The 139,112-nt window shown below is 42.9% G+C and overlaps 1 protein-coding gene across 1 annotated transcript; it reads right to left on the reverse strand.

Moving 5' to 3' along the window:
- Nucleotides 1-32,184: 32,184 nt before the first annotated feature.
- Nucleotides 32,185-108,157, reverse strand: kcng4a (potassium voltage-gated channel, subfamily G, member 4a). The gene is made up of 2 exons (XM_060922918.1): nt 107,405-108,157; nt 32,185-33,060 (listed from the first exon to the last, which is right to left on the reverse strand). The coding sequence occupies exons 1-2, from the start codon at nt 108,155-108,157 to the stop codon at nt 32,185-32,187; spliced, it is 1,629 nt and encodes a 542-aa protein (XP_060778901.1).
- Nucleotides 108,158-139,112: the final 30,955 nt, after the last annotated feature.

Consider the following 139,112-nt stretch of genomic DNA (forward strand, 5'->3'; position numbering starts at 1 on the left):
TGTAGACAAAATCAGAGCATCCCTGAATAATTTGAAAAAGACCAAATCAATCACCATCAATCAAACAACTGAGGCCTGAGTCAGAAAATTACAGCATGAGCAGCAGCCAGATTTTTGTCTCCCTACACAGTGCTGATTGTGAATTCTTTCATCTCAAGCTGTCTTATCCCTGCAGGTAGGCTCTTAAAAATCTGAACTGAAAACCACCAGTGCTGACTATCCTTGGCAGGAGTTAGAATGTGCAGCAGTAGGTTTTTTTTTTCTTTTATTCAAAAGTTGGTTAAGTATGTCCTGCAGTGACCCCTGTCTCACAATTCCTAGCTTTTCTTACGTTTATGAAATAAAGATACTAAACTGAACTGGGTACATGTGTATACCTTTAGGCATAAGAACATAATTGTAGAGGAACATCACTGAGGAACATCACTGAACCTTAGGCACTACTATTGTACTTTTGCAGGTACATTTACGTACATTGTATGTTGGAGAACAGAAATGTATCTGTACAGCACCTTTTTCTGACAGCTTTGATGGTGTGAAAAGGACATCCTATTTTGGCAGTCCTTCTCTCCCAGTGGCTCACACCCAAAAAGGACAGGTGTCTCTGTTCTTATCCAGATGGCACTGCTACTGACTACAAAGCCTGGAAATCAGAGGCGCGACAAAATGGGTATGGGTGAAGTCTATTTTTTCAAGCATCATGGTACACATACTGTATCATACTCAAATGTGTATGCTATTATGGAAAGCACAATCATTCTATACAAGGATGCATGCTGGATTTTGGTGCATGTTATCAGTTTGACACCCCCATCTTTTCATCCAGTGTAAGTGCTTTCTCACACCCAGGGAAAGCACTGATGTTCTTTTTTTGCTGGTGCTCTAAGAACTTTTTCGAATTTCAGACCAATAACACTTGGAGTGGAGCCGGTGTGGAATTAACACTATAGATGATCTCTTAATCTTCTTCAAGGTGTAATTAATATTTACCAAAACACAATGTCTCTTCATAATGTAGCAAGTCTCTGCTTTTTGCTTCTATGTTAGACATTTCTGTATTACTGAGTAAAAACCTGTCGAGTAGACTGTGCTTCCATGCTATGTGCAAAAAGTAGACTTCAACATAATGACAAATGAATGACATTCTTTTCAGCACAGGAAGTGCAAAGAAATAAGCTATTACTTGTGCTATTTTCTCTCTCCTGATTCCAAAGGTTCCTGTATGACTCAACCTGTGCTTATCTATCATTATCAGGACAATGGTTAGGAGACCATGGAAGAAAAGTTCCACCTCTGGAGTTTTTGTTGTGTGTGTTTGATGTTATAGACGTGTTCTCTTTCCTTCTTTCTTTATTGAAATGGGGAAAACTCAAGAGAGCCAAGTATGCTCTGGGAGAGCACTGTGTTTTATGGTATTAAGAAAAAATCTCACTAACTAAAAACACTACCGGAGATTTGTCCAACAATAATATACTCCGTAATTAAGTATGGTGTGTTTGTTGTAAAGAGAAGTCTACAAGCAGGATAAGTGTATAAGCATGAATCTTACCTGTAGCTAGACTCCAACATCCTTCAGGTTTGTTATGTGTTGACTGCAGTCTCTACTTCGGTGCTCACAGAGGTTAAAAAAAAAAAGCATGGGGAGGGGACAGGTCAGAGCTTTTAAAAGCACCCTGGGCTCATTAGTCTTGAAGGGTTACACATACAGGAATATTCTAGACTTGAGATCGCTGCAGCAAAAGCATTAGCATTGTTCTTGATGTTTTATTAAAAACAGGGTTTTCATTTGATATATTGTGTACTGGTTTGACACAAGCACAATTCTGAGGAAACACTTCCCAAGTAGCAAAATGATATTTAGGATTGCTATGTTGGCTATTTATAAAATTTTGCCCTTTTGGTATTGATCAGAAGGTTAGGGGTTCAAGTCACAGCACCAAGCTGCCACTGTTGGTCCACTGTTGGTCCCTGTCAGCTCCAGGGATGCCATATCATGGGTGAGCCTGTGTTCTGACCCCAGCTTCCTAACAAGGTCTAATGGTTAGATAAGCAGCTTTGGGACCAAAAGTTCGCTGGTTCAATTCCCTGGACCAGCAGGACTGGCTGAAGTACCCTTGAGCAAGGCACCTAACCCCCAACTACTCCAGCAAGACTGGTGGTGTACCTTATGTCTGATTAGCCAAAGAAATACTGATGATGTAATTATCAGTTTGGGCAGTGCCTGGCCAAAACTAAACAACAAACAAAAAACTAATTCCTAACAAGCTGGGAGATGTGAAAAAAAGAGAAAATCATAGCTCAATGATTAAAGCTCTGGCTTACTGATAAGAAGATCAGAGATTCAAGCCCCAGCACCACCAAGCTGCCACTGTTGGGCCTTTGAGCAACCCTATCTTCTCCAGGGCCCCTGATCCTGCAATTGGACTCCAACTTCCTGAGATATGTTTATAAATTCACTGTGCTGTAATGTATATGTGACAAATCAATGCTGCTTCTTCGATATGGTTTTGGGCCAGCATTGGTAAAGAAGCACTTTTCTTGACAATTTTGTCAAAGTTGACCTAACTCCACTAACTGGCTCAACATTTCCAGATTTTATAAAAACCCTTCCACTGTTTGGCTAAAGTCAGGCCAAAATCAGTAAAAAGCACTTTTTTTTAAATCACCAACTTTGGCTCAGTGTTAGTCCAACGATGGCAAATGAACATGTTTCATAACAATCTTGCCCAGGTAGCCCAACGGACAAAATGTCTGCTAGTTTGAGACTTAAATTTGTGGTCGTTAACATTTCTATTCATTAACATTAGGGAATTGTTCAATTATCACATTGTGTTTATTGAAACAGCAATATAAGCATTTTAAACACGCTCTACCTAGATATCTAGTGTTAGTAAAGTACCTCACTGCCTTATCTTTTTTTCTTTATTTATTTTGCTGCTGTACCAATGTAAATTTCCCCTTGTGGGATAATAAAAAGCTCTTATCTTTTCTTATCCTCAGGTAGACCTGAATGGGATTTCAGCATCAAGTGAGTCTCAATTTTGCATTGTTCAAGTAATCTGACTTGATAGATTTAACTATGTAGCTTATTTTATAATGAGCTAAGCTGAAAATGTAGCACTCCATTTAAACAATTTAAAAACTATATTTTATTGTCAATTATTTTAAAGCACAATATTAATGCCTACTCAAATTAGCATGTCTAGAGCTTGCTTCTGGTTTGAATCAGCTTGAGTGACTCTAGCTTTTCTAACTTTTTTCTTTTATCTTGTTTATGAACTTTTTTCACAGTACAAAAACACTTAATGACACTGGTGAGCCAAGAAGTGCTTTGAAGTATCAAACTCATTTGTGTGTGTATCATTTATTTATAGGTATGACTATAACTATCAGCCAAAAGGAATGGAATAACCTAATTCACACATTACCAAATAAAACACACAGCTCACCTCAAGTAAATTTATAAGTGAAAATTTAGAAAAACATGTACTAAAAATTAAGGAAAAGAGCGCAACGTTTCGGTGCCGCTTGGACACCATTATCAAGCGAGTATTCATAAGCTAAGTCAATGTCAAAACATAAAAATAGATTAGCATAATGCTAAACAAAAAGTTTGGCCTGTAAGGAGTCCAATTGCACACTGAGAGTTGGTCTTCTTTCTCTAATATCATGCATTTTGTACAACAAGCAGTCGAATTTACTCTGACACTTTCTTAAGACAACAAAGTTCTTGTTAATGTCTTTAGGTGCAATCCTGTGTGCTAGCCTATAGTGTTTACCGATGCTTGAAGACACGCCTTTATGCTCTTCAACATGCTCGTACAAGTGTCTACAGGTGGGATATAGTTTCAAATGTGACTCTTGTGATGAGAGTTATATTGGTTACACTTGCAGACACTTGTAAAGTGACCTTGAGTTTGAGAACCCTTATCAAAAAGAAGTATACTTCAAGTTCATTTTATTAAATATACTGAAGTAAAGTTAAAGTATATTTCCTTAAGTATACTTTTGTGTACCATGTATACAGATATCATTGTACTTACAGTATACTTGTAAGTAAACTACAACCCCGATTCCAAAAAAGTTGGGACAAAGTACAAATTGTAAATAAAAACGGAATGCAATAATTTACAAATCTCAAAAACTGATATTGTATTCACAATAGAACATAGACAACATATCAAATGTCGAAAGTGAGACATTTTGAAATTTCATGCCAAATATTGGCTCATTTGAAATTTCATGACAGTAACACATCTCCCCTCCTAGAACTGCCACCTTATTGTGGTGGAGGGGTTTGTGTGCTTGAATGATCTTAGGAGCTATGTTGTCGGGGGCATTATGCCCCTGTTAGGGTCTCCCAAGGCAGACAGGTCCTAGGTGACAGGTCAGACCAAGAGCAGTTCACCAAAACCCTTATGGATAATAAAAGATCAAGGACCGTGACGTTGCCCAGGATGGCGCAGCCGGGGCCCCACCCTGGAGCCAGGCCCGGGGTCGGGGCTCGTATGCGAGCGTTTGGTGGCCAGGCCTTTGCCCACGGGGCCCGGCCAGGCTCAGCCCGAAGCGGTAATGTGGGCCCGACCTCCTGTGGATTCACCACCCACAGAGGTAGCCATAGGGGGCCGGTGCAGTGTGGCTTGGGCGGCAGTCAAAGGCAGGGGCCTCAACGACCTGATCCCTGAACACAGCGGCTAGCTGTTGGGACATGGAATGTCACTTCGCTGGGGGGGGGAGAGCCTGAGCTTGTGCGGGAGGTTGAGAGGTACCGGCTAGAGATAGTCAGGCTCATCTCCATGCACAGCTTGGGCTCTGGAACCTAGCTCCTCGAGAGGGGCTGGACTCCCCACTTCTCTGGAGTCACCCATGGTGAGCGGCAGCGGGCTGGTGTGGGCTTGCTTATAGCTCCCCAGCTCAGCTGCCATGTGAGTCTGAGTGGACCATGTTCTCTACCTCCATTGTGGATGCGGCTGTTCGGAGCTGTGACCGCAAGGTCTCCGGTGCCTGTCGTGGCAGCAATCCCTGAACCCGGTGGTGGACACCGGAAGTAAGGGAGGAGCTGAAGGAGGAGTCCCATCAGGCCATGTTAGCCTCCTGGACTCCTGAGGCAGCTGACGGGTATTGGCAGGCCAGGCGTGCCGCAGCTCGGGCAGTTGAGGAGGCAAAAACTCGGAACTGGGAGGAGTTCGGTGAGGCCATGGAGGAGGACTATCGGTCGGCCTCAAAGAAATTCTGGCAAACCATCTGGCGCCTCAGGAGGGGGAAGCAGTACTCTGCCAACACTGTTTACAGTGCGGGTGGGGAGCTGTTGGCAGGGATGTGATTTGAGGCTGGTGAAATTATCTGAAAATTTTAGGCGGGGGTCTGGGGGCCGCAGGCCCCCAGCTGGTCCAGGGCAGCGCCCTGGTGGGGGGACAAGGGGGGAAACCCCCCGAAGCTCCTGGGTTTTGGGGTTTTCTGACTTAAAAATTGTACTAAAATGGCAAGCAAAACACACAAGAAAAAACTTGTCATGATTAACAAATTCAAGCCAATTTAATGGTCAACATGCAACTCTGACACACACGCTCACTCTCTCACACACACACACACACACACACACACACACACACACACACACACACACACACTCTCACTCACACACTCACTCACACACACACACACACTCTCACTCTCACTCACACACACACACACACACTCTCATACACACACTCACTCACTCACCCCCCCCCCCCCCCCCCCAAAGAACCAGCGCGAGCAGGGCCTGCTAGCCCCGCGCCTTGGGACGTAATTCGCCCCAAGCCGAGCCGCGGTGCTCCGCTTAGGTTTCGTTTCTATCCCGGGCTCCAGCCCGACTTTGGACGCTCGTAGCTCGGGCAGGAGAGGTCCCAGCATCCCCAAACTTGACAGCCAGAGACCTCTGCCCTCCCCCCAAAGAACGAAATCGCTAAACAAATGTCTCACAGTCTTATGTCCAACGTCTGTAGCAACCTCTTTCTCCAACCATTCCCAGCGGAACTTGTTTTTCACTATTCTGTCGATTTCTTTAACTCGATTTGCATCTTTACGCTCGATCACGGAGGCTGCCATCTTTCAACTCTTTGTTTGAAGCGAGCTTACGTACAGCTAACAAGCGCGTTCATTGGTTGTTACAGAGCGATGGGCCAATCACGTACCTCGTTTCATCTCAATGACGTAATTGCGTAAATGACGTAATTACGTCAATGAGATGAAACGAGGTACGTGATTGGCCCATCGCGCTGTAACAACCAATGAACGCGCTTGCTTCAAACAAAGAGTTGAAAGATGGCAGCCTCCGTGATCAAGGCATAAAGATGCAAATCTGAGGCTGCCATCTTTCAAACAAAGTCGGAACGAATAGGATACGAATGTGGATTTGAGGGAAAAATCGGAAACATTTTTTTTTTCAAGTTTTGAGGTGAAAAAAAGCGGAATTCCATGAATTCGTGGAAAAATCACATCCCTGTGTTGACCTCGACTGGGGACATTGTCAGGCGGTGGAAGGAATACTTCGAGGATCTCCTCAATCCCACCATCACATCTTCCATTGAGGAAGCAGAGGCTGATGACTCAGAGGTGGACTCATCCATAACCCAAGTCAAAGTCACTGAGGTGGTTTGCAAGCTCCTTGGTGGCAAGGCACCGGGGGTGGATGAGATCCGCCCTGAGTATCTCAAGTCTCTGGATGTTGTGGGGCTGTCTTGGCTGACACGCCTCTGTAACATTGCATGGTGGTCGGGGACAATGCCTCTGGAGTGGCAGACTGGGGTGGTGGTCCCTCTTTTTAAGAAAGGGGACCGGAGAGTGTGCTCCAATTATAGGGGAATCACACTTCTCAGCCTCCCTGGGAAGGTTTACTCCACGGTACTGGAGAGGAGAATTTGGCCAATAGTCGAACCTCGGATCCAGGAGGAACAATGCGGTTTTTGTCCTGGTCGTGGAACACTGGACCAGCTCTATACCCTTCATAGGGTGCTCGAGGGTTCATGGGAGTTTGCCCAACCAGTCCACATGTGCTTTGTGGATCTGGAGAAGGCATTCGACCGTGTCCCTTGTGGTATTCTGTGGGGGGTGCTTCAGGAGTATGGGGTTCGGGGCTCTTTGCTAAGGGCTGTCCGGTCCCTGTACGAATGGAGCAGGAGTCTGGTTCGCATTGCCGGCAGTAAGTCAGACCTGTTCCCAGTGCATGTTGGACTCTGGCAGGGCTGCCCTTTGTCACCGGTTCTGTTCATAATTTTTATGGACAGAATTTCTAGGCACAGCCAGGGGCCGGAAGGAATCCTGTTTGGGAACCACAGGATTTCATCTCTGCTTTTTGCAGATGATGTTCTCCTGTTGGCTTCTTCAAACCAGGACCTTCAGCATGCACTGGGGCGGTTTGCAGTTGAGTGTGAAGCGGCTGGGGTGAGAATCAGCACCTCCAAGTCCGGGGCCATGGTTCTCAACCGGAAAAGGGTAGCTTGCCCTCTCCAGGTTGGTGGAGAAGTCCTGCCTCAAGTGGAGGAGTTTAAGTATCTCGGGATCTTGTTCACGAGTGAGGGAAGGATAGAGCATGAGATCGACAGGCGGATCAGTGCAGCCTCCGCAGTGATGCGGTTGCTTTACCGGTCCGTTGTAGTGAAGAAGGAGCTGAGCCAAAAGGCGAAGCTCTCGATTTACCGGTCGAGCTACGTTCCGACTCTCACCTGTGGTCATGAGCTTTGGGTAATGACCGAAAGAACAAGATCGTGGATACAAGCGGCCGAAATGAGTTTCCTTCGCAGGGTGGCTGGGCACTCCCTTAGAGATAGGGTGAGAAGCACAGTTACTCGGGAGGAGCTCGGAGTAGAGCCGCTGCTCCTCCACATTGAGGGGAATCAGCTGAGGTGGCTCAGGCATATCTTTCGGATGCCTCCTGGACGCCTCCCTGGGGAGGTGTTCCAGGCATGTCCCCCAGGGAGGAGACCCCGGGGAAACCCAGGACATGCTGGAGGGACTATGTCTCTCGGCTGGCCTGGGAACGCCTCGGTGTTCTTCCTGAGGAGCTGGCCGAGGTGTCTGGGTAAAGGGAAGTTTGGGCTTCCATGCTCAGACTGCTGCCTCCATGACCCGGCCCCGGATAAGCAGATGAAGACGAGATGAGGCAACACATCTCAAAAAAAGCTGGGACGGGGCAATAAGAGGCTGGAAAAGTTAAAGGTACAAAAAAGAACAGCTGGAGGACCAAATTGCAACTCATTAGGTCAATTGGCAATAGGTCATTAACATGACTGGGTATAAAAAGAGCATCTTGGAGTGGCAGCGGCTCTCAGAAGTAAAGATGGGAAGAGGATCACCAATCCCCCTAATTCTGCACCGACAAATAGTGGAGCAATATCAGAAAGGAGTTCGACAGTGTAAAATTGCAAAGAGTTTGAACATATCATCATCTACAGTGCATAATATCATCAAAAGATTCAGAGAATCTGGAAGAATCTCTGTGCGTAAGGGTCAAGGCTGGAAAACCATACTGGGTGCCCATGATCTTCGGGCCCTTAGGCGGCACTGCATCACATACAGGCATGCTTCTGTATTGGAAATCACAAAATGGGCTCAGGAATATTTCCAGAGAGCATTATCTGTGAACACAATTCACCGTGCCATCCGCCGTTGCCAGCTAAAACTCTATAGTTCAAAGAAGAAGCCGTATCTAAACATTATCCAGAAGCGCAGATGTCTTCTCTGGGCCAAGGCTCATTTAAAATGGACTGTGGCAAAGTGGAAAACTGTTCTGTGGTCAGACGAATCAAAATTTGAAGTTCTTTATGGAAATCAGGGACGCCGTGTCATTCAAACTAAAGAAGAGAAGGACGACCCAAGTTGTTATCAGCGCTCAGTTCAGAAGCCTGCATCTCTGATGGTATGAGGTTGCATTAGTGTGCGTGGCATGGGCAGCTTATACATCTGGAAAGACACCATCAATGCTGAAAGGTATATCCAGGTTCTAGAGCAACATATGCTCCCATCCAGACGACGTCTCTTTCAGGGAAGACCTTGCATTTTCCAACATGACAATGCCAAACCACATACTGCATCAATTACAGCATCATGGCTGCGTAGAAGAAGGGTTCGGGTACTGAACTGGCCAGCCTGCAGTCCAGATCTTTCACCCATAGAAAACATTTGGCGCATCATAAAATGGAAGATACGACAAAAAAGACCCAAGACAGTTGAGCAACTAGAATCCTCCATTAGACAAGAATGGGTTAACATTCCTGTCCCTAAACTTGAGCAACTTGTTTCCTCAGTCCCCAGACATTTACAGACTGTTGTAAAGAGAAAAGGGGATGTCTCACAGTGGTAAACATGGCCTTGTCCCAACTTTTTTGAGATGTGTTGTTGTTGTCATGAAATTTAAAATCACCTAATTTTTCTCTTTAAATGATACATTTTCTCAGTTTAAACATTTGATATGTCATCTATGTTCTATTCTGAATAAAATATGGAATTTTGAAACTTCCACATCATTGCATTCCATTTTTATTTACAATTTGTACTTTGTCCCAACTTTTTTTGGAATTGGGGCTGTAATCTAATACTTCTTGGGACTAAATTGGCCCATTTTTAATTTCTAAAAAGTATACTTTAAGTCTCAGAGAAGTAAACTCTGAGTATACAACTAGTATTTTTTATTTTGTACTGCAAGTATACCACAAGTAAACTTTTATATACTAATAGTTTACTAGTTTTATACTTGTAGTCCACTCTTTAGTTTACAAAAGCATACTCCATCACGGGCAATTGCTCTAAGACAACGAGGGAGGCTCAGCCTCCTCTAAAAATGACGAACATCGTGTAGGATGAATTGCGCTAGGCTTATGTTATAGCCGACCTTATAACATTGCTATTTCAGATCCAGAATCATAGAAATATATGTGTTCAACCCAACTACAGTGCGAAATCATTCCGTTATAACTTTCCCCAGTTCGCCTAATGTGCGCGTGAGTTTTTCCCCCTCGTGACAGCGTGATGCAGCCCAGCCTCAGTGGACTTCAGTGGCATTTGGGAGCTATGTGCTTTCAATATCAAAATGCAAGACGATTATTGGACAAATACTGAGAAAACGCCCGCCCACCGGACTCCCAGCCTCAGTGGACTTCAATGGCATTTGGGAGCTATGCGCTTTTCAATCTCAAAATGCAAGATGGTTATTGGACAAATACTGCGAAAACACCCGCCCACGGACTCCCAGCTTCACAGTGGGAGGGACATGGCAGTTTCCGCGAGGAGACTGGTGATTGGTGAAAGCGGCCGGATATTTTCTTTGATTGACAGCTCGTTTCAAATATAGACAGGCAGCGGTGAATTTCAGTTCAGTCCCATGAGGATTCGCAAGTGCTGTGGTGTATTGTAAAAGATCAGCTTACATTTCGATTTCATTCATTACATACGGTTTCTACCAGCTTTTTTAGTTTGTATTTATTTTCATTGTAAATAAAGTGTAAATATAGTGTTGTCAAGTTTGCTATCTTAGTTCTAGAAATTTTGTTTATTTGAGTGACTGAACTTGAACTTGAGGGGGCTAGTCAGCTAGCAAGAAAGCTGCGCACGGATGCCAAGCATTGCTGATTTAATTTTGGCGAAGCCATTTGCCAGTCTTCCTTTCGAGGAAAAAATTAAAATTAAAGAGCAGGGTAGACCAATGCCTCAAATTGACTTGGTGAAAAAGGTAGGGAATAATACTCATTCCTTTCAGCTCTCCTGGTACGAGAAAGTGAATTGGCTAACAGCAAGTGACCCACATCAACAACAGTAAATAGGCTACTTTAGTAATATGTCATGGATGGACCAAAAATATAGAATCTATTTAAAATGTTTATGCTGAGTATATTATATTGGAATATATATTTCTCTGGATATGAATTAAACACAGCTACAATTTGGAAAACATTTTTAAACAAAAACACAGCCAAGAACATTTCACACTACAGACCTGGATTAAAAGTGAAGGGTTATCAAAATTGTCAATAAAACATTTCTCAGTCAAAATAAGTAAAATATAGGGAAAGTGTCTCATCTCATTATCTCTAGCCGCTTTATCCTGTTCTACAGGGTCACAGGCAAGCTGGAGCCTATCCCAGCTGACTACGGGTGAAAGGCGGGGTACACCCTGGACAAGTTGCCAGGTCATCACAGGGCTGACACATAGACACAGACAACCATTCACATTCACACCTACGGTCAATTTAGAGTCACCAGTTAACCTAACCTGCATGTCTTTGGACTGTGGGGGAAACCGGAGCACCCGGAGGAAACCCACACGGACACGGGGAGAACATGCAGACTCCACACAGAAAGGCCTTCGCCGGCCACAGGGCTCGAACCCGGACCTTCTTGCTGTGAGGCGACAGCGCTAACCACTACACCACCATGCCGCCCATAGGGAAAGTGTCATTGAATGAAATGTGTGGTACCCAGCTCTATGTTTGGCTCCCCAAGGTCAGTGCTTGTACCTATGGAGCACTTGCATGTGACGTCACAGCCGATCCAGATTGTGACAGACGCCATTTTGTCGGTCAAACGCCATATTTCCGCCTACTACTTCTACTTCTGGTTCTACTTCTGCTTCTACCTTTTCTTCTGGAAAAACCTACTATATACAATTCTACTACAACGGGTGCAGCTACAAGCTCTCCCTACCTGTGCACGTTTTTTTATGTTTTTTGTGTGTATTTTTGTGTGTTGTTCGTCTGTACCGGACTTCAATATCCACTACAACCGTATGGACTTACTGGACATTGGTTTCCAGCAGAAAATGACGGTTTGTAGCGATTTCCATCGCATGCACAACATTCCAGACGAGATAGCGAGACCAGCGGGGTCTCCGTGGATTGTTATCGGAAGCAAAGCGAAGGAGGCGGCGCCGGGAGCGGAAGCAAAAGCGAGGCTGCAGGCAAAGCCGGCCTGTTGACTAAGCTCAGAAAACAGCCACTCAAACCTCCACTGCTAAGCCTCTACCTCTCCAACGCCAGATCCATGGTAAACAAGACGGACGATTTGGAATTACAGCTGGAATTACCTTATTCTATTCTATTCTATAATCGGCTGGTCAGTGCTATACTCAATACTTAAGTGACTTACCCATCCAGTGAGGATAATTTTCTTGTTTACAAGATGCCACATCTGAGTCGCTGACAAATCCTGAATTTCTGTAAAGATAACTGTCCAGAGATTTATAAGCACGCAGTGCTTCACCACTGAACAGCGAGGGAAAGTTAATGAGGTAATTATACACGTCTGGGTATTCCACCTCTGGCAGTTCAATATCCACTGACACGGTCGTGAAAACTACGTCCGGTAAGCCATAAGGGTCACTAATCTGTAGATCGTTTATTTTAGACATATATCTAGTTATCTGTTCATTAGAAAAATGAGCCGTGTAGTCCGTCGGTTGAAATTGATCCATTCTGTACACGAGTGCAGCAGTATTCAGCTGTGTTTTTTACCGACAAGATGGCGGCTGTGTACTTTCCGGTCACGTGACTGCAAGATCTCTATTCCAGAACACTCTGCTGTTACTGCTGAGGTTCCTGACAAAGAGCTGCTTTCAATAATGATCAATTTTTAAACAACATGCCACAATTTTAAAATATAAAATGTTAAAATATACCCCCCCCAACACCACCATCATGTATATTGGACAGTAGGCTAATGGGCCAAAAGAACCTGTTATTTCACAGTTTGTGACCCTGCCAACAATCAGCCAGATCAGAGGCAAGAGTATGGGCAAAATTGATGTGTTTTTTCTTTTTTCTTTTAAAATCTGGAAATATCGTAACCGACCAGCCTCCCCTGTTTGAAAGACTACCAGCCGCCACTGTACTCCATAGTATACTGGAAATATACTATGAGTTTACTTGTTTTATACTTCTCGTCCACTTTTTAAAGTATACTTTATAGCATATTGGAAATATACTATTTTTACTGGTTATATACATCTAGTCCACTTTTTAGTTTTGAAGTATACTGCAATTACCCTTCTAGGTACACTATTAGTTTTCTAGCCCTAACCCTTACCTCATGCACACTACCAGTAGACAACTTAAGTGTTTTGAGCTGACCACAAACAGGATAAGCACACTTAAACATAAGGCACAAATATTTTAATACTTTATTACACTTGTGTTAAGTATATCTTGATCAAAAGTTTAAGTATAAGCTTAATATACTTAGACTTTTCTATATACTTTTCAGTATAAGCCAAGTATAGTTATGTATAACTATTAAATATATCTCTGATAAGTAAATAAAAAGTAAACTGAAAGCATACTCTCTTATTTTTAGTTTAAAACAAGTATACTAGAAGCACACTTGAATAAACTTCTTTTTTGTAAGGGAAAGGTGCTATATAAATGTAACTTATTCTTCTCTTATTATTATTATTATTATTATTATTACTTATAACAAGAACTTTGTTGCCTTAAGAAAGTGTTAGAGTAAATTCAACTGCTTGTTGTACGAAATACTCTACATTAGAGAAAGAAGACCAACTCTCAACATGAAATCGGACTCCTTTCAGGCCAAACTTTGTTTAGCATTATGCTAATCTATTTTTATATGTTTTGACATGGACTTAGTTTACAAACACTTGCTTGATAATGGTGTCTGAGCAGCACAGAAACATTGCGTTCTTTTCCTTAATTTTTAGTGCCATTTGTTTTTCTAAAAATTCACCTCAAATAAAGCAAATATTCTGGCACATCTTATCTTTTGTGCTTGTTTGTGTGTGTGTGTGTGTGTGTGTGTGTGCATGCACATGTGGGGGACTAATGCTAGATGATAGGTTTCCTCTGCAATGTGCAAGATGAAGAGTCCATCAGGGGATTCACAGTCTTTGCTGATAGTTCAGCTGATTAAGAACCAATCCGGCAGTGGCACAGCTGAGAGGGCAGACACTCTTCTTCTCCCGTTCCTGCGTCTCTGGGGTAATCATAAATTACATTAGATATCCAATACAGGTGAGAGGAGAGAGAGGACAGCATCCAATCTCCATCCAATTTTACTATTCAATACAAGAAAAGATTGTGAAATTGGCCTCTAAGGCAGCTGGTTCAGGTTGAGATCCAAGCTCTCCATGGACAAATTCACTGATTTTTTTTTTTTTTTGTGATTTATGATTGTTGGACTCAGCATGAACTAACGTGCAGTAATGCGTCAGAGCCTTGTAAGAGCAGTATATTACTTGCTCACTTGGGCTTGCTGATGGTGTAGTAGCTGGCTGCTTTATGTCCCGGGGCTCCCTCATGCCTGTGTTACCTTCTGGCTCGCCCCTTTTAGTTATGTTATCATAGTTTTGCCGGAGTCCCTGCTTGCACACAGCACAAAATGTATACTGTTCCCACTCATCAGGTGACATTGTGCATACCTAAAAACCTGTGTTTTCTCTCTCTCTTTTTTCCTCTCCCCCCTCCCCCCACTCTGTCTGTCCCTCTGAGTTACATATCAATCCTGGGATCGAGATGCTGACCTCTTCTGCTCCTCGGACCTGCCTGATCCATCCTGATGCCTTGTGTCTGGCTGGAGTCTCATCACACCGCTCCTGTGGAGGATGGCCTCATATGGACAGTTGAAAGTCACACTTGGAAGATGCTCTGGACACTTAGGCTACGTTTACATTAGACTGTATCTGTCTCGTTTTCTTCGCGGATGCACTGTCCGTTTACATTAAACCCCCTGGAAACGCCAGGAAACGGGAATCCGCCAGCGTCCACGTATTCAATCCAGATCGTGTCAGCTCCGGTGCTGTGTAAACATTCAGAATACGCGAATACGCTGTGCTGAGCTCTAGCTGGCGTCTCATTGGACAACGTCACTGTGACATCCACCTTCCTGATTCGCTGGCGTTGGTCATGTGACGCGACTGCTGAAAAACGGCGTGGACTTCCGCCTTGTATCACCTTTCATTAAAGAGTATAAAAGTATGAAAATACTGCAAATACTGATGCAAATACTGCCCATTGTGTAGTTATGATTGTCTTTAGGCTTGCCATCCTTCCACTTGCAAGTAGTAAGTGATATGCGCTGGGATCACACACACAGCGGCTCAGTCCCGAATCGTGGCTTGTTCACTTCACTCGCGCGCTGTGTGAGCTGCTCAGGGCCGGAGTGCGCACCCTCCAGAGGGCACTCGCTGTTCAGGGCGGAGTGATTTGGAGCGCAGGATGCCTGCGGAGCCGAGCGTATCCGTGTATTAGGCTTGCCATCCTTCTACTTGCAAGTGGTGAGCCTTGCGCGGCTTGCCATCCTTCTACTTGCAAGTGGTGAGCCTTGCGCGGCTTGCCATCCTTCTACTTGCAAGTGGTGAGCCTTGTGCATGCCCTAAATGCACTGGGATCATGTTACGCGCCGTCTAAAGTCATGTGATTAGCGTATCCGCGTATTGGCGTTGCTGTGTGCACGGCTAACGGTTTTAGTGTAAACGCGAATCGTTTTAAGAATGTTAATCTGATGATCCGCTGATTCGACGTAATGTAAACGTAGCCTTAGAGTAATGCTTTTATGGCTGAGGACTACAGTTGACTTGCTAACTTTAGGACTGCAGTTGTCATGAACAGTTTTGCACTCAAGTTTCCATCAATGAAGAGTTTATAACATCAACAAAACAGACTTCATGTTAAAACTGTTAAAAATTTTATAATCACATTGTTAGCACTCAAATGAGGATGGGTTCCCTTTTGAATCTGGTTCCTCTCGAGGTTTCTTCCTCATGTCGTCTGAGGGAGTTTTTCCTTGCCACCGTCGCCACAGGCTTGCTCATTGGGGATAGATTCGGGATAAAATTAGCTCATGTTTAAAGTCATTCAAATTCTGTAAAGCTGCTTTGCAACAATGTTTATTGTTAAAAGCACTATACAAATAAACTTGACTTGACTATATAACCTATACTACTAAAGGAAGGCTCTCTGTCTGTTCACCTGTGCAAATTGACACGGCTGGACGCACATATTCCATACTTTGCACATGGATCGGTGACACCCCAGAGGGGCCCAAGACAACATTTACAATTTTCCCAAACATAGGATTACTGCTAATCCAACACACTATTCATTTCCCATCGGCTACATGCTCACACTAACACACTGCGTGCAGCCTTGGCGGGGAAGTCCCTCCCTGACTCGCCTGAGACTTTCGTTTGTACAGGACCTCGCAATCAGCGCTCCTCGCTGGAGACTTCCACGAGGGCCGAGTCTACATCACTGAGGAGACGCGGGGAGCGATTTACATCATTTTCACAGAGCACAGTGAAAACATACATCACGTGTCCACTCAACTCTCCACTGGGCCATTCAGAGGAAATCAGGTTCACGGGTGATAACTACTATTATGTTCAGAAAAATGGAAGAGTAGAGAGACAAGGCGATATGAGAGAGTATATTAGAGTCATCATATCATAATAATGGCCTGGATTATGAACAGAAGAAGAGCATATATTGACTTCTTGGAATGCTAATTTTATTTATGTAGAGTAACTAACTTAATAGCATTTTGTGCTGCAATTAGCACGCCTAAATAGCACTCAGCTATTCATTAACATTTACAATATTGTTATTGCTAAAGATGTCAGATTTTTTTTTTTTTGTAAAAAAAAACAGGGAACCAATAAGATCACTTTCATGAAAATTAAAACCAGAGGAAATATAAAACAGAATGCATTTGCATGGTGGTGGCAAATCTCATCTCATCATCTCATTATCTCTAAACGCTTTATCCTGTCCTACAGGGCCGCGGGCAAGCTGGAGCCTATCCCAGCTGACTACGGGCGAAAGGCGGGGTACACCCTGGACAAGTCGCCAGGTCATCACAGGGCTGACACATAGACACAGACAACCATTCACACTCACATTCACACCTACGCTCAATTTAGAGTCACCAGTTAACCTAACCTGCATGTCTTTGGACTGTGGGGGAAACCGGAGCACCCGGAGGAAACCCACGCGGACACGGGGAGAACATGCAAACTCCACACAGAAAGGCCCTCACCAGCCATGGGGCTCGAACCCGGACCTTCTTGCTGTAAGGCGACAGCGCTAACCACCACGCCACCGTGGTTGCCCTTGGTGGCAAATCAATAAGGATTTTTCATGTAACCAGGTTAATAACATTATGTTCAGCATCTCTGATGGCGTGTTTCTAACTTACTGTAGATGTTTCAATCACATTACTCAATATTCAATTTAGAACAAAAGTCAAAAGCTGAAATACCTTGCTGTAATGTAGTTAAACTTATGTTCATGATGGGAACAAATTTACACTACTTCATTTCACATAGTGTACTTGATTTGGAAGATGCTAAATCTGAAGTCTACCTACCTCTAGTGGTTATCACTGTTGCCTCACAGCAAGAAGGTTCTGGGTTCGAGCCCAGCGGCCAACGGGGGCCTTTCTGTGTGGAGTTTGCATGTTCTCCCCGTGTCTGCATGGGTTTCCTCTGAGTGCTCCAGTTTCCCTCCACAGTCCAAAGACATGTGGTTAGATTAACATGGGGCAGTCATGGCCTGAGGTTGGGCTGAAGTGCCCTTGAGCAAGGCATCTAACCCCCAACTGCTCCCTGGGCACTGTAGTATACCTGCCCACTGTTCTGGGTATGTGTGTGTGCTCATTGCTCACTTGTGTGTGCATGTGTGTGTTCACTACTTCAGATGGGTTAAATGCAGAGGAGGAATTTCACTGTGCTTAAGTCTGTGCTTGAGTGTACGTGTGATACATAAAGGCTTCTTGTAAACAACATGCTCCATCAGATCACAAATGTCATAATTCCATTATATAATAATAATAATAATAATAATAATACTTGTTGATTTTGGTGTTGATGTTTTGACCAGCGAATGTGCTTTATTATATAGTTAACCACTTCAGACATTGAACAATTATTCGCTGAAGACTTTGTCTCGGTTATTATTCACCAATATTCACTGAGCCTGAGGCAGATAATTGTTTTAGTATAAATACATAGTTACATATTTTTAGACCAAACTTCGTAGCATCTTTAGTGCTTTTAGGAACAGCATTTTCTTTCATAATTTCTAATTCTTCCTCACTTACGGTGACGAAGCGATTGGCTGCGATTTTTCCAAGTCGCTAGAGGTGATTATCGAGAAATAGCCCAAATTTCTCGACCAATCAGCATGCGTGATTTCCTATAATCACCTGTGTACTGATACTAATTATATTTATCGTATTACGCAAACATATACAGTAATGCTTCTATTGATTACATGGTACAATGGTTTTATTATTGGCTCTGAGTTTAAGAAAACATGTAAGCAGTTCAGCCGGGAAAGAAAATAGAGAACAGAGGCTAAGGAATGTTCTGTTATCAAACATCATATTACTATCTATTTTCAGTGCAGAGATGAATGTTGGAAATTTCCTACTGAAATTCCATATAAAGAAGCTGAGATGGGCATGTTTTATTCACAAGCTCTTGACTTGGATTTACATCAATTTGCACCACCAGACAGGAGATACAGAATTATTCCGTTTATTATCCTGGAATAAAATTCATCAGACAGAAGTAAGTAACATTTTTGAATTAAAAGGATGTAATAACAGGCAAAAGTATTATTTTTAATACTTCTTTGTGAAAGTATTCACAAATTTCACCACTACTGTATTTAGGACAACAATAGCTACCTCAATATAATGTCGTAGAAAAGTCTTTTCATTTTTTCCCAGTAGGTCAGGGTGCTGATTTATTGCACATAAAATAAAGTCTGGCTATAACAAGTGGAACACAGTAGACAGATGATGACTGATTAAGTCTTGGCCAGGATTTCTCAAAGATCTAATTACCTGTCTGTGGTGATAAGATCTTGAACATAACACTTCGATCTTGTTTTACTGGCAGAAAGCACTAATCACCACCTCTCCATCACTGCTACTTCTAGTCTTAGTCATGTACTCTGTAGTTGCACATATAGACTGCTATGTTTTTCACACACAAATTGTTCATGATAATGCCACAAATTCATATAGATATGGAAATATCATCAAGTAAGGAGTAAAGCACAACAGATTATTCTTCCAGTAACAGCATGAAGTGTGTTATTCATCTTCAGGGGCGCCACCAGAAATTTTGGGCCCCATGAAAGATTAGAATTTTGGGCCCCCCAACTTTGCCCACCCTCGTCACAATTGCACTATTGTCATTATTTGCCTTTTGATAGCCCATGGACCTTGAGTTTGTGACTTTGTTATTACATTTTATGTATTAACCTACCAGGGACTAGATGAAAACTGGTCAGTGACTAATTCTGGTGCATTTACAATCACAAATGAAAATTCAAGATTTTGCCACATGCCTTTTTGTGCTAGGACAATTGGTAGTGAAATGTGTGATGTGACTGCTAATAAATCATAGAACACGTAACCATGTCAAACACTTGACTGGTGTCCCTTATTAGCAACACTTTAATCTAGCAAACTGTATATGGCGCTCGCTCATTAAAAACTTCAACCCTAAAGCATTTATGGGTTGTATTGCTGCTTACCTCCTTCTCCAAAGGGGGGTTCAGTGGTTTGGTAGGGCGGAGGTCCCCCTGAGGCTGAATCTGTGCATATTTAGGGCACCCCATTAGTTATGAAACTGGTTATTAGCACTAGTTATTAGCACCAGCATAACGTAATATTTCATCTTGTTTATTATCACACAAGTCAGTTCAGTTATTAAAATGGAAAAAATGTCACTGTACAAACTGTAAAAGTGTTCTCTTGATAGGCTAATCCAACCACGTTCATACTGTTCATTTACCATTCGCTAATATTTTGAACACACGTGAGCGATAGCTACCTTTCTTTGGGAAAAACTGAGTGACCAGTTGCCTGCCTCTCCGGTCCTTCTCAGCTTTCAGCTGCCTTTCTTCATGTTTTTGACAGCCACTCTTCATATTTAGCGATCATAGACTGTACGCACTCCACTGCTGGCTGGCTGGCTGCTGCACCGCGACACAGCAGCAAGTAGCGTTGCACTGATCAGCACACAGATTTAACACATCGCGCTTCTACCAGAACTGGACTGTCCCATTTCACAAAAGGGGGAGGGTTAAATGACAATATGTTGAAGAACTCAAGAAATAGACAACCTTGTTCAATTAGCTCATTTTACCAGATGGAATATTGCATTGTTGTTATTTCAAAAGTCTTATTAAAATCATTAAAAGCATATTATCAGCCCCTTAAAGGGCCCCATGGCAGTGCTGGGCCCCTAGAATTGTTCTAACCTTTCCCCCCCCTGGCGGCGCCCATGTTCATCTTATAACCAAGTCTAATCTGTCTCTACACTGTTTTCAGAGCACCACCTGGACAGCCAGCAGTTCAGTGACCATAACCTGCTGTAAGCTACATCGCCACGCCGCATTGGGATGGGGCCAGAGCATACTACAGCATCGGACATCGCCTTCGCTAATTTAAACACCTCTACAAAGTTACTCTTAGTAACCTCAGACTGACGAAGGCGTATATCATTAGCTCCTGCATGGATAACTATCTTTGAGAACCTGTGCTTGCCTAGGACCCTAAGATTACCTGCTATGTCCGGCGCCCTGGCTCCCGGTATACACCTGACTAAAGCTGCTGGTGCCCCTAAAGGCTGAGCTAATTTCACGTGCCGTATGATAGAGTCCCCTATAACCAGAGCTCTTTCAGGTTTCTCAGTGGGTGCATCACTAAGGAGAGCAAACCTGTTCGACACGTGACGCGGAGAGGAGTGGTGCTCCCGTGGGCGAGCCTCAGCGGTAGCTTTGGCTCTACGCTTATGCCGCCGAGCCGTCACCCATTCGCCCCGCTGTAAGGGCTCTAATGCCGGAGTTGGGGGATTGCTAACTCCACCTAGGGCGTCCAGACTTTCCCTAACAGAAACTACACTGTTCTCACGCTCACTAACCTGCTCTAAAGCCTGGACACGCGCTTCTAGCACTGTAATCTTCTCCGTCAGAGAGCTAACTAATCTGCACTTATCACAAGTAAAGCTAATAGAGCTATCGCTAGTGACGGAGGAAGAATGACTAAACATCCTGCACTCAGCACACTGAACAGGCTGAAGGTGTGCCATGATGAAAAGATTCACGTACCTTAAATGAAGATCTGTTGATATTAAAGCAGATCAGATGGCCTCCGCTTGTGGACTTTACACAGGAGGAGAGAAAAAGAAAGCTTCCGGTCTCGGCGTTCTTCCGAAAAAAGAAAGAGAAAAAACCGGAAAAAAAAAACTGGAAAAAGGAAAGCGAAAGTGAAAAGTACAAAAATGAAAGCGACAGTATAATATAAACTCAGGATGTCCCTCTGAGTTACATGTTGATCCTGGGATTGAGATGCTGGCCTCTTCTGCCCCTCGGACCTGCTTGATCCATCCTGGTGCCCTGTGTCTGGTCGGAGTTTTATCGCCCCACTCCTGTGAAGGACGGCCCCATGAGGACAGTTGAGGGTTATACCTGTTAAAACTGTTAATATTATAGTCAGGCTGTCTGTTGTTGCCCAAATGAGGATGGGTTCCCTTTTGAGTCTGGTTCCTCTCGAGGTTTCTTCCTCATGTCGTCTGAGGGAGTTTTTCCTTGCCACCGTCGCCACAGGCTTGCTCATTGGGGATAGATTAGGGATAAAATTAGTTCATGTTTTAAGTCGTTCAAATTCTGTAAAGCTGCTTTGCGACAATGTTTATTGTTAAAAGCGCTGTACAAATAAACTTGATTGATAACCCAGCAATTTGCCAGTGATTACAATTTAATTTTTTTTCTTAATGAATGACATACTTATTCCACAACTTATTCCATTTAAGTTATGGAATATCCATGAGACAAGTTAGTTTCTGATATCACTTATATGATAACAGCTATTTAACAATTATTCACGGAAGGTGAAGTGAATACAGTGGTGCTTGAAAGTTTGTGAACCCTTTAGAATTTTCTATATTTCTGCATAAATATGACCTAAAACATCATCAGATTTTCACACAAGTCCTAAAAGTAGACAAAGAGAACCCAGTTAAACAAATGAGACAAAAATATTATACTTGGTCATTTATTTATTGAGGAAAATGATCCAATATTACATATCTGTGAGTGGCAAAAGTATGTGAACCTTTGCTTTCAGTATCTGGTGTGACCCCCTTGTGCAGCAATAACTGCAACTAAACGTTTCTGGTAACTGTTGATCAGTCCTGCACACCGGCTTGGAGGAGTTTTAGCCCATTCCTCCATACAGAACAGCTTCAACTCTGGGATGTTGGTGGGTTTCCTCACATGAACTGCTCGCTTCAGGTCCTTCCACAACATTTTGATTGGATTAAGGTCAGGACTTTGACTTGGCCATTCCAAAACATTAACTTTATTCTTCTTTAACCATTCTTTGGTAGAACGACTTGTGTGCTTAGGGTCGTTGTCTTGCTGCATGACCCACCTTCTCTTGAGATTCAGTTCACGGACAAATGTCCTGACGTTTTCCTTTAGAATTCGCTGGTATAATTACGAATTCATTGTTCCATCAATGATGGCAAGCTGTCCTGGCCCAGATGCAGCAAAACAGGCCCAAACCATGATACTACCACCACCATGTTTCACAGATGGGATAAGGTTCTTATGCTGAAATGCAGTGTTTTCCTTTCTCCAAACATAATGTTTCTTATTTAAACCAAAAAGTTCTATTTTGGTCTCATCCGTCCACAAAACATTTTTCCAATAGCCTTCTGGCTTGTCCACATGATCGTTAGCAAACTGCAGATGAGCAGCAATGTTCTTTTTGGAAAGCAGTGGCTTTCTCCTTGCAACCCTGCCATGCACACCATTGTTGTTCAGTGTTCTCCTGATGGTGGACTCATGAACATTAACATTAGCCAATGTGAGAGAGGCCTTCGGTTGCTTAGAAGTTACCCAGGGGGCCTTTGTGACCTCACCGACTATTACACACCTTGCTCTTGGAGTGATCTTTGTTGGTCAACCACTCCTGGTGAGGGTAACAATGGTCTTGAATTTCCTCCATTTGTACACAATCTGTCTGACTGTGGATTGGTGGAGTCCAAACTCTTTAGCGATGGTTTTGTAACCTTTTCCAGCCTGATGAGCAACAACAACGCTTTTTCTGAGGTCCTCAGAAATCTCCCTTGTTCGTGCCATGATACACTTCCACAAACGTGTTGTGAAGATCAGACTTTGATAGATCCCTGTTCTTTAAATAAAACAGGGTGCCCACTCACACCTGATTGTCATCCCATTGATTGAAAACACCTGACTCTAATTTCACCTTCAAATTAACTGCTAATCCTCGAGGTTCACATACTTTTGCCACTCACAGATATGTAACATTGGATCATTTTCATCAATAAATAAATGACCAAGTATAATATTTCTGTCTCATTTGTTTAACTGGGTTCTCTTTATCTACTTTCAGGACGTGTGTGAAAATCTGATGATGTTTTCGGTCATATTTATGTAGAAATATAGAAAATTCGAAAGGGTTCACAAACTTTCAAGCACCACTGTATCAGTGAATAATAGTCGAGACAAAGTTGAGGTTACTATTTAAATAATATTGGCTGGCTTTTTTCGTGGTATATCAGATATATTCCATTCAGCTAGCATGATATTGAACAAGTCGAAGGCAAGTTATAGGCGGTGCATTTACCCATCTTTGAGAAGATATAGATGAAGACACTACTGCTTCATTACACTACATAAAATGTAATACACAGACAAAACAATGCTTGAAAAAATAGACGGTGATAATAACTTTGGCTGCACGCAATGGTGGACCCAGGAGGGAATGAAGAAGACATGCAGAATCCTACGTCATGCATTGCCACCCTCATTTTCATTTCCTTATGCATCCATGTACAGTGTCTTGCAAAAGTATTCATCCCCCTTGGTGTTTGTCCTGTTTTTCACAGTACAAGCTGGAATTAAAATAGATTTTTGGGGGGTTAGCACCATTTGATTTTACACAACATGCCTACCACTTTAAAGGTGAAATTTGTTGTTTTATTCTGACACAAATAAGAATTAAGATGAAAAAACAGAAATCTGGAGTGTGCATAAATATTCACCCCCTTTCATATGAAACCCCTAAATAAGAGCTGGTCCAACCAATTCACTTCATAAGTTACATAATTAGTTGATTAAGATCCACCTGTGTGCAATTAAAGTGTCACATGATCTGTTACATGATGTTTGTATAAATTAACCTGTTCTGGAAGGACCCTGACTCTGCAACATGACTAAGCAAGCAACATAAGAACCAAGGAGCCTCCAAACAGGTCAGAGACAAAGTTGTGAAGAAATATAGATCAGGGTTGGGTTAAAAATAATATCCCAAACTTTGAATATCCCAGGAAGCACCATTAAACCCATTATAGCAAAATGGAAAGAATATGGCACTACTACAAACCTGACAAGAGAAGGCCGCCCACCAAAACTCACAGACTGGGCAAGGAGGGCATTAATCAGAGATGCAACAAAGACACCAAAGATAACACTGAAGGAGCTGCAAAGATCCACAGCGGAGATGGGAGTATCTGTCCATAGGACCACTTTAAGCCATACACTCCACAGAGTGGGGCTTTATAGAAGAGTGGCCAGAAAAAAGTCATTGCTTTAGAAAACACAACTGGAGTTTGCCCAACAGCATGTGGCAGACTCCCCAAACACATGGAAGAAGATTCTCTGGTTAAATGAGACTAAAATTGAACTTTTTGGCCATCATGAGAAATGCCATGTGTGGTGCAAACCCAACACCCTGAGAACACCACTGCTACAGTGAAGCATGGTGGTGGCAGCATCATGCTGTGGGGATATTTTTCATCTGCAGGGACAGGAAAACTGGTCAGGACTGAAGGAAAGATGGATGGCACTAAATACAGGGCAATTCTGGAGGAAAACCTGTTTGAGACTGGGATGAGGGTTTATGTTCCAGTAGAACAATGACCCTAAACATACTGCTAAAGCAACACTAGAGTGGTTAAAAGGGAAACATTTAAATGTCTTGGAATGGCCTAATGAAAGCCCAGACCTCAATCCAATTGAGAATCTGTGGCATAACTCGAAGATTGCTGTACACCAACACAACCCATCTAACTTGAAGGAGTTGGAGCAGTTTTGCCTTGAGGAATGGGCAAAAATCCCAGTGGCTAGATGTGCTAAGCTAATAGAGACATACCCCAAGAGACTTGCAGCTGTAATTGCAGCAAAAGGTGGCTCTACAAAATATTGACTTGGGGGGTGAATACCTATGCACACTCCAGATTTCTGTTTTTTCATCTTAATTATTGTTTGTGTCACAATAAAACAACAATTTTCACCTTTAAAGTGTTAGGCATGTTGTGTAAATGAAATGGTACTAACCCCCCAAAAATCCATTTTAATTCCAGCTTGTAATGCGACAAAACAGGACAAATACCAAGGGGCATGAATACTTTTGCAAGACACTGTATCTGGCTTATTCAGTATGGCCGCGCCTGGGGAAATGGCCCAACGGACTGATGTTACAACTTTAACGTGTTTTTTAAGCTAAAGTCTGCTCAATTTTTTCGTCTAGAACATCTTGTTTTAATGTATAATGATGACATTTCATAACCCCGTAATTTCAAAATTTCCTGGTTAATCGCTTTAAATCAAGTGGAACATCTTCCATACAAGACCCTGTAAATGAGTCATTACTGTAGAAACAATAATGTATTAGTCCGTCCATCCATTATCTTTAACCACTTATCCTAGGGTTGCAGGCAAGCTGGAGTCTATCCCAGCTGACTATGGGTGAGAGGCGGGGTACACCCTGGACAAGTCGCCGGGTTATCACAGGGCTGACACATAGAGACAAACAACCATTCACACTCACATTCACACCTACGATCAATTTAGAGCCACCAATTAGCCGAACCTGCATGTCTTTGGACTGTGGGGGAAACCGGAGCACCTGAAAGAAACTCACGCAGACACAGGGAGAACATGTAAACTACGCACAGAAAGGCCCTCGCCGGCCACTGGGCTCGAATCCAGAACCTTCTTGCTGTGAGGCAACAGTGCTAACCACTACACCACCCATAATGTATTAGTGCTTTACTGTAATATAAACCTCTGATTTGTATTACAGTTGGCACTACTGTCAGAGCTGCTGTTATGGAGAATTATTCAACACCTTTTGACCAGTCGGTTTTAAGATTTCAAGAACTTGAAAAGTCTAACAGAAATCATGAGCAAAGCTGCAGAACAATAATAGCATCGTAGCCCCAAATGGAACTTTACGACCTGCATCACTCATCTCTGCATCCTGTGAATCAGACGCACCTGTGGATTAAAGTATTATACAAAAGCATACGATTCTGCTGTCCAGTTTTTCACAGCTTATTTCATCTTTATAATTTAGAGCGGTTAAAGTGCATGAACACTTCAACACTATGTGTAGTCATTAATATATAGTCTTAAGCTGTGATCAAGGCTCATTTCCTCAGAATATGAGTATGCTTTGCTGTCAGAGAAAAGCCCATCTGCTGTAATGGAAGACACAGAAGTTGAAAGGAGATAATTTGGTCTCAGATAGACTCTGCAAATAACAAACAGCTTGTTACAAGAAGAACATCATATGGCATGTCTTAACAAACAAGAGATATCAAATATAAATGAGCACCCTTTTCTCTTCATCTCTGCTTTGCCAGTTTAGCTGAACAGATGAAGAGTGCTATACTGAAAAATTAAACCTGCATAGTCTGCCATCGCCTATACCCAACCCCATTATTCATTTTTAAAGCTTTACCCGACAAAGAGGGGAGGAGGGATATTGATCATATTGTAGATCCATGAAATGTACCCAACAATCCAATTACAGCCATCTGTCATACACAGTGCATGTTCAGTCAGTCTTCTGCAGTGATGAAACTCAGGGGAAACCCTGAGTATGGCTGGGATGTTTGATTAACACCTACAGCAACTAGCATAATTGTCTTCCTGTTAAACTCCATTACCAAGTACCAGCATCTGTATCCAGCTGTGACTGATGGACAAGAAAATCCATTAACAATCTTACTACAAGAGATATAAGGAATGTGTGTGTGTGTGTGTGGGGGGGGGGGGGGGGGGGGGGGGTCTGAAAATCAGACTTGTAATCCCTCTCTTTCTAGAAGGCTTAGTTTCAGTCAGCAACGTAGACCTCTGTGCTCCAGCTTCACCTCCCACTGTGTGTTTGAAGACAAATAGAGCATCTTCAAAAGGCCGGAGTTCACAGTGAAATTCGAATGGTATTCAGGTCAAACTGAGATCACACTCTGTGCTACCTTTAAAACGCTCTGACCAACCACTGTCTCTGTGTTTAACACTTCTAAGGATGAACATCAATACCAAGTGTGGTGGAAAAGGCTGTGTATATAAATGCAAACCAGTTTCATGAAATACAGTCGTGACTTTCAAGAGTAAAAGTTACTAAATGTTGCTCCAACCAAGACCAAAGATGTGATTCCATGTTTGGGCTGTCCTTTAACCCTTCTAACATTCAGAATTGTTAATTTTTTTTATCACTGATATGCATTTAACCAGTTTTTAAAAAGCACTAACCCATCTTAGGCAACAATATCTAACTTTTCAGCGGCTCATGACTATAGACTTTCATGGGGCAGAACAACATTCATAATGGCAAAATGAAATCAAGCGCCTATCACACTTGACTAATGCTACAAGTTACTATCTAGTGAATTTTTAGAGTCAAAAGTCAAAGTCTTTCCCGTACCATGCCCTGGTCTTCCCAGGCACTCTCCCAGGCCCTTAGGCGCATTGGGCAGTGCTGATCTCCATTTCCATAGCCCTCAACCTCTCACCTATACAGCTGGGGTTAGAATGGGGGGCTAGTCCTCTGGTAACCGCAAGTGTTTGACTCCCCACTCACATGTGTATTGTAGCATGCTTTGCCAGACGGCAGCAGGTACCATTTTTATGATGGTCTTTGGTATGACTCGACTGCAAGTAGAACTCACGATCTCCCGTGCAAGAGGCGGACACGCTAACCACTAGGCCAACTCGTGGTGAATTTTTAGATTCCACCCATCCATTACCCGTAACCTCTTATCCTGTGCAGGGTCACAGGCAAGCTGGAGCCTATCCCAGCTGACTATGGGTGAGAGGCATGGGTACACCCTGGACAAGTCGCCAGATCATGACAGGGCTGACACATAGAGACAAACAATCATTCACACTCACACCTACGGTCAATTTGGAGCCACCAATTAGCCTAACCTGCATGTCTTTGGACTGTGGGGGAAACCAGAGCACCCAGAGGAAACCCACACAGACACGTGAAGAACATGCAAACTCTACACAGAAAGGCCCCCGTTGGCCACTGGGCTTGAACCTGGAACCTTCTTGCTGTGAGGCAACAGTGCTAACCACTACACCACGTGCTGCCCTGACTTTTTAGAGTAAACCCCATAATTAAGAGTTGACAATCAGTCACCAGAGAATCATCAAGCATACAGTCTAGCAGCTAGCCTTGAGCAGTTTTAAACATACCTTTGTTCAACTGAATTTGATACAGCAGGTGTGTTTGCCAGGTTTTAGCATAATTTCCAGCTCAACTATGCTTCAAGATCCACACAAAAGAACTGATAGTAACTCAAATAGTTCTTATCCTTTGCATAGGGAACAAGGTCACTGTGGTGCACAAACATTTCTGATCACACATTATCCACTCCATAATCCACTTTTACCTTGGCATTGTTCATGCAATTTTTAAAAAATTATTTCAAATTATTTGGTATTAACCAAGATGACCACAGAGTATTTCTTTACTAGCACAATGCGCCATAAAAACTGTCACCCTGGCATTGACTGTCATGTCTGCTGCTGCTTATCCTCCACTGAAAATCATCATCGAGTGAGTATGGGGCAGCATGAGTTCTGCCTCAATGGGCCTCTATTAGCACTGGTTGCAGTTGCCATTTTGGAGCACTAGATGCAATACGAACTCAATAGTGCTAAAAGTAACAGTGAACATGCCGTTCCATGATTGCACAACATCCAGGAAGGTGAACAATGGAACATCGACATACATCTCAAATAGGCAGCAGGATGTAAAAAGCATGGCATTGTGAATAAGGAACTTATGAAGATTAACATTTGTTGAACGGCTGATATAAATGCTGGAGCTCTGTACCACCTGCCCATATGGTTTAAGGTTCTCCTAACCATGTCAAAAGCTTGAGGTTGGTCCTAAATGATTATCTTTCTAAATTATTCTGTGATATGCATTGTGTAAAATCCCATCTTAAACCTTCCAATGTGTGGAAGTAAAATCATGGGGTTTCCAAGTCTCCCAAACCATGATCAGATGCCACCTCCATACCATCTTTGACTAGAAATGTGTTCTATGGTCTGATGGAACAAAAATAGGACTTTTTGGCAATAAACACTCAAGGTGGGTTTAGTGTAAAAAGAAGGATGGCTATAATGAAAAGAACCCGATGCCAACTGTAAAATATGGTGGAAGTTCTGTGATGTTTTGGGGCTGTTTTTCCTCCAATGGAAACAAACAAACAAACAAACAAAAGCAAAAACAAAACTGGAAACCTTATAAGGGTACATGGCATCATGGACTCCAAGAAATCCAGAACATTTTAAATCAAAATCTGGCTGCCTCTGATGGGAAACGAAAACTGGGTCATCATTGGATCTTCCAACAGAACAATGATCGGAAGCGTATGTCCAAATGAACACTAAAATGGTTCACTGACCACACAATCAAGCTTCTGCCATGGCCATCTCAGTCCCCTGACTTGAACCCCATTGAAAACCTGTGGGGTGAGCTGAAGAGGAAAGAGCACAAGAGAGGGCCGAGGACCCTGGATGATGTGGAGAGATTGTGTAAAGAGGAATGCTCTTAGATGCCCTGCTCGGTATCTCCAACCTGATAAAATATTACAGGAGACAATACAGTGTTGTTTTACTGACAAAGGGAGGTTGTACAAAGTATTAAATGCAGGGGTGCCAATAATAGTGGCACGTGTTTTTGTTAAAAATAATTATTCCTTGATGAGGGATTTGTTTTTCTCTGAATTAATTTATTTCAGTTAAAGTTTGAATTTTTCTTATTTTTCAAGGTGAGATGAAGTGACTTCACCAAAAGGTCGATTTTTTCAAACCCTTTTTACTGATCTTTACAAGGGGTGACAATAATCATGGAGGGCACTGTAGAACTGTAGTGTGAGGGGATAAACTTGCGTAAACTTAACCCTTAGTACATCACATGCGAAGGATTTGAAGTCACATTTACTCACGAGTCAGGTTCTGAAAGTCAGGATCACAGCTCAGGACTCTCAAATCTAAAGAGATTCTTGATTCTATTCAAAACAAACTTTGTAGTATAGAAGTTTGGTGACTGAAAGATAATACAGGAAAAATAAAAATTTGCTAAATCTGTCAATATCTGGGGTCTGTTACATTTTCAGTGTCAGCTGGGATTAACGAATGTTTGATGTATGTCGTTTTGTAATTTGGACTTGGTTTAGGAAAATAGTGAAATGATCACGAGTGCCGTTGCCATGAATTTACAGGACATCTAATCAGCAATCTCATCAATATTACCCCACACCTGCTGGCCATCTTATCCTGTAAGCATTGGATGGGAAGTCTATTCCGTGACCTTTTACAGCACTGATTATAAGAGACAATGACGTGGTGAGATCAGGAGACAGGATTAACCTCACTTAGGTCAGCACCTGGATGTTTTTATAATATTCCCTGAATGTGAAATGATAAAAAATATTCAAGGAATATGAAACATCCATAGATACATGCATACTGTAAACCCCTGAGTAGTAACTGTTGTTTGTACAACAGCATATTGCGCCAAAAATGAAGACAAAAGAGTTTTCTTCAAATGGGAACCACTTACAATCTAAATGATTCATGTGAAATGTGACTAGTGCACTGTGTAGACAGAAATATTCTTGAATTAAAGCCAGACTTTAAATTGAGTTTTATTGTTTGATGTCAAATCCAGTGTGCTGGATTGAGCCAAAACAACATTAATTCTGTCTAATTATTTATAGACTGGAGTGTACACAGACATCGGCCCGTCTACAAGTAAACACACACACACACACACACACACACACACAGTCTTTCTGAAAAAACCCTGTGTGTGTGTGTGTGTGTGTGTGTGTGTGTGTGTGTGTATTACTGAGGACCAAATGTCCCCACAAGGATAGTAAAATCTGACAATTTTGACCTTGTGACGACATTTGGATGGTCCCCACAAGGAAATTGCTGTTGAGTTTTTTTTTAAAACTAAAATTTAAAAAACAGAACAAAACAAAAAAGCCAAAAAGTTTCCTCTTCATTACCGAGGTTAAGGTTCGGGTTAGGTTTTGGTGCAGGCACAGCATTAATTAACTGCAATAAGAATGATGTCAGTGGAAGGTCCTCACAAGGATAGTGAGACAAACGTGTGTGTGTGTGTGTGTGTGTGTGTGTTATTTCACACAAACCAAGCATATGTAAATTGTTTGAATGTTTGCGCATCTGTAATGTTTTGAACATTTGACAGAGCAGATTAAAAGGCTTTCGGCGAACCAAATGAAAGATGAAAACAGCACAGGCAAAGTGCTGGGATAACTACAGTCTTTTATTTGGATCCTTTATGGGCCAGTCACTGCTGTCTGTTCAAAATGCTACAAAGGAACAGCAAGACTAAATGTGCTTAGAATATAGTTCTTTCTTGACAATATAAATGCAGTCATTATCATACTAAATCTCGATCGAACGGATATAATGTGCTAGATTGTGTCGATTTTAATTGGCTTAAACTGAAGGAAGAAAGAGCTCACAAATGATACAAGGAATCAAAAATGATCTAGGATACTATTTTTACAGCATGACAAAGCCACGGCCATGACAAACTGGGATGATAAAAATCATCTGCGTGGTTTAATAGGCTCAAGAGCGATTATTAAATCTGAAAAAGGTGTTCGATTTCGAGCAAGCTGAATATGAAAACTGTAGTATTTCAATTAGAACTAGTCAGCTGATGGCTGATGGAAGACAAAATAGGCTGATTCACATAGTGAAAGTCTCTATGGCATTGTGGTTTTTTTTTCAGGTCCTTATGTCCTTTCCTTCATCTGAAAGGTTAGAAGATCAGGAACCACTACAAAGTCCACACTGTCAATAGTGTCAGTAGTCTCTACAAAGGTCCTACCGGTAACGGATGTCTGTTATTCCCTGATGAATCTCCACTGTTTGCTAATAGAGACACACCATCAGTGGATCCAGTCTTTTCAGAATCTGGATGTAGAGCCAGTATAGGTGGAGGATGATCCCCACTTCTTTCTGGCTCCTCTCCGAGTCTGTCCACAGCCGAAGCTGCGGCTATAGCGCACTCCTCCTTCATGATGCGCTGATGCTCGTGTTTGAGCTCCTGGTAGGAGCGGGAGAACATATGGAAGATGGAGGTGGCAGGGAAAGCCATGATAAGAATGCCACTCAGGATGCTGCTGAGTGCCACCACCTGACCAGGTATGCTCCGTGGCACCATGTCACCATAGCCCACTGTCGTCATGGAGATAATGGCCCACCAGTAGGAGGCAGGGATGCTGCTGAAGTCCTGCTCGCCGCTTAGTTCACTCTCAGCCAGGTGCACAAGTGGTGAGAAGAGTGTCACGGCTACACATAAGAAAAGAAGCAGAAGGCCAAACTCACGTGTGCTTCGGCGCACTGTCAGTCCCAGAGTCTGCAGGCCCAGTGAGTGCCGCGCTAGCCGCATGACGTATAAGATGCGCAGTGCTCGCAGGATTCGCAGCACCAAGCCCAGCTTATCCAGGTATCCCTTGCCTGTGGATGAGCGTTCTTGATCTAACCCCACCTCTTCATTTTTGTCATCCACAGCCAGAGACACATAGTAGGGCAAGATGGCCATGGCATCGATAATATTGAGCGGTCCACGTAGGAACTCCAGCTTGCTGCGTGCCTGCAGGAAGCGTAACACAAACTCCAGCGAAAACCACGCCACGCACACGGTCTCCACGATGAACATGTAGTAGCATTTCTGAGTGCAGTCACCCTGAAAAAGGAAAGAAAGAAATAACTTTATTTCTTACTATTAATTAAACCTCACCTAAATATACAGTGGTGCTTGAAAGTTTGTGAACCCTTTCGAATTTTCTATATTTCTGCATAAATATGACCTAAAACATCATCAGATTTTCATACAAATCTTAAAAGTAGATAAAGAGAACCCAGTTAAACAAATGAGACAAAAATATTATACTTGGTCATTTATTTATTGAGGAAAATGATCCAATATTACATATCTGTGAGTGGCAAAAGTATGTGAACCTCTAAGATAAGCAGTTAATTTGAAGGTGAAATTAGAGTCAGGTGTTTTCAATCAATGGGATGACAATCAGGTGTGAGTGGGCACCCTGTTTTATTTAAAGAACAGGGATCTATCAAAGTCTGATCTTCACAACACGTTTGTGGAACTGTATCATGGCACAAACAAAGGAGATTTCTGAGGACCTCAGAAAAAGCCTTGTTGATGCTCATCAGGCTGGAAAAGGTTACAAAACCATCTCTAAAGAGTTTGGACTCCACCAATCCACAGACAGATTGCGTACAAATGGAGGAAATTCAAGACCATTGTTACCCTCACCAGGAGTGGTCGACCAACAAAGATCACTCCAAGAGCAAGGTGTGTAATAGTCGCCGAGGTCACAAAGGACCCCAGGGTAACTTCTAAGCAACTGAAGGCCTCTCTCACATTGGCTAATGTTAATGTTCATGAGTCCACCATCAGGAGAACACTGAACAACAATGGTGTGCATGGCAGGGTTGCAAGGAGAAAGCCACTGCTCTTCAAAAAGAACATTGCTGCTCATCTGCAGTTTGCTAAAGATCATGTGGACAAGCCAGAAGGCTATTGAAAAATGTTTTGTGGACGGATGAGAAATACTAGAATGTTTTGGTTTAAATAAGAAGCATTATGTTTGGCGAAAGGAAAACACTGCATTTCAGCATAAGAACCTTATCCCATCTGTGAAACATGGTGGTGGTAGTATCATGGTTTGGGCCTGTTTTGCTGCATCTGGGCCAGGACGGCTTGCCATCATTGATGGAACAATGAAGTCGGAATTATACCAGCGAATTCTAAAGGAAAATGTCAGGACATCTGTCCGTGAAATGAATCTCAAGAGAAGGTGGGTCATGCAGCAAGACAATGACCCTAAGCACACAAGTCGTTCTACCAAAGAATGGTTAAAGAAGAATAAAGTTAATGTTTTGGAATGGCCAAGTCAAAGTCCTGACCTTAATCCAATCGAAATGTTGTGGAAGGACCTGAAGCGAGCAGTTCATGTGAGGAAACCCACCAACATCCCAGAGTTGAAGCTGTTCTGTATGGAGGAATGGGCTAAAATTCTTCCAAGCCGGTGTGCAGGACTGATCAACAGTTACCGGAAACGTTTAGTTGCAGTTATTGCTGCACAAGGGGGTCACAGCAGATACTGAAAGCAAAGGTTCACATACTTTTGCCACTCACAGATATGTAATATTGGATCATTTTCCTCAATAAATAAATGACCAAGTATAATATTTTTGTCTCATTTGTTTAACTGGGTTCTCTTTATCTACTTTTAGGACTTGTGTGAAAATCTGATGATGTTTTAGGTCATATTTATGCAGAAATATAGAAAATTCTAAAGGATTCACAAACTTTCAAGCACCACTGTAATTAATTGGGTTAATCTGACCACAAAGGTCCACTGAATTGAATGTGAATTAGCAAGAGCAGGCAAGGAGAGATAACATTTACACAACACGAGGATGTGTCACTGAGAGAAATAGTGGCGAGATAAGATGAGGGGTGAGATAGACATCAAATCGTTAAAGAAATGCCTTTGTTTCCTTTCGGTATTGAAGTCATTCAAACGATAAGTCTAGTAGAATCAATTAATTATCCTGGGTCAAAGGTATATCCGCTTTACTGTGGGAGAGAACACAGAAGAAAAACAGATTACTGGGCCCTCCAACTTCCCTTTCCTGAGAAAGCCAGGTTAACACTGATATGATTCAATCAGTCTTTCCGCTCTCATCTTTTGTTCCTTTTCTCTCTCACATGCCTCCTTTTCTATTCAGTTCAGTTTAATTTTCTCATCTTTCTCTGCAACACTTCAGAAGTGAATGTGATAACGATAAGAAGGACTTGCGTGAAAGAAGACTTGCACCTTCCCTAATGCTCATAGTCAATTTCACTGTGTTAATGCACTTAAAGTGACCTTATCTCCATGACTGCTGTTTCAAGAAATATCAATGACATCTCATTCCGCCCATGAGAATAAATCAACTACTGCTTCAATCACCATGGTGACTACATGCATGTCCTTGTCCTTTACAAAAAGGACAAAATCTTCAGAAAATGAAAAACGGATTAGGGATGGGAAAAACAATTTATTCCTGAGATGTTTTGTGATTTAATATTCTGCACAAAAATGTAATATTTATGTTAATACACTCACAGAACGCTTTATTAGGAACTCCTGTACACTTCTCATTCATGCAATTATCTAATCAGATAATCATATGGCAGCAATGCGGAAAATAAAATCATGCCGATTCGGCCCAGGAGCTTCAGGTAATGTTCAAATCAACCATCAGAATAGGGAAAAAACTGTGATCTCATTGTTTTTGACAGTGGAATTATTGTTAGTGCCAGGCAGGCTGGTTTGAGTATTTCTGTAACTGCTGATCTCCTGGGATTTTTACACACAATAGTCTCTAGAGTTTCCTCAGAATGGTGCAATAAAGAAGAAACATCCAGCGAGCAAAGGTTCTGCAGATGGAAAGGCCTTGTTGAGGTCAATGGGGAATGGCTCAACTGGGTCAAGCTGACAGAAAGGCTATGATAACTCAGATAACCTTCTTCTTCTTCACCCTTCCAGTGTGTTCTGGGTTGGGTACCTTTCCTAGGGTTTCTTGGCTAAGTGAGTACAGTCAGCTAGCCACTCCTCTGCTGCTGGTCATGGACAATTTAGAGTAGCCACTAGTTAGCCTAACTGCATGTCTTTGGACTGTGGGAGAAACCAGAGCAAACCCATGCAGAGAACATACAAACTCTACACAGAAAAGCCCCTTGACAGCTGTGAGGTTCGAACCTAGAACCTTCTTGCTGTGAAGCAACAGTGATAACCACTGCACTACCGTGCCACCCTCGCTCAGATAATCACTGTGTACAACTGTTGTGAGCAGAAAAGCATCTCAGAATGTACAGTACAATACATCGAATCTTGAGGCAGATGGGCTACAGCAGCACAAAACTGCATCAGGTTACACTTCTATCAACCAAGAACAGAAAGCTGAGGCTGCACTAGGCAAAGTTTCACCAAAACTGTTGAAGATGAAAACAGGAAAAATGCAGCCTAGTCTGATGAATCTTAATTTCTGCTGAGGCACACAGATGCAGGCATGTGATTGGCAAAGGATCAAAAAGCAAGAAATTATACAAAGCATAGAGCACGGCACAGCAATAACACCCCTTACCACCTCCCAACACACACACACGACTCGAAGATTTGCTCTCATTATCTTCTGTATTGGGACATGTGCACATTTGTGTATGTGATTATGCGGCTCAGAACACAGCTGCCTGCAGCCTACACTGCAACAAGCAGTTCAAAGTTATTATTCTAACATTACATTTATTGCGTCACCAATCCTTGGCCCAGCAGAAATTCTCCGGGTTCTCCTGATTAGCCACTCCAGGACTGCATATCTGAATCATCTGCTCTGAAACTGCAATCTTCTTGTCAACTGACGATGTAGTCTACCACTGACATATGAGCGTGACTGGGGTACACAAGTGCATTAGTGTGGAAGGGGAGGGGGTGGAGGTTTTTGCACTGTCCTTAAAACGTGTGGAATTGGTTATGTTTATCTCAACCTGAATGCAAACAAACATCATTGGAAATACTGTACTTGGAAAGGAAAGAAATCTTTCAAGGACTTCAGCCTATAGATATAGCAGCTCATCTTCCCCCCTCAAAAAAAATCTGTTTACGAATCTGCACGATTCTCATGGGTCACATTTTCAGGTTGGAAAATCCTGAATTCTGGATTAATACGGAAGAATCACATCCCTGCAGATGGTAGAGTCAGAATTTGTCATCAACAGCATGAATCCATGGACCCAACTTGCCTTGTGTCAACAGGCTGGTGGAGGTGGTGTAATGGTGTGGGGAATGTTTTCTTGGCACACTTTGGGCCCATTAATACCAATCATTGCTTGAAAGCCATAGACTATTTGAGTATTCACATCCAGAGGTGGACAGTAATGAAGTACATTTATGGAGTATTGTACTTAAGTACACTTTTTAAGTATCTGTACTTTACTCGAGTATTATTTTTTTGGAAACTTATGACTTTAACTTCACTACATTTGAAAGACAAATATTGTACTTTTCACTCCATTACATTTCTATCAAGGTCCTCGTTACTCATTACTGAGCTTTGAAAGTGGATGTTTTTTCTTTTCTTTTCTAAAATGTGATTGGTTTATTCGCAGGTGACACTGAGACAGCCTATCAGTAATCACTAGGGTCACGTCACGTCACGTCACGTCCATAGACTGTATAAAATGAAGTTCAATGATTTCTCAGCAGCATTATTTGAACACGATCAGTTGATGGCAAAATGGAAGGAGGTGGTTCTTCTGGGGAACACACGCACTCATGGCTATAGCTAGAACCCATGTTTCAGTTTTCTGTACGGAGTAAAGATTTGTTGCATTTTAAATGTTTGCTTTCCTTGCCTAAAACAAACCACATCACAGCCTACAAAAAATCGCCATCCAACCTGCGGAAGCATATTGAGGTATGTAAATGTTTTATTCCAAGAAAAAGCTTGCAATGAAGTTGTCTGTGCTTTTAGAGCTAGCGATAACACTACAATAGCTATGCAGTCTGGTTAGTCAAATGACTTTCTATGGATTTGCCCACCAAGTTGCCATAGCCTTGTCCACGGCAAATGTTAACATGTAGCTAGTTAATTTGGACACTGTTAGTTAGCATGTAAAAACGGAGTTATGCTAACATGAATAACGTTAACTTATCTGAAGTCCTTTCAGAAATGTTTTAGCATAATCTTGCCAAATAAACAGAATGTAGAAATCGTTCTTTTCTAGTAACATTAGCTACCCAATATGATTTCAAGTTTGAAAAGAGTTTGCTAGCATGTCAGGTGGAGCTTCACTGACTAGCTAGCTTAATGTTAAACCACCATGATGCACAGCATGCGTTCATGTTGTAAATTGAGTAAATCCAGTCGGTTGCTTCAGAGGCATTAGGTTTTGTAAGCATTGTGGCAATTATACAACAATGCGTTGACAGAAAATGTACTTTAAATACTTAATTTTTTTTAAAAGCAAGTACTTCAGTACTTTAACTTAAGTAAAATTTTGACTGTACAACTTTCACTTGTATTGGAGTAACATTTGACCAGTGGGATCTGTACTTTGATTTAAGTACTGAAGTTGGGTACTTTGTCCACCGCTGTTCACATCCCTTCATGGCCACAATTTACCATCTTCTAGTGACTACTTTCAACATGATAATGCACCATGTCACAAAGCAAAAGTCATCTCAAACTGGTTTGATGAACATGACAGTCAGTGCGTTTACATGCACATAGAGAAAATCGAATTTCTGCCGTAGCTCGACTGAAATCGAAGTTCTAAATGCCATGTAAACACCTTAGCTCGGCTGAAATCGAACCGAACTGGATTTCTCGTAATCGAGCTATGCGACCTAGATTATGCGACTGTAGCCGAGCTACTTAGTGCATGTAAACCCTATAGAGCTACGTAGTCGAGCTACTTACTTCAGCACTGCCCCTTCCGGAAGTGACGAGACCACAAGCGGGAAACACAACAGCCTCGGTTGGCATGACAACAGTAGTAGAAACGTGCACTTCTGGAACAATGAGGAGATAGAGTTCATGCTCATTCAGCTTAAGGAGTTGAATATATATATATATATATATATATATATATATATATATATATATATATATATATCAATGTTGCTGTCAGTGCTTAATTTGTGAAGTGGGAGGTCCCGGAACGCAGGAGGTGGGTGGGTCCGGCGACTCAAAAAAAAAAAGGCGGGGGGTGGTTTACTATAACTTTACGCACACACGCCTATTGTGTGTGTAAAAGAAAAATTATAATATCAGACATTATGATCTTAGAAAACGCTTTAGTGACGAACAGTTACAGACAGTAATATGTTGTGATATTATGTTATAAAATATTATTTTTTATTAGGTTATATATTAAATTATATATTAAATTAATCTTCTAAAATAACAGACTGTACTCATATCACAACCGGTTTATTTCACCATTGGAGATCAGATCACACAAGACATGAGTTAAATGACTCATTTTAAGGATTTAAGTAGGGTATTTAAAAGCAGTGCCAGCAAGACTTTGTGGCTCAGGTTGATAAGGTGCCATACCATAAATCCGGGTACCCGGGTTTGATTCCAACCTGCGGTCATTTTCCGAGCCCTCCCTGTTTTTTTCCTGTCTCTACACTGTCCTATCCAATAAAGGTGGAAAAAGCCCAAAAAAGAGAATAATTTAAAAGCAGTGCCAGCAAACATAAGTGCAATCAATTCAAGTAATAGTTAAGAAATAAAGGGTTTACAAAACAAGTTGGAGAATTCATTTTAAAAATTTTAGTAAGCTTTCTTGTTTTTTTGCCATTTTTTCCACAGCGCAAGCTAACGGCTACAAAAAACCCGGTGTTCTATTGAGCGGAAGTATACACCCCCCCTCCCTCTTCCCCTTTCGCATAGATTTTGTGGATACCATAGGAGAGAAATCAACAACAGATATCAAAACCGAACACTAAACACATTTTTATTTACTTATTTAATTTATTGTTTGATTTTTTTCCCTTTGTGATGGTCACGGAGGTGATCTGATCCATTTAAATAGTTGCCGGAACACCGAATGAAATGAAAATAGTTGCCGGATCCGACAACGGAGGTTACGGATCTTGTTCCGTCATGTTCCGGCTCAAATTAAGCCCTGGTTGCTGTCCTTGTCATCGTTCTTCTTGTGAACACGGAACTGATAACTTTGTTTATACTCTTGAATAGCTCTTCTTCATGACGAGAACCGGAAGTGTACCAACACGATGGGGCGTGTAGCGCCACCTGTGGCTCGGGTGTACAATGTACCTCACACAATAGCTCGATTTCCTTGTGTGCATGTAGGATTGGATTTCTCTGGCATCCCTGCTGGGACCCTTAGCTCGATTACCGACAACTGAAGATGAACTGAGGCTGTTTTGAGAGCAAAGTGAGGCCCTACCCAGTATTAGTATAGTGTTCCTAATAAAGTACTCAGGTCGAGCATATTATATTAACAAACCATATTTATATTAAAATTTCATATTTATTTGTATGTTTTTAAAAACATTTCTGACAATTTCTGTTTTTAATGATGGATGAAAATCACAATATCATAATGCAGGCTTATAGAAATCAAAACTGAAACGAATCAGAATGAATAAAAATGATTTATATCACATAACCATAAAACCACATCATCTCAGCACCCTTGATCAAAAGCTAATCAAAATTTTAAGATGCCTACAGATTTCAATCCCTCGAGTAGATTACTGCCATCACGAGTTTGTAATAAATGTCACCATAAAACAACACAGAAGTTTATAATAACTTGAGATACTTTTTCCATGAAGTGTTTGGCCAAAGACAGCAATGTGGCATGGTCTTTGTGCTCGTCATTTACAGCACCCTCCACAATTATTGGCACCCCTTGTTAAGATATGTTCTTAGGCTTCTAATAAATTCATTCTCATTATCTCTAGCCGCTTTATCCTTCTACAGGGTCGCAGGCAAGCTGGAGCCTATCCCAGCTGACTACGGGCGAAAGGCGGGGTACACCCTGGACAAGTCGCCAGGTCATCACAGGGCTGACACATAGACAACCATTCACACTCACATTCACACCTACAGTCAATTTAGAGTCACCAGTTAACCTAACCTGCATGTCTTTGGGCTGTGGGGGAAACCAGAGCACCCGGAGGAAACCCACGCGGACACGGGGAGAACATGCAAACTCCACACAGAAAGGCCCTCGCCGGCCCCGGGGCTCGAACCCAGGACCTTCTTGCTGTGAGGCGACAGCGCTAACCACTACACCACCGTGCCGCCTAACATAGGATAACAATGCAAAAAAAGAGAAAAATCCAACCTTTAATTCAAGTGCATTTATTCAGTGGGAAAAAAAATTCCCACATTAAGAAATAATTTTTTTACATGAAATCATGTGTGCCACAATTATTGGCACCCCTGATGTTAATACTTTGTACAACTCCCTTTTGCCAACAAGACAGCACTTAATATTCTCCTATAACATTTCACAAGATGGGAGAATACAGAGAGAGGGATATTCAACCATTACTCTTTGCACAATCTCTCTAAATCATCCAGAGTCCTGGGTCCTCTACTATGCACGCTCCTCTTCAGCTCACCCCACAGGTTTTCAATTGGGTTGAGGTCTGGGGACTGAGATGGCCATGGGAGGAGCTTGATTTTGTGTCTGGTGAACCATTTTTATGTAGATTTGGCCACATGTTTAGGGTCATTATCTTGCTGAAAGACCCAGTGACGACCCATCTTCAGCTTTCGGGCAGAGGCCACCAGATTTTGATTTAAAATGTCCTGGTATTTCAAAGAGTTCATGATGCCATGCACCCTAACAAGGTTCCCGGGGCCTTTGGAAGAGAAACAGGCCCACAGCATCACCGATCCTCCCCCATACTTCACAGTGGGCATGAGGTGCTTTTCTGCATACTCATCTTTTGTGATGTATTAGTGTTTGTTGCCAAAAAGCTCTATCTTGGGCTCATCTGACCAAAGCACACGGTCCCAGTTGAAGTCCCAGTATCGCTTAGCGAACTCCAGACGTTTACATTTATGCTTGTAAGTGAGAAAAGGCTTTTTCCGTGCATGCCTCCCAAACAGCTTGTTGGCATGTAGATAGCGCCTGATGGTTGTTATGGAGACTTTGTGACCCCAAGACGCTACTCTTTGATGCAATTCTCTAACAGTGAGCTTTGGAGAACTTTTTACTTCTCTTACCATCCTCCTCACTGTCTGTGGTGGCAAGATAAACTTTCATCCTCGTCCAGGCTTGTTTGCCACTGTTCCAGTTGTTTTAAACTTCTTGATGATTCCTCTGACTGTAGATCTGGGCAGGTGTAGGCGAGTGGCTATTTTCTTGTAGCCACTGCCTGACTTATGAAGGTCGACACACATCTGCTTTACTTGAATGGTGTGTTCTCTTGTCTTTCCTATGTTGAAGAGTGGATAAGAGAAATAGGCCTCTGTGTCACATCATATTTATACCCCAGGGAAACAGGATGTGATGAATTACTAATTAAAGGTTCCTAGATACTCTGATCAACTTTATAAATTACAGTAGAAATGACAGAAATGCTTCAATTACATTTATTTTCTAGGAATTGTTATGGGTGCCAAATTGTGGAACAGGTGATTTTATGAATAAGAAATAATTATTTGCCAGGGATTTTTTTTTTAATTCACTTGAGTTAAGGGTCACATTTTACTACAATTTTCAGTGTGAGATTATGCTTCTGCAATAAAAACTGAATTTATTTTAAGGCTTTTAAAACATCTTAACCAGGGGTGCCAATAATTGTGGAGGGCACTGTATTTTTAAAAAGATACAGATGAATGATATCAATATCTAAAATCCACCATGTAGCCCTGTTGAGTGGCTTTGCACAATTTTTTTAACCAGTGCTTGAAATGGTAAAAGCTTTAGCAAATTAAGTAATATTGAAGTTCTACAGTGAATATGACACAAAAATGCCAGTGTATGAGACATATTGTAAACTGCTTTAATAAAGAAGGCAGAATGATGAAGATTAATTATACAAATACTCAAAAATATTAAAATATCCATCATTTTTAGTTGAAAGTGCCAGGGCAGGGCAGCTTATTGCTCTGTGCTTTTGTCACAGTATGTTTGAATATTTGACTCTCATTCTGAGGTGATGTTTCGTTTTCCACTTTCTCCACTTAGGCCAGTTGAAACCAGATGTTTTCCTGAAGCCTTTTTTTCTTTGACGAACCTGAGATGTGCGTCACATATAGCAGTAAAGTTTCCAAGCACTTCAAGCTGCACTAGTTGCATTAAAAGCATGCTGCGCTCCAACTGTTAGTCTTTTCATTTTATATGAATCACACTTTCCATATGCTGAGACTTGACTTGCAGTTAATTTGTGTGTATAGCTACACAGTCCAGGTGATTCTTTGGCTAGGCAGGGGAAACATGAAACATGTGAAAGATCACTAGAACACGACAATCCTTGTGTCCAAAATCGCTCCCTACTCACTATATAGGGCACTATATAGTGGGGACGCCATTTTGTAGTGCTGTCCGAAACCTTAGTGAGGATTATTTACACCCTATATAGTGCACTCAAAGTATCCCGCAATGTATCATGAAAAGTGGTGCACAACGATGGTCACTAACCAAAGCAATATATCCCATCATGCATTGCGGTCACGCTGAAAGAAATCAAATTAAAAGTCTCAAATTTGATTGAATAAAAGGCAGCAGCGGGCGGCACGGGTGGTGTAGTGGTTAGCGCTGTCGCCTCACAGCAAGAAGGTCCGGGTTCGAGCCCCGTGGCCGGCAAGGGCCTTTCTGTGCGGAGTTTGCATGTTCTCCCTGTGTCCGCGTGGGTTTCCTCCGGGTGCTCTGGTTTCCCCCACAGTCCAAAGACATGCAGGTTAGGTTAACTGGTGACTCTAAATTGACCGTAGGTGTGAGTGTGAATGGTTGTCTGTCTCTATGTGTCAGCCCTGTGATGACCTGGCGACTTGTCCAGGGTGTACCCCGCCTTTCGCCCGTAGTCAGCTGGGATAGGCTCCAGCTTGCCTGCGACCCTGTAGAAGGATAAAGCGGCTAGAGATAATGAGATGAGATGAGAAAAGGCAGCAGCAAAGAAGAAAGTATGCAGCCTTGATTAAAACAACTGAAAGATACAGGTACTTTGTATTGATTAATAATAATAATAATAACTTTATTCATCACACACTTGTGAAATTCCTCTCTGCATTTAACCCATCTGAAGCAGTGAGCATACACATGCGCACATACATGAGCAATGAGCACACACACATACCCAGAGCAGTGGGCAGCCATGCTAACAGCACCCAGGGAGCAGTTGGGAGTTAGGTGCCTCGCTCAAGAGCACCTCAGCCCAAAGCCGTCTCATATTAACCTAACCGCATGTCTTTGGACTGTGGTGGAAACCAAAGCACCCGGAGGAAACCCACACAGACATGGGGAGAACATGCAAACTCCACACAGAAAGGCCCCCGCCGGCCGCTGCACTCAAACCCAGAACCTTCTTGCTGTGAGGCGACCGTGCTAACCACAACACCACCATGCTGCCAATGTGGGAAATATGCTCAATATAATATGTCATCCTTCTACAGGGTCGCAGGCAAGCTGGAGCCTATCCCAGCTGACTATGGGCGAAAGGCGGGTACACCCTGGACAAGTCACCAGGTCATCACAGGGCTGACACATAGACACAGACAACCATTCACACTCACATTCACACCTACGGTCAATTTAGAGTCACCAGTTAACCTAACTTGCATGTCTTTGGACTGTGGAGAAAACCGGAGCACCCGGAGGAAACCCACGCGGACAGCATGCAAACTCTGCACAGAAAGGCCCTCGCCAGCCATAGGGCTCGAACCTGGACCTTCTTGCTGTGAGGCAACAGCACTAACCACTACACCACTGTGCCGCCCATATTATACTACAACCCTGATTCCAAAAAAGTTGGGACAAAGTACAAATTGTAAATAAAAACGGAATGCAATAATTTACAAATCTCAAAAACTGATATTGTATTCACAAAAGAACATAGACAACATATCAAATGTCGAAAGTGAGACATTTTGAAATTTCATGCCAAATATTGGCTCATTTGAAATTTCATGACAGCAACACATCTCAAAAAAGTTGGGACAGGGGCAATAAGAGGCTGGAAAAGTTAAAGGTACAAAAAAGGAACAGCTGGAGGACCAAACTGCAACTCATTAGGTCAATTGGCAATAGGTCATTAACATGACTGGGTATAAAAAGAGCATCTTGGAGTGGCAGCGGCTGTCAGAAGTAAAGATGGGAAGTAGGGTTGGGCGGTATTACGGTAAGAAGGTATCCCGAGGTATCCAAAAGTACCAACGGTATCGGTCTCATTACCGTCATTTTAAAAATATATATAATATCTAAATAAATATGGAGTACATGAGGTCATAATATAAAATAATAAATTGAAGATCATCCCGAATAACTGTGTGATCGTATTTTCACTAATTCTATCAATTTCCTAAAGAAGTTCTCATCGCGTGCAGGGTTGTTTATGTCGTTACCATGGCAACCCTGCGTGACATTTGGAGTCTGACAGAAAGCTTCGCAAGAGACTGAGACCAGGGGTGTCATGGCTCAGATGGTTAAGGCACCGTACCATAAATCCGGGAACCCGGGTTCGATTCCGACCCGAGGTTATTTCCCGATCCCGTCTCTCTCTCTCCCCCGCTCATTTCCTGTCTCTCTGTACTGTCCTATCTAAAAAAAAAAAGAGAGACTGAGACCGCGGTTGAAAGATGGCAAGTCAAGATAACGAGTCAGTGGCAAAAAAAAAATACAACATCGGCAGTGTGGCAGTATTTTGGTTTCAAACCAAACGAAAAATCTAATATGTCCCCTAAGGCACACCATAGCCTGGGGTACTCCACTTCCACGAGATCTCTCCAATGAGTTGTGTTTTGAGTAGGTTACATGAGTAACAACAAGGTAAAATAATATAACGTATGACATTTGAGATGTGGGTCATAAACGTTTGAAATGTCATCTACTGAAGAAACGGAAGAAAACATCGTAGCGTAAACTGTTCGGTTTCTGGTGGGAATTAGCAATGCGCTTGCTATCTTTGTTGGGTGTGTTAAACCGTATGGATTTAAGTGGAATAATTGTAAGGAGTTATGTGATCAAGACAACGTTTTAAGCAAGGTAAGGCCATTTGATTATTAATTTCCCCGCCATGGCATGACGTGGACCCATATGATTTTGCCTTGTGCAGCTATCACGCATTTGAATTAGGTTCGCCTCATTTGCGCTGAAGAATATGGTTTATCGCGCAGTCTAAACGGACTTGGGTGTTGGTTGATTCTTTCTCTTTTTTTTTTATTTCCCATGCTTGAAAGGGTATGATCCTGCTCATCGTGTACTTTTTTTGATGGAGTAGGTGAAATAGTGCTGCAAATGCGTTTCAACGCACACATGTGTAAACGACAGTTGAATGCTATTTTCAAGATGAAGGAAGAGTTGCGTGATGCTTTGAAATATCTCTTAATCCATTCATCAATGCACAAAATTCGCTTTGCTGCTTAATCCATACCACAATGCACACAATTCGCTATGCTGCTTTTAAATAGTACATTTGAGGCATAGGCGCACGTTACACAGTAGGCTGAAACAAAATATTATTTTTTTCTCGGTAATACCGTATACCCCGGGAAAACACAGAGACAGTTTAAAGGTATCAAAATTTGGATACCGCCCAACCCTAATGGGAAGAGGATCACCAATCCCCCTAATTCTGCGCCGACAAAAAGTGGAGCAATATCAGAAAGGAGTTCGACAGTGTAAAATTGCAAAGAGTTTGAACACATCATCATCTACAGTGCATAATATCATCAAAAGATTCAGAGAATCTGGAAGAATCTCTGTGCGTAAGGGTCAAGGCCGGAAAACCATACTGGGTGCCCGTGATCTTCGGGCCCTTAGACGGCACTGCATCACATACAGGCATGCTTCTGTATTGGAAATCGCAAAATGGGCTCAGGAATATTTCCAGAGAACATTATCTGTGAACACAATTCACCATGCCATCTGCCGTTACCAGCTAAAACTCTATAGTTCAAAGAAGAAGCCGTATCTAAACATGATCCAGAAGCGCAGACGTCTTATCTGGGCCAAGGCTCATTTAAAATGGATTGTGGCAAAGTGGAAAACTATTATTATTATTTTTATTTATTATTTATTATTATTATTATTTTATTTTATTTATTATTATTATTATTATTTTGAAGTTGTGTTCAACAAAAACGCAATGCGCGTGACATGAACATGACATGAAATCCCACGAAACCTAATCCCGCGATAACTACTTCCGTAATTTGTCCAGACCAACCACAAACTTGCACATCATCCTTCAAACGGTCCAGCCAATCACATAATGTGACGTCACCAGCAGGTGCCGGAGTCCAAGCCGATCTGTAGATCTGATACTTACACTAAATCAACGTTGTTGCGAGCAGGTCACAAGAAGACTTTAACCCCCAAAATGTCCGCAAAAAGGAGAAAGGTAGATGCCGAATGCAGGGCTTTCAACAAAACATGGACTGCTAAGTATTTATTTACTGAAGTCAGAGATAAAGCCGTGTGTTTAGTTTGTGGAGAGCAGATCCGAAAAACTCCAAATGAGGTGATTAGACTACAAATGTGGGCATCATTATTATAATATGATGTATCTTGCTTGATATTTGGAGGAGAAAGACAATATTGTGACGTCTTTATTGTGTTTTGGAGTGAATGTGACTGAAAAAAAAATGGTACAAACGTTCATATTTTGTTAACCATTGTTTTGAGAAATTTGATTGAATAAATTACATTTTTTGTAAGGCAACCTCATTTTTTCCATACTCTTACCAGTCTTAGCAGCTTGTAAAAACAATGTTATTTACTGCTTTATATAAAGAAATACAATTAATATTCTGCAGAATTTAGTTCAGCCTTTTGGTCCGGCCCTCCACAAAATTTTCTGTTTCTCATGTGGCCCCATGGAAAAAATAATTGCCCACCCCTGGTCTAGAGCAACATATGCTCCCATCCAGACGACGTCTCTTTCAGGGAAGACCTTGCATTTTCCAACATGACAATGCCAAACCACATACTGCATCAATTACAGCATCATGGCTGCGTAGAAGAAGGGTCCGGGTACTGAACTGGCCAGCCTGCAGTCCAGATCTTTCACCCATAGAAAACATTTGGCGCATCATAAAACGGAAGATACGACAAAAAAGACCTAAGACAGTTCGGCAGCTAGAATCCTACATTAGACAAGAATGGGTTAACATTTCTATCCCTAAACTTGAGCAACTTGTCTCCTCAGTCCCCAGACGTTTACAGACTGTTGTAAAGAGAAAAGGGGATGTCTCACAGTGGTAAACATGGCCTTGTCCCAACTTTTTTGAGATGTGTTGTTGTCATGAAATTTAAAATCACCTAATTTTTCTCTTTAAATGATACATTTTCCCAGTTTAAACATTTGATATGTCATCTATGTTCTATTCTGAATAAAATATGGAATTTTGTAATTTCCACATCATTGCATTCCGTTTTTATTTACAATTTGTACTTTGTCCCAACTTTTTTGGAATCGGGGTTGTAGATTAGATTAGATCAATAAAGTTTTAGATAATCTAATCTAGTATAATATGCATTTATCACAAAAATACATGTATGTATTTATTATTTTGAAAACCCACCAGCTGACTGATCTGACACGTTTTAATTGTGCGACAGTAATGACGCAAATACCAGCGCGATGGTGTCCAAAAGTGTTTTTTCATTTTACCAATGAGCTCACTATACAGTCCTCTTTAGAGTAATTCCCTATATAGGGAATAGGGAGTAGTGAACGAGTGAGTGACTTCGGACACAAGGGATGACATCTATGTCTGAGTATGAAGTTAAAGAAAAGAATGGCAAAAACGTTCGTGTGGAGTGTATTACTGTATGGTGCAGAGGCCTGGCCCTTGAAGAAAGCAGACATAAAAAGGCTGGAGGCTTTTGAAACATGGGTTCGGAGAAGAATAGGGAAAATCAGCTGGACAGAAAGGAAGACCAATGAGGAGGTGCTACATACGGGAGATGAAAATAGAACTATGATGGATGTGATAATAAGTAGAAAGAAAAACTAGGTGGGGCATATCCTAAGAGGAAATGGATGAAATGGACTACTAAAAGAAGTGACTGAAGGTAGAATGACAGGCAAACACAGAGGATGGAAAAGACTTGGGATGCTGGATGTGATCAAGGAAAGCAGCTACAGTGAAATGAACAGGAAGGCAGAAGATAGAAAAGAATGGAGAGAACGGATGCCACGGACCTGCCATCAGGCAGAACACTAAAGAAGAAGAAGGGAAAAGTGAAGCACAATGAGCTTCTGAGAGGTGCTAGTATGGCTCCCCGCAAAAAAAAAAAAAAAAATTCAATTACACCTTCAAAAAAAAAAGCTACAATATTCAATAACTTGACATCTGCAAGTTAAAATATACCTTAAAAAAGAGGCTATTAATACACTAACATAGTTCATTTAAAAAGGTTTGACCATAGCTATACACCTTAAAAAAAAAAAGTCAGCCTTGATCTGATTAAGTCTTAGCATAAGTGTTCAATTGAATTACTGGCATTCCAGACTGCAGGATATTATTCACTGTGCTGAAAAACCTTTCTAATCCTGTGTCATCCAGTCAGCACACACACACACACACACACACAGGTATTTGTGTTATGCTTTTTTTGTGTGCTTTCCTTAACATCATTGACATTTTGCTTGAGTATGTACTAAGGTCAGATGCTAACCCCTCTCCACAACAGATAATGAAGTCAATGGATTGCCATTTTCTTGCTATTTTTATTGTTAATTCCTGTAATTATGGTCATAATAGATGGGTTTACCTGTTCAGGTCGCAGCTAAGGCTTTCTGTCTCATTGTAACAAGCTAATAATAAGAGAAAAACTTCTTTTCCCCATAGCCAGCAAAGGCACCACTGATGACATTTTAATAGTCCATCACTGGACTGTTGAGGGCATTTAAACTTGGCATATCCTATCCCTCTCCAAGCTTGATCAATGAACAATTTAGAGTAGCCAGTTAGCCTAACTGCAGGTCTTTGGACTGTGGGGGAAACTGGAGCACAAGAAGGAAACCCACATAGACACGGGGAGAACATGCAAACTCCACACAGAAAGGCCTCCGTTGGTTATGAGGTTTGAACCTGGAACCTTCTTGCTGTAAGGTGACACTGCTCCACCATGCTACCCACCAGAGAAAAATTAACAGAGGAAAATAAAATGTGAAAAGGGATTTTTATCAAGTAAAAAAAAAAAGGAAAAATGCATTTCCATGGCAAATTTGTTGCTTCGTAAAATGAGACCGTCAATGACAGTGTAGCTCACTCCGGCCTCATCTAGTCCAGAAGGAACAATCTAAAGTGGCCCATCTTGCACAATAAATGTTGCAAGCTATATACACTATGTACAAGCTATATATAGAAGCTACATACACTCTAGGAATACCAACCTATTTGCCAGAAAGAATCCAAAATGGTGAGGAACTGACCGAGAAGAAACAATTTTTGTTGAACTGCTCATTAAGGCTTAGTTAGTCCATAACTTCATTAATAATTGCCATCCATCCATTATCTGTAACTGCTTATCCTGTTCAGGGTCGCGGGCAAGCTGGAGCCTATCCCAGCTGACTACGGGCGAGAGGCAGAGTACACCCTGGACAAGTCACCAGGTCATTAATAATTGAAATTAAGCAAATCTGGGTAGAAGTTATTATGCACCCTAGGTACCCCTACCTTCATGCCAGAATGAATTAAAATCGGTGAAGAATTAAGAGAGAAGCGATTTGTGTGGAAACTGCTCTTTAGGGCTTAATTACTCCATATCTTCATTATTAATTGCTATTATGCAAATTTGGGTAGAAGCTATAGAGATCTTGCAGTCACGTGACCGGAAAGTACACAACCGCCATCTTGTCGGTCAAAAACACCGCTGAATACTGCTGCACTCGTGTACAGAATGGATCAATTTCAACCGACGGACTACACGGCTCATTTTTCTAATGAACAGATAACTAGATATATGTCTAAAATAAACGATCTACAGATTAGTGACCCTTATGGCTTTCCGGACGGAGTTTTCACGACCGGATTTTGAACTGCCAGCGGAATACCCGGACGTGTATAATTACCTCATTAACTTTCCCTCGTTGTTCAGTGGTGAAGCATTGCGTGCTTATAAATCTCTGCACAGTTATCTTTACAGAAATTCAGGATTTGTCAGCGACTCAGATGTGGCATCTTGTAAACAAGAATCCTCATTGGATGGGTAAGTCACTTAAGTATTACTAGTACTGATACTAGATGCACTGACCAGCCTATTATAGAATAGAATAAGGTAATTCCAAATCGTCCGTCTTGTTTACATGGATCTGGCGTTGGAGAGAGAGAGGCTTAGCAGTGGAGGTTTGAGTGGCTGTTTTCTGAGCTTAGTCAACAGGCCGGCTCTGCCTGCAGCTTCGCTTTTGCTTCTGCTCCCGGCGCTGCCTCCTTCGCTTTGCTTCCGATAACAATCCACGGAGACCCCGCTGGTCTCGCTATCTCGTCTGGAATGTTTTTTTTTTTTCTCGTCCGGAATGTTGTGCATGCGATGGAAATCGCTACAAACCGTCATTTTCTGCTGGAAACCAATGTCCAGTAAGTCCATACAGTTGTAGTGGATATTGAAGTCTGATACAGACGAACAACACGCAAAAATACACACAAAAAACATAAAAAACGTGCACAGGTAGGGAGAGCTTGTAGCCGCAGCCGTTGTAGTAGAATTGTATATAGTAGGGTTTTCCAGAAGAAAAGGTAGAAGTAAAAGCAGAAGTAGAACCAGAAGTAGAAGTAGAAGGCGGAATATGGCGTTTGACTGACAAGATGGCGTCTGTCACAATCTGGATTGGCTGTGACGTCACATGCAAGTGCTCCATATGCACCCCAGGCAGCTCTACCTTCCTGCCAAGAAGAATTAAAATTAGTGAAGAATGGAGAGAGAAGAAGAGATTTGTGTGGAAACTGCTTTTTAGGGCTTAATTAATCCTCTCTCTGGCAGTTGCTCATGACCGAGCACTAGAGTTCATGTCAGATCCGCCTCAGTTGTTACTGATTCAGGGGGTGACGATGTCTTATGTGGCTGCTCAAACCCAGAGCAGAACGGAAGAGTCGGGGACACTTTGTGCAAGGCAGGGTGGGTGGTGAGCGAGGTAGGAGAAGCCGCTCTTTCCGTTGTTGTCTCTTGGCCTCTACCTCCCAACATCGTTGATTCTCCATGCGGTCTGTTCCCTGAATGATGGTGTGCCTCCACTCAGTGCGGTCCTCGGCGAGGGTCTCCCAGTTGGCATGGTCGATGTTGCAGCGAAGGAGAGTGGCCTTCAATTGGTTGCGAAATCGACGTTTGGGGGCTCCTCGGGATCTTGTGCCGGATTCAAGTTGTGAGAACAGGATCTGGCGGGGGAGTTGGGTTGTGGGCATTCTTCTGACATGTCCTGCCCAGCGGAGGTGATGTCGTGCCATCGTGGACTCGATGCTGGGAGATTGGCTCGGAGAAGGACAGATTCATTGGAAATGAGATCTTGCCATTTGATCTTCAGGATCGCACGGAGTCTCTGCTGTTGGAAATGCTCCAGCTTTTTTATGTCACTCCTATACGGAACCCACACCTCAGAGCCATAAAGGAGGTTGGAGAGAATGATGGCTTGGAACACCATGATTTTTGTATGAAGATTCAGGCCGTGGTTTAGGAAGACATGTTTAGAAAGCCTTCCAAAAGCTGTATGTGCAGCACAAATCCTATTTTCAATGTCTTTCTGCACAGTGCAGTCATTGGGAAGATAGCCTCCCAGGTAGGGGAAGGCTTCCACAGTCTCAAGGACTTCACCACGGAGTCGTATGTTGCTGGTGTCTGGAGGGGGATGGCCCAGGGCTCCCTGCGCAAGGATCTTGGTCTTCCCAGTGTTGGAAGTGAGACCGAAGCGGGAGTAGGCACCATCAAAGGCATTGACAGTAGTCTGGAGGGCGGCAACTGTGTCCACAGGGGTTGCGTTGTCGTCAGCGTACTGCAGCTCCCGAACTGTGACCAGGGTGGTGAGTCTGTGGGCGCGGAGGCGTCTGGTGTTGAAGAGGCCTCCATCCATTCGGCAGTGAAGTTGGATGCCAGAGGCCGTGTCAGGAAGCTCGTGGATCATGGCCCCAAGGTAGAGGGAGAAGAGGGTGGGGGCCAGAACGCAGCCCTGCTTCAGACCAGTGGTCATGAAGAAGGGGTCTGAAATGGTATTCTTGGCCATGACGCGACCAGTCATCCCATCGTGAAGGGCCTGTACAAGGTCTGTGAAGTGGTCGGAACAGCCAAAGTGTCTCAAGGTTGCCCACATAACTGGTCTTGGGATGCTATCGAATGCCTTCTCCAGGTCCCAGAAGATAAAAAGGAGTGGTCATTGTTGCTCATGGGACTTCTCCTGAAGCAGGCAGGCACAGAAGATCATGTCAGTGGTGCCACGAGATGGCTGGAAGCCGCACTGTGACTCTGGAAGGACTTCCTCAGCGACAGTCAGGAGCCTGTCTAACAGGACCCGTGCAAAGATCTTTCCATCGATACTGAGGAGGGAGATGCCGTGGTAGTTTCCACAGATAGATTGATCCCCTTTCTTGAAGATGGTGATGATGGTGGCATCCTTCAGGTACAGCTTTCGTCTCCCACATGCGCAGGATCATCATGAAAAGCCTGGTCTCCACGGCTCTGCCCCCATGAGAGATAAGTTCCAACGGGATGTTGTCGGGACCTGGGGCCTTCCATGCTTTCATGCGCTTCAGCGCCTTCTGAAACTCACTCAGTGTAGGAGGGAGGGAGTGACATCCAATGCCTGACCGGGTGTTGGGGTACCTTATGGAGCAAGTCATCAGCCGTGGTAGATGGACGATTCAGGAGCATCTGAAAATGTTCTTTCCACCTTTTAAGGATGGCTTGATCTTCTGTAAGGGTGGTTGCCCCATCGGCAGTCCAGAGAATGTTGGTACCTCCATGATGAGGACCAAAGATTTCCTTTGTTGCAGCGTAGAAGCGCCAGAGGTCTCTGCTGTCAGCATAAGACTGGATCTCCTTTGCTTTGCCTTGCCACCAGAGGTTCTGCATCTCTCGGACCCTTCGCTGGCACTCCTGTTTTGCCTTTTGGAAGCATTGCAAGCAGGCATGGGTAGGGCGATTCTCCCATGTGAGGCAGGCAGATCTCTTCTGGTCGATCAGTTCTCAGATATCGGCATAATTTTGGTCAAACCAGTCTTGATGGGGATGATTGCAGTAGCCAACTACATCCTCTGCAGCCTTGCTGATGGTGCCACGGAGCACGGACCAGTCCGCTTCTACGGAGTCTGGCTGATGTGCTGATGGTGGGGTCTCACTAAGAAGCTCTGTGAGACGGTTGGAGTAGTCTTCCTGGACTCCAGGGATCTTCAGCTTCGCAACATTGAAGCGACGTGCCCTCTTTGCTGGTCTGTTGTGGCGGGGAAGGTTACGCAGTCGGAGTCTGAGGTGAGATATGAGGAGCTGGTGGTCTGTCCAACAGTCGTCTGCACCGGGCATGCTGCGGGTCACACGGACATCGCTCCGGTCACGTGATTGGGTGAGGATGTAGTCAAGGATGGTCCAGTGCTTTGACCGCAGGTGTTTCCAGGTGGTCTTGTGACGATTCGGAAGCCGGAAGAAGGTGTTAGTGATGGCCAGTTCATTTTCAGCACACAGGCCAAGGAGGAGAAGCCTGTTGGAGTTGCAGGATCCAAGGCCCTGCTTGCCCAGAATGCCCTCCCAGAGTCTGTGGTCGCGACTGACTCTGGCATTAAAGTCTCCAAGCACAAGGAGCTTGTCTCTGCTGGGGACGGCTTGGATGGTACTGTTCAGGGCAGCATAGAATGACTCCCTGATGTCATCCTCAGAGTTAAGGGTTGGTGCGTAGACCGAGATCAGGGTCAGGTGGTTGCTGTCAGGGAGTGGCACGTGGAGGGTCATGAGACGCTCGTTTATGGTGCTTGGGACCAGGTTATAGCGATTCACGATTGATGTCTTGATCGCAAAACCAACACCATGGATCCGCCGCTCTTCAGTATCTTTCCCTTTCCAGAAAAAAGTATAGTTGGTGCCAACTTCGGAAAGACTTCCCTCACTGGCAAGTCTTGTTTCAGAGAGGGCAGCAATATCAATGTTAAAGCGGTCGAGCTCCCGACTCACAAGGGCAGTGCATCGGTGTGGTCTTTCTATGTCATTGTGGTCTATGAGAGTCCTCACATTCCATGCTCCCACCTTGAAAGAGTTCAGTTTCAGTTTTCTCGGGTTTTGACCGTAGAAGCAGGTCCCCACTGGCCACGGTCTGTCTGCCAGTCAGGGGGGATTGTGGTGACCGATGCTTACCCCACCTTTTCTAGGGGTCTCTCCATTTGGAGTGGGCTGCGGTACTCCTAAATAGGCCAGCCCAGTCACACCTGTAGCTGCCGAACTACCACGTCACTACAACTTTGTGGATAGAACGACCTTCACACAAGCGCGTGTGTGTGGCTCCAGACTAGAGACTTCCAGCTGACCAAGCCTGTCCCCATCATCCAGGGTACCATCGCCACAGGACTTTTGAGGAGGGTAAAAAAGAAAGTTGAGGCTTGTTGGTTCTGGCACGAATAGCCTTCGCATGAATTTGTTTAAGGTGGATCACAGGTTTCACGCCTGAGACCCACGCACTTTGGGCACCCGCTTTCTCCAGCAGCACCATGGAGATGGAGACGTGCTAGTTCTGGTTGGGGTGCTTGCAGCGGGCTGCCGGAAAACTTGATTACAGTCAAGGTCCGCCTTAAATCACGCCAGCCCGCCTGGCACTGCTCTCATACGCCAGTTACGAGGCAACTGCCATTGGAGTCTTCAAAGTTCCAAGCCCTAGTAACCCAAGGATCCGCGCGGTTTTGTGGTGCCAACCGCACTCGCCAGTCACAGAGTGAGTAGTAACGGCCACCTGTGCGCTTTTTATAGGTTTCAGGTTGGGGTACACTGATCCCACGCACGACCTCCCCACTCTGCCTGGATGCAGTTTAATGTCATACCCAGGACATTTAATTAATTAATTAATCCATATATTCATTATTAATTGCAATTATGCAAATTCGGGTAGAAGCTATATGCACCCCAGGCAGACCTACCTTCCTGCCAAAAAGAATAAAAATCAGTGAAGAACTGATTTTCATGAAATGTGGATGATGACAGACGATGGACAACACATGATGGCATAAGCTCATCGCTTATCGGCCGGATGAGCTAATAATCTACATTACAGGTATTTAACAGATGCTCTTATCTAGAGTGACGTACAACAGGACCCTGACACCCACAGCAGTGGGCAGCCTGGGGAGCAGTTAGAGATTACGTGCCTTGCTCAAGGGCACTTCAGCCATTCCTGCTGGTCCAGAGAATCAAACCAGTGACCTTTTGGTTCCAAAGCTGCTTCACTAACCTTTAGGCCATGGCTTCCCCATCTATTAATGATTCCAACATTTTATACCACAGCGATGTTGAATTCTTAATTCTGATTGGTCAGAAGGTGATTTACATTTCTATATAAACAATTTCTACATGGACTTGTATGACATAATATGCTTCATAAACATATTTAAAACGTGTAATAGTCTGATCTTGTGAAGGTGTAGGTATCTGTGAGAGCATTATTGAAAGGAGTCTCCAGTGTCAGTGCTTTCTAACAGTCAGAGGTAAAGCTGTTCCGACATGGGAAAGTCTTCAGGATTGAGGGCTCAGTGGGAATGCTGGGTAATATTACGATACAGTATATTATAGATATTGTGATAAACTCACAATAAAAGATGTCTCACAATACACTAAAAACAAAACAATACATTTTTCTAAGATATTGCAGGTATTGTGATATCTTCTTACCACTTTTTTTTAATAAATAACAAGACAGTCTAGAAGCAGCTTATTTGATATTTAGGAACTTTAAATAGAAATATGTTAACTGTGAATTTTTCAGAATTGTTTTGGTGACAGTTTGTTAGCAAACCGAAATATTGTGACACCTCCAGGTATAATCACACACACACACACACATATATATATATATGCCCTGTGATGACCTGGCAACTTGTCCAAGGTGTACCCCGCCTTTCACCCGTAGTCAGCTGGGATAGGCTCCAGCTTGCCTGCGACCCTGTAGGATGCCCACTCACACCTGATTGTCATCTCAGTGATTGAAAACACCTGACTCTACACCTGCGGCTACAGATAATGAGATGATATAGAAAAAATTTTTTGCTTACCCCTACTGTACGGTTTCTCTGGATGGATAATTAGCTGAAATTTTATCTTATTAACCTCAAAATAAAGACAAAAGAGAAGCTATATAGAGAGCTATCTCGCTGCCATATCGTAAATGATAACAGGAATGTATTTTCATGTGATGTAGTTTATTTTAAAAAAAACTGTAATTATTAGAAAATTGCTGTGCTATAAGAGGAATAAAGCACTTCAAGGTGTCCGCTTTACAGCGGGCTGCATCACACCATCCCATCACTGAACAAAAATGATATCATAGTAAATGAGGATATAATAAATAAAGGACACATTATCTAATAATTCTCATTATGATGTTATTATATAACATATACAATTATTAAGCGTACAGTGGCATCCAAAAGTCTGAGAGCACAAGAGAAAATGTTTCTATCTGATGTGCTTTTTCAATTTAATGCAACTGATTTTATTACCCATGATATCAGCAATAACTTGAGTGAAGAGTAGAATCTTTCAAATATTTGCATGAATTTCAGAGTTTCTTAGTGTTTGGTACGTCCACTTTTGGCTTTAATAACAGCGTGCACTCAAGTTGGCACAGACTCCACAAGTTTGTCCATTTTAGATCAAATTCACTGGAGTGTCGTCTGAACACATGCTTCAGTAGAAGAGATGAGGCATGAGGGAAAGCTGATATTTTGTACAAAGCAGCCAACACGATCAATATCACACATCCGCTTATATTTAAATAAGGACCTAGAAATAGTGCAAGATCTTGAACACTGGCTGTCCATCTCTGTGTTAGCCCTGCGATAGATTGGCAACCTGCCCAGGGTGAACTCCACCTCTCACTGAAACGCAGCTGGGATTGGCTCCAGCTCACCTGTAACCTTGCAGATAAGTGGTATAGATGGATGGGTCTGTCAATAGACTAAAGACAAGTTCAAGCTTGAAATTAGTAAAAATATCTATACATACGCTTAATAATCTTACATTTATTTATCTAAAAGAGAGAAACATTAGGCTTGCTCATCAGGGACAAATAGCTTTATTAGTGATAAAATTACTTCATGTTTAAAGTCTTTATTTTTCTGTAAAGCTGCTTTGCGACAATTTCTGTTGTTAAAAGCGCTATACAAATAAACTGACTTGACTTGACTAGCTGCATCCGCTTACAGTAGCGTGTAAAATTCTTAGGCACATGCAAAGAAATGCTGTAAAGCAAAGATGCCTCAAAAATAATGAAATTAAACGTTTCCACATTAAAAAACACTATAAAAAGAAGTAAACAGTAATAAATGAACCAAAGTCAATATTTTTGTGATGACTCCTTGCCTTAAAAACTAATAGTAGTCTCAGGTACAATGTGTGCAGTTTTATGAGGAAAAGAGCTGTAAGTTTTACTGAACATCTTACAGAACCAGCCACAGATTCTTCTGGACATTCTGTACTGTCGCACCTGTGTCTTATATTTGCCACAAAACCCAGCAGCCTTCATTATGTTTTTGTTTGAAAAGTGGTCTCTTATCTAATCTGCTGCTTTCTTTACTGACGTACAAACATTTTTCTGTAACATTTAATTTTGTGCTGGAAAATTAAGTAGAAGACACACAGCGAGATCCTTTTCTTCACATAACCCAACTTGTAAGAAAATCAGAAATCAGAGCACAGGGTCAGCTATGACACAACACCCTAGAGGAGACAGGGTTAAGGGTCTTGCTCAAGGACCTTCAGCTGGAGCTTGCTGGGGTTTGAACTTTGACCTTTTGATGAGTAACTCAGAGCCTTAACCACTGAGTGACGACTGCCCATGTTTAGAAATCTAAAATATTTTTGTACTGATTGAATAATGCAGAGGTCATAAATACCTGTGAAATTTATAACAGAGTTTGTACTAAAAATATGATGCCTAAGACTTTTGCACAGTACTGTATCTTCAAGATATTTTACTTGCTAACTAAGAGATCACTTTTTGTAGCGTTATAACTGCTGTATTCCATACAGGTCACACAAGCCTAAAGCAAAGTGTTAAAAAACTGCAGTCAATTGCTTGGAGAAGAGAGAGTGTGTGTGTGTGTGTGTGTGTGTGTGTGTGTGTGTGTGTGTGTGTTAGAGAGAGAGAAGAGAATCAGAGTGAAAGGTAACAAAGAAGAGAGGAGTGGAGAGACTCATACAAGCAACACTTTTGTGTGATCAGAAATATTTTGGAGGAGAAAGTGAAAAGAATTATAAAGTGTTTTGATTCAGAATGGCGCATGGACCTTAGACGCCACAGACAGAGACGTTTAAATTCTCACTGGTCTCAGAAAGAAAAATGTGAATGTCAAAAACTTCACACCCCTGTTCCATCGTTCCAGTTGTCCCTTTTACCCAGACATCAACTCCAGCTCTGTTACTACCAATCGTTCCAGCTCAGAGCTGGAACAACACAGACCCCCGTTCGGCATTTGGATGTTTTATACAGAACAGGAAGCGGAAGAAAAGCATAAGATTTCCACCATGTGTAAAAGATGCTAGTAAGAGCAGACGCTATACGAGTGTGTACCACTGCAGAATAGAGAGAGAGAGAGAGAGAGGAGAAACTCATGAAATGAAGCAGTTGGCAAATATGGTGCTGGAGGACGGCGTACAGCGGATGAATTATTGGAGGAATCCTGCAATTCCGAAGCAGATGCTCGCTTCTTTTTCGAACAATCACAGAGCAGCATGTTTCATCTCACTGCACCACAAACTGATTAATACTGCCTGAATCAGCTGCATGACTGACAATGAGAAAGCAAGCAATTATGGACAGAAAGACAGAGTAAACACAACAAATCAAACATATTATTCACGACAAGAGAAAACGTTTGAGCAAATGCCAGAGATAGAAGTGGTGCAGGGTGCAAGTCCCCAGTGGAAGTAAGTTATCTCGGCTCAACCATGTGCAGTTTCCTTATGTTCAGAGTGAGGCTGTGCATGCAAAATTTACTCACAGTGCAGTGAGTGGAAGACCATCAATATGCAGTGTTTTTCTTTTTTTTATTTAATGGGTTTGACTAAAGTATGAATCAGTGCAGGGAACATATGAGCACAAGTGGAAGAAATAGAAGATGAAAGTCTGTGTGTGTGTGTGCATGAGAGAGAGAGAGAGAGAGAGAATATGAATCACACAGAGACAGTTGCACTTTTCTCACTTGTCTCATCATTTTTCACAGGTGCTTTATAACACGGAGGTAAAATATAAGCATGGAGCGTCTCACTGCGGAAAAAAGTGCACACATGGACTTGCAATTCATCATCAGCTCTATAAATAAACTACTCAACAATGTCTAAAGACAGAAACGTGTGTGCACACAGGTAGTAAAGTGACACTGACAATGCTACAACTTCACAAAAAAACATATTTTTCTATCATGCACATACGATATCACTAATCATCATCCCCAATGCCCATTATCCTTTACCTCCCTCTTTTTTTCTCATTCAAATATCTGTCCTGTGAAAACATTACCTGCCAGACCTATTATTTGGTTCTGTCCTAGAAAAACCAAAGGCAGGAAATGGTTTAGGTCAGCATGTTTCCTTTCTTTGCTTTCTAATCCTTGCACTCTGCTGCAAAGCTGGCTGAAAGGTGAGTGGTGAAAAAAAATGGTCTGGGCAATCAGTCAGGATGTTGTTTCTCTAATACATACACAGTGCAGTGAATAATCATAAGGTCATAGTGTAATTTTAGACCAAGACAAATAGAAAGCCTCAGCCCGCAGTCCCTATCTACAGTGGTGCTTGAAAGTTTGTGAACCCTTTAGCATTTTCTATATTTCTGCATAAATATGACCTAAAACATCATCAGATTTTCACACAAGTCCTAAAAGTAGATAAAGAGAACCCAGTTAAACAAATGAGACAAAAATATTATACATGGTCATTTATTTCTTGAAGAAAATGATCCAATATTACATATATGTGAGTGGCAAAAGTATGTGAACATCTAGGATTAGCAGTTAATTTGAAGGTGAAATTAGAGTCAGGTGTTTTCAATCACTGAGATGACAATCAGGTGTGAGTGGGCACCCTGTTTTATTTAAAGAACAGGGATCTATCAAAGTCTGATCTTCACAACACATGTTTTTGGAAGTGTATCATGGCACAAACAAAAGATTTCTGAGGACCTCAGAAAAAGTGTTGTTGATGCTCATCAGGCTGGAAAAGATTACAAAACCATCTCTAAAGAGTTTGGACTCCACCAATCCACAGTCAGACAGATTGTGTACAAATGGAGGAAATTCAAGGCCATTGTTACTCTCCCCAGGAGTGGTCGACCAACAAAGATCACTCCAAGAGCAAGGCGTGTAATAGTCGGCGAGGTCACAAAGGACCCCAGGGTAACTTCTAAGCAACTGAAGGCCTCTCTCACATTGGCTAATGTTCATGAGTCCACCATCAGGAGAACACTGAACAACAATGGTGTGCATGGCAGGGTTGCAAGGAGAAAGCCACTGCTCTCCAAAAAGAACATTGCTGCTCGTCTGCAGTTTGCTCAAGATCATGTGGACAAGCCAGAAGGCTATTGGAAAAATGTTTTGTGGATGGATGAGACCAAAATAGAACTTTTTGGTTTAAATGAGAAGCGTTATGTTTGGAGAAAGGAAAACACTGCATTCCAGCATAAGAACCTTATCCCATCTGTGAAACATGGTGGTAGTAATATCATGGTTTGGGCCTGTTTTGCTGCATCTGGGGCAGGACGGATTGCCATCATTGATGGAACAATGAATTCTGAATTATACCAGCAAATTCTAAAGGAAAATGTCAGGACATCTGTCCATGAACTGAATCTCAAGAGAAGGTGGGTCATGCAGCAAGACAACGACCCTAAGCACACAAGTCGTTCTACCAAAAATGATTAAAGAAGAATAAAGTTAATGTTTTGGAATGGCCAAGTCAAAGTCCTGACCTTAATCCAATCAAAATGTTGTGGAAGGACCTGAAGTGAGCAGTTCATGTGAGGAAACCCACCAACATCCCAGAGTTGAAGCTGTTCTGTACGGAGGAATGGGCTAAAATTCCTCCAAGCCGGTGTGCAGGACTGATCAACAGTTACTGGAAACATTTAGTTGCAGTTATTGCTGAACAAGGGGGTCACACCAGATACTGAATGCAAAGGTTCACATACTTTTGCCACTCACAGATATGTAATATTGGATCATTTTCCTCAATAAATAAATGACCAAGTATAATATTTTTGTCTCATTTGTTTAACTGGGTTCTCTTTATCTACTTTTAGGACTTGTGTGAAAATCTGATGATGTTTTAGGTCATATTTATGCAGACATATAGAAAATGCTAAAGGGTTCACAAACTTTCAAGCAGCTCTGTAATCAAAACAGAGACACCTCTAACTCATCCTCTCTTACGCACAACATTCCGCTTCATCCCAAATTAAAAGCCTTAATCTGTGTAATCCTGCAAAATGCAGGACACTGAACTTATCCCCTGAATGGTGTTTTATAATAGAATGACGCTCCTCCCACTCCAACACATGAAAGTACAAAATCCTAAAATACAGTAGTTTCCTACAGTCTTCATACAAAGAGACGCTTAAGGTGCTTTGCATTACAGAGAGTATTTACAGTATGCTGTCCAACCAACAAGGAAATACTTAAACAGTGAAACTGTACATGTTTGAGTGCATGTTTGTGTGTACATTCAGGTACACGATCTGTTTCTTTTCATCAGGAAATCTGTTAGCAGGAATGATAGTTTGAAAATCCTAAATGTGACTGAAATGTAAGGTTTAAAATAATTACCATTAATCAATTACTGTTTACAAAACCATAACAAGGGAGGTTGGTCTTAAAGTGGTGATCTTAATCTAATCGCACTGACTCTTCATATGCAATAAAAAGAGGCTGAAAATGGTTTTCATGGGTAAAACAACCTAAAGCCATGTCACTGTGGATTCTTTCCCTATAATAGCACCAACTGTTGCTTTAGCGTTTACATACTGTACATACATGTTTAAAGTGTACCATCAGTCCATTAAGCATTGTACACACTGTGTCTTAGTTAGTATACTAAAAGCAGGGGTAGAGAATGTGCTAAGAAATTAGAGTAGAGTGGGGTAATACGCCCCCGTGGGGTAATATGCCCCCGGCCTGTTTTACCCAAAATAACCACCAGATGGCGCAAAGTTACATTTCTATTGTTGCTATGGACTGGCTTGACAATGGGGATATACAAATATCCACTGTGGATCGCTTATCAGCAACGCAGTGGAGAGAAATCAAATTTCATGGTAAGTGATATAATTTTCAGATATCAGTAAAACTGTATTTAGATAGCTGCTATTTCATCAGATATCACAGCTGTGTATGTGGTATGAGTAGACAAGTCAGTACGTTAAAAAAATACATTAGGTATAAAAAGTTGAATCACATTTTGAAAGTAAGACCCTTTTTTGTAAAAGTGTAGTCTGTGGGGTAAAACGCCCCCTTAATGGCGGGGTAAATGGCCCCCAGGGGGCATCGTTTCCTTTTATCATAATTACTGTATTTCATACATTTCTGAATAGCAGATACATAGTTTTTAATAACATCTCACTTACCTGGTTGAGTAAAGCAAGTAATTTGAACTTAATATTAAAAATAATTGAAATGTAAAAAAAAATTTGAAATTAAAATGCGAAATATAATAAAATAATGCATCTATTCATTAATTCAGGGATATTTTCTTGTTTCTTTCACATTATAGGCTTAAGTAAACACTTTTGCTATCCAAACAGCTTTTTTTGAGTGAGGGGGCCTATTGCCCCACCTCAGGGGGCCTTTTACCCCACTGGGGGGGTAAAAGGCCCCCTTGGCACAATGTTTGTTTTTGTTAAAAAAAAAAAATTAAGTATTAACTTTAGGCAAACTTTAGGTGGCATTATTGTTCATGTCACTGTTGTCAAAAACTATGATTAAAACTAAACACATGGTTCATTTCAACTTGGAGAAAAACTGAATTTTCCTTAAGGGGGGCTTTTTCCCCCACTCTACTCTATACTTAAATGTAAGTATTAAAAAGCAAAAACTGAATAACTTTTTAACTGATGAAATTAAGTTAATGTCATGTGAAGCAAAGTTTTTTTTTGCCTAAAAACATCATTCAATTTGCGTAAGTTTGCAATATTTACCTTTAGCTAAAATTTGACTTGCTGCCGAGCTAATTATATTAGCTACTGGACCTGATGATAGTCTAACCTGGCAAAACAAACAAACAAACAAACAAACAAACAAACAAACAAACAAGGCTAACTTAGTTAATGATACCCAGTTCACCTTATTAAATTAGCAAAAAGTCATATAGAGTTCATACTTTTCGAGAAGTAAAGGAGACACGTCACTTTATGTGACTATTTACTCAATCCAGCATATTGAACACTTTTACTGAGGTAGGCTCAAAGTTGAGAGCAGCATGGTGGTGCAGTGGGTAGCACTGTCTCCTCATAGCAAGAGGGTTCTTGTTTCGAACCTTACAGCCAACTGGAACCTTCTGTGCATTGTTTCTTCCGGATGCTCTGGTTCCTTCCCACAGTCCAAAGCAGAGGTGGACAAAGTACCCAACTTTATTACTTAAGTCAAAGTACAGATCCCGCTGGTCAAATGTTACTCCGATACAAGTGAAAGTTGTACAGTCAAATTTTTACTTAAGTTAAAGTACTGAAGTACTTGCTTTTAAAAATACTTAAGTATTAGAAGTACATTTTCTGTCAACGCATTGTTGTATTATTGCCACAACGCTTACAAAACCTAATGCCTCTGAAGCAACTGACTGGATTTACTCAATTTACAAAATAAAAGCATGCTGTGCCATCATGGTGGTTTAATGTTAAGCTAGCTAGTCAGTGAAACTCCACCTGACATGCTAGCAAACACTTTTCAAACTCGAAATCATATTTTGAGTTTTCTAATGTTACTAGAAAAGAAAGATTTCTACATTCTGTTTATTTGGCAAGATTATGCGAAAACATTTCTGAAAGGACTTCAGATAAGTTAACATTATTCGTGTTAGCGTAACTCTGTTTTTACATGCTAACTAACAGTGTCCAAGTTAACTAGGTATGTGTTAACGTTAGCTGTGGACAAGGCTACGGCAACTTAGCGGGCAAATCCATAGAAAGTCATTTGACTAACCAGACTGCAGAGCTATTGCAACGTTATCGCTAGCTCTAAAAGCACAAACAACTTCATTGCAAGCTTTCTCTTGGAATAAAATGTTTATATACCTCAATATGCTTCTGCAGGTTGGATGGCGAGCTTTTGTAGGCCATGATGCGGTTTGTTTTAGGCAAAGAAAGCAAACATTTAAAATGCAATGAATCTTTACTCCATACAGAAAACTGAAACATGGGTTCTTAGTATGGCCATGGGTGCGTGCATTCCCCAGAAGTACCGCCTCCTTCCATTCTGCCATCAACTGATCGTGTTCAAATAATGCTGCTGAGAAATCATTGAACTTGATTTTATCCAGTCTATGAACGTGACGTGACCCTAGTGATTTCTGATAGACTGTCTCAATGTCACCTGCGAAAAAAACAATCACATTTTAGAAAAGAAAAAACATCCACTTTCAAAGCTCATAGTAATGAGTAACTAGGACCTTGATAGAAATGTAGTGAAGTTAAAGTCACAAGTTTCCAAAAAAAATAATACTTAAGTAAAGTACAGATACTTAAAAAGTGTACCTAAGTAAAGCACTCAAGTAAATGTACTCCGTTACTGTCCACCCTTGGTCCAAAGACATGTGGATTAGGTCAGTTGGTTGCTCTAAATTCTCTAATGAGTGTGAATGGTTATTGGTTTCTGTGTTAGCCCTGTGATAGATTGGTGACATGCCCAAGGTGTACCCTGTCTCTCGCCTGAAGTCAGATGGAATTGGCTTCAGCTCACCCCAACCTGCAATGAGTAAGTGGTATTTAAAAAAAAAAGTGTAAATGAAGCAAAATGCTTTATATTTTAGATTCTTTAAAATAGCCACCTTTTGCTTTGATGACAGCTTTACATACTCTTGGCATTCTCTCAACCAGTTTAATGAGGTAGTTACCTGGAATGCTTTTCCAACAATCTTGAAGGAATTTCCATACATGGTGAGCACTTGTTGGCTGCTTTTGTTTCTGCAGTCCAACTCATCCCAAACCATCTCAGTTGGGTTTAGGTTGGGTTATTGTGGAGCCCAGGTCTTCTGATACAGCACTTCTTCACTCCCCTTGTATTTTAATTTCATTTAATTTATTTAGCTTTGCCATAAGATATACAGTGCCTTGCAAAAGTATTCACCCCAACCCCTCTAGGCATTTTTCAGGTTTTGTTGCCTCACAACCTGGAATTAAAATGGATTGTTTGAGGGTTTGCCTCATTTCATTTACAGAACATGCCTACAACTTTGAAGATGTGAATTTTTTTTTTAAATTGTGAAGCAAACAACAAATAGTACTAAATAACAGAAAACTTAAACGTGAATAACTATTCACCCCCCTAATGTTAGGACATTGTAGAACCACCTTTTGCAGCAATTATAGCTGCAAGTTGCTTTGGATAAGTTTCTATGAGCTTGCCACATCTAGCCGCTGGGATTTTTGCCCATTCCTCAAGGCAAAACTGCTCCAGCTCCTTCAAGTTGGATGGGTTCCGCTGGTGAACAGCAATCTTCAAGTCTGACCACAGATTCTCAATTGGATTGAGGTCTGGGATTTCATTAGGCCATTCCAAGGCATTTAAATGTTTCCCTTTAAACCACTCCAGTGTAGCTTTAGCAGTATGTTTAGGGTCATTGTCCTGCTGGAATGTGAACCTTTGTCCCAGTCTCAAACCTCTGGCCGACTCATACAGGTTTTCCTCCAGAATTGCCTTGTATTTAGTGCCATCCATCTTTCCTTCAGTCCTGACCAGCTTTTCTGTCCTTGCAGATGAAAAATATCCCCACAGCATGATGCTGCCACCACCATGCTTCACTGTAGGAATGGTGTTCTCAGGGTGTTGGGTTTGCACCACATATGGCATTTCCCATTATGGCCAAAAAGTTCAATTTTAGTCTCATTTGACCAGAGAATCTTCTTCCATATGTTTGGGGAGTCTGCCACATGCTGTTGGGCAAACTCCAAATGTGTTTTCTTAAGCAATGACTTTTCTGGCCACTCTTCCATAAATCCCAACTCAGTGGCATGTACGGTTTATTGTGGTCCTATGGACATATACTCCAGTCTCTGCTGTGGAACCCTGCAACTCCTTCAGGGTTACCTTTGGTCTCTGTGCTGCCTCTGCCCTCCTTGCCCAGTCCATGAGTTGTGGTGGACGGCTCTCACTTGGCAGGTTTGTTGTGGTACCATGTTCTTTCCATTTGATGATGGATTTGATGGTGCTCTGGGGGTCATCAAAGATTTGAATATTTTTTATAACCCAACCCTGACTTGTACTTCTCAACAACTTTGTCCCTGACTTGTTTGGAGAGCTCCTTTGTCTTCACAGTGTTGTTTGGTTAGTGGTGCCTCTTGCTTAATGGTGTTGCAGCCTCTGGGGCCTTTCAGAAAAGGTGTATATATACTGACAGATCATGTGATACTTAGATTGCACACAGGTGGACTTTATTTCATTAATTATGTGACTTCTGAAGGTAATTGGTTGCACAAGAACTTTTTAGGGACTTCATAGCAAAGGGGGTGAATACATATGCGCACACCAATTTTCAGTTTTTTTTTTATTTAAAAATTTTTTTTTCTCATTTCATTTCACCAACTTAGACTATTTTGTGCAGATCCATTACATAAAATTCAGATTAAAAAAACATTTAAATTACAGGTTGTAATGTAACAAAATAGGTGTAAAGCCAAGGGGGTGAATACTTTTGCAAGGCACTGTGCATTATGGCTGGGAAACCACTATAGCTTGCACCAATTACAGCGACCCCATTGTCCATTCCTTGAGTTTCTTGGCCCAAGCAATTCTCTTTGTCTTACTCTCCTCCCTCAGTAGTGGTTTCTTTGCAGCAAATTTATTGTGAAGGCCTCATTCGCACAATCTCCTCCGAACAGTTGATGTTGATATGTCTGCTCCTTGAACTCCGAAGTATTCATGTCGGCTGGTAACTGTAATGAGCTTATCCTCTGCAGCAGAGGCAAGTCTTGGTCTTCCTTTCCTGGGTCGGTCCTTATGAGATACAGTTTCATCATGGTGTTTGATGGTTTTTGCAACTGCACTTGAAGATATATTCAAAGTTTTTGCAATTTTCTGGATTGACTGACTTTCATGTCTTAAAGTAATGATGGATGTAATTTCTCTTTACTTCTTTGAGCAGTTCTTGACATAATATGGATTACTACAGTTGTTGAATAGGGCATTTACAGTATACCAACACTACCTCAACACAACACAACCGCTGGTCTCAAACACAGTAAGAAAAGCATTCCAGGTGATTACCTCATGAAGTTGGTTAAGATAATGTCAATAGTGTGCAAAGCCTCATCAAGGTAAACGCTGGTTCCTTTGAAGAATCTAAATTCCATGTTATTTCATACTTTTGATGTCTTCAGTGTTGTTCTACAATGGAGAAAATAATCAAAATAAAGAAAAACCTATTGAGTAGGTGTGTCCAAACTTTTGACGAGTACTGTTTAGTGCAGTCACTGGCTTTGACGTTTGTAATGAATACTTTGAAGGTCTAAATAAAAATGAGAAGAGTAAAAAGTATCTCATCTTATCTCATTATCTCTAGCCGCTTTATCCTGTTCTACAGGGTCGCAGGCAAGCTGAAGCCTATCCCAGCTGACTACGGGCGAAAGGCAGGGTACACCCTGGACAAGTCGCCAGCTCATCACAGGGCTGACACACAGACACAGACAACCATTCACACTCACATTCACACCTACGGTCAATTTAGAGTCACCAGTTAACCTAACCTGCATGTCTTTGGACTGTGGGGGAAACCGGAGCACCCGGAGGAAACCCACACGGACACGGGGAGAACATGCAAACTCCACACAGAAAGGCCCTCGTCGGTCGCGGGGCTCGAACCCGGCCCTTCTTGCTGTGAAGCGACAGCGCTAAGCACTACACCACCATGCCGTCTATTAATATTAAATATTATTAATTTATATTAACATTAAAGTATAAATACAGAAAAAATATTTCCCATCTCTGACTAAAAGAGTACATAAAGTTGATATACTTTATCTACTATCACATTTTATTCTGTCCACATTCACTGGATATGAGCAATCAAAATCATGTGCTCTGATTGGCTACTCTACTACTAGGCTATCAGCTCATATACCGTGAGTAGAGAAAAACAAAATGGCAGAGTGTGTTGCTGAACCAACCGAGGACGAAATAAAAACTCTACTCGAAAACAAAACCCCAAAAATAGAAAAAAAGCAACAAAATATGGAATGAAAGTATTTAATGCTAAGAACAAATCTTTTTTTTTATTTTTCAAGAATTATTATTATAGCATTTTTCACAAATTGCTCCTGTCATTTCGCTAGTTTGTTTACACTCTAAGCGGAAACTATTTTGTCTGATGTTTTGTATAAAGTTTTTATTTATTGAATTTGCAAAAAATAAAAATGCTCTGTTTCTCAAAATCCAGTGAATGTGGATAGAATAAAACAGTTATTCCACTCAATCTCATCGTACATGGTTTATAGCCAACTTGGCACTACACACCTCGTCAGCTATCAGCTCATGTACGACTCGATTTTGTGGAATAACTGTTAAATGTGCACTAAACAAAGTAAATTACATATCAGCTTAAAGGTACACTTAAAGACAAACTCTTCCTGTCACATAAAATTGACAAATTTCAGAATTTGTTCCATAAGATAACAGAAGCCTCCACTACTTTTTGAACTGTTTCTCATGTAACTTGATTTATTCTTTCATCCTCAGTAACCACTTTGGATGGGTTTGCAATGGATCCAGATCCTATCCTTGGAACACTGGGTGCAAAGTGAGATTACACCCTGGATGGGACACCAGTCTGTCACTGGGCACCATGCACATATAATTACACTTTCACATAGCCAATCCACATAACGATATGTTTCTGGGAGGTTGGAGGAAGCCAGAGAATCAGGAGTAAACCTACACAGACACAGGGATCAAATGCAACATTCCACGCATAGAGTAACCCAAACTCAGGATTAAAATGAGGAACTCTCTCTGCCAAAGACTTTACTGCGGCACGATTTGGGAGCCTAGTTAGTTTAATAAATCATGTTACCTTTATTTATATTACACTTTTATTGACAATAAAAGTGTAATATAAATGACTTCAGGGGAAGTCATGGCCTAATGGTTAGAGAAACAGCTTTGGGACCAAAAGGTTGCTGGTTTGATTCCCCAGACTAACAGGATTGACTTAAGTGCCCTTGAGCAAGGCACCTAACTGCTCTGGCAAGAGTGGTGGTGTACCTTGTGAAAAAACTGATGATGTGATCATCAGTTTGGGTATTGAACCCGACCAACTGAAAACTTTATTGACAAAAGATTTTGCAGCACACAAAATGTATTTGAGTAAATGGGTCAAACACTTTTTTCCATCTCATTCTCTCTAGCCGCTTTATCCTGTTCTACAGGGTCGCAGGCAAGCTGGAGCCTATCCCAGCTGACTACGGGCGAAAGGCGGGGTACACCCTGGACAAGTCGCCAGGTCATCACAGGGCTGACACATAGACACAGACAACCATTCACACTCACATTCACACCTACGGTCAATTTAGAGTCACCAGTTAACCTAACCTGCATGTCTTTGGACTGTGGGGGAAACCGGAGCACCTGGAGGAAACCCACGCGGACATGGGGAGAACATGCAAATTCCACACAGAAAGGTCCTCGACGGCCACGGGGTTCGAACCCGGGCCTTCTTGCTGTGAGGCGACAGCGCTAACCACTACATCACTGTGCCACCCCAAACACTTTTCTACAAATAAAAATATATTATGGTTTTTAAATGTTGCATCATACCGGATTAAAAGTTGCTCTTGTAAAAACCTTGGCATTTACTTGGTACCTTGTGTAATTTCTTATTAAATCCTCTTAGAAATGCACATATATCAAAAGTATCAGGGTCGAGTTGTATTCTCACTGCATTCAAACTTCAAGCAACATTCCAGAGATTGATTCCAACATAATAAATACTGCATATCTGACTGCAACCTGAGACTGTATCGAATACTAAACACACACATGTCAATCCCTCCTCCTGCACTGGTCTGGGAGTGCATTAAAACACACTGATTTTCAATTTTGTAAACAGTCACACTCTTTCCTCTATTATGGAGAGTAATAAAACGTGTCCTGCATAAGGGAATGGAGGGATGAGAGAAGAAGGAGAGCACACACTGAGAACGAATTGACATGGAAAGCAGGTCCATCTCATAGCGCTCACTGTTTATCTGTTCAATTACCCAGCAGCAAGAGCAACGCTGACCCAAGCTCTCACTCGCATTAACAAGGAGAGAAACAAATCTAAAAGCCATTTCAGGTTCATATTGATGCATCTATACCACCACCACCCTCTTGAGATTGTCATTCCATTGAGCTGAATTGAATTCAGTGTCCACAAAGATTTTGGTGAAAATGTTGGCAGAATTTTGATGAAAGAATCGTTGACATTTCACAGCAAAAGAACCAGATTATGGATTCAAACACTGTTAAAGCAGGCTGCTTAGGTGAGTTTACTACAGGAGGACTACAGTTGACTTGCTAAGTTTAGGACTGCAGTTGTCATGAGCTGTTTTGCACTCAAGTCCCCATTAATGAACAGTTGATAACTTCAACAAAACAGACTTCATGTTAAAACTATAATGAATTTCCTGGTTACACAATTACACTTTGTGAGTATATAGGAGACTGTTATAGAAGCAAGTTATTTATAATCACGTCTGTTATCACCCAAATGAGGATGGGTTCCCTTTTGAGTCTGGTTCCTCTCGAGGTTTCTCCTTCATGTCGTCTGAGGGAGTTTTTCCTTGTCACCTTCACCACAGGCTTGCTCATTGGGGATAGATTGCTGGGTTTCAGTCATGTGACTTTTCTTTGCGGTTTTATCGGAAGCGAAATAGCTGGTGGTCTAAACAGCTGCAGTAGTGCAAACAACTAGCGATAACTTATCAGAGTACGCTCGTAATCTAGAAGCCACTGCTCGCTTTAGATATATTCAGAAGATTGCTGTGTGCAATGGAATCGACCCCTACAGTCTGGGAAAGAAGGATTTGTCATACGATCTCGAAAACTACCCTTCAGTCGAGTTCCCCGACATCTCGAACTATCTGGTGTTGCAGACGTCCTTCTACACCGCAAAACAGATGAAAGTGTGGAAGAGTACAGAGGTTTATAACTTTTTTGTATGTAGCTGGGTAAAGGACCTCGGTATCAAGTCGCTGCCGAATGAATCCTGTATTGTTTTTGCCCATGTAAGGATGGGTTTTTAAGCTTTTCGTTCGCGTCTTTACAACGAAGTACTGCAAGTTGAAGTGTAAACAAACAACAGTTCGCTTGATTCTCACTTGTGTTGGCTCTTATCTCTCAGGTAAATCATTCACAAAGATCATCAGAAAACCCTTTAAAGACCTGGATCTTATTTAAACAAGACGGAGAAGTGATTACGGTGCATTGTAACTGTATGGCTGGGTAAGAATTTTGTCTCAACCTTCATGCATATGGACTTTGTGAGGAGTAAACAAAGAAACAGCTGGGGACTTTAGCGCTTCGTGACTAAAAAAAGTACCATAAAATAACGACACACAGCAAGAAATGTACTTGGAAAACATGAAGGACATAGCTGAGAGGGAGATACAAACCTTTCACCAAGTGATCACTGCAAACTCGAGCATGCTTTTACTCGGCTCCCTTTGATTTCAGTGAGACGTTCAAAAGCCACCTTTCTTGACGTCTTTTTGTGAAATTCTGTGTTTGTTCACCCTTTCTTATTACTTCACGGGCAACCCTGAAGAAACTTTTATCAGTTTCACAGTTTGATCGATTCGAACAACCTAAAACAAGGCAAACGTAAGGCCTTTTTCAAGCAAGCAATGCACCTTCTCCATACAAACGCTTTGTCAACTGAGCTTTGGGAGACCACCAGCTAAAGTTTTGAATAACTAATGAGGCAGATGTGACATCACATGAAACCCAGCAATTAGGGATAAAATTAGCTCATGTTTAAAGTCTTTAATTTTCTGTAAAGCTGCTAAAAGCGCTATACAAATAAACTGTCAAAAACTGCTTAGCACTGTGCAGAAATATATAAAGCACAGAAAAAGTGGATATGTCAAGACAAAGTGAGTTACAGTTTCTCAGTTTTGTCAGGGTAGAGCTGCACTGACTTCTCACTGACTTTCACTGGCTGACATATGAAAGTTGTTAGCAACTGAGTCTCATACGGCAACCATCCATCCATCCATCCATCTTCTGTAGCTGCTTGTCCTGTACAGGGTTGCAGGCAAGCTGGAGCCTATCCCAGCTGACTATGGGTGAGAGGCGGGGTACACCCTGGACAAGTCGCCAGGTCATCACAGGGCTGACACATAGACACAGACAACCATTCACACTCACATTCACACCTACGGTCAATTTAGAGTCACCAGTTAACCTAACCTGCATGTCTTTGGACTGTGGGGGAAACCAGAGCACCCGGAGGAAACCCACGCAGACACGGGGAGAACATGCAAACTCCACACAGAAAGGCCCTCTTCGGCTGCTGGGCTCAAACCCAGGACCTTCTTGCTGTGAGGCAACAGTGCTAACCACTACACCACCGTGCTGACCTCATATGGCAACCAGGTTTCTTATATGTATCTATGAAGACAGATGAGCAATAACACAAGCAATAAATAAATAAAAGAAATAACAAATAAGGCAGCACGATCATGCGGTGGTTAGCACTGTCATCTCATAGTAAGTAGGTCCTGGGTTAGAACCTTGTGGCCTCCTGGAGTCTTTGTGTGTGGAGTTTGCATGTTTTCCTCATGTCTGGGTGGGTTTCCTCCACATGCTCTGGTTTCCTCCCACAGTCAAATACCTCCCACACAGTCAAATTCCTCTCACACAAATAAGGCGGCATGGTGATGTGGTGGTTATCACTGCTGCCTCACAGTAAGTAGATCCTGGGTTTCAACCTTGTAGCCTACTGGGGTCTTTGTGTGTGGAGTTTGCATGTTCTCCTCATGCCTGGGTGGGTTTCCTCCACGTACTCCAGTTTCCTCCCATAGTCAAAAGACATGTGGATTAGGTCAACTGGCTATTTTAAATTGTCCGTGGGTGTGAATGTGAGTGTGAATGGCTGTCTGTCTTTCTGTGCTAGACCAGTAATAGACTGGGGACCTGTCCAGGGTGTACCTGCTTCTTGCCTGAAGTCAGCTGGGATTGGCTCCAGCTCACCCTGATCCACAATGGATAAGTGGTATCGATAACGAATGAATAAATAAATGAAACAAATAAAAAAAGTTCTGCAAAAGTGAAAGTGTTGTGTAAAAGTGTTCTTCAGCGCTCTGAAATAGTGTGATTACTTCATTAATACTAGTATGTACTATTGCAGAGCTGCTATGGCTGGTGAAAAGAGGTGTGTGTGTGTGTGTGTGTGTGTGCTCACAGATACACATCTTTTGATGTGTGCTTTGCCTGGAGGTAATACCTCAGGATTCAAGGTGCTGGAGAAAGCCAACATGACCGTCACATACCTTAAATCCATAAACATATTAATGTCACGTAATGATCATGATGGATGTGTGAGTGCATAAAATCAGCTGATATTAAGGTTTCATGAGAATTATTGGACAAAGTATAAATCATGCCAGTTAAGTGATTTAAAATTTGGGTAGGATAACTACATTAACGAATGTGCCATCAGGTTCCGAGCAGCAATCAAACTCACTCCAGGCATTAGAGGGGAAATAATTAATGAGTAATGCTAGTATTATTGTTTTTGGCTGTTTTCTACAGACTAATGTTAGACTATTCAGCATTTTCTAGTCAATCCAATCATTAATGTTATTTCACACGTATCAAGCAAAGACTCAAACACGGCAGGGTGTTCAGTTATCGGAAATGAAATCGACGACTAATCTACTGTCTCTCTGAGGCAGGTGGTGTGATGGGAGATTCTGGTGTTTATTTAAAAATGAGATATTCACAATCATATCATCAAATCTCTGTAAAATTATTGTTGTCTGTTTATTCTCTGATGAACAATTATATCAGCAGAATTTTGAGCTCCTTCAAATTGTCATATTGATTAGCCTACGAACAAATTCGCCTGCAAAACACAGGACATTACAGCACAAACAGAATCAGTAACATTCAATTTGGTGCAGTCGCTCAGTCTGTGCACAGGGACACAATGCACATGGTGTGTTTAAATGTGTCTCTTATGCCACACTGTAAATTCCATTCGACAGGTTCAAGTCCGAAGCACATCACCAGTCTCTTTGTGATGCAGCACGTATCTTTCTGCAGTGATTTAAATGTACGTTATCATAATAAACGATCCATTGATAGCCAAGTCTATCCTCGTGATTTCGTCATATGATTATTCTGTTATGGTCACCATCTTCGGGACTGAAATCTTGGCTTGACTGCACAATATGAATGTAACTAGTGCTGAAAGATGGATATTTTTTCTCACCTAAATTTGGAAGAGAACAGGCTGTGATTCTTATGTACTTTCCCCCAAACTGCTGATTTTAGAAATCTTATAAAACATATCAAAATTTGTGTTTTCCTAATATACAATGGATATAAAAAGTGTACACACCCCATTAAAATGATAGGTTTTTCTGATGTAAAAAAATGAGACCAGGATAAATAATTTCAAAACTTTTCCCACCTTTAATGTGACCTATAACCTGTACAATTCAATTGAAAAACACACAAATCTGTTAGGGGGAAAAACATGAAAAAAATTAAAAACATACAATAAGCTGGTTGCATAAGTGTGCACACCCTTAAACTAATACTTTGTTGAAGCACCTTTTGATTTAATTACAGCGTTCAGTCTTTTTGGGTTCACATCATTTTCCCTGGCGGCACGGTGGTGTAGTGGTTAGCGCTGTCGCCTCACAGCAAGAAGGTCCTGGGTTCGAGCCCCGGGGCTGGCGAGGGCCTTTCTGTGTGGAGTTTGCATGTTCTCCCCGTGTCTGCGTGAGTTTCCTCCGGGTGCTCCGGTTTCCCCCACAGTCCAAAGACATGCAGGTTAGGTTAACTGGTGACTCTAAATTGACCGTAGGTGTGAATGTGAGTGTGAATGGTTGTCTGTGTCTATGTGTCAGCCCTGTGATGACCTGGCGACTTGTCCAGGGTGTACCCCGCCTTTCGCCCATAGTCAGCTGGGATAGGCTCCAGCTTGCCTGCGACCCTGTAGAAGGATAAAGCGGCTAGAGATAATGAGATGAGAGATGAGATCATTTTCCCTGATATGGAGAGTGCCTCAAAGGATTTAAGAGCACAGATGTCTCGTAGGTCTTCATGTCTGGTGAATAAAGGATCTCAGGGTGTTTCATGAGATGGAGAAAAACTCTAAGTCAATATCAACTAACGAAACCATCACTTACTAATGTTCGCTATACTTGCTCAAGCCTAGAACGGATATGTTGTAATTTGCCATTTCTCTTGCTATCTGTGCCGTCTTTCCCGCCTCATACATCATCATCATGTTCCAATCCGCTATCTTGATTGTCTTCCTGGGTGACAGTAAAACATTCAGCCTCACATCTTCCGCCTGGCTTTCACTCTGCCGCGTCATACACCTTCTTGATGAAGATTCCACCTTACCCAGGTCCTGTTGCTGTGAAATTCTCATCAATGAGTCTGTAACATAGCTGTTTTAAAGCATAGGGTTGTTGGCCCTACACCAACCTCCCGAGGGAGGATGAATAACAGACAAACATCAAGTTGGGTTTTTTATTGGGGTATACTCCCATAGATCTGCCATGTTCAGCATTATCAGGGGCGGCGCTTGGAGCCACTGTGGATGGTCTTCGCACATGTGAGAGGTGAGATGGTGTGGTCACTTGATGAATAGCCCGTATTTTATGCATCACATGGTGCTGGATATGGAGAAACCACTCTAGGACACCTGGGTGTTGCATGGCCAACCAATCAAACTACTCCTCCAATGACCCTTGCTCCCCAATTATTAATCTAAATGAATCTAAAAGTTGTTAATGAAGCACAGATACAACCCCGATTCCAAAAAAGTTGGGACAAAGTACAAATTGTAAATAAAAACGGAATGCAATAATTTACAAATCTCAAAAACTGATATTGTATTCACAATAGAACATAGACAACATATCAAATGTCGAAAGTGAGACATTTTGAAATTTCATGCCAAATATTGGCTCATTTGAAATTTCATGACAGCAACACATCTCAAAAACGTTGGGACAGGGGCAATAAGAGGCTGGAAAAGTTAAAGGTACAAAAAAGGAACAGCTGGAGGACCAAATTGCAACTCATTAGGTCAATTGGCAATAGGTCATTAACATGACTGGGTATAAAAAGAGCATCTTGGAGTGGCAGCGGCTCTCAGAAGTAAAGATGGGAAGAGGATCACCAATCCCCCAATTCTGCGCCGACAAATAGTGCAGCAATATCAGAAAGGAGTTCAACAGTGTAAAATTGCAAAGAGTTTGAACATATAATCATCTACAGTGCATAATATCATCAAAAGATTCAGAGAATCTGGAAGAATCTCTGTGCGTAAGGGTCAAGGCCGGAAAACCATACTGGGTGCCCGTGATCTTCGGGCCCTTAGACGACACTGCATCACATACAGGCATGCTTCTGTATTGGAAATCACAAAATGGGCTCAGGAATATTTCCAGAGAACATTATCTGTGAACACAATTCACCGTGCCATCCGCCGTTGCCAGCTAAAACTCTATAGTTCAAAGAAGAAGCCGTATCTAATCATGATCCAGAAGCGCAGACGTCTTCTCTGGGCCAAGGCTCATTTAAAATGGACTGTGGCAAAGTGGAAAACTGTTCTGTGGTCAGACGAATCAAAATTTGAAGTTCTTTATGGAAATTAGGGACGCCGTGTCATTCGGACTAAAGAGGAGAAGGATGACTCAAGTTGTTATCAGCGCTCAGTTCAGAAGCCTGCATCTCTCATGGTATGGGGTTGCATTAGTGCGTGTGGCATGGGCAGCTTACACATCTGGAAAGACACCATCAATGCTGAAAGGTATATCCAGGTTCTAGAGCAACATATGCTCCCATCCAGACGACATCTCTTTCAGGGAAGACCTTGCATTTTCCAACATGACAATGCCAAACCACATACTGCATCAATTACAGCATCATGGCTGCGTAGAAGAAGGGTCCGGGTACTGAACTGGCCAGCCTGCAGTCCAGATCTTTCACCCATAGAAAACATTTGGCGCATCATAAAACGGAAGATACGACAAAAAAGACCTAAGACAGTGGAGCAACTAGAATCCTACGAGACAAGAATGGGTTAACATTCCTATCCCTAAACTTGAGCAACTTGTCTCCTCAGTCCCCAGACATTTACAGACTGTTGTAAAGAGAAAAGGGGATGTCTCACAGTGGTAAACATGGCCTTGTCCCAACTTTTTTGAGATGTGTTGTCATGAAATTTAAAATCACCTAAATTTTCTCTTTAAATGATACATTTTCTCAGTTTAAACATTTGATATGTCATCTATGTTCTATTCTGAATAAAATATGGAATTTTGAAACTTCCACATCATTGCATTCCGTTTTTATTTACAATTTGTACTTTGTCCCAACTTTTTTGGAATCGGGGTTGTACAATAATTGATACAGTCAGCCTGATTACACAGCAGGACAGCATGGATAGCCATAGCGAATGCAGAGGAAATAATGCTAAATGTGTTTTTGTGGTATTGTCAGTTGCAGGAGTCCAACTGATAAATTAATTAGAAAGAGAGAGAGAGAGAGCAGACTCCATTACAGTAAAGTTAATGCAGATGATGACAGACTATGACTGTAATACCATATGTAAGAACTATTTTTCATATCTACCCAAATATCTAAAAAAAAAAAAATCACCCCTCCCCTTGTCTTCTGACCAGCCAGATCTGTGAGAAGAACTCCATAACTGCATATATTATATGGACATGATTGTTTTACTGAGAAATACACTACTTGTATTTTTCATGCGCTCTCCATCCAGGACATGGAGAACCAAAACTGTGACATACAGTGGTGCTTGAAAGTTTGTGAACCCTTTAGAATTTTCTATATTTCTGCATAAATATGACCTAAAACATCATCAGATTTTCACACAAGTCCTAAAAGTAGATAAAGAGAACCCAGTTAAACAAATGAGACAAAAATATTATCCTTGGTCATTTATTTATTGAGGAAAATGATCCAATATTACATATCTGTGAGTGGCAAAAGTATGTGAACCTTTGCTTTCAGTATCTGGTGTGACCCCCTTGTGCAGCAATAACTGTAACTAAATGTTTCCAGTAACTGTTGATCAGTCCTGCACACCGGCTTGGAGGAGATTTAGCCCATTCCTCCATACAGAACAGCTTCAACTCTGGGATGTTGGTAGGTTTCCTCACATGAACTGCTCGCTTCAGGTCCTTCCACAACATTTCGATTGGATTAAGGTCAGGACTTTGACTTGGCCATTCCAAAACATTAACTTTATTCTTCTTTAGCCATTCTTTGGTAGAATGACTTGTGTGCTTAGGGTCGTTGTCTTGCTGCATGACCCACCTTCTCTTGAGATTCAGTTCATGGACAGATGTCCTGACATTTTCCTTTAGAATTCGCTGGTATAATTCAGAATTCATTGTTCCATCAATGATGGCAAGCCGTCCTGGCCCAGATGCAGCAAAACAGTTCCAAACCATGATACTACCACCACCACATTTCACAGATGGGATAAGGTTCTTATGCTGGAATGCAGTGTTTTCCTTTCTCCAAACATAACGCTTCTCATTTAAACCAAAAAGTTCTATTTTGGTCTCATTTGTCCACAAAACATTTTTCCAACAGGCTTCTGGTTTGTCCACGTGATCTTTAGCAAACTGCAGATGAGCAGCAATGATCTTTTTGGAGAGCAGTGGCTTTCTCCTTGCAACCCTGCCATACACACCATTGTTGTCCAGTGTTCTCCTGATGGTGGACTCATGAACATTAACATTAGCCAATGTGAGAGAGGCCTTCAGTTGCTTAGAAGTTACCCTGGGGTCCTTTGTGACCTCACCGACTATTACACACCTTGCTCTTGGAGTGATCTTTGTTGGTCAACCACTCTTGGGGAGGGTAACAACGGTCTTGAATTTCCTCCATTTGTACACAGTCTGTCTGACTGTGGATTGGTGGAGTCCAAACTCTTTAGAGATGATTTTGTAACCTTTTCCAGCCTGATGAGCATCAACAACGCTTTTTCTGAGGTCCTCAGAAATCTCCTTTGTTCATACCATGATACACTTCCACAAACGTGTTGTGAAGATCAGACTTTGATAGATCCCTGTTCTTTAAATAAAACAGGGTGCCCACTCACACCTGATTGTCATCCCATTGATTGAAAACACCTGACTCTAATTTCACCTTCAAACTAACTGCTAATCCTAGAGGTTCACATACTTTTGCCACTCACAGATATGTAATATTGGATCATTTTCCTCAATAAATAAATGACCAAGTATAATATTTTTGTCTCATTTGTTTAACTGGGTTCTCTTTATCTACTTTTAGGACTTGTGTGAAAATCTGATGATGTTTTAGATCATATTTATGCAGAAATATAGAAAATTCTAAAGTGTTCACAAACTTTCAAGCACCACTGTAAATCACTATATGTCACTCATGAGGAAATCAATTAATTGTTTTGATGAATTTAGTTACTTTTTGTTTGTGAATGTGTTTATATAAGAAAAAGAAAATCACACGTTGGCTTGAAGATATGAAGTTTATCTTCTCATGGTGAAAAACTCGCATTTTTCATGTGAAATACATCATGGATCTGAGTGACATATTTAAATAATATTGGCTGGCGTTGAGTGCTCTGTCAGATATATTCCATTCAGCTAGCATGATAATGAACGAGTCGAAGACGAGTTCAATATCATGCTAGCTGAATGGAATATATCTGATAAACCACGAAAAAAAGCCAGCCAATATTATTATTATTATTATAATACACTCTCTTCATATCAGCATTCTTGAAGGCTAATGCTAGCTTACCTGCGACTAGGTGCTGTTTACGCAGCAGTCCAGTTACCTTCCAGCCGGTGTAGCATTGAGCAGTAGCGTTAGCTAAAGCCAACGGTAGCTTACCTGCAACTCAGTGTTGTTAGCATGGCAGTCCCGTGACTTTCCAGCTGGTGTAGTGTTAGTGAAGGCCAATGCTAGCACAATCAAGCTGAATATTATTATTTTCCCTGTGTAACTTACTTAGTTACTCTTAAAATCAACATCACCAGCTACACATAATGGAGCAACCTGGCAGCCAAAATTGTCTCAAAATCTTCTGTTTTTAACGAAGCAAACCTGGTAGCCATGCTTGTTTACAAATTGTCACAGTCACTCGCTAGTGTGGAAGTTTTACGTCTCCAGTGTGTGATGTTATGTTGTCTAGACAACATGCAATATTGTAACAATATTGCATGCCCATTCTCCACTGGGTAGAGTGACATAATACACATAGGATAAGCGATATGCTAACAATATTGCATGCTAACAAACCAAATGAATGTAACCCGCTAAAGGGAACAGAATATGTTTTTATTCCATCGAAAAAGTGTCCTGTATGTATAATAATTCCCGATATTTCACGCCGATGATGTCACTCCCAGTGTTTTCCTGCTGACTTTTTGATGCGCACTGTCAAAATGGCGAACTGGTTCAAAATGAAAATTATTTTGATTAACTTGTGTTTTGTTTTTGTGGATGTGTCCATATAATATGAAGAACATTACATTGTGGTGCAAATATATGAAGTTTATCTTCTCGTGTTGAAAATATTTTCATATCTTCGTGCAACCGTGTAATATCCTCTATATCCCTAACGTAGTTTCATTGATGCTTCAGGCTCTGCCATATTCGAGTTACTCCCAGGAATCTATCACAGGGTTGTCATGGATGTTGCATCCAGTTGTTGATTCTGAAACCTCATGACCCAAGAATAAACAAAACTGTACAATTTTGTTACATCCTGATAATTACTCTAATATTCTCTATAATTAGCCAAGTAGATTTCCTGAAAGTCCTGAGGATCTGTCACAGCTCAGCTGGTTGAAGATGTTTTTCTTACATTGCCTCTAAACCTACTGTGTTCCAGAGAGCATCAGGAATGCTAGCTCAATCACTGTTTTCAAATCCAGCTTAAAAACATACTCGGCCTGTTCCTAAGCTTCAAACTTAAGTTTGTTAAGTAAACTTTTCATGATTTGTAGTCATTCTCATACATGTACAGTTAATTCACAGTACTATATTCAGAGTTGAGTTTAGCATGCATTGCACTCCATCGCTCACATTGGATTTCAGACCTCAAATGTAACTACAGTTTCATGCACTCTTCAGACATTCTTAAACAGGTCAATACTTATCCCCTGAACTAAACTTTATATGCCACAATGATGCTTGCAATAATATAACTGTACAATGAACTGTATCTACTTACGGTGACCTGTAACTGTAGCGGATTAGTTTACTGATTAAACCATGGGTATGCGGGCAAAGCAAGAATCATCCAAACCATGGTTCCAACTTATTCATTTTAAAACTTAAAGCTAGACGGCCTTTAGATCTCATAAAATCGATGAAATTTAGTTCCTTCTGAAATTTGGTCATCGTAATATATGTTTATTACTGTAATATCTCACAAAATATCAGGCCATTCTGTGGCTGGGAAGTTATTTAATTTGAGGGGATTCCCAAGCAAATAATGTGCATGAAATCGCTCACTTCGTGCAGTTGAGCAGACAGAGGAATTCCGTGTGCGCATGCGCAGGTTTACCTTCTTCTTCTTCTTTTGGGTTTTACTGCAGCCGGCATCCACAGTGTTGCATTACCGCTATCTACAGGTTTACTTTGACTGTGCACTGACAGTTACATCATTCTGTCGCTAAACGAACCTCTGATCACACCGAGGTGCTTGCTGACTGCCGATATTTATTAGTTTGGGCCTGCGTTTCCTTTCCTTTGCAACATAACGTCTTTTCTTCTCACTTTTCGTTACTGTAGTCAGTCTTTCACGTTTTATTCGCACACTCACGTCCTTCATTTTTGTAGCTACTGCCTTATACAGCACACATGGACGGCCTCATAGAGGCTGTAGCCACTATGTCATTGTGTTGTAAGAATATAAGAATGAGTGTAACACTCGCGCATTGTGCATGCACATACAGGTGTTCCTATTAAAATGACCAGTGAGTGTATATAATTCAGTTCACCATTCGAAATAAATGGACTAAAGAAATCGCTTTCAGACATGTTCATGCTTATTACAGAGGGAAAGTGTGTTCCGATTTTAAAATATACTCCAGGTTGTCCACCTTTCCTCACCTTCTTCAACCAGTGGTCCCATGTGTGATGTAGATGTGACGCACTTCTGAGTTGTTACGGGAAGTTGCTGAAAAGAGTATTGAGACCACTGAGCTCTAGCACCAGGCCATTTCCGGGAAATAAGAGTTTGGGTCATGGTGACAGCGTGTGTATGTCAGCCTCGGTTCGGAGGTTTCAGTTTCGAAAACTGCAAGAGGTAAAAGTAGAATAATATAAAGTACAGACACTTGGTATATTTTACTTCTGTGATTTTTAAATTGTTCATTTTTGGATTACGCTTCATTTTTGTGGCTATTGCCTCAAAGAGTAAATATACAGAATATGCTATATTTACTGTATGGACATGGTATCAGAAAACAAATTTTATTTATAAGCAGTAGCCACATGTACCCATAGGGTACCTATTTTTCTCTCCTGTTTCAAATTTGTATCCCACAATGCCTTGTGTGAACAGGGAAAGCATTACATGATGCATGGTGCAGTATCTTGAATTGCGTCATGGTGAAGCAGGAAAAAATAGCGGAGAATTTAGGGCCACATGGCCCTAAATTCATTAACTATTCTATTAAAAAACTAATAAAATTGGAAGTCTGTGGTTCGAATTCAGTAGCTTTTGGTCCACTAAACAAAAATCATTGGGTGTCAGGGAAAATTCTTTTTATGACCTAAACTTGAAAAATCTGAAAGGCAGTCTAGCTTTAAAATGGCATAATGAAAGCATTAATGTTGCAATCATTGATTTGCATTTCTTACCAGTACAAATAAGCTGGAAAAATAAGGATAAAAATAAGTAAATAATGGGTGAAGCCAAAGCCACAGCCCAGTGTATTATGTAGCCGAGAAAACCCATTTGAAACACTGCCTTATGGTCCAGATTGCTCATTTGTGTTTGGATGAGCCTCTTGTGAGTCATTTTATCGACACTCGCCAATACTCTTCACTCCCCTATCTCAGTTTGAAATCAGCAAGCACCCAGCACAGCTTGATAATTCTCCTATAAGCCAAAAAAAAATTGCAAAAAACAAAAAAATGCATTATCAGTTTACACTTTCTATTGAATAACATTTTTTTTTTACCTGATTTAATGATGGTGGTCTTGACACAACTGAAAAACTCCTGGTTCAAGAGCTAGAAAAATCTGGCAACCTTGGTGACACATATGTAATTTTAATAATCTCAATGGACCATCCAATTTAATGCCTGTATAACTGATAGATATATTTGTTTGGCATGCATGCAACTGTTTTTGGCCATTTTGCTTGCAAATTGTTTTGGCTAGTTCCAGTTCAGTCCCTGAAACATATCTTTGCTCACACATCTGCTCTCTGTTTTCATAAGGCTATCCTGATCAGTCATGCAATGTTTCATCACCCGTTGATGTTATTCTGTCACACACAGACAACTCAGCTTTTTAAATTACGTCTTTCAATCATTTAGCTACAACACACTCTTGAATGAGAATATATAGTAATGTTTGTCTTTCAGTAAACCAAGAAACATCTCTGAATAGCTGCGTCTGTGTCAGTCAGGCTTGTAGTGCTCAAGTCCAGGACTCGGACTCAAGTCCGACTCGTGCCCTAATTTTTAAGGACTCGTGACTTGACTTGGACTTAGACTCGTGCAGTAACTGCATTCGGACTCATAAATTGGAGACAAGGACTTTAATTTTTTCTTTATTTTTTGTAACATGCCATAATAATTTGGCATAAGATATTTATATCTACGTTAATTTTTATACTAATTTTGTGCAAGAGAATGCACATTCACCTGTTCATACGTCATGTTTAGGAACAAACTAACGTTAATGGCGCTAAAATGCCTGGAGAAAACACCCCGAGGATTGTCCGCTTTGTTTATACAGACTTCTCGTGCAGTGGGGAAAAAATGCACTGCTGTGTGTTCCATATGTAGAAGAACTATTGAGGAGATGACAGGGACAACCTCAAACTTCAACCGCCATTTGGCAAGACCACAGCCAGAGAAGTAAGTGACATGCTGTGTTCATTGCTCTGTTGATAGCGGGGCTTGCTTTGCTGACCGATGAACTAGCTAGTGTTAACCCTCTCTCATGTTATTTGCCCTGTTGATACTGGGGCTTGTGTCGGACTCGACTCGGATTAATAGTGGACTCGACTCGGACTCTACTTGAAATTTTCTTTAATGACTTGGACTTGACTCGGACTTGAACACTGGAGACTCGAGACTGGACTCAAACTCGAGGTTTAGTGACTTGACTACAACACTGGCGTCAGAGACTGTTGCTCCCTGATATCCGTTAGGCAGAATCTCCTGGGCAGCCGAAGTCTACGTTTATAGCTCATACTTTGTCAATTCAGTTTTCTTCAGTACAGACAGATCAAAACCTATCAATAACCCAAATCTGAATATGAGGAGCATTCCCTGAGTAAATATATATGGATGTACCTATTGAATGTTCTGATATATAGAGGTTATTACACAGTGGTGTGAAGATATGAAGTTTATCTTCAAGTGACGAATGTATATTTCACGATTGAGCGAAGCGAATGAGTGAAAATATTTTCAACACAAAAAGATAAACTTCATATTTTCATGCCACCATGTCATGTTCTTTATATTATATGGACATATCCACAAAAAAATACGCAAGTTAATCAAAAGAATTTTAATTTTGAACCGGTTTGCCATTTTGACAACGTGCATCCAGTCAGCGGGAAAACACTGGGAGTGACGCCATCAGACTGAAATATCGGGAATTATTATACATACAGGACACTTTTTTGATGGAATAAAAACATGTATTCTATTCCCTTCTAGCGGGTTTAATTCATTTGTTTGGACAGCATATTATTAGCATATTGCTTATCCTACATGTATTACATCACTCTACCCAATGGAGAATGAGCATTGAATATGGTTTACGATATTGCATGGTCGTCAAGACAACATGATGTCACACGTCGGAGATGTAAAACTTCTGCGTTAGCAAGGGACTGTGACAATTTGTAAACAAACATGGCCGCCAGGTTTGCTTCGTTAAATATGGAAGATTTTGAGAGAATTTTGAAAGAGAAAGATGCGTTGAACACCTGAAATGAATGTGTATGTATAATAATAATAATTATAATAATACAAATAATATTGGCTGGTTTTTTTCGTGGTATATCAGATATATTCCATTCAGCTAGCATGATGTTGAACCCATCTTCGACTCGTTCAATACCGTGCTAACGGAATGGAATATATCTGATATACCGCTCAGCGCTAGCCAATATTATTTAAATATGTCACTCAGATCCGCGATGCATTTTGTAAAAAATGTAAGTTTTTCAACTCGAGAAGATAAACTTCATGTCTTCAAGCCAACATGAGATTTTTCTTTTTATTATATTAACACATTCACAAACAAAAAGTACCCAAATTTATCAAAACAATTCATCGATTTCCTCACGAGTGACATAGAGAAATATGTCACAGTTGTACAGTGGTGCTTGAAAGTTTGTGAACCCTTTAGAATTTTCTAGATTTCTGCATAAATATGACCTAAAACATCATCAGATTTTCACACAAGTCCTAAAAGTAGATAAAGAGAACCCAGTTAAACAAATGAGACAAAAATATTATACTTGGTCATTTATTTATTGAGGAAAATGATCCAATATTACATATCTGTGAGTGGCTAAAGTATGTGAACCTCTAGGATTAGCAGTTAATTTGAAGGTGAAATTAGAGTCAGGTGTTTTCAATCAGTGGGATGACAATCAGGTGTGAGTGGGCACCCTGTTTTATTTAAAGAACAGGGATCTATCAAAGTCTGAGCTTCACAACACACGTTTGTGGAAGTGCATCATGGCACGAACAAAGGAGATTTCTGAGGACCTCAGAAAAAGCGTTGTTGATGCTCATCAGGCTGGAAAAGGTTAAAAAACCATCTCTAAAGAGTTTGGACTCCACCAATCCACAATCAGACAGATTGTGTACAAATGGAGGAAATTCAAGACAATTGTTACCCTTCCCAGGAGTGGTCGACCAACAAAGATCACTCCAAGAGCAAGGCGTGTAATAGTCAGCGAGGTCACAGAGTACCCCAGGGTAACTTCTAAGCAACTGAAGGCCTCTCTCACATTGGCTAATGTTCATGTTCATGAGTCCACCATCAGGAGAACACTGAACAACAATGGTGTGCATCTCAGGGTTGCAAGGAGAAAGCCACTGCTCTCCAAAAAGAACATTGCTGCTCATCTGCAGTTTTTTTTTTTAAGATATTTTTTGGGCTTTTTTCACCTTTATTGGATAGGACAGTGTAGAGACAGGAAATGAGCAGGAGAGAGAAACAGGGAGGGATCAGGAAATTACCTTGGGTTGGAATCAAACCCAGGTCCCCGGATTTATGGTATGGCGCCTTATCCAACTGAGCCACGACGCCACCTGCTTAGCTGCAGTTTGCCAAAGATCCCATGGACAAGCTAGAATGCTACTGGAAAAATGTTTTGTGGACTGATGAGACCAAAATAGAACTTTGCATTCCAGAAACACTGCATTCCAGCATAAGAACCTTATCCCAACTGTGAAACATGGTGGTGGTAGTATCATGGTTTGGGCCTGTTTTGCTGCATCTGGGCCAGGACAGCTTGCCATCATTGATGGAACAATGAATTCTGAATTATATCTGCGAATTCTAAAGGAAAATGTCAGGACATCTGTCCATGAACTGAATCTCAAGAGAAGGTGGGCCATGCAGAAAGACAACGACCCTAAGCACACAAGTCGTTCTACCAAAGAATGGTTAAAGAAAAATAAAGTTAATGTTTTGGAATGGCCAAGTCAAAGTCCTGACCTTAATCCAATCGAAATGTTGTGGAAGGACCTGAAGCGAGCAGTTCATGTGAGGAAACCCACCAACATCCCAGAGTTGAAGCTGTTCTGTACAGAGGAATGGGCTAAAATTCCTCCAAGCCGGTGTGCAGGACTGATCAACAGTTACCGGAAACATTTAGTTGCGGTTATTGCTGCACAAGGGGGTTACACCAGATACTGAAAGCAAAGGTTCACATACTTCTGCCACTCACAAATATGTAATATTGGATCATTTTCTTCAATAAATAAATGACCAAGTATAATATTTTCGTCTCATTTGTTTAACTGGGTTCTCTTTATCTACTTTTAGGACTTGTGTGAAAATCTGATGATGTTTTAGGTCATATTTATGCAGAAATATAGAAAATTCTAAAGGGTTCACAAACTTTCAAGCACCACTGTAGTTCTCAATGTCCCGGATGTAGTTCGTATGAAAAATACGAATGGCGCATTTCCCAGTAAAACACATGTATCTATGTAATCTATGAGGTTATTGTTTTTATTATGTAATTTTATATACTGTACACTGGCTTGCACAGGTCAGAAATTTGTCTCTTCTGTGTTGAAAGTGCTTTGGTTTTCCTGATGGTGATAGATGAGGAAAAAAGAACGAAAAGAAACAACAAAACAATTATCTAAAAAATGTTCATGAGGAGGCGGCATGGTGGTGTAGTGGTTAGCACTGTCGCCTCACAGCAAGAAGGTCCTGGGTTCGAGCCCTGTGGCCGGCGAGGGCCTTTCTGTGCGGAGTTTGCATGTTGTCCGCGTGGGTTTCCTCCGGGTGCTCTGGTTTCCCCCACAGTCCAAAGACATGCAGGTTAGGTTAACTGGTGGCTCTAAATTGACTGTAGGTGTGAATGGTTGTCTATGTGTCAGCCCTGTGTTGACCTGGCGACTTGTCCAGGGTGTACCCCGCCTTTCGCCCGTAGTCAGCTGGGATAGGCTCCAGCTTGCCTGCAACCCTGTAGAAGGATAAAGCGGCTAGAGATAATGAGATGAGATGTTCATGAGGATGATTTTTTGAAGTCAATTTTATTGAAGCCAGTAATTCTGCAATTGACTGTATGTATATATTGTCTCCTTGTACGTCCAAAAGTTTTTTTTTCCACAGTAGATAAAGAACGAGAGGCTACACAATGAGTATTTTACTTGAAAGTGCAAAGTGATCATGACCACTGAAAGTGTGCAGCTGAAGAGATGAAGAAAATAACAAAGCAAAAAGGTGAATGGCTAGAGGATGAAAGGAGAGGAAGAGGAAGACTTTACCTCTCAGACAAAAAGAGTCATTTCAGAAGACCTGTTTATTCTGGCACAGTGTGTCAAATTAATGTGGGAAAAGCCCATGAGGGAGAAAAGGATAGAGAAAATTAAGAATGCACCTTCACATCTTGTGGCCTTGGACTGCTGATGAGTGTGTCAGTATGTAATGAGAGCAGAATGATATAGGTGAGCTCTTTAATACACAGACAACAGAAGCAATCATGGATTTGTAGCATAAAAAAAAAGGTTTCAGATATACTAAACATGAACATATGTGGAATTTAAAGATTTCTGAACATCGTAATTGTTTTGTTGGTATATCGATCCCTATGTTATACAATTTCTTGTTCTTTTAATGGATACTATTCTTCACAAAAATCCTGTGTGTGTGTGTGTGTGTGTGTGGGGGGGGTATGCGCATCATTAAAGCGATGTGTAATGGCGGTAGAGGTAGCTAAAGGTAATAAAGCTGAAGCAGATAGCACCAGATGCCTTTGTTCATTCATCTGGCTCGCTTTCTTTCGCCCTTTTTACACAGATATTCCTAAACATGGGTGTAAGTAAGACACCACAATATTCAGGCTTTAGTAATTTACACTGAACCAAATAAAGCTGGCATGATGCCATAACAGTGTAAGTTTTTACATTGCATCGGTGTCAAGGGTGATGTATCTACATGTTGGAAATATGAACACCATGAATACCACAAGAATACTGGCGCTGTTTTACAACCCCGATTCCAAAAAAGTTGTGACAAAGTACAAATTGTAAATAAAAACGGAATGCAATGATGTGGAAGTTTCAAAATTCCATATTTTATTCAGAATAGAACATAGATGACATATCAAATGTTTAAACTGAGAAAATGTATCATTTAAAGAGAAAAATTAGGTGATTTTAAATTTCATGACAACAACACATCTCAAAAAAGTTGGGACAAGGCCATGTTTACCACTGTGAGACATCCCCTTTTCTCTTTACAACAGTCTGTAAACGTCTGGGGACTGAGGAGACAAGTTGCTCAAGTTTAGGGATAGGAATGTTAACCCATTCTTGTCTAATGTAGAATTCTAGTTGCTCAACTGTCTTAGGTCTTTTTTATCGTATCTTCCATTTTATGATGCACCAAATGCTTTGTATGGGTGAAAGATCTGGACTGCAGGCTGGCCAGTTCAGTACCCGGACCCTTCTTCTACGCAGCCATGATGCTGTAATTGATGCAGTATGTGGTTCGGCATTGTCATGTTGGAAAATGCAAGGTCTTCCCTGAAAGAGACGTCGTCTGGATGGGAGCATATGTTGCTCTAGAACCTGGATATACCTTTCAGCATTGATGGTGTCTTTCCAGATGTGTAAGCTGCCCATGCCACACGCACTAATGCAACCCCATACCATCAGAGATGCAGGCTTCTGAACTGAGCGCTGATAACAACTTGGGTTGTCCTTCTCCTCTTTAGTCCGAATGATACGGCATCCCTGATTTCCATAAAGAACTTCAAATTTTGATTCGTCTGACCACAGAATAGTTTTCCACTTTGCCACAGTCCATTTTAAATGAGCCTTGGCCCAGAGAAGACGTCTGCGCTTCTGGATCATGTTTAGATACAGCTTCTTCTTTGAACTATAGAGTTTTAGCTGGCAACGGCGGATGGCACAGTGAATTGTGTTCACAGATAATGTTCTCTGGAAATATTCCTGAGCCCATTTTGTGATTTCCAATACAGAAGCATGCCTGTATGTGATGCAGTGCCGTCTAAGGGCCCGAAGATCACGGGCACCCAGTATGGTTTTCCAGCCTTGACCCTTACGCACAGAGATTCTTCCAATTTCTCTGAATCTTTTGATAATATTATGCACTGTAGATGATATGTTCAAACTCTTTGCAATTTTACACTGTCGAACTCCTTTCTGATATTGCTCCACTATTTGTCGGTGCAGAATTAGGGGGATCGGTGATCCTCTTCCCATCTTTACTTCTACGAGCCGCTGCCACTCCAAGATGCTCTTTTTATACCCAGTCATGTTAATGACCTATTGCCAATTGACCTAATGAGTTGCAATTTGGTCCTCCAGCTGTTCCTTTTTTGCCCCTTTAACTTTTCCAGCCTCTTATTGCCCCTGTCCCAACTTTTTTGAGATGTGTTGCTGTCATGAAATTTCAAATGAGCCAATATTTGGCATGAAATTTCAAAATGTCTCACTTTCGACATTTGATATGTTGTCTATGTTCTATTGTGAATACAATATCAGTTTTTGAGATTTGTGAATTATTGCATTCCGTTTTTATTTACAATTTGTACTTTGTCCCAACTTTTTTGGAATCGGGGTTGTACAAACAACGGTGGTGAAGTGACTGTTGAGGTGCTTTTGTGAGCTGTGCACATTTATACCACTCTTCAAACACAAACAATATTACTGAGCATCACATGCAATCACTTCTGTTAAATAATTCACGTTTAAGGGAAGTAACATCCTCTCTCCCTATATATATATATATATATATATATATATATATATATATATATATATATATATATATAAGTGTAGAGAATGCAAGGCTTACTATTTGAAGGAAATAAATGTATTTCAGAGAATTGTGAGTGCACTTGTGGCAGTAAAAAGGCTTACCTTTAGAGTCAGTGCCCTTTTGCCCTTGAAACTATGGGAAAGTCCAAGCAACTCAGGCATGACATGACACTCAGAAAAAAGTCCAGCTCCTTCTTAGTAGCAATTTAGAAACTACTGAATGTACCATGAGCATCTTTTTTATTTTTATGACCACACTCACACTTCATTGTTCAGAGAAGAGGCACAAATTAACTCTCAATGATGAATGATATTTCATGTGAATATTTAACTGAAACTCTTGAAGCTCTTTCATGATTTTATGCACTGTAAAGCTGCCATATACTGTACACTCTCCAAACTGCACACTTTTCCCATTAGTATCACTATACTTCCTGAAAATAGCATAGTAGTTGCTGAATAATATGCTTCTAAATCTCTAACTAAATAAGCCTGGCTCTTTAACGGCTTGGATTACATGAGTAAATGTAATGTGTTTACAATCTAATGTGACATCACGTTTCTAAAAGGTTTGCTGTTTGCTCCTCTGATATCAGCCCTGCAAGCAATACTGGTTTTCTGTGAAGGGCTTCTGGCTACCAAATAACTGAAGTATTTTCGAATTTACGTTTATTACCTTCAGTAATATAATTAAATTTTGGTTCACAGTCAATTGTGTTTTCAATTCAACACATACAGTGAGCTATAGCAGTACTATGGATGGTCTGGACATTTCTAGAACAACTTCATCATGGTCTTTTCACTGCTGTATTTCAGCCAGAGGAGCCAAATTTACACCCACTGCTCGAGAGAGGGGACGACTGCCAGCGAGAGGGAAAAAGAAGTGAGAAAACGGGGGGAGTACAGATGCTAACAATCAGATCCTAAAGGGCACTCCAGTACAGGTCCTTACTCCTCATCTGTCTCACCACACACATTTTATATATGAGAGAGAGAGAGAGAGAGAGAGAGAGAGAGAGAGAGAGAACATGATGTGCACATGTTTTAGAAAGGTTACGCAGGCCAGCACTCTCTTAAATGCTAACATCTATCTGAGAGGAACAAAAGTGCTGCTTTAGCACAGGTGTGCTGCACTATTTCTGTCTCTGAGTGTTTAAAATTTGAACAGTACTGCAGACACCGGCTGTCTTACGCAAGCATTTCAAATAGCTTTGATTAATGTCCAGGGAAGTCATTACAGAGGAAAAACGAGTCCTATTCAAGCACAGCTATTTCAGAGTGGGAGGGAAAAAAAAGAGATAAAAAATGCCTGACTCAAACACTTCTCCACTTATCACTACACATGAATCACTGCACCTGAAGTTAAAAACAGGAATAAACTCTAACCTACACTAAAGAAAATCATACCTTGGTATTGTCCCCTCCAATAAAGACAGCAATAAATGAATAAATAAAGAAAATAACCTACATGATGAAGCCAGTTTCTGCTGAAACACTTTTTTTTCCATAACATTTAACAGCTAGTGTAAATCCAAATGTCAAGCTTTAGAAGCATCAGCAAAACACAAGGATCCAATTATAAATAAGTATTGAGGATGATACTGCACCGAAATGCTGAATCCTTCAAAGATCTTGTTTGCCATGTTGTCAAATCCAATCCACGGACGTATTTCATGCGATCAAAGTATGTTACATTGACGAATATGCTACAGATCTTGCATGGGAAGTGTACGAACACCATGTCTCTGAAGTTTCTGCTAATTTGTTTAACAGAAGCTTGCAAAGAATCTTCTACAAAGAGAGATTAATTTTATTAACAATCCAAATCAGAAGCCGATGTCGCCATGTTCAATAATCAAGCAGGAGTCAATCGATTAGACAAACTGACTGATGCAGGATGAACTGAATACAAAGCAGGAGTTACACTGAGAATAACAGAACAACAGAAAGACCAACATTCAGACATGCATAGGGGAAAATGGAGAGAAATGGAGGCGAGTGAACTGGTTAGATATGTTGAGTTAATTGAGGGTAAACAGGAAACAGGTGCAGTCGGTAATTATAGAAATGAGTGTGATATAATGTCCAGAACGACTTCGGATGGAGTTGTGGTGATTCGGATGGATCTCTGCATTTACTGTGAAGATGTCAGTACATTCACATGCACACTAATATTCCACTATTATTCCGAATATGGAAACATTCAGGATTTGACAGGGGTCGTGTAAACAGCATAATTAACGGTTATTCCACGAAATCAAGTCGTACATGAGCTGATGGCCCATGAGGCACATAGCGCTGAGTTGTCTATAAGCCATGTATGACGAGATTGAGTGGAATAACTGTTTTATTCTATCCACATTCACTGGATTTTGAGAAACACAGCATTTTTATTTTTTGCAAAATCGATAAATAAAAACTTTATACAAACAAACTGACTTTAATGTTGTTGTTGTTTTTGTAGAAAATGCTGTCTTGCTGTCGTGCCGAGGTATAGAATAGCTTTAGACATTTATTTCATTCTTCCTTGGACATTTCAGTGATGTAATTTTCAAAATTCTTTGAGCTTTTGAACCAGTCTAAGAAAATTTCAACAAGTTTTAATGCTTAAATATGAAGAATGTAAACAAACCGGCGAAATGACAGTAGCAATTTGTGAAAAATGCTATTATAATAATTCTTGAAAAACAAACAAACAAAAAATACGCTCTTACCATCAAATATTTTCATTCCATATTTTGTTGCTTTTTTGTATTTTTGGGGGTTTTGTTTTTGAGTAGAGTTTTTATTTCATCCTCGGTTGGTTCAGCAACACGCGCTGCAATTTTGTTTTTCTCTACTCAGGGTATATGAAATGATATCCTAGTAGTAGAGTAGCCAATCAGAGCGCGCAATTGCTCATATCCAATGAATGTGGACAGAACAAATACTGATACTGTATACTGATATTATGGTTTAGACACGTATACAGCGCCTTCAGAATATGCGTCTCAATTGGGGATTTTACAGAAGTTTACAACACACGGCCACTTGCCTGTTTACGGTCAGCTCTGTGTGTTGTACACAAACCAACTAGACAATCGGAGAAAGCATGGCTGTACATCTCATCTCATTATCTCTAGCCGCTTTATCCTTCTACAGGGTCGCAGGCAAGCTGGAGCCTATCCCAGCTGACTACGGGCGAAAGGCGGGGTACACCCTGGACAAGTCGCCAGGTCATCACAGGGCTGACACATAGACACAGACAACCATTCACACTCACATTCACACCTACGGTCAATTTAGAGTCACCAGTTAACCTAACCTGCATGTCTTTGGACTGTGGGGGAAACCGGAGCACCCGGAGGAAACCCACGCGGACACGGGGAGAACATGCAAACTCCGCACAGAAAGGCCCTCGCCGGCCCCGGGGCTCAAACCCAGGACCTTCATGCTGTGAGGCGACAGCGCTAACCACTACACCACCGTGCCGCCCCATGGCTGTACATAAACTGGAAAATTAGTAGAATATTCATTTTCATTAGCCATGTAAACAGCTAAGTAGGAATCCTGTCTTTTTTGGAATAAGGGCAAAAAGTGGAATATTTTGTGCATGTAAATGTGGGGAGTCTGAAATCAGGTGATACTCAGAGCTCAGATATCTACAGTATTGTGCAAAAGTCACAAGAGGAAATGCTGTAAAGCAAATACACAACCCCAATTCCAAAAAAAGTTGGGAAATAAAAACAGAATATGAAGATTTGCAAATCATGGAAACCCTATAGTTCATTGAAAATAATACAAAGACAATATATCTAATGTTGAAACTAAGAAATTTTATTGTTATTTTAATCTAGGTTCATTTTGAATTTGATGTCAGCAACACGTTTCAGAAAAGTTGGAATGGGGGCAACAAAAGACTGAAAATTTTGTGCAAAAAAACTAATTTGGTTAATTGGCAACAGGTCAGTAACATGATTAGGTTTATCACCCATACAGTGATTTCCACTACAGACACGTGTCTGCTTTTAATGCAGTGTCTCCTAAGGGCCTGAAGATCACAGGCATCCAATGTCAGTTTTCAGCCTTGTCTCTTGCATACAGAGATTTCTCCAGATTCTCTGAATCATTTAATGATATTATGTACCATAGATGATGTGATCCCCAAATTCTTTGCAATTTTACATACATTGAGGAATGTTATTCTTAAATTGTTGCACGGTTTGCCCACACAGTCTTTCACAGAGCGGTGAACCCCTTTACGGTGGATCTTTACTTCTGAGAGACTCCGCCTCTCTGGGATGCTCTTTTTATACTCAATCATGTTAATTGGCAACAGGTCAGTAACCAGATTAGGTTTTTTAGCATTACATAACTTTTTCAGTCTTTTGTTGCCCCTGTTCCAACCTTTCTGAAATGTGTTGCTGACATCAAATTCAAATTGAGCATACATTTTTCACAAAACAATAAAATTTCTCAGTTTCAACATGTTGTCTTTGTACATTTTCAATGAACTATAGGGTTTCCATGATTTGCAAATCTTCACATTCTGTTTTTATTTACAGTTAACACAGCATCCCAACTTTTTTGGAATTGGGGTTGCATGTCTCATCTCATCTCATTATCTCTAGCCGCTTTATCCTTCTACAGGGTCGCAGGCAAGCTGGAGCCTATCCCAGCTGACTACGGGCGAAAGGCGGGGTACACCCTGGACAAGTCGCCAGGTCATCACAGGGCTGACACATAGACACAGACAACCATTCACACTCACATTCACACCTACGGTTAATTTAGAGTCACCAGTTAACCTAACCTGCATGTCTTTGGACTGTGGGGGAAACCGGAGCACCCGGAGGAAACCCACGCGGACACGGGGAGAACATGCAAACTCCACACAGAAAGGCCCTCGCCGGCCCCGGGGCTCGAACCCAGGACCTTCTTGCTGTGAGGCGACAGCGCTAACCACTACACCACCGTGCCGCCTGGGGTTGCATGTTCTACATAAAAAAAATATCTTCTAGTCGTAAATAGCAATAAACTAAATAAAGCCATTATTTGGGGTAACAAGCCTTTTCCTTTAAAAATTCATCAGGTTCAGTCTCGGGTACACTTCGTACAGTTTTATATAACACTGGATGGTCAGTTTTTCTCTGCAGCTTGGAGAATCTGACATACTGTAGTTCTTCTGGAGACTTTGTCATACTTTGCACTTCTATTTGCAGGTAATCCCTGACAGCCCTGCTTGTTGCATCCTCAGGAAATGCGACAAACGGCAAAACGGCATGAAATCTGACCCTGAGAGGCCCCCAAAACTCAGAGAATTTACATCATACTGTTGGGATCTCAGGAATGCTGAACATACTAATAAGCCTGCGCTCTGTTTTGCTTCACTCTGCTTATTTATCTTTCAGCTTGTCATGAGTTTGGCAAGTCAAGAATCCGTTTACACCACGTAGATGGATGTGGGTTTACTTGGCTGCAGGCGTTTGCTACCTCTTCTTCAAAGAACTCCTGTAGACCCACTGCCTCAATGGTTAAGCCCACAAAGACATGGCAACCGTTCATATACAGCGCAAGCTGTTAGCAACCAGGCACTTATATCTAACACAAATTGAACTGCTATAAAATGGCGTCCAACTGTCAGAACATTTTATTCTCAATCTATCTTTATTTATACCAGAGCTCTGCAGAAAAATCTTGATCCATGCGTCAATTCATTTCCTGTAACAGCAGCTCTGACACGAGTTCGGCAGAAAAACAATTCGCAGGGACTTGTGTGGCAGATGGGTTACAGAAAAGTGTGATTGTTGAAAACATCATGTTTATTTAGCATTTTTGGAAGGAATGTCTGCTTTGGAAGATATCAGAGCTTTGTAAACATCTGAGGTAAAGCTGTTCCAGGCATGGGAAAATCTTCAGGATGGAAGGCTTTGCGGTTTCTCTGTAAAACTTTTTTATGAACTTCGAGAGAGAAAGGGAAAAAAGAGAGGCTGGTGTGGGAACAAGTGTTTATAGCTGCTATAACTTCACTGCAAAAAATTGAAAACTGAATTTGAGGAGAAAATTACTGAATACTAGTGAAATTATCTTGCTGCATGGACAGATATTTTTACTTGATAAGACGTCTTAGAATAAGTTGGTTGCAATCTAGAACTAAGTTTAATCATCTCAGAATTGGTGTCTTGTATTCTTCTAATAGGAAATGCTAGATCGTTTCAACTTTTCACTTGCTAAGATATCATTTTTTGCAGTGTGTTCTGCAGCTGCTCCACAATATTAAATCTCATCTCATTATCTCTAGCCGCTTTATCCTTCTACAGGGTCGCAGGCAAGCTGGAGCCTATCCCAGCTGACTACGGGCGAAAGGCGGGGTACACCCTGGACAAGTCGCCAGGTCATCACAGGGATGACACATAGACACAGACAACCATTCACACTCACATTCACACCTACGGTCAATTTAGAGTCACCAGTTAACCTAACCTGCATGTCTTTGGACTGTGGGGGAAACCGGAGCACCCGGAGGAAACCCACGCGGACACGGGGAGAACATGCAAACTCCACACAGAAAGGCCCTCGCCGGCCCCGGGGCTCGAACCCAGGACCTTCTTGCTGTGAAGCGACAGCGCTAACCACTACACCACCGTGCCGCCCACAATATTAAATGTAAATAAAATTTTCTTCTTCTTCCGGCTGTTCCTGTTACGGGTCGCCACAGCAAATAATGTCCCTCCATCTCCTCCTGTCCTCTGTATCTTTTTCTGTAGCACCAACTGTCCTCATGTCCTCCTTCACCACATCCATAAGTCTCATCCTTGGTCTTCCTCTTTTCCTTCTACCTGGCAACTCCATCTCCAGCATTCTTTTCCTAATATACCCTGGATCTCTCCTCTGTATGACTCCAAACCATCTCAATCTCTCCTCTCTCACTTTGTCTCCAAGCCGTCCTACATGTCCTGTCCCTCTAATTTTGTCATTTCTAATCCTGTCCAACTTTGTCACTCCCAATGAAAATCTCAACATCTTCAACTCCGCTCCCTCCAGTTCAGCCTCCTGCCTTTCTGTCAGTGCCTCTGACTCCAAACCGTACACTGCAAGAAAATGAAAACTGAATTTGAGGAGAAAATTCCTTAATACTAGTGAAATTATCTTGCTGCATGGACAGATCATTTTATTTGACAAGACATCTTGGAATAAGTTGGTTACAATCTAGAAGTAGTTTTAATAATCTCAGAGTTGGTGTTTTGTATTCTTCAACACTGCAAAAATGATATCTTAACAAGTTAGAATATCTTGAATATCGTTGAAACGATCTAGTGTTTCCTATTAGAAGAATACAAGATGTCTTGTCAAGTAAAATTATCTGTCCATGCAGCAAGATAATTTCACTAGTATTAAGGAATTTTCTCCTCAAATTCAGTTTTCAGTTTTTTGCAGTGTACAACATCGCTGCTCTTACTACTGTCTTGTCCACTTTCCCTTCCACTCTTGCTAGAAACCTTCTGTCACAAATCACTCCTGACCCTCTCCTCCATCCATTCCAACCTGCTTGCAATCTCTTCTTCACTTCTCTTCCGTATTCACCATTACTTCGTACAGCTGACCCCAGATATTTGAACTCGGGCATTTTATTAAACACCAGAAATTTTATGAAAAGTGAATAAAATATGAATAGATTTAAAAGTATGAGTACTGTTAGCGTTGGAAATTGCTGTGGTATAAGAGGAATAAAACACTTTGGAGCATTCTGTTTTTGGAAACTAATCAACTTTCGGCTGGTAACAGATCACACCACTCCATTGTAGGCGAACTGCCTATAACAGCACGCCCCATTGTGTTTTATTCCTTATATTCTTTACAACACTAATTGTGCTATAAATTACAGAAAGTAAAAAAAAAAAAAAACTTTTTTATCAGCCACCAGGTAATTTCAAACATATAGTATAATGGACTAAAACATTACAGAATGCCACTTACAATGAAATTGTACATTATTTAAAAGAAATAGCAAATTGTTTTTCATTAGTGCCACTTTGGTATAGTTAAATTAAAAAACATGTTTACTATGGAGCCTTACACATGGTTAGAGGAGAAAAATTATTATTTTTAGCTTTATTAATCAGATACCAGCTGTTTATGGTTTCTTAAAGTCACAATGTTCAACGAGTTTACTAGAATTCAGCACATATAAGAGGATAAAGATTTGGGACACTTTTGCCTGCAGTGTGAATGGAGTCACTGTCGCTACACAAACTGAGATCAAAGGGTCGGTCATGTACACAGCAGTGTGTTATCAGTGCACCCAAGCCTGATACACACACACACACACACACACACACACACAGAGAGAGACACACACACATTTGTCTCACTATCCTTGTGAGGACCTTCCATTGACATAATTATTATTGCAGTTAATTAAAGGTAGACTGCCTTTCAGATTTTTCAAGTGTAGGTCATACAAAGAATTTTCCCTGACACCCAATTATTTTTGTTCAGTGGACTGAAAGCTACTGAATTCGAATCACAGACTTCCAATTTTATTCATTTTTTAAAAACAGAACAATTAATAAATTTAGGGCCACATGGCCCAAAATCCTCCGCTATTTTTTCCTGCTTCACCATGACCCAATTCAAGATACTACATCATGCATCATGTGTTGGGCTTCCCCGTTCACGCCAAGTATTGTGGGATACAAATTTGAAACAGGAGAGGAAACTGGAGGATGCAAATGAAATGTGAAAGACTGACTACAGTAACAGAAAGCGAGAAGAAAAGACATGTTGTGAAGGAAAGGAAATGCAGGACCAAACTAATAAATATCGGCAGTCAGCGAGCACCTCGGTGTGATCAGTTGTTTGTTTAGCGACAGAATGATGTAACTGTCAGTGCACGGTCAAGGTAAACCTGTAGATGGCAGTAATGCAACACTGTGGATGCCAGCTGTTGTAAAACCTAAAAGAAGAAGGAGGTAAACCTGCACATACACACGGACTTCCTCTGTCTGCCTGACTGCGCGAAGCAAGCAATGTTATGCACATTATTTGCTAGGAAATCCCCTCAAATTAAATAACTTCCCAGCCATAGAACGATCTGGGTTTTTTTTAGATATTGCAGAAATAAACACACAATGACCAAATTTCAGAGGGAACTAAATTTCACCGATTTTATGAAATCGAAAGGCCATATAGCTTTAATGATGTGCCTGCACCTAAACCTAACCCTAACTTTAACTTCAGTAATGAAAAGGATATTTTGGTTTTTTTTTTTTTTTTGTTTAAAAAAAATACAACAGCAATTTCCTTGTGGGGACCATCCAAATGTCCCCATAAGGTCGAAATTATCAGATTTTACTATCCTTGTGGGGACATCTGGTCCTCAGTAGTACATTTGATCCTCAGTAGTATATAAAAACACACACACACACACACACACACACACACACACACACACACAGAGGTGAACAGAGATAAATGAGACCCTCTATACTCATGTCAATGGCAATGACAAATGGCTGTGTAATGGTGACTGAATGTGACAGCTCTACTGTTTCCATCAAGACCTGGATGGATTGTCACCCTGTTCAAGACACGGTCACTTTGTGCGCACACACTTTTTGTGTAGTATATTCTTGGGTTTCATGTGACGTCACATATGCCTCATTAGTTATTCAGAACTTTATCTGGTGGTCTACCAAAGCTCAGTTGACAAAGCGTTTGTACGGAGAATGTGCATTGCTCGCATGAAAAATACCTTACGTTTGCGTTGTTTTAGGTTGTTCGAATCGATCAAACCGAGAAACTGATAAAAGATTCTTTTTTTATTTTGAACTAATAAAAAAGGGTGAACAAACACAGGATTTCACAAAAAGACGTAAAGAAAGGTGCCTTTTGAACCTCTCACTGAAATTGAAGGGAGTCAAGTCGAAGCGTGCTCGAGTTTGCAGTGATCACTGTGTGAAAGATTTGTATCTCCCTCTCAGCTATGTCCTTAGTGTTTTCCAAGTACTTTTCTTGCTATGTGTCGTTATTTTATGGTACTTTTTTTTAGTCACAAAGCGTCCCCAGCTGTTTCTTTGTTTACTCCTCACTCGATGGCCGCCATACTGCAAACAACGCATCTCACTTTCTTTAACAGGGTGTCCTCATGGTCTTTTCAATGAATCTTTCAGCAAGTGCACGCAATCAAAACAACCACGAATAATAAAGTCCATATGCATGAAGGTCACGACAAAATTCTTACCCAGCCATACAGTTACAATGCGCCGTGATCACTTCTCCGTCTTGTTTAAATAAGATCCAGGTCTTTAAAGGGGTTTCTGATGATCTTTGTGAATGATTTACCTGAGAGATAAGAGCCAACACAAGTGAGAATCAAGTGAACTGTTGTTTGTTTACACTTCAACTTGCAGTGCTTCGTTGTAAAGACGTGAACGGAAAGCTTAAAAAAAACACACTTACATGGGCAAAAACAATACAGGATTCATTTGGCAGTGACTTGATACTGAGGTCCTTTACCCAGCTACATACAAAAAAGTTATAAACCTCCGTACTCTTCCACGCTTTCATCTGTTTTGCGGTGTAGAAGGACGTCTGCAACACCAGATAGTTCGAGATGTCGGGGAACTCGACTGAAGGGTAGTTTTTGAGATCGTATGACAAATCCTTCTTTCCCAGACTGTAGGGGTCGATTCCATTGCACACAGCAATCTTCTGAATATATCTAAAGTGAGCAGTGGCTTCTAGATTACAAGCATACTCTGATAAGTTATCGCTAGTTGTTTGCACTACAGCAGCCATTTTGGTTTGGTTGACCACCAGCTTTTTTTACCAGAAGTGAAATCGCTAAGAAAAGTCATGTGATTGAAACCCAAGAATAACATCAGAACATATGCAGTGTTATCTATTATGGTAGTTTTATTGTTGGTGTTTGTTTTTACATTTTCCTTCCTGCATTCATATGTGATGGCTTTGTCCATCCACCTTCTGTCTATATGCTGGATCCAATACATGTCTGTTTTAAAAAATGAAAATATCGCCTAATTGCAGACCGAAATTTGTATTCTGACAAAAAGTTTAGCTCATTACTTGTTAAACTGTTTTTGTCCAGAAGGAAAGTGACAGAACGGTAATAAAATCTAATGCTATTTTAGGATGAATTCTTGTCCGTGTGAACAGCACGTGTTGTTTTTAACACACTTATCAGACGGCACTTTTCTCCTATTTGTCCATTTTCTCACCTGCCCAAAATGACACAAGAGTTTCTTAGTGGGCTGGATGACTGACATCTGTTTTTGTTGTGGGGAAGCTAATCTGCTGCAATGCTACAGCCCTAGAAAAGACCATAATACTATCAATCAACACTTCAACTTTAGAGAACACCTACCCCAAGTATTTGCTGGCTCGCTTCCTTGTAAGACCACATAAAGGCACCTTGAGCATAGTACTGTTCTTCTGACCTGTGATTGGAATCAAAAGTCCAGCAAAGCTCAAATGAACACCAATGAGTGCAGTGCATCTTAGTATGTTTAGCTAATCTGATAAAGGCTTCACACAGAATGGACTATAACTAAACCACAACCAAATCCAAGTAAGTGTCATAGAAACAAGCAGCAATGGCGAGCAGCATGCGGCAAGCGGACTCAAGGTCTGAGAAAAGATTCTAGAAGGTTTTTGTGCTAGATGCTTTGGTTCAGTTTATTCAACCAAGCCATGGCAAAACAAAGGAGATAGGTCTGGGGAAAGGAGCAGTGCCACAGTGAGTGGTCTTTGGAAACAATAGTGATCAGTACTTGGTTGTTGGAAACAATGATGATCAGTAACTGTTCATTGGGAACAGTGATTGGTAGTTGGGAAAATGGTTATTAGTCATTAGGGACAATGGTGATCAGTGATTGGTCATGGGAAACAATGGTGAACATTAACTAGTCTTTAGAAATAATAGTTATAGTTTACTACTGTCTGGAAACAGTGACTAGTCATTGGTAACAATGATGATAAGTGACTGGTCTTTGGAAACAATAGTGATCATCAAGTGGTCTTTGGAAATAATGGAAGAAGAAGCCTTTTTTATAACACATACACTCAAGCACAGTGAAATGCCTCCTCTGTATCTGAAGCAGCAAACACACACATACCAAAAGTAGTGGACAGCTATGCTACAGCACCCAGGGAGCAGTTGGGGGTTAGATGCCTTGCTCAAGGACATTTTAGCCATGATACAGAGGGAGGGGAAAGTGCTGTTCATTCACTCAACTCCCCTCACATTTTTCCTGCCAGTCCTGGGAACTGAACTGGTGACCCTTTGAGCCCAAGGCTGTTTCTTTGGAAACAATGGTGATCAGTAACTGTTGTTTGGAAATAATAGTTACCATTTACTGGTCTTTGGGAAACAATGGTGAATAGTGACTGGGCATTGGGAAAAATGGTGATCAGTGGATGGTCAATGAGAACAATAGTAAACACTGATTACTAACTGGGATCAATGGTGGGTCACTGGGAACAATTGTAATCAATAACTAGTCTTTGGAAACAAAGGTTATGTTACATTTCATTTAGCAAACACGTTTATCCAGAATACCCAGAGCAGCCTGGGGAGTAGGTGCCTTGCTCAAGGGCATGTCAGTCATTCCTGCTGGTCCAGGGAATTAAACCATCAACCTTTTGGTCCCAAAGCTGCTTCTCTAACCAATAGGCCATGGCTTCCCCCATGAGGTGTACCAAGCATAGGACAGTGAGCCATATCAAGTGTAAAACAGTTGCTAACATCTGCTCAAAAATTCACTAGATATTTCACCATTCTCTTTTTTAAATAAAGTTGCCAAATATAGAAACAAAATAATTACTTTGGTATCACTGAGGGAAAGCCATCTTACATACACAAAAAAAGATGACACAAGAAAAAGAATTTGGAAAAAAGATAGCCTGAACATTATGAGACATTGTAGATGAATAATAAAAGGGATGTACTGTAGATATGCCTATAACTGACACCCACTGAGCGAGAGAGAGAGTAAGACAGTCTGTGTTTTGCAGATGAATGATTCACAGTGTAAAACACACCTAGGAGTTGGCTCTTTGCTGAGTCGTGACCTCCACTTGTCTTTTCTCTTATGATGCCATTCACGGTAAGTGAATAAGTGATGTGGATTAGCGATTTGTGTGTGCATAGACGCTGAAAGCCTGTGTGGTAATTTCACAGTGGAAAGGCCCAGGTTCCTCCTGCAGACCTGCTGTGTGCGTGCTGACATTCGGGAGTTGCTTCATTATGCACTGCATGTGTTTGCTGACACTGTGGATGCCTCACTGGGTCAGGTCATTACTCTTTGGTATTTAGTGACATTGGAGAGCACTGTCTGTACTTCCTTATTATTTCCCACTAGGATTGGTGCACATGCACACCCATGCAATTAGGAAGGAGCACAATCACTGTATATAAATAGTTATAAATAGTAATGTTAGTTCTTACTCAGGCTTTAGTTCGAGGAGGGATTCTCAAATGCTTTATAGCAAGGGACACCTTTAAATGTAATATAAATTTCATAGACCCTCACTGAGCAGATTTATTCCATTATTAGAGCTGTCGAGCTTTCTATTTCAGAAATTCCTGCCAACAGATCATATGAGATCCAAGTTCACATTATTTATAGCCTACTTCTTTTTGAATCAGTGAGGTTTGGATCAGATCTCTTCAGTTCCAGTGAAACAGGAGAATTACTACAGGAACTCATGGAGGGTTGTGATTTCCACTACTGGAACAAAATTTGAAATATCACACGCCCCTTGCCTATGCTTCACGGACACCTGGGGGCCCCTGGACCCCACTTTGAGAAGCATAGGCGTAGAGGTCTGATCAGATATGATTTATTGGGTGAATCTGAAAATCATTACAATTATAAATAAAAGCAATATGTATGATACACATCTACTCACACCAAAAGAAATCAAATACAAACTTTAAGTTTTAAATATGAATGATAGTTTATTTATTTATTTATTTATTCATTTAGTTTGCTTGGACTTTAAGCCTCGGTCACAACCGGCCGTACGTGCTCCTACGGCCAGTCTACGTGCAAAAAACGCAAGAAACGCACGGAGGGCGCGCGTGTGACGTGCTGATTTTCGAGCTGTAGACTGGCCGCAGAGGTTCTTCGTCATGTCAAACAAACTCTACGGGCGCTTACGTTTTCTTCAGGTTGCAAGACAAACTTACGGCCAACGTGCGTCTTTCTCCATGAACAAAAAAAACGCAGCGATTTGGGAAACGCCAAAAATCGCATGGCCAAAAAATCGTACGTCCGGTTGTGACCTAGGCTTTAGATGAACTCCAACTTTCAATAAAGTTCAGGTGGTCCAGCATGAAATTTACTGAGGTTACTTTACACTAAATAAATTACTTATCTAGGTTGTTTACATGTTGGAAACAATATCTCTTTAATATTTTAATGAAAATATGTGCTTATGTTAACTTATTTGTATTAGCTTGCTTTTAAATAAACTAAATACCAGTGGATATCGGAAATGGTAGCTACAGAATTAGCTACTTAGGTAACAGATTTGAAAAATAAGTTGTTAAATTTAACTAACTAGCTAGCTAGCATTACACTGAGGAGTTGTTACTGGAATATGTAACAGCCAAACTGCTAGCTAGGTATTAAAAATAAGCTGTAACAGTGAGAAGCTTACATAATATTTATAGCTATATCATATTAGCGGTATCACATAATAGCTAAACATTATCTACATAACCTAGCTATCTAGCTCAACACTGTAACTTGGATTGTTCCTCAAGGAACATTTTTTAAGGATGATGTTCTGACTAGTCAGGCCATCAAGGGCGCCATGTCAGACACCACAAGACAAGCACAGCTGTGAATTTGACTTGAGGAGCCTAAATGAGAGCCCATGATTGCAATCAAACTGGAACAGCTACTCTGAAATGTTGGCTTTGAGTGGAGACTCACCCTGTTCTCCTCCTCCCGCAGGTCAGGCATGGTGCTGATGCACAGGCTGACGACAGTGACGGCCACCATCAGGACTGAGAAACAGGCAAACAACTTCCCCGGCAGACCTGACTGTGGGTTCTCCACCATGTCCCTGAGGTGGCTCATAAACCTGTGGTAGCATGTGTCATCCTGTGGAAGGCGCTGCTGAGAACTGTGCTTCCTGAACTCGTCCTGCTTGCGGCGCTCATGTTCGGCAACTTCCTCGAGACGCATGTACATTTTGCGCTTGCAGCAGCGCTCCATGCACGCTGTCTCTATTCCCCAGTAGGTCAGCTCATCATGCAGTGAGAGTGCACATGTCTCACGTAACATCCGCAGCTTACCTGCTGCTAGGAAATTTAAGATGACACGGAAGGCGCTGGGGCTGCGGTCAAAGAAGAACTCGTGGCGTGCCTCGTCATAGTCGTCACACACGCCAGCGATCTCCTCAGGGCTGCTGCATGAGCGCAGCCTGCCCAGGCGCGTCATTGGGAACTGCTCCAACGTGCTCCATGGCAGCGTGTAGCGGTTTCCCCCTACATTGATGAGTGCCTGTAGTGCATGATCCACTGATAGCAGGTCCTCAGGCCGACGCAAAAGGCGTGCACGCTGGTAATACACACCTTTGATTGTCTCTGTTTCAGGGATCTCAGTGAAGATGCGGTCCAAGCTACTGTCATCACTGACAGACAGGTTGCTAAAATCATGGTTGGTGTTGCTGATGATGGGCATGGTGACATTTAGATGTACAAGCTGGTCAACAGATGACGAGCCTTCTTCTTGAGAGGAGGTTAGCTGATGGGAATTTCTGCATTCATCCGAGAAACAGCACCAGGGCTCCCAGAGGATGTAGTATCATGGGGAATTTCTGCAGTAAGCCTCATTTAGTCACTGCAAGAGATGAATGGGAATTAAAAAAAAAAAACTAAAAAGTTCCTGTTAAAACACAAAATAGCTCGACTGAACTCAGAATACATCCGTAGACTTTATCTAACAATCTGAGCCATTTCTGGAGGTTTTATACAGTCTTATAAATGATATAAGACTAGTGTTGATCATAGAGAAACAATTTAGGACTTTTTTTTTCCACAAGGGTCCCAGGAACACAATGCAACACCATCACAAAAATGATCAAGTTTTAAAAAGTGCATTAGGAATGTCAGCATTATTGCGGATTCCAGAAGGATAAATAAAAACTAGAGCAAATATTCTTTATTACATTACGTAATTGAATTCAGATTCAAAGATCATGCAAATCCAGGTTGACAGCAGCAATCTAGAACACTCTCATTTATAGTAAATCTCAGGAAGGATGGAAAGCTGATTAAATAGTATCACATATATGTCAATGTGGGGGAAAAACATGAGCATCAAGGCTTAGAAACTGAGTGACCTGTGATGAAAAACACACACACACTGGCTTGCTATCTGTAGTTTAATTTGAAAATAAGTCTAAAATAATATGTTATCATATGGCACTGGGGTACTGATGTGCAGCAAACAATGTGCACCATTTAAGGGATTGAATTCTAACATGATGTGAATCCTAATAAACACACTGGGATTCAGTGTTCAGTTTGGACAGGGGAAGATGACAAGGGAATGTGTGGAAAGGGGAAACTGGATACAACCGTGAAAGAACGCAGCATATTATGTAAAGAGACTACTTTTCAGACAAAAAAAAAAGAATATAAAAAAATTAAAAATAGATTAAAAAAAAACATAATGAAGGCTGCAACGGTGGCACGGTGGTGTAGTGGTTAGCACTGTCGCCTCACAGCAAGAAAGTCCTGGGTTCAAGCCCAGCAGCCGACGAGGGCCTTTCTGTGTGGAGTTTGCATGTTCTCCCTGTGTCCGCGTGGGTTTCCTCCTGGTGCTCCGGTTTCCCCCACAGTCCAAAGACATGCAGGTTAGGCTAATTGGTGGCTCTAAATTGACCGTAGGTGTGAATGTGAGTGTGAATGGTTGTGTGTCTCTATGTGTCAGCCCTGCAATGATCTGGCGACTTGTCCAGGGTGTACCCTGCCTCTCGTCCATAGTCAGCTGAGATAGGCTGCAGCTTGCCTGCGACCCTGTACAGGATAAGCGGTTATGGATAATGGATGGATGGAACTTGGATAGAATTATCCTAATCTTTAATTTGGATGGAGTATTGTTCCAGCAGTACTAGGAGCACCATGTTCAGGACTAATAGAGTTGGTGAAATAATGGAAAAGTGATTCATTGTTGTTCTGATCTCCAATTTTAGAGCCGAGTTGTAAAATACGGTTGTGAAAAATGCGAGACCAACCTTTATATCTATACTGGAAAGAAGATAAAATTCTATCCCCTATATATACAGCCTATTTGAGGTAAAAAAAAAAAAAACTGCATATCAAAACTTAGGGGAAAAACAAAGAAAATAAAACAGGAATAAATTTTTTTAAATGGCCTATGTGTCCAGCCCTGCGATGACCTGGCGACTTGTCCAGGGTGTACCCCACCTCTCGCCCATAGTCAGCTGGGATAGGCTCCAGCTTGCCTGCGATCCTGTAGAACAGGATAAGCGGATACAGATAATGGATGGATGGATGAAGACTGCTGGGTTTTGCTCCAAAAATAAGAAGCAGGCGTGACAGAACGAACTGTTTCTGACTGCAAGATGCTCAGTAAAACTTACAGCTCCTTATAAAACTGCACACATTATACCTGAGATTACTATATATATATATATATATATATATATATATATATATATATATATATATATATATATATATTTTAAAGCAAAGTGTGGGGACACCCAATACTGACTTTGTTTCATTTATTACTGTTTAAATATCAAAGCGTTTAATTTCATTCGTTTTGCTCTCTAAAGAAGTCTTTGCATGCACCTAAGACTTCTGCACAGTAGCTCATACAGTCAGACAAACCGGTATGGTGCAGTAAGCTCTAACCAGATCTACTGTACTTTATTGTTACTGAGGTTGCATGAAAGCATGCTTGAAAGCAAACTGATTAATCTTATGCACTCAGAAATGAAGGAAAAACTGTCAGCGGACTCCTTTGTCTACCTTTAGTATATCTATGACATGGCAATGTAGCTTTAAGATGCATCCTTGGATCTTAATTGCACTTTTTTGTAATTAGTTTTACATGCATGCACCATTCTATAAAAAGACACCCAGTGAAAGTATGTACACTTGATATGTAGACTGATAAGGAGTGGTATAGTTCCCCCCCCCCCCCCCAAGAAAGTATAAAAACAGGCTATTTGACAGCTCAGATGTCCCAAATGACATGTGCATGTATATTATAAGGCATGACAGAGATCTATACTAAATGACATGTGCATGTATATTATAAGGCATGACAGAGATCTATACTAAATGACATGTGCATGTATATTATAAGGCATGACAGAGATCTATACTAAATGACATGTGCATGTATATTATAAGGCATGACAGAGATCTATACTAAATGACATGTGCATGTATATTATAAGGCATGACAGAGATGTATACTAAAACAATGAGAGAATAATCTGAGATGAAAACTCTGAAGCTGCTTACCACTGAGCCGGATCTCACTTTTTTCCCCTTTTTAAGTTTAGTTAAAAGCTTCACAGCTCACATCAAAAGCAGACTGTTTCCATTCCTGCTGCTGAAAAACGGCTCCCTGCAGCGTGGAAAAGCACGAGACCGGACACTGATGGTCCCGCGCGCTCTGTACCGCAGCCTCAAAGAGCGCTCGTGGGGTTGGAGGAAAGCCTGCGGTTGCGCATGCGGGTGCGCGCGCGCCCGTCGTCCCAGCCTGGGAGTCAGTGTTCAGAGAGAGAGAGAGAGAGAGAGAGAGAACTACCGGTAGTTTGCAGATGGGATGTCGCTGCTTGCTGTGGGTTCGCACTCCTCGTCCTGTCTGCGTTACACCTGTCGAGAGAGAGAGAGAGGCGTTTCTTTCCCAGGATAAGTCAAGTTTTACGCGTGAATGACGTTTGCTGACTGCAGACTGCACCATCACCATCTGCTTTAAAGAATAACAGAGTATAAGAAGCGGTGGGACTGGAAACATGGGTTGCCAGATTGGGACCATATACAACGTTATAAATGTACTGGGGTGTAGTGGTTAGCACTGTCGCCTCACAGCAAGAAGGTCCTGGGTTCGAACCTTGTGGCCTCCTGGAGTCTTTGTGTGAGGAGTTTGCATGTTCTCCTCATGCCTGGGTGGGTTTCCTCCCACAGTCAAATTCCTCTCACACAAATCAGGTGGGGGCAGCACGGTGGTGTAGTGGTTAGCGCTGTCGCCTCACAGCAAGAAGGTCCGGGTTCGAATCCCGTGGCCGACGAGGGCCTTTCTGTGTGGAGTTTGCATGTTGTCTGCATGGGTTTACTCTGGTTTCCCCCACAGTCCAAAGACATGCAGGTTAGGTTAACTGGTGACTCTAAAGTGAGTGTGAATGGTTGTCTATTGGCCATTTTCCACTACCCTTTTTCAGCCCGACACAGCTCGCGTTTCGACTACCAAAAAACAGCACGCCTCAGCTCGCTTCAGCCCTGCTTAGCCCCTAAAACTCGCACCGTTTTGGAGTGGGGCTGAAGCGAGCCAAACCGAGCCGAGTGAGGCTGGGGGCGTGAGCAGACACTCCCCTGTGCACTGATTGGTGAGGAGGAGTGTCCTCACATGCCCACACACGCCCCGCGAGCACGCTGGGATCTGTAAACACCGTGAACCCGGAAGAAGAAGAATTACGAATTACGAGAATTTCTGAAGCCTTATGCGCCTCGCCTCATCTATACGCTCTTGCCAGTATCTGTTGGCGTTGTCGGTGACAACAAGCCACAGCACCAAGACCAGCAACACTAACGACTCCATGTCCTCCATGTTTATTGTTTACTATTCGGGTTGTGAGACTACCGCTTAAAAGCTCACTGATGTCACTGTTTGCGCTGCTTAACGACATCACGTGACGTCCACCCACTTTCGCTAACTCCACCCAATGTGTCCACCCACTTCCAGCCAGCACGGTTCAGCGCGGTTGTAGTCGAAATGCAACTCCAACAGCCCCACTCAGCTCGACTCAGCACGGCACGGCTCAGCCCGACTCAGCCGCGTTTGTAGTGGAAAAGCGGCATTTGTGTCAGCCCTGTGATGACCTGGCAACTTGTCCAGGGTGTACCCCGCCTTTCACCCGTAGTCAGCTGGGATAGGCTCCAGCTTGCCTGCAACCCTGTAGAACAGGATAAAGCGGCTAGAGATAATGAGAATGAGACAAATCAGGCGGCACGGTGATGTGGTGGTTATCACTGCTGCCTCACAGTAAGTAGATCCTGGGTTTGAACCTTGTGGCCTCCTGGGGCCTTTCTGTGTGGAGTTTGGATGTTCTCCCCATGTCTGCGTGGGTTTCCTCCGGGTGCTCCAGTTTCCTGTACAGTCCAAAGACATGCAGGTCAGGCTAATTGGTGGTTCTAAATTGACCGTAGGTGTGAATGTGAGTGTGAATGGTTGTTTGTCTATGTAGCAGCCCTGCAATGATCTGGCGACTTTTCCAGGGTGTACCCCGCCTCTTGCCCATAGTCGGCTGGGATAGGCTCCAGCTTGCATGCGACCCTGTAGGACAGGATAAGCGGCTACAGATTAGATTAGATTAGATTAGGTAAAACTTTATTGATCCCTTTGGGAGGGTTCCCTCAGGGAAATAAAGATTCCAGCAGCATCATTACAGATAAACAGAAAAAAGAAATAGAGAAAAACTTCTAGATAAATTAAAATAAATTAAGTATTTACATATACAAACATAAAAAGAATAAGATATGGGGAAGAGAGGAAGGGGGAGAGAGAGGAGAAAAAAGGGAGATATTGCACTTTATATTGCACATTGTCTGGTATTGCTTATTGTTAGGCTAGGCTATGGCTCCTTCCCGTCCTCTGTCCTCCTGTTAACCTTCCTCCCCCCCAGAGAAGAGTTGTACAGTCTGATGGCATGAGTGACAAAGGAGTTTTTGAGTCTGTTCGTCCTGCACTTGGGAAGGAGCATTCTGTCACTGAACAGGCTCCTCTGGTTGCTGATGATGGTATGCAGAGGGTGATTGGCATCATCCATGATGTTTAATAGTTTGCCCATAGTCCTCTTCTCCGCCACTGTCACCAGAGAGTCCAGCTTCATGCCGACCACAGAGCTGGCCCGCCTGATCAGTTTGTCCAGCCTGTATGTGTCCTTCTTGGATGTGCTGCCCCCCCAGCACACCACAGTGTAAAACAGGACACTGGCGACCACAGACTGATAGAAAATCCACAGGCGTTTCCTGCAGATGTTAAAGGACCACAGCCAGGGGCGCAGATAGGATTTTTGAACTGGCGGGGACTGAGCTGTCAGCAAATGATTCCATTTTGTGTATATATGTATGTATGCGTGTATATATAATATACACACACACACACATACACACACACACACTGCCGTTCAAAAGTTTGGGGTCACTTTGAAATGTCCTTATTTTTGAAAGAAAAGCACTGTTCTTTTCAATGAAGATCACTTTAAACTAATCAGAAATACACTCTATAGGGGAGAGCGGGGTAAGATGAGCCACTTTTTACATTTTTCATCATAACTACATGTTAAAGCCATTTTTGCTTCCAGTCTACACACCATACCAAATTTCAAAGTGTACTGTTACTATATGAGCAAAAAATAATTGATAAGCTCTTATGGTTAGAGTGATATTACCTCTTGAAAAAAAATGTCAAGTGGCTCAACCTACCCCATGCATGGGGTAAGATGAGCCACTGTGTGGGGTAAATTGAGCCAACACAAAACATGTTAGGTTAACAAAGTAAACAACTTTTATTATTAGAAATGCAATCAATGAATCAAGTCAAGTCAATCAAGTGGGGGATAGGGCCGTTGCATAGAGAAGGGGAGATGAAGAGAGAGGTGATAGAATGAGATGGGATAGGGAGGGATAGATAGATGGATAGAGAGAGATATGCGTAGATCATGCACATCATGCGAATCATGCACACCTGTAATAACAGAGGGCATTATTTTATTTATTAAAAACCTTTTAAACATATTATTTATATTAACATGTTATTTATTTGTTTGTTTATTTTTTGTTGTTGTTGTTGTTGTCATATATGACCAGTAAATGTGAAAACTTAAGTGTCATCCATATTGGGTAAGCTCAGCCACCAATGGGGTAAGTTGAGCCAGTGGCTCAACTTGCCCCACATCTAATGGCTCATCTTACCCCGTGGCCACCATTTTGTAGAAAAATGCTAATAAAGGGGATTAGGCTAATCAAAATTATTTTTATTAGCATTCATATCATAGCTTAGAAAGCCACTAACTTAACCCTAATGTGTCTAAATATTATTCTACTTTTGTCTTCTCTAAATCATCTTCACTGTGGACAAACATGGAATTGACTTAGAAAGCACAAAAACACATTTTTATAAATATCTCCCTCACCTAGTTTGACATGTGGTGCTCCTCTCCACAAGTGTAAGTAAATGGTCCCGCCCCCCTTTGAATGTGGTCACATGGTCACATTTGTTTACTGTTTCTTAGAAACAGGGGGTGGCTCATCTTACCCCCTGGCTCATCTTACCCCGCTCTCCCCTACATTGCTAATGTGGTAAATGACTATTCTAGCTGCAAATGTGTGGTTTTTGGTGCAATATCTCCATAGGTGTATAGAGGCCCATTTCCAGCAACTCTCACTCCAGTGTTCTAATGGTACAATGTGTTTGCTCATTGCCTCAGAAGGCTAATGGATGATTAGAAAACCCTTGTACAATCATGTTAGCACAGCTGAAAACAGTTGAGCTCTTTAGAGAAGCTATAAAACTGACCTTCCTTTGAGCAGATTGAGTTTCTGGAGCATCACATTTGTGGGGTCGATTAAATGCTCAAAATGGCCAGAAAAAGGTCTTGACTATATTTTCTATTCATTTTACAACTTATGGTGGTAAATAAAAGTGTGACTTTTCATGGAAAACACAAAATTGTCTGGGTGACCCCAAACTTTTGAACGGTAGTGTGTATACATGTTATTTCACCTCCCTCACTGCCATCACCAGGAACTACCTGCAGGCCAGGACAATGATAACATTTTAACATAGCCTATGGAAAAACAAAGTTTACATATTATCATCACGCACAGAAATTGCAAAACTGCAAAACTAGTTTTAAAACCGCTAAGCTCCAACTGTTAAACATAGCGAGAGGCTGGGCTACGTGTGTGTGTGTAAAGTGTAAACCAGTGCATCCTGACTTTCTAACTATGCCTGTGTGTTGCGTGAGCGGCAGTCAGTCAACAACTCTTCGCAAAGTTTCCTTATGAAACAATATGCTCGCTGAAATTATGGCAGGGAACGCCAGATTAAACATTAAAACTGCCTTCTGAGCACTGTATCTACAGGCTGCCACCGAAAGAAGGAGGCTACCAGAAAGGCATCTCTACTCCATACGATTTTACTTTCACTACGACATTACTTTGAACAGACTATCAAAAAATTGCAAGGTGATATGATAAAGTAAGGCACAGTTTACTTACAGTCGTTTTTTTTTTTTTGAAAAAGTGATGCAATTGTTTTCTGCCTTTTGGCACCCTTCATCATGCCGTGTTGGGGTCCTGAACTAGGAGGAGCTGTCCCCAATATGCCTGTCAAACTTGTTGTGGGTAACCATAGCAACCAAGCTCGAGCTCGCAACCTGTGCAGTCTGCGCAGTTGCAACTATGTATGTACTGCTGTGCACCTCAATAAACCGAATGGTAATTAGTCTTTTGATTTTTCCGTGAGGTTTGCCTTATGCAAAGAAAGACAGCATAGACGTTTTTTCCTCCCTATATGTGGGGGGGACCGAACGAGGTGAATTTAAATCTGGGTGGGACGAATCCCCCCGTCCCCCCCTCTATCTGCACCCGTGACCGCAGCCTCCTAAGGAAGTATAGCCTGCTCTGTCCCCTCCTGTATAAGTGATTGGTGTTGCAAGTCCAGTCCAGCTTGCTGTCCAGCCTCAGCCCGAGGTACTTGTAGGAATCCACAGCCTCCACCTCAACTCCCTTGATCAGAACTGGTCGTGACCTTGGTCTGGACCTCCCAAAGTCAGTGACCAACTCCTTGGTCTTCGATTTGTTGAGCTGCAGATGGTTCCTGTTGCACCACAGAGCAAAGTCCCTCACCAGGCTCCTATACTCCTCCTCTCTGTCGTCACTGATACACCCAATGATGGCTGTGTCATCGGCAAACTTCTGAATGTAACACAGCTCTGAGTTGTAGCAGAAGTCCGCGGTGTACAGGGTGAAGAGAAGAGGGGCCAGCACCATGCCCTGGGGTGCTCCAGTGCTGCTAATCACAGTGTCAGACATGATGTCCTTCAGCCTGACATACTGCAGCCTGTTAGTGAGGTAGCTGGAGATCCAGGTGACCAGGCAGGGGTCCACTCGCATCCTGTTCAGTTTGTCCTGAAGCAAAAGGGGCTGGATGGTGTTGAAGGCACTCGAGAAGTCCAAGAAGAGGATCCTCACTGTGCCATTTCCCTTATCCAGATGCGAGTGGGCTCAGTGTAGCAGGTAGAGGATGGCGTCTTCCACACCAACACCTGCCCGGTACGTAAACTGCAGACAGTCCTGGGCATGTTGTACCTGGGGTCTGAGGAGGCTGAGGAAGAGCCGCTCCAACGTCTTCATCAGATGTGAAGTGAGTGCCACTGGTTGGAAGTCGTTCAGCTCGCTGGGCCGATTCTTTTTGGGAACTGGAACGATACATGATGTTTTTGAGAGGGTGGGCACTCTCCCCAGCTGCAGGCTGAGGTTGAAGATGCATTGGAGTGGTTCACCCAGTTCAGCAGCGCAGGTCTTCAGTAGTCGGGGACACACCTTGTCCGGGCCTGCTGCTTTCCTGGGGTGAAGCTTCCTCAGTTGACCTCTGACCTGGTCTGCAGTAATGCATGGAGGAGTCTGTGTTGAGGTGGGGGAGGAGGGGGCTGCTATGATGACTGGGGGGAGGTGTGTTGAGGGAAGAAGGAGAGATGGCTGCAGTGAGGGGGAGGGTGGGGGGGACGTGGGCTGGTTGAACCGGTTGAAGAAGTTATTCAACTCGTTCGCCCTCTCCACTGTCCCCTCAATGACTCTGGTCTTTATATTGTGGCCTGTAATGGTTTTCACACCTTCCCAGACCTCCCTCATGCTGTTCTCCTTCAGCTTCTGCTCCACCTTTCTCCTGTAGCTGTCCTTAGCTTCCCTCATGCAGCGTTTCACCTCCTGCTGTGCTGCTTTCATCGCCTTCCTGTCCCTGCTCCTGAAGGCGGCTTTCTTCCTGTTGAGGACAGCTTTGACTTCCTGTGTTACCCATGGCTTGTTGTTAGGGTAACACCGTACAGTCTTAGCAGGGGAGACCACATCTGCACAGAAGTTGAGGTAATCCGTCAGACAGTGTGTCAGCCCCTCTATGTCCTCACAGTGTGGGCTAAGCAGCACATCCCAGTCCGTGATGTCATAGCAGTCTCTGAGGGCATTTTCCATTTCAGGGGACCACCTCCTGATGGAGCTAGTTGTTGCAGGCTGCCTTTGAACCAGGGGGGTGTACTTCGGCTGTAGAAGAACCAGGTTGTGGTCAGACTTCCCTAGTGGGGGGAGGGGTATGACTCTGTATGCATCCCTCACATTAGCATACAGCAAGTCAATTGTCCTGTTGTTCCTTGTTGGACAATCCACAGCCTGGTAAAAAGCAGCCAAAGTAGAGTCCAAAGTAGCATGATTAAAGTCCCCAGAAATGATGATAAATGCCTCAGGGTGCTGTGTCTGCAGCCTTACTGTGACAGAGTGAATCCTCTCACATGCAGCAGCTGCATCTGTCCTCAGAGGGATGCAAACACAGATGGTGATCACGTGGCTGAACTCCCTTGGCAGATAATATGGCCGCAGGCTAACGGCTAGCAGCTCCAAGTCCGGGCAACATAAAACTGTCTTTACGGAGATATGTCCCGGGTTACACCAGCGGCTGTTAACATAAATGATGAGTCCCCCACCTTTGCTTTTCCTGCATGTGTTAGTGTCTCTGTTGGCTCTCACAGCAGTGAATCCCCACAGGTCCACGTTAGCATCTGGTACAAGGCGTGTTAGTCATGTCTCCGTAAAGATAAAAAGGCTGCTCTCCCGATAAATCCGCTGGTTGTTCAGTGCGGATAGCTTATCGACTTTATTTGGCAGCGAGTTCACATTCACCATGATAACGGAGGGAATAGATGGTTTGTAGCGCCACCGGTTGTCCGCTAACCTAGCCTTTAGCTTAGCTCCAGCTTTGCAGCTCCTGGGTTTCCTCCTCAACTCGGCCGGGATGGGGTGTCGTATCCCGGCTCGTCCCATTGTTTTCAGGGCCAGCAGCTCCTCTCTCGAATAAGTGAGAAAACTGGGTCCTGGTTGCGTGTTAAAGTTAAAAATATCCATGTGATATAAGTAAAACACACTATGTCTTCATAAGAAGAGCAAAAAAGTTTTAAAAAAGGTGGAAAAAAGAGATTTAAAGAGCTAAAACCTACAGAGCTACTGGAGAGGCAGCCGTCTCACACAGCGCCCAATCACTAACCTAGATAATGAATGGATGGATAGATATACTGCTTTTTCTGAGAACAGTGGTTATGGATCACTCACAACCCGCCGTACGTGCTACTATGGACGGTCTATGGCAGGGGTGTCAAACCTGATCCATAAAGGGCCATGTGGCTGCAGGTTTTCATTCCAGCCATGCAGCAGCACCCTGATTTGGCTTATTCAATCAACTGACACACCCACCCTTTAATCAAGGGTGGGTGTGGCTGCAAGTATTTGACTGTGTGAAGACAGTTCAGTTGATTGAATGAGCCAAGTCAGGTGTGCTGCTGCATGGCTGGAATGAAAACCTGCAGCCACAAGGCCCTTTATGGATCAGGTTTGACACCCCTGGTCTATGGTAAAAAATTTGGCAAAACCATGCTTGAAACTTGGGCAACACTTGCGTGTGTTCAGTGCCATAGAAGGTCGCAGACTGGCCATGGAGACTTTTGGTCCTGCACATGCAAATTCTACAGGTCTTGCAAAAAATCAAGAACAAATACATTAGGTACGGGGCCCGTACTCCTTTTGTACGCCTGGACCAAGTCAGCAGCAAGGCTAGTGGGGGCTTTGCGATGACAGTAAAGGCTCACTCACAACCCACCATACGTGCTGTTACGGGCAGTCTACGGTAAAAAAATTGGCAAAAACCATGCTTGAGACTTGCATGACACTTGCATGTGTTCAGTGCTGTAGAAGGTCGCAGACTGGCCGTGGAGACTTTTAGTCCTCATCTCATTATCTCTAGCCGCTTTATCCTGTTCTATAGGGTCACAGGCAAGCTGGAGCCTGTAGAACAGCTCCCAGCTGACTACGGGCGAAAGGCGGGGTACACCCTGGACAAGTCACCAGGTCATCACAGGGCTGACACATAGACACAGACAACCATTCACACTCACACCTACGGTCAATTTAGAGTCACCAGTTAACCTAACCTGCATGTCTTTGGACTGTGGGGGAAACCGGAGCACCCGGAGGAAACCCACGCAAACATGGGGAGAACATGCAAACTCCGCACAGAAAGGCCCTCGCCGGCCACTGGGCTCGAACCCAGACCTTCTTGCTGTGAGGTGACAGCGTTAACCACTACACCACCGTGCCGCCCGACTTTTGGTCCTACACATGCAAATTCTATGGGTCTTGCGAAAAATCAAGAACGCGTACACTACGTACGGGACCTGTACTCCTTTTGTACGCCTGAACCAAGTCAGCAGCACAGCTAATAGGGGCTTTGCAATGACAGTAAAGGCTCACTCATAACCCGCCGTACGTGCTGCTACGGGTGGTCCACTGTAAAAAATTTGGCAAAAACCATGCTTGAGACTTGCATGACACTTGCGTGTGTTCAGTGCCATAGAAGGTCGCAGACTGGCCGTGCAGATTTTTGGTCCTGCACATGCAAATTGTGCGGGTCTTGCGAAAAATCAAGAACGCATAGCTTAAGTATGGGGCCCATACTCCTTTTGTACGCCTGAACCAAGTCAGCAGCACAGCTAGTAGGGGCTTTGCGATGACACTAAGACGCACGAGTGATGCACGGTCATTGTATGAGTGACGTGGCTCACAAGTACTCCACACTTGCTATTTGTGTGGCCCTCCCAAGACAAAAGTACATCTCACTTTCTACCCCTATGTGTGGCATGCATGCAGCGCACGCAACCCATACGCAAGACGAGGGGCAAGACTCTGGGTATATATCTTGGGGGAGGAACCAAGGAACTGATTATGTAGCATGTAGCATTGTAGAAGGGAAGAAGATGGCTGTCGCCATATTGCCGCAATGACTGAGGGAGTTGGACCTTTAAAGGCACATGATAGAAGCTGAGGAGCAGTACGAAGCGATATTGGCTTTGCTAATACAGGAAAACCGATGTCAGAACACAAGGCGGCAGAGGCGGTGGCCTTTGTCCCATCTTTTCCCAATCACTTCCTCTCTCTTATCCTCTGCTGAATGTAACCTGTACTTCACAAGTACTTTGCCCGTACTCCTCCCCCAAACTTTCCCCCGGGTTCACCGAGACCCTACAGCATGGCTGCGAGCTACCAAACCCTGTTACCCGTGTGTGTCCAAAACACTTACGGTGGGTTGTGAGTGTGGCATTATAAATGTACTGCTTTTTCTCAGAACAGTGGTTATGGCTCACTCACAACCCGCTGTATGTGCTACTACGGGCGGTCTACAGTAAAAAATTTGGCAAAATTGTGCTTGAGACTTGCGCGACACTTGCATGTGTTCAATGCCATAAAAGGTCGCAGACCGTTCGTGGAGACTTTTGCTCCTACACATGCAAATTCTACAGGTCTTGTGAAAAATCAAGAACACGTACACTACATACGGGACCCGTACTCCTTTTGTACGCCTGAACTGAGTCAGCAGCACGGCTAGTAGGGGCTTTGCGATGAGAGTAAGACGTATGAGTGATGCACGGTCATTGTATGAGTGACATGCCTCAGAAGTACTACACAAGTACTCCTCACTTGCTATTTGTGCAGCCCCCAAGACAGAAGTACATCTCACTTTCTACCTCTATGTGTGGCATGCACACAGTGCATGCAACCCGTATGCGACACGGGGAGCAAGATTCCATCCATTATCTGTAGCCACTTATCCTGTTCTACAGGATCGCAGGCAAGCTGGAGCCTATCCCAGCTGACTATGGGTGAGAGGTGGGGTACACCCTGGATAAGTCACCAGGTTATCGCAGGGCTGACACATAGACAAGCAACCACTCACATTCGCACCTACGGTCAATTTAGAGCCACCAATTAGCCTAACCTGCATGTCTTTGGACTGTGGGGGAAACCAGAGCACCCAGAGGAAACCCATGCAGACATGGGGAGAACATGCAAACTCCACACAGAAAGGCCCTCATCGGCCGCTGGGCTCGAACCCAGAACCTTCTTGCTGTGAGGCGACAGTGCTAACCACTACACCACCATGCTGCCTGGGGCAAGATTCTGGGTATATATATTGTGGAGGAACCAAGGAACAGATCATGTAATGTGTAGCATTGTAGAAGGGAAGAAGATGGCATGTCGCCATACTGCCGCAATGACTGAGGGAGTTGGACCCTTATAGGCAGATGATAGAAGCTGAGGAGCAGCACGAAGTGATATTGTTCTTCAGCCAAAAGACAGATGCAGAATGCTACAGACACGTTGGTTTTATACCCACTCCTGGCTTGAGTCACACACAAGTCATGAGTGATTGTCACGTGCTAATCACGTGCGTCACACATGCTTCATAAGTGCAGCCTGTACTCCTAGCGCAGGAAACTGGTAAAATGCAAGTCACACGCACTCCCCACTCACTGAACATGCACTGATCACGTGCGTCAGACATATGCTTTCCACGGGCTAACGGCACAATTTTTCCCACGCCTCAAGGAAGTCAGGCATGCAACCTATACTTGACAAGTACTTTGCCCATACTCCTCCCCCAAACTTTCCCCCGGGTTCACCGCGACCCTGCGGCATGGCTGTGAGCTACCAAACCATGCAACCCATGCGTGTCCAAAACACTTACGGCGGGTTGTGAGTGTGGCATTAGAAATACTTCAATCGACCAGGAAATCCCCAATCTGACAACATGATGGAGCTCGTGAGGAGCACTGCTGCAAGCTTCACTGTCCCAGCAGCCAGCACTGGAAGCTACAGTGTGGCATGAAGGGGGATTATAGCAGGAACTGAATGTCTACACTGACTGGAGTGTTGTGATATTGTAACCTACTGGCTGTCCTAATGGGAAATAAAAGTGTTGGAAAAAATAAACCTAAGTAACTGTTTTCTCTCTCTCTCTCTCTCTCTCTCTCGGGTTAGAAAAAATTCACCTTTTGCTAAAGTAACTTCATATCATGCTGAAAAAAGAGGCCTCTGTGTCACCTCATATTTGTCTCCTAGTTAATCACGAAGCCATGGATTGCATCTTGAATGTTCCTGCACACTCCAGTCAACTCAAAAATGTATAATTTACCTGGGAAACATGGTTCAGTTACATTATGTTCACTTTAATTTCCAGGGGTGCCGATAATAGTGGCACATGTGTTTTGTAGAAAATAATGATTTCTTGATGAGGCATTTGTTTTTCTCCGAATGAATTTATTCCAATTAAAGGTTGGATTTTTCCTCATTTTTTTCAGCATGAGATGAAGCGACTTCACCAAAAGGTGGATTTTTTCTAACACTTGTTACTAATCTTTACAAGGGGTGACAATAATCCTGGAGGGAACTGTATTTATATTTACAAAGAGGTTAGTGAAAGTGAGTGAGGAAAGCCTTGGGGATGGAGCACTTTGTGTTTTCTCAGTAACATGACAAGCTGCTTTTTTTGCCTTATTAACTGTAATAAAGAGAAGAAAAGAGAAGCTGGTGAGGGAATGACTGTTTATAGCTGTTATAATGTAAGGGATAATGGGAACTAACGAGTTACAAGGGCATTCCACAACATTAAATATGACAATGAATAAATAAAAATTACAATGTGTTATTTAATTAATTTTAAAAATCCCACTGTCAAATTGCTGTACATGAGGTATATGAGGAATGAAACACTTCAGGACATGCTGTTATTGGGATGATGAGGATGATAACCATTGTTGGTTATTTTCCTTTGAAAGCACTCTCAGTTATGTTTTATTCCTCACTTATTTGATGGATTATTCCTCTTTTTTTCTTTTCATAATAATTGTAGCAAGTGTTCTAGGTGGGTGGAGCACAGAAGCACGGCAGGCCAGAACTGAGTTCTCAAAACTCGTTTATTGTAGCTTTTCAGCTTTTAACTATACACGCATGCACGCGCACACACACAGGAATCCAGGTCAGAAGTAGCCCCCTTCCTCCGCGCTCCCTCTCCTCTTATAGGGCACGGTCACTGGGGAAGACACACAAACACAGGTTAATTCCCGTCAGGTGCAGTGATTCCACCACTTACCTTCCCTGACTCCGCCCTCCATTCACAGACTGACGCTTGACCACGCCCCCGCTGCCACATACCCCCACCGCCCGACTCAGGCTGGGCAGCTGTCTGGCCTGCAGCCGACTCCCCCCCTCCCCCTTGACGGGTTGACGGGAAGTCTGCCACAACCATCTGCGCCCCTGGCCTGTGGACCACCTCGAACTTAAATGGCTGGAGTGCCAGATACCAACGGGTGATCTGCGCGTTGGCATCCTTCATGCGGTGGAGCCACTGCAGGGGCGCGTGGTCCGACCAGAGGGTGAAAGGGCGCCCCAGCAGATAGTAGCGGAGGGCGAGAACCGCCCACTTGATGGCGAGGCATTCCTTCTCTATGGTGCTGTACCTGCCCTCGCACATCGACAGCTTGCGGCTGATGTACAGCACTGAACGGTCCTCCCCCTCCACCTCCTGGGACAGGACAGCCCCCAGCCCTCTGTCCGATGCGTCTGTCTGTAAAACAAAGGGGAGAGAAAAGTCAGGGGAGTGTAACAGTGGCCCCCCACACAGTGCAGCCTTTACCTTAGAGAAAGCCCGCTGGCATTGCTCCGTCCACTGGACTGGATTTGGTGCCCCCTTTTTAGTGAGATCAGTCAGCGGGCTGGTGACGTCCAAATAATTAGGTATAAACCTACAATAATAGCCAGCCAGCCCCAGGAACTGCCTCACCCCCTTTTTGGTCTTGGGCCTCAGGCAGGCCGCAATCACTGCTGTCTTACTGATTTGGGGACGCACCTGCCCATTGCCCAAGTGGAAGCCCAGATACCGTACTTCCACCCACCCAATCGCACACTTCTTCGGGCTGGCTTTGAGACCCGCTTGCCTCAGCGACCCCAGGATGGCCCTCAGGTGTTTTAGGTGCCGCGGCCAGTCATTACTATAAATAATAATGTCATCCAAGTATGTGGCCACATAGGTGGCGTGGGGGCGGAGGACCCTATCCATAAGCCGCTGGAACGTAGTGGGCGCCCCAAACAGCCCAAACGGAAGTGTGACGAACTGGTGTAAGCCAAACGGTGTGGAAAAGGCCGTTTTCTCTCGGGATAGTGGAGTCAAGGGGATCTGCCAATATCCCTTTGTCAAATCCAGTATCGAATAAAAACGAGTCGTGCCTAGTTGATCGAGCAACTCGTCAATACGAGGCATTGGGTATGCGTCAAATTTAGACACCGCGTTGACTTTTCTATAGTCCACACAGAACCGGACCGACCAGTCGGCCTTGGGAACCAAGACCACCGGACTGCTCCAGTCACTGTGGGACTCCTCAACAATGCCCATTTCGAGCATGGTCTCGAGTTCTTCCCGAACCACCTTTTTCTTGTGTGCAGGCAGTCTGTAAGGGCGGCTGCGCACTACCACCCCCGGGGGCGTCTCAATGTGTTGTTCTATGAGGTGGGTTCGGCCGGGCAGGGGCGAGAACACGTCAGAAAATTCTGTTTGCAACCGGGCGACCTCCGCGAGCTGGGTCGGGGAGAGGTGGGCTCCACAGGGGACCGGAGTGGTGGGTGATGCCAATTTTCCTTTTTGAACCTCCGGCCCCAGCTCCGCCGTCTCGGGAACCACCAACACCAGCACCACAGGGACCTCCTCGCTCCAGTGTTTTAACAGATTGAGGTGGTATACCTGTAACGCCCCACCCCTGTCCGTTCACCTCACCTCATAGTCGACGTCCCCGACTCGCCGTGTGACCTCAAAGGGTCCTTGCCACCTGGCGATTAATTTCAAGCTCGACGTGAGCAATAACACGAGTACTTTGTCTCCCGGTGTGAATTCCCTAAGACGCGTGCCCCTGTTGTACAGGCAGACTTGACGTTCTTGAGCCTGCCACAAATTCTCCTGGGTTAGGTGTGTGAGTGTGTGGAGTTTTGCGCGCAGGTCAATAACGTATTGAATTTCATTTTTGCCCGGGGAAGGTCCCTCCTCCCAATTTTCCCGCAGCACATCTAGGATGCCGTGCGGCTTACACCCATATAATAATTCAAATGGGGAGAACCCCGTGGAGGCTTGTGGGACCTCTCGCACTGAGAAAAGCAGGGGTTCGATCCATTTATCCCAGTTACGTGCGTCCTCGCTTACAAATCTTTTAATTATGTTTTTGAGGGTGCGATTAAACTGTTCGACTAAGCCGTCCGTTTGTGGGTGATAAACACTGGTGCGGATCGGCTTGATTCCCAATAACCCATACAGTTTGCGCAGTGTGTGTGACATGAACGTAGTGCCTTGATCAGTCAGAATCTCTTTGGGGATTCCGACTCGGGAGATAACGCGGAAGAGCGCTTCTACAATACTATGTGCGGAGATATTGCGGAGTGGCACCCCTTCCGGATATTGCGTTGCATAGTCCACCAGGACTAAAATAAAGCGATACCCTCGTGTTGACCGATCTAATGGCCTGACGAGATCCATCCCAATTCTTTCGAACGGGGTCTTGATTAATGGTAGAGGGTGCAAAGGCGCTTTTGGGATGGCCGCTGGATTTACTAACTGGCATTCGCGGCATGCCGTACACCACCTACGGACATCGCCACGAATCCCTGGCCAATAGAACCGGGCCATTATTCGGGCTAGTGTCTTATCCTGCCCTAAGTGTCCAGCCATGGGATTAAAGTGAGCCGCCTGGAATACCAATTCCCGGCGGCTCTTTGGGATCAAAAGTTGGGTTATTTGTTCCTTAGTTTGAGTGTCCTGCGTCACTCGGTATAACCTATCCTTAATAATGGAAAAATAGGGGAAGGATGGGGTGGCGTTTGGCTGGAGCATTTGACCATTGATTACTCTTACTTGGTCAAACGCATGCCGCAGAGACTCGTCTCGCGATTGCTCTAACGGAAAATCCACGAGGGATTCCCTGAGAGAGGGAGGAGGAGCCTGCTGCTCCTCACTCTGACGCGGTGATGACGTAGACGGCTCTGTGACAGCTGCTCCCGCCAATGCCACTCTGGGACCTCCCCCTGCTAAACTATGGCAGGACCCACTCTTCACTAAGTGCATCATTAAATCCCAAAATCCCGGCCAATCAGTCCCCAAAATTATAGAGTGGGTGAGGCGAGGATTAACCGCTGCCTGAACTCTAAATTTCTCCCCTCAAAACAGAATGTGGACCGACACTAAAGGATAGTTGTGAACATCCCCGTGCACACACAACACCTTCACCAATTGTGCTCTCCCCAATGCCTCGTTTTGCACCAGGCTTTGGTGGATTGAGGTCTGATTACAGCCGGAATCCACCAAAGCCTGATACGTATCCCCTTGGATACTCACCGGTATGCGATACGCTCCAGCCCGATCGAGGGTGGTTCCTGGCTCGTCGGGGATCCGGACCACTGCACCCACCTCCATCGCCGAGCACTGATGCTGGAGGTGCCCCGACTCCCCGCAGCGCCAGCACACCGGCCCGGGCTCTCTCTCTGCACCGGTGTTCCGGATATCGCTCACCTGAGGGGGGGAAGACACAGACATGGGAGTAGGAAATGGTAGGACACCGTGGGTGCGGCGGGCCGGCTGGGGTGGAGCCGGCCCCTGCCTCTGCGGTGGGGGAATGGGGCGAGGGAGAGGAACAGAAGAGGAGAGAGAGGGAGAGGGGAGAAGGGGACACACGCTGTCCTGCCGTCGGAACGGCCGCCATATGGTCCTCCACCAGCTCAATGGCCTGATCCAGCAACGCCAGGCGATGGCACTGGACCCACTCCGCGGTTACTTCTGGAAGTCGAGCGACGAACTGCTCCAGCACCACCAGATCGATGATCTCCTCGGCGTCGCGGTTGTCGGCTCTCAACCACCGGCGGCAGGCGTCCTGGAGTTGCTGGCCAAACGCAAAAGGCCAGCCGACCTCCTCCAGGCGCAGCGCGCGGAAGCGCTGCTGCTGCTGCTCCGGAGTGCAACCCACGCGCTGGAGGACGGCCCTGGGGTGGTCCACGTAGACCAGCCGGCTGTCGGTGGGGAGCTGTAGCGCAGCCAGCTGCGCCTCGCCCGTGAGCAGGGGGAGGTGGCGCGCTGTGCGCTGTTCCACCAGCCAACCCCACGCCTCTGCTGCCTGCTCAAAGAGAGCGAGGAAGGCCTCGGGGTCGTCGTACGGGCCCATCTTCATCAGGGTGAGGTGGGAAGGGCCCGCGGCGGTGGAGATGGTGGACCCCGCCAACGCGAGTAGGTGCCGGAACGCCTGGCAATCTTCCTGCTGCGCCAGCACCAGGGCCTTGAACCTTTGCTCCTGTTCTTCCCGGAGGGCGACCAGCGCCTGGTGCTGGCTCTGTTGGGCCGTGGTGAGGGCATGGATCAGGTCCTTGAAGGGGGAGGACTCCATGGGGCTGTTCTTTCCTGCGATCCGTCCTGGGTTTCAGCACCACTGTAGCAAGTGTTCTAGGTGGGTGGAGCACAGAAGCACGGCAGGCCAGAACTGAGTTCTCAAAACTCGTTTATTGTAGCTTTCCAGCTTTTAACTATACACGTATGCACGCACACACACACAGGAATCCAAGTCGGGAGTAGCCCCCTTCCTCTGCGCTCCCTCTCCTCTTATAGGGCACGGTCACTGGGGAAGACACACAAACACAGGTTAATTCCCGTCAGGTGCAGTGATTCTGCCACTTACCTTCCCTGACTCTGCCCTCCATTCACAGACCGACGCTTGACCACGCCCCTGCTGCCACAATAATCCTTTACATTTCTGTTGTTGAGAATATAGAAATGGTGCATGGGTTTGAAGAGGATGGCTTTGGTTATTTCTATCGATAATAGCAAGAATATAGGCCAGAGTGGACAATAAAGCAGGAAGTGAGGAAGAATTGGTTTTAGTAGACACTCAGGAATAGTAGACAGGTATGTCCTTTGAGGAATGTTTCGATAATGTGTAAATTCCTACCTCTAACTAAAATACACCCATATATCTGCTGTTTGATGCAGTTCTCTAATCAACCAATCCTTTGACAGCAGCACAATGCATAAAATCATGCAGATACAAATCAAGAGCTTCAGTTAACGTTCACTTCAAACATCAGAATGGGAAAAATTGTGATCTCAAAGTGTGACTTTCACTGTGGCATGGGTGTTGGTTTGAGCCAGATGGACTGGTTTGAGTATTTCAGAAACTGCTGATCTCCTGGGGTTTTCACACACAACAATCTCTAGAGTTTACACAGAATGGTGCGAAAAAAAAAACATTGCATGAGCAACAATTCTGTGGGTGGAAACGTCTTGTTGATAAGAAAGGTCAGAGGAAAATGACCAGATTGGTTCGAGCCAGGAAGGATATAGTAACTCATAGCAACTCTTTACAACCGTGGTGAGCAGAAAAGCATCTCAGCACACAACAGCAGAAATCCACATTGGGTTCCACTCCTGCCAACCAAGAACAGGAATCTTAGAATCAAGAACAAGTTCCTATTAAAGTGGCCAGTGAGTGTATAAATCTGTCATTTCAATAATACAAAGGGATTTGCTTTTGAAAGAATGAAAGTAAGCATAGACCATTTTGAAAGAAGTGTGCAAAAAAAATTTGGTTACACACATAAATACTCCAGATGCAGTGTGTACCTCTGATTCTGTAATGACAGAAATAATTACCCCTCCTAGAACTGCCACCTTATTGTGGTGGAGGGGTTTGTGTGCTTGAATGATCCTAGGAGCTATGTTGTCGGGGGCATTATGCCCCTGTCAGGGTTTCCCAAGGCAGACAGGTCCTAGGTGACAGGCCAGACCAAGAGCAATTCACCAAAACCCCTATGGAGAAAAAAACCGAGGACCGTGACGTCACCCGGTATGACGCAGCCGGGGCCCCACCCTGGAGCCAGGCCCGGGGTTGGGGCTTGTATGTGAGTGCTTGGTGGCCGGGCCTTTGCCCATGGGGCCCGGCCGGGCTCAGCCCGAAGAGGTGACGTGGGCCCGACCTCCTGTGGGTTCACCACCCACAGAGGTAGCAGTAGGGGACTGGTGCAGTGTGGATTGGGCGGCAGTCGAAGGCAGGGGCCTCGACGACCTGATCCCCGGACACAGCGGCTGGCTGTTGGGACATGGAATGTCACTTTGCTGGGGGGGAAAGAGCCTGAGCTTGTGCAGGAGGTTGAGAGGTACCGGCTAGAGATAGTCGGGCTCACCTCCACGTACAGCTTGGGCTCTGGAACCCAGCTCCTCGAGAGGGGCTGGACTCTCCACTTCTCTGGAGTCGCCCGTGGTGAGCGGCGGCGGGCTGGTATGGGCTTGCTTATAGCTCCCCAGCTCAGCTGCCATGTGTTGGAGTTTACCCCAGTGAACGAGAGGGTCGCCTCTCTGCGCCTTCGGATTGGGGAGAGGGCTTTTGCTGTTGTTTGTGCCTATGGCCCAAATAGCAGTATAGAGTATCCGGCCTTCTTGGAGTCCCTGGGAGAGGTACTGAGGGGTGCTCAGACTGGGGACTCCATTGCGCTACTGGGGGACTTCAATGCTCATGTGGGCAATGACAGTGACACCTGGAGGGGCGTGGTTGGGAGGAACGGCCTCCCCGATCTGAACCCGAGTGGCGTTTTGTTATTGGACTTCTGTGCTAGTCACGGTTTGTCCATAACGAACACCATGTTCGAGCATAGGGGTGTCCATAAGTGCACGTGGCACCAGGACACCTTAGGTCGGAGGTCGATGATAGACTTTGTAGTCGTTTCATCTGATCTCCGGCCCTATGTCTTGGACACTCGGGTGAAGAGAGGGGCTGAGCTGTCAACTGATCACCACCTGGTGGTGAGTTGGATCTGCTGGCGGAGGAGGAAGCTGGACAGACCTGGCAGGCCCAAACGTATGGTGAGGGTCTGCTGGGAACGTCTGGTCGAGCACTCTGTTGGGGAGGTCTTTAACTCCCACCTCCGGGAGAGCTTTCCCCAGCTTCCGAGGGAGGCGAGGGACATTGAGTCTGAGTGGACTATGTTCTCTACCTCCATTGTGGAAGCAGCTGTTCGGAGCTGTGGCCGCAAGGTCTCCGGTGCCTGTCGTGGCGGCAATCCCCGAACCCGGTGGTGGACACCAGAAGTAAGGGATGCCGTCAAGCTGAAGAAGGAGTCCTATCGGGCCATGTTGACCTCCAGGACTCCTGAGGCAGCTGATGGGTATCGGCAGGCCAGGCGTGCTGCAGCTCGGGCAGTTGCAGAGGCAAAAACTCGGAACTGGGAGGAGTTCGGGGAGGCCATGGAGAAGGACTATCGGTCGGCCTCGAAGAAATTCTGGCAAACCGTCCGGCGCCTCAGGAGGGGGAAGCAGTACTCTGCCAACACTGTTTACAGTGCGGGTGGGGAGCTGTTGACCTCGACTGGGGACATTGTCGGGCGGTGGAAGGAATACTTTGAGGATCTCCTCAATCCCACCGTCGTGTCTTCCACTGAGGAGACTGAGGCTGATGACTCAGAGGTGGACTCATCCATTACCCAAGCCGAAGTCACTGAGGTGCTTTGCAAGCTCCTCGGTGGCAAGGCACCGGGGGTGGATGAGATCTGCCCTGAGTATCTCAAGTCTCTGGATGTTGTGGGGCTGTCTTGGTTGACATGCCTCTGCAACATCGCGTGGCGGTTGGGGACAGTGCCTCTGGAGTGGCAGACTGGGGTGGTGGTCCCTCTTTTTAAGAAAGGGGACTGGAGAGTGTGCTCCAATTATAGGGGAATCACACTTCTCAGCCTCCCAGGGAAGGTTTACTCCAGGGTACTGGAGAGGAGAATTCGACCAATAGTCGAACCTCGGATCCAGGAGGAACAATGCGGTTTTCATCCTGGTCGCGGAACACTGGACCAGCTCTATACCCTTCATAGGGTGCTCGAGGGTTCATGGGAGTTTGCCCAACCAGTCCACATGTGCTTTGTGGATCTGGAGAAGGCATTCGACCGTGTCCCCCATGGTATTCTGTGGGGGGTGCTTCAGGAGTATGGGGTTCGGGGCTCTTTGCTAAGGGCTGTCCGGTCCCTGTACGAACGGAGCAGGAGTCTGGTTTGCATTGCCGGCAGTAAGTCAGACCTGTTCCCAGTGCATGTTGGACTCCGGCAGGGCTGCCCTTTGTCACCGGTTCTGTTCATAATTTTTATGGACAGAATTTCTAGGCGCAGCCAGGGGCCGGAAGGAATCCTGTTTGGGAACCACAGGATTTCATCTCTGCTTTTTGCAGATGATGTTGTCCTGTTGGCCTCTTCAAACCAGGACCTTCAGCATGCACTGGGGCAGTTTGCAGTCGAGTGTGAAGCGGCTGGGATGAGAATCAGCACCTCCAAGTCCGAGGCCATGGTTCTCGACCAGAAAAGGGTGGCTTGCCCTCTCCAGGTTGGTGGAGAAGTCCTGCCTCAAGTGGAGGAGTTTAAGTATCTCGGGATCTTGTTCACGAGTGAGGGAAGGATGGAGCGTGAGATCGACAGGCGGATCGGTGCAGCCTCTGCAGTGATGCGGTCGCTTTACCGGTCCGTCATGGTGAAGAAGGAGCTGAGCCAAAAGGCGAAGCTCTCAATTTACCGGTCGATCTACGTTCCGACTCTCACCTATGGTCATGAGCTTTGGGTAATGACCGAAAGAACAAGATCGCGGATACAAGCAGCCAAAATGAGTTTCCTTCGCAGGGTGGCTGGGCGCTCCCTTAGAGATAGGGTGAGAAGCAGAGTCACTCGGGAGGAGCTTGGAGTAGAGCCGCTGCTCCTCCACATCGAGAGGAATCAGCTGAGGTGCCTCGGGCATCTTTTTCGGATGCCTCCTGGACGCCTCCCTGGGGAGGTGTTCCAGGCATGTCCCCCCAAGAGGAGGCCCCGGGGAAGACCCAGGACACGCTGGAGGGACTATGTCTCTCGGCTGGCCTGGGAAAGCCTCGGTGTTCTTCCCGAGGAGCTGGCCGAGGTGTCTGGGGAAAGGGAAGTTTGGGCTTCCCTGCTTAGGCCCAGTCCCAATTCTAATTTCTACCCCTACCCCTCCCCCTTCCCCTCCCCCTTCCCCTTGGCCCTTCCCCTTGAAACTGAGCTACAAGGGATAGGGCTTGAAATTCAACCCCTACGTATTGGGATAGCCCTTCAACGATCGCATACGTCATCGCGTACCTCCGTCAGCGTTTACGTTAGCAAAACGTGACCAAATGCGTCATTGGCTGCGACCAGCCGCTACAGTCAGAGCCAGAGGCAGAACCAGAAATCTCTGCTGGCAGGGTGTGATTTGTTAACTAACACCACTGAATGGGATATCTTTGGCGCTTCGTGCACCACATCCGACAGAATGAGGTGTCAGAACACTCATGTAAACAATAAAAGCGAGAATAACAGAACAAAACGTACGCAGTCAAGCAACCGAAAACAATACTCACTCCCAAAGCTTTTTAGCAGCAGCTTGGATTTCAGAAATCGCTGCTCATTCTCAGCTCGAAAGCGAATCAAGTGGCGTGTTTCCTCTGGATAACAACTTAAAACACGTAAATAATGGAGAAAATACATTTATGACAATCTTTCGCCGCGGGAACCGCCATCTTTCTGAAATCCGCATGAAATCTCGCTGAAATCCGCATGGCATTGTGGGAAATCACTCAAACCCCTTCATTCGGAGTCAGCTCCAGGAAAATCTCCGTTTGGAGGGGTACAGAAGCCCTACCCCTTCCCCTACCCCTCCGCGTTAACTGGGATTGGGATACCCCTACCCCTTCATGTGAACGCGCAAAATGGAGGGGAAGGGCCAAGGGGTAGGTCCAAGGGGTGAAATGGGATTCGGCCTTAGACTGCTGCCTCCATGACCCAGTCCCGGATAAAGCGGAAGAAGACGAGATGAGATGAGATGAGAAATAATTACATGTTCAAGCCTATTTCTAATGTTATACAGTGTTATGATAAGATATCTCAAAAATACCCGCTAAAATGAACAAAATAAAATTAAACATTTTGAATGCTTTTATTTTTAAGTCAAAAAAGGTGATAAAACGCAACATATTTTATCACTGGGTGTATCATTCTGCCTGTAGTAGAGGATTAAAAGACAGCAGTTCTCACACAGAAGACTGTACACTGACACAATGGTGGTATGAACAATTCTCTGAAGGATTCATTCAACAACCAAGACTCATTGTAATTGTGTTGGGGATGTGTTAATGACTATTTGAATGAGAGTACATTTAATTAAGTGTGCCCACACAAATCTTTGCAGTAGGCTTCATCTCTCGTAGGATATAATTGGATCGTTCCACTGAATTTAGTGAGGCAGAGAAGAAACACAAGCCATTACGCTTGGTGTGTTTACACGGAGCTGTCATTTCCATCACTGGGCCTCTGGCCTTTCCTGATCTACTCTTCACTCTGGCAATAGTATGCTGACAGGATGGGGAATTTGGTAGAGCGATTGGAGCAACCCAGTCTAGCATGCTGTTTTCTTGGGTAGAGAGTGAGGATGGAGAGGAAAGAGAGATTAGAGGAGAACAGAGCAAGAGCACAAACAGTGTCTCACACAGCAGCAGCAGAAAACACTGCAGTAGTTTGAGAAAAATAGACAGTGCTAACCATGTTTATGAAATAAAGGACAAAGAAAGGAAGGACATGGACTATAAGGAATACCTTCCATTTCTCCTCTTCCTGTATATGCTCCTTTATTTTCTTAATTGTTTGTTCCATATACACAGTCCAATGTGTACATCAAGCTTTCAAAAGGACAATGGTCTTAACCCACAGCAGTATGAGAGCACTGAATGCACAAACATAAGGCAGAAAAAATATGGTCTTGTCCTGTCATAGGTCAATGGGTTAATAGACGACAGTCCTTAGATATCCTTGCTTAGCTTATGGCAATCGATAAAGCCACAGAGATTATGTGAGACGATCTGGAAGGGTGAGTTCGGGTTACCTTCTTGAGCTCAAATTCAGGTGTGTCATTACAGGTGATGTAAGATGAGAAGGGAAAACAGTGCATCATATAAAGAGGCTCAACTCTGGAAATCATACATCTGCTTAAATAAAGAGAGCACTGAACGCAGGATTCTCATCAGTGTCCCAATGGTACATTAGTTTATTTGTGGAACTAATGGTTGGGGACTGGCTGATGTCAAGCCCTTACTTTGATGCCACTTGGGTGCTGTTGAATTCTCTATTTTGATTGGTCAGAAGGTGATGATTAATTTCCTGTAACACCAGCCCTGACAGAATTTTGGTTAATATCCAACCCGGATTCCAAAAATGTTGGGATGCTGTCTCATCTCATCTCATTATCTGTAGCCGCTTTATTCTGTTCTACAGGGTCGCAGGCAAGCTGGAGCCTATCCCAGCTGACTACGGGCGAAAGGCGGGGTACACCCTGAACAAGTCGCCAGGTCATCACAGGGCTGACACATAGATGCAGACAACCATTCACACTCACATTCACACCTACGGTCAATTTAGAGTCACCAGTTAACCTAACCTGCATGTCTTTGGACTGTGGGGGAAACCGGAGCACCCGGAGGAAACCCACGCGGACACGGGGAGAACATGCAAGCTCCACACAGAAAGGCCCTCATCGGCCACGGGGCTCGAACCCGGACCTTCTTACTGTGAGGCGACAGCGCTAACCACTACACCACCGTGCCGCCCAAACTGATACATTTTATTGTTTGTTTTTTTTGTAATATACAGTCATTCTGAATTTGTTGCCAGCAACACATTAAAAAAAAAAAATTGGGATAGGAGCAACAAAAGAATCAACGAAACAAAAGCATCTGTGATGGTATGAGGGTGTGTTAATACCCACGGCATGGGTAACTATCACATCTGTGAAGGCTCCATTAATGCTGAAAGGTACCGTACATACAGGTTTTGGAGCAACATGCACTGTTATCTAGACAATGTCTTTTTCAGGGACGTCCCTGCTTATTCCAGCAAAATAATGCCAAGTCACATTCTACATGTGTTACAACAGTGTGGCTTCGTAGTAAAACAGTACGACTGCTAAACTGACCTGCCAACCTCCCAATGAAAATGTGTGGTGGATTTTGAAGTGCAAAATATGACAACAGAGACCCTGGACTGTTAAGCAACTGAAATCATATATCAAGCAAGAATGGGAAAGAATTTCACTTTCAAAACTTCAACAATTAGTGTCCTCAGTTCCCAAACGCTTACTGAGTGTTGTTAAAGGAAACGGTGATGTAACACAGTGGTAAACATGCCCCTATCCCAACTTTTTTGGAACGTGTTACAGGCATCAAATTCAGAACGAGTGTATATTTACAAAGGAAAAAAAATGAATTAAAATTGAACATTAAATATCTTGTCGTTGTATTGTATTCAATTGACAATAGATCGAAAAGGATTTACAAATCATTGCATTCTGTTTTTATTTACGTTTTACACAGCGTCCCAGCTGTTTCTGGAATCGGGGTTGTACAACCCCAATTCCAAAAAAGTTGGGACAAATTGTAAATAAAAACGGAATGCGGAATGTGGAAGTTTCAAAATTCCATATTTTATTCAGAATAGAACATAGATGACATATCAAATGTTTAAACTGAGAAAATGTATCATTTAAAGAGAAAAATTAGGTGATTTTAAATTTCATGACAACACCACATCTCAAATAAGTTGGGACAAAGCCATGTTTACCACTGTGAGACATCCCCTTTTCTCTTTACAACAGTCTGTAAACGTCTGGGGACTGAGGAGACAAGTTGCTCAAGTTTAGGGATAGGAATGTTAACCCATTCTTGTCTAATGGAGGATTCTAGTTGCTCAACTGTCTTAGGTCTTTTTTGTCGTATCTTCCGTTTTATGATGCGCCAAATGTTTTCTATGGGTGAAAGATCTGGACTGCAGGCTGGCCGGTTCAGTACCCGGACCCTTCTTCTACACAGCCATGATGCTGTAATTGATGCAGTATGTGGTTTGGCATTATCATATTGGAAAATGCAAGGTCTTCCCTGAAAGAGACGTTGTCTGGATGGGAGCATATGTTGCTCTAGAACCTGGATATACCTTTCAGCATTGATGGTGTCTTTCCAGATGTATAAGCTGCCCATGCCACACGCAGCTTGCATGCAGCTTCCATGCAACCCCATACCATCAGAGATGCAGGCTTCTGAACTGAGCACTGATAACAACTTGGGTCGTCCTTCTCCTCTTTAGTCCGAATGGCACAGCGTCCCTGATTTCCATAAAGAACTTCAAATTTTGATTCGTCTGACCACAGAACAGTTTTCCACTTTGCCACAGTCCATTTTAAATGAGCCTTGGCCCAGAGAAGACGTCTGCGCTTCTGGATCATGTTTAGATACGGCTTCTTCTTTGAACTATAAAGTTTTAGCTGGCGACAGCGGATGGCACAGTGAATTGTGTTCACAGATAATGTTCTCTGGAAATATTCCTGAGCCCATTTTGTGATTTCCAATACAGAAGCATGCCTGTATGTGATGCAGTGCCGTCTAAGGGCCCGAAGATCATGGGCACCTAGTATGGTTTTCCGGCCTTGACCCTTACGCACAGATTCTTCCAGATTCTCTGAATCTTTTGATGATATTATGCACTGTAGATGATGATATGTTCAAACTCTTTGCAATTTTACACTGTCGAACTCCTTTCTGATATTGCTCCACTATTTGTCGGCGCAGAATTGGGGGATTGGTGATCCTCTTCCCATCTTTACTAATGAGAGCCGCTGCCACTCCAAGATGCTCTTTTTATACCCAGTCATGTTAATGACATTTTGCCAATTGACCTAATGAGTTGCAATTTGGTCCTCCAGCTGTTCCTTTTTTGTACCTTTAACTTTTCCAGCCTCTTATTGCCCCTGTCCCAACTTTTTTGAGATGTGTTACTGTCATGAAATTTCAAATGAGCCAATATTTGGCATGAAATTTCAAAATGTCTCACTTTCGACATTTGATATGTTGTCTATGTTCTATTGTGAATACAATATCAGTTTTTGAGGTTTGTAAATTATTGCATTCCATTTTTATTTACAATTTGTACTTTGTCCCAACTTTTTTGGAATTGGGGTTGTATAATAAATGCACTCATTCTAATACGTTATCATTCCTAACACAAGGACTTGTATGGTGGATGTTCCACTTGAGCAAATTAAATTTTCTTCACGGTTGGGGTGGTTTTTTTTTTTTTTTTAGTTTAGCATTTTTGTAAGGACTCTGTCAGTCCTTTGGAATGATCAGAAGTAAAGATGTAACTTTAAGTTTTCAGGATGAAAAAACTTTGCAAGTTCTTACAGTAGTAATGTGAATAGTTTATTTATTTTTTCTTCTATTAGTGTCACAAAAGAGATGTAACAGAGAGGCTAGTGGATTTGTTATAGAGAATGTAAAAGATAACTGGATCTAATTTGTACCTCTGATGTTCTACAATATTAAATGCAACTATAAATGGATAAAAAGTGTGAGGTGCCATTCTTTCATTGGAATAAAACACCGTTGTTCTGTTGAAAGAAAATAATCAACTTCAGCGTGGTAACAAAATCACACCACCCTGTCACTGATTATTTTCCGAACAACATACACGTGTTTTGCTGTTTACTTTTTTGATATATTATTACACTTTTTAATGCAGCTTTCATAATAATGGTAGAAATGGTTGGTTGGGGACCGGTCACATGTCAAGCCCTTACTTTGATGTCATTCATCATACCTGCATGTGGTAAGGTGGTATGGCAAAGCTTAATTTAAATGCATATATTGTACGTTACACCTAATGTCAGTAGAGTAATACTACATCATATGGTATTTATATTCACATGGGGAAATGCTGATAATGGCACTGCAATGTAGGAAGCCCCAAGTTATGTTTTATTCAGTGCAGATGATGAAGGAGCTGTTATTTTTGGCAAGCCAATATTGGGATATTCTGTCTTGCCCCAGGTGGCACAGTGGTGTAGTGGTTAGCACTGTTGCCTCACAGCAAGAAGGTTCTGGGGTTGAGCCCAGTGGCTGACAGGGGCCTTTCTGTTTGGAGTTTGCATGTTTTCCCCGTGTCTGCGTGGGTTTCCTCCGGGTGCTCCAAAGACATGCAGGTTAGGCTAATTGGTGGCTCTAAATTGACCGTAGGTGTGAATGTGAATGTGAATGGTTGTTTATCTCTATGTGTCAGCCCTGTGATGATCTGGCAACTTGTCCAGGGTGTACCCCGCCTCTCGCCCATAGTCAGCTGGGATAGGCTCCAGCTTGCCCGCAACCCTGCACAAGATAAGCGGTTACAGATAATGGATGGATGTCTTGCCCCACACTTGAACACAT

This window comes from Neoarius graeffei, chromosome 6, assembly GCF_027579695.1.
Source record: "Neoarius graeffei isolate fNeoGra1 chromosome 6, fNeoGra1.pri, whole genome shotgun sequence".
Classification (NCBI taxonomy): domain Eukaryota; kingdom Metazoa; phylum Chordata; class Actinopteri; order Siluriformes; family Ariidae; genus Neoarius; species Neoarius graeffei.

Bases quoted from the DNA above. Each gene is read 5' to 3' on its own strand.
- kcng4a (XM_060922918.1), bottom strand. From the start codon at position 108,157: ATGCCCATCATCAGCAACACCAACCATGATTTTAGCAACCTGTCTGTC. The intron at 33,061-107,404 runs GTGAGTCTCCAC...TTCCTTTTTCAG, and splicing joins TGCGGGAGGAGGAGAACAGG to GGTGACTGCACTCAGAAATG.